Source organism: Mesoplodon mirus, assembly GCF_964341445.2.
Source record: "Mesoplodon mirus genome assembly, chromosome: 13".
Taxonomy (NCBI): domain Eukaryota; kingdom Metazoa; phylum Chordata; class Mammalia; order Artiodactyla; family Ziphiidae; genus Mesoplodon; species Mesoplodon mirus.
Genome location: NC_138989.1, coordinates 89,059,116 through 89,200,007, shown reverse-complemented (window position 1 = coordinate 89,200,007; position 140,892 = coordinate 89,059,116). Strand labels below are relative to the sequence as shown.

At 49.2% G+C, this 140,892-nt stretch overlaps 4 protein-coding genes and 1 pseudogene across 11 annotated transcripts; 2 read left to right on the top strand and 3 right to left on the bottom strand.

Annotated features, from left to right (window-relative positions):
• Window positions 1-21,372: 21,372 nt before the first annotated feature.
• RBFA (ribosome binding factor A) lies at window positions 21,373-35,327 on the bottom strand. Its single transcript, XM_082641747.1, has 7 exons — window positions 35,129-35,327; window positions 32,256-32,298; window positions 31,033-31,209; window positions 30,351-30,463; window positions 27,649-27,733; window positions 23,346-23,416; window positions 21,373-22,261 (listed from the first exon to the last, which is right to left on the bottom strand). Exons 1-7 carry the CDS (start codon window positions 35,254-35,256, stop codon window positions 21,883-21,885), a joined length of 996 nt encoding a protein of 331 aa, XP_082497873.1. The 5' UTR covers window positions 35,257-35,327; the 3' UTR covers window positions 21,373-21,882.
• Window positions 35,328-36,738: 1,411 nt separating this feature from the next.
• LOC309814632 (glyoxylate/hydroxypyruvate reductase B-like) lies at window positions 36,739-49,432 on the bottom strand (annotated as a pseudogene). Its single transcript, XR_014296204.1, has 6 exons — window positions 48,809-49,432; window positions 45,832-46,216; window positions 44,298-44,469; window positions 42,660-42,837; window positions 41,101-41,197; window positions 36,739-36,899 (listed from the first exon to the last, which is right to left on the bottom strand). The product of XR_014296204.1 is annotated as a glyoxylate/hydroxypyruvate reductase B-like (transcript).
• Window positions 49,433-59,167: 9,735 nt separating this feature from the next.
• On the top strand, window positions 59,168-71,565 carry TXNL4A (thioredoxin like 4A). Of its 5 annotated transcripts, XM_082640001.1 has the most exons (5): window positions 59,168-59,221; window positions 59,499-59,667; window positions 66,836-66,939; window positions 69,063-69,181; window positions 71,161-71,247. In XM_082640001.1, exons 2-4 carry the CDS (start codon window positions 59,515-59,517, stop codon window positions 69,148-69,150), a joined length of 345 nt encoding a protein of 114 aa, XP_082496127.1. In that variant the 5' UTR covers window positions 59,168-59,221; window positions 59,499-59,514; the 3' UTR covers window positions 69,151-69,181; window positions 71,161-71,247. The 5 variants fall into 5 exon arrangements, with proteins under 5 accessions (XP_082496127.1, XP_082496124.1, XP_082496126.1 ...); XM_082639998.1 differs by lacking the exon at window positions 69,063-69,181 and having other exon boundaries at window positions 71,161-71,565; XM_082639999.1 differs by lacking the exons at window positions 59,168-59,221; window positions 69,063-69,181 and adding an exon at window positions 59,289-59,402 and having other exon boundaries at window positions 71,161-71,565.
• Window positions 71,566-78,089: 6,524 nt separating this feature from the next.
• On the bottom strand, window positions 78,090-81,879 carry HSBP1L1 (heat shock factor binding protein 1 like 1). The gene is made up of 3 exons (XM_082641348.1): window positions 81,589-81,879; window positions 80,554-80,620; window positions 78,090-79,033 (listed from the first exon to the last, which is right to left on the bottom strand). The coding sequence occupies exons 1-3, from the start codon at window positions 81,637-81,639 to the stop codon at window positions 78,924-78,926; spliced, it is 228 nt and encodes a 75-aa protein (XP_082497474.1). The 5' UTR covers window positions 81,640-81,879; the 3' UTR covers window positions 78,090-78,923.
• A 9,556-nt stretch (window positions 81,880-91,435) lies between these two features.
• On the top strand, window positions 91,436-140,045 carry SLC66A2 (solute carrier family 66 member 2). 3 transcript variants are annotated; one of them, XM_082641744.1, is made up of 6 exons: window positions 91,436-91,508; window positions 91,807-92,144; window positions 97,229-97,362; window positions 104,928-104,978; window positions 126,916-127,132; window positions 138,308-140,045. In XM_082641744.1, the coding sequence occupies exons 2-6, from the start codon at window positions 91,942-91,944 to the stop codon at window positions 138,513-138,515; spliced, it is 813 nt and encodes a 270-aa protein (XP_082497870.1). In that variant the 5' UTR covers window positions 91,436-91,508; window positions 91,807-91,941; the 3' UTR covers window positions 138,516-140,045. The 3 variants fall into 3 exon arrangements, with proteins under 3 accessions (XP_082497870.1, XP_082497871.1, XP_082497872.1); XM_082641745.1 differs by lacking the exon at window positions 104,928-104,978; XM_082641746.1 differs by lacking the exons at window positions 104,928-104,978; window positions 126,916-127,132 and having other exon boundaries at window positions 138,308-138,504.
• Window positions 140,046-140,892: the final 847 nt, after the last annotated feature.

Below are 140,892 nucleotides of genomic sequence, written 5' to 3'. Positions count from 1 at the left end.
AACAACACATTAAAAGGGTCATACACCATGATCAAGTGGGATTCATCCCAGGGATGCAAGGATTCTTCAACATATGCAAATCAATCAATGTAATACACCACATTAACAAACTGAAGAATAAAAACCATATGGTCATCTCAATAAATGCAGAAAAGCTTTTGACAAAATTCAACACCCACTTATGATAAAAACTCTCCAGAAAGTGGGCATAGAAGGAACCTACCTCAAATAATAAAGACCATATACAACAAACCCTCAACTAACATTTACCTCAATGGTGAAAAACTGAAAGCATTTCCTCTAAAATCAGGAACAAGACAAGGATTCCACTCTCGCCACTCTTATTCAACATAGTTTTGGAAGTCCTAGCCATGGCAATCAGAGAAGAAAAACAAATAAAAGGAATGCAAAGTGGAAAAGGAGAAGTAAAACTGTCACTGTTTACAGATGACATGATACTATACATAGAAAGTTCTAAAGATGCTACCAGAAAACTACTAGAGCTCTTCAATGAACTTGGGAAAGTTGCAGTATACAAAATTAATACACAGAAATCTGTTGCGTTTCTATACACTAACAACAAAAGATCAGAAAGAGAAATTAAAGAAACAGTCCCATTTACCATTGCATCAAAAAGAATAAAATACCTAGGAATAAATCTACCTAAGGAGGCAAAAGACCTGTACTCAGAAAACGATAAGATGCTGATGAAAGAAATCAAAGAGGACACAAACAGATTCAGAGAGATATATCATGTTCTTGGATTGGAAGAATCAATATTGTCAAAATGACCATACTACCCAAAGCAATCTACAGATTCAATGCAATACCTATCAAATTACCAATGGCATTTTCACAGAATTAGAAAGAAACATGTTTACAATTTGTATGGAAACACAAAAGACCCCGAATAGCCAAAGCAATCTTGAGAAAGAAAAACGGAGCTGGAGGAATCAGGCTCCCTGACTTCAGACTATACCACAAAGCTACAGTAATCAAGACAGTATGGTACTGGCACAAAAACAGAAATATAGGTCAATGGAACAGGATAGAAAGTCCAGAGATAAATGCATGCACCTGTGGTCACCTAATCTATGACAAAGGAGGCAAGAATATACAATGGATAAAAGACAGTCTCTTCAATAAGTGGTGCTGGGAAAACTGGACAGCTACATGTAAAAGAATGAAATTAGAACACTCTCTAACACCATACACAAAAATAAACTCAAAATGGATTAAAGACCTAAATGTAAGGCCGTATACTATAAAACTCTTAGAGGAAAACATAGGCAGAACACTCTCTGACATAAATTGCAGCAATATCTTTTTTGATCCATCTCCTAGAGTAATGAAAATAAAAACAAAAATAAACAAATGGGACCTAATGAAACTTCAAAGCTTTTGCACAGCAAAGGAAACCATAAACAAGACCAAAAGACGACCCTCAGAATGGGAGAAAATATTTGCAAATGAAGCAACTGACAAAGGATTAATCTCCAAAATTTATAAGCAGCTCATGCAGCTCAATAGCAAAAAAAAAAAACAACCCAATCCAAAAATGGGCAGAAGACTTAAATAGGCATTTCTCCAAAGAAGATATACAGACTGCCAACAAACACATGAAAGAATGCTCAACATCATTAATCATTAGAGAAATGCAAATCAAAACTACAATGAGATATCATCTCACACCAGTCAGAATGGCCATCATCAAGAAATCCAGAAACAATAAATGCTGGAGAGGGTGTGGAGAAAAGGGAACACTCTTGCACTGCTGGTGGGAATGTGAATTGGTACAGCCACTATGGAGAACAGTATGGAGGTTCCTTAAAAAACTAAAAATAGAACTACCATACAACCCAGCAATCCCACTACTGGGCATATACCCTGAGAAAACCATAATTCAAAAAGAGTCATGTACCACAATGTTCATTGCAGCTCTATTCACAATAGCCCGGAAATGGAAACAACCTAAGTGTCCATCATCAGATGAATGGATAAAGAAGATGTGGCACATATATACAATGGAATATTACTCAGCCATAAAAAGAAACAAAACTGAGTTATTTGTAGTGAGGTGGATGGACCTAGAGTCTGTCATACAGAGTGAAGTCAGTCAGAAAGAGAAAGACAAATACCGTATGCTAACACATATATATGGAATTTAAGGAAAAAAAATGTCATGAAGAACCTAGGGGTAAAACAGGAATAAAGACACAGACCTACTTGAGAATGGACTTGAGGATATGGGAAGGGGGAAGGGTAAGCTATGACAAAGCGAAAGAGAGGCATGGACATATATACACTACCAAACGTAAGGTAGATAGCTAGTGGGAAGCAGCCGCATAGCACAGGGAGATCAGCTCGGTGCTTTGTGACCACCTGGAGGGGTGGGATGGGGAGGGTGGGAGGGAGGGAGATGCATGAGGGAAGGGATGTGGGAACAGATGTATATGTATGACTGATTCACTTTGTTATAAAGCAGAAACTAATAAAAAAAATAAATAAATCACAAAAAAACAAAAAAAAACCTGCTCTTAAAAAAAAAAAAAGGAAGCCATAAATAAAATGAAAAGACAACCCTCAGTATGGGAGAAAATATTTGCAAATGAAGTGACCAACAAGGGATTAATCTCCAAAGTACACACACAGCTCATGCAGCTCAATATCAAAAAACAAACAAACAAACAACCCAATTAACAAATGCATGGAAGATGTAAACAGACAAAAGGACATACAGGTGGCCAAAAAGCACGTGAAAAGGTGCTCAACATCACGAATCGTTAGAGAAACGCAAATCAAAACTACAATGAGGTATCACCTCACACCAGTCAGAATGGCCATCATCAAAAAAATCTACGAACAATAAATGCTGGTGAGGGTGTGGAGAAAAGGGAACCCTCCCACAATGTTTGTGGGAATGTAAACCATTATGGAGAACAGTATGGAGGTTCCTTAAAAAACTAAGTATATAACTACCATATGACCCAGCAATCCCAGTCCTGGGCATATATCTTGAGAAAACCATAATTTGAAAAGATACATGCACCCCAATTTACACTGCAGCATTATTTACAATAGCCAAGACATGGAAGCAACTTCAGAGTTCATCGACAGAGGAGTGGATAAAGAAGATTTGGTACACATATACAATGGAGTATTATTCAGCCATAAAAAAGAATGAAGTAATGCCATTTCCAGCAACATGGATGGACCTAGAGATTGTCATACTGAGTGAAGTAAGTCAGAGAAAGACAAATATCATTATGATATTGCTTCTATGTGGAATCTAAAAAAACTGTATCAATGAACTTATTTACAAAATAAATAGAGTCACAAAGGTAGAAAACAAACTTACGGTTACCAGGGGATAAGGTAGGGAGGATAAATTGGGAAATTGGGATTGACATATACACACTACTATGTATAAAATATATAGCTAGGACTTCTCTGGTGGTGCAGTGGCTGGGAATCCACCTGCCAATGCAGGGACATGGGTTCAAGCCCTGGTCCGGGACGATCCCACATGCTGTGGGGCAACTGGGCCCATGCGCCACAACTACTGAGCCTGCGCTCTAGAGCCCATGAGCCACAGCTGCTGCGCCCACATGCCACAACTACTGAAGCCCACGAGCCTGGAGCCCGTGCTCCGCAATGGTGGGGGGGCCACCATGGTGAGAAGCCCGCACACTGCGGCGAGGAGTTGCCCCTGCTCGCTGCAACTAGAGGAAGACCGTACACCGCCACGAAAACGCAACACAGCCAAAAATAAATAAATAAATAAATAAATAAATAAATAAATAAATAAATAAATGTGTTTGAAAAATAGATAATAAGGACCTACTGTAGAGCACAGTGAAATCTACTCAATGCTCTGTAATGGCCTATGTGGGAAAAGATTCTAAAAAACCAAAAAGTGGATGTATGTATAACTGATTCACTTTGCTGTACACCTGAAACTAACACAACATTGTAAATCAACTATATTCCAATTTAAAAAAAAATGAGGAAATACAGCATCATTCAGAGAAGCGGAGGAGGAGAAAGTTTCCAAAACTGTCTGGTGTTTCGGAAAACAGCAGTGACGGCTTAGATGGGAGAAGCTAAGTGGGGACCTTCACAGCACAGAGGTGTGGAGGCCGCAGCTCACACGTGCATCACAGACCAGAGCTGAAATACGCTGGAGGGTGTGGAGCGGAGGCCCCCGGAAGCCTCGGGCAGGCTCAAGGTCAAGAGAAGGAGCAAATGTAGAGAAGAACGCAGCCACTCTTGCTCCTTGAAGGCTTACTTTGTTGGGTTTATTCTGCTTACAAATAGAAAGTAAAGGGGAATTCCCTGACGGACCAGTGGTTAGGGCTCAGCGCTTTCACTGCCAGGGCCCAGGGTCAATCCCTGGTTGGGGAACTAAGATCCCACAAGCCACGTGACACGGCCAAAAAATAAAAAGAAAAACTTGCTGTTACTAAGGAGGCTTTTTACCAGTGAGGTATTAGGTGCGCATCCTTCCTGGGCCACCCAGCCAGCGTCTCGAGAGCGGCACCCTCTCTGGTTCCTCCCGGGAGCCTTGCAGCCATTGACTACAAGGCTGGCTTCTGAGTATCCGCCGCATGCTCTGGACACCCTGACTTAGCTGACGCGGCACAGGCCACACTCTGCCTTCCTGTTTCAGCTCACAGGTACACGTATTCTTTTGTGGTCCATTTAGTGACACTTATTTTTTTGCATTTTGGTGCCTTTTCTTTGTGTTTTCAGGATTCCTGAGCCCAGGAGGAGAAAACGCAGTGTTAGATGAGCTGCATTCAGGCCGAATCAGGCGCTGCTGGCCACGAGGTCAATGTTAATGCCTCAACAAAATGTGGCATCTTTAAACAAAAGCACACATAAAGCAAGGTTCTCTGGTCACAGAATGCTGTGACCAGAGGCCTGGGGGAAGCTGCCCGGGTAATTCCCGAGGAGCCAGGGTTCGGGGTTCACAGTGGCTTTTTGTGCGTAAGGACCTCAGATCATAAGAATCAACTGTATGTGCCCCTGTGGTGCCCTGCAGAGCACGACCCTCTGCCGCTTTGACGGAAGAGAACACAGCCAACAAGGTCCCAGCACAGAGCAGGCTGTTAACAGAGCACAGAGTGGCTGCATCCCGAGCCCCTCCTCGCTTCACCATTTCCTTTCGTGTTTCCAGTCTTTCCTCCAGTCATTTCCTTCTGCTTCTCAGGTTCCCCAGAATTAAGTCTCACAAGCTGTTTTAATCAGATTCATCCCACCATAATGGAGAAATAGCAAAACATTGGGAACTTCTGGCCTCCCAGTGGCATTTTAAAGCTTTTATTAGAAGAGGGATACAAGTGGGACTTCTCTGGTGGTCCAGTGGTTAAGAATCCGCCTTCCAGGGCTTCCCTGGTGGCGCAGTGGTTGAGAGTCCGCCTGCTGATGCAGGGGATGCTGGTTCGTGCCCCGGTCCGGGAAGATCCCACATGCCGCGGAGCGCCTGGGCCCGTGAGCCATGGCCGCTGAGCCTGCGCGTCCGGAGCCTGTGCTCCGCAACGGGAGAGGCCACAACAGTGAGAGGCCCGCGTACGGCAAAAAAAAAAAAGAAAAGAAATGCAAGTATTTTTAGGGGAAAAACGTCATCATTTAAAAATTGGTTTACACACACTTATTCCCAAAGTAAAAAACAAACACACAGTTATCATAAAAGGTAGCAAAGGGGAAGGAGAATTAATGCTTAATTCTCGAAAACCACAGAGATGTTATCATCTCATTTTACAGGTGAGGTAACTGCAACTCAGAGAGGCGAAGGAGGTGACTGAATGCACACCCCACTGCGTGCAGAGACAGGCCACCCAGCTGCACGCTCCTGGTCCTTCCCATTTTCCTGCACGACTGCCACAGGTATGATAATCACCTTCCGACACCGGAACAGAGCCCACGGCCGGCGGAGTGCAAACCCCCAATGAGGCGAGGGAGTTGAGTGGAGAACTACCCGAACACGGAGGTCTTCTAAACCTCATTTTTGGTCATCTTCTCCCTCCATATCTAATTTAGGTTCACTTTCTGGGTCTTGTTCAAGTTCAGAGCCACCACTTAATGACACTGGGACTGCGTCTGCCAAGTCATTCCTCCGCATTCTCCCCACTGTGATTGAAACAGCTTTTACTGCCGGACACACCTCTCCACTCCCGCCTTTGTCACTGCCTTTCTTTTCTTTCATAAAGTGTTGGTCCCAACCAGCTGGAAATGGAGATGATTCTTGTTCATTTACATACCAGGACACACTTTCTTTCAAAAAGCCATGGGAAAAGTGATTTCTGAATTGTTTAGAGGAAAAGTTTATGACTGCATTTTAAAATAAAATGTCAGTGAGGCTCACTTTGAGAACTCACTCGAACTCACTCTATACCTCAGCTAAGAGGATGGCTCTCCAGGTAACATACATACAGTCACACCTACTCTGCCGAGCACCCTGGCAGGTGCAGATGAAATGGAATGCAGTGAAGGAAGCTTTAAAAGTAGACATTTACAAAAATTCAAACTATATATTTTATATAGAAAACAAAACAGTACAATACCTAATTCAGAATTTCTCCTTTATCATAATTGTCATGTTCTAATAAATTTTACTCCTTTTCCTACAAAAGCAGGATGCTCACCATTCCTCAAAAAGGCACAAAGCCTGAAACTTAGGCTTTAAGATAAAAGCAATGTCCCCTGTCTCCAGCATTACGTGTCACACAGAAGCTTGTCTGCACAACGTAGTGTGATTTCTGTGTCGTCTATTCACTTCTTTTTTCTTCCTTAGTGATCTTTTCCTACCCTTCTCTTTTGGGTCTTACTGTCCTTTATCTAACTCCAAATTATAAAATTAGAAGTAAAATCTGTGTCTGGCCTTGCCCTGCTATACTGCTAATGCTCAAAGATCATAAACAGGAACCTACATCGTCTGCCCTGTAGACAGTCTGGGTTTGCACTAGCTCTTGGCCGTCCTGGGGAACAGCTGCGCCCCCAACAGCAGCTGCTGTGAGGGTGAGGGTGAGGACCAGCGGGCAGTGGAGTCCTGTTTTGATGTCCTACGATAGTGCCTGCTTCCAGCCTTTAGAGGGGCCTCCAGGGCCCCAGCCTCCCAAAGCCCCTCAGACTCAGAACAGGGAGGCACAGCCGCTGCCAACAGGAGTCCCTGGGCCTCCCGCGCCCCTTTCTAGTCCAAGACAGATGCTCACCAGGGCCCCTCCCTGATCTCCCCCCATCAAAACAACAAGCCACCCAATTAAAAAATGGGCAGAGGACCTGAATAGACATTTTTCCAAAGAAGACATACAGATAACCAAGAGACACATGAAAAGATGCTCAACATCTAATCACCAGGGGAATGCAACCTAAAACTACGAGAGGTCACCTCACACCTGTTAGAAGAATGGCTATTATCAAAAAGACAACAAATAACAAATGTTGGTGAGGGTGTGGAGAAAGGGGAACCCCCATGCACTGTTGGTGGGAATGTACATTGGTGCAGCCACTATGGAAGTTCTTTTAAAAGAACTACCGTAAGATCCAGCAATCCATTTCATGGGATTCACAAGGACAGCTGAGCAGAGGGCTCCTGGGTTTTGGCTCTCAGACCAAGAAAACGCAAATGGATGTTTTGCTTATAATCGTCAGTTCAGAAAAGACCACACTACCCCGTCCTTTGGCGCATTGCTTCCCAGGACGAATGATCCAGTCCCTTCAAAGTCGCTCAGGAATCTGGCGAGAGCACCAGAGACCGGGCTTCACACTTGAGGAGGTGGGCGGTACTTGCAACAGCTGGAGACCCGGGTCTCCGCCGGCACCCGCGCGGCCAGAGCACGTCGCCCTCGGAGTTGCCCGCCCGCGGTCAGGGGAGGGGACAGCATGGGGTCGCCGGCGCCACGTGTCCAGGGCATCGGGCGGGACCGGCAGCTGCTCCCGCTCGGCCGGGGGGAAGGCTGCGCCGGCCCGCAGCTCCCTGCCACTGCCACTGAGCCCCGCACGCGCCGTGTCCCGGACCCACCCTGTGCCGCACCTGCGCGAGCTCCCAGGTCCGCCTGCAGGTGAAAAGGGCCGGGACGAGGGGGCCGGAGCGAAGGTCGTCCACTTGGCTCGGCGGCTCGAGACGTTTCCTCCTCAGACCTCGGAGCAGGCGAGTCTTCAGGGTTCCTCCCGCCCTTCCTTCCACCGCTGCAGGCGACCCCGGCCCGGGGCGCGGGAGAGGTGGACGGCTGCCAGGCCGATGCAAGACCACCATCCTGAGAGCCGGGCGGAGCCGGAGCCGCGGGGCCGGGGCAGCCTGGCGGGCAGCCTCGGTGCGCAAGACCCACGCACGTGCATGGGCGGAGCCTGGGCGGGCGGGGCGGGGGCCTGCTCCCGGCGCAGGAGCCAAGGAGGGAAAGGTGCGGGAGGCGGCCGGGGGGGCCTCGGACTATAGGCAGGGGCTGGGCGGTAGGGAGGGGCCAGAGGGGCGGGGCGGCGGGAGGGAGCCGGGGATGAGGCCCAAAGATAACACACCTGTGCGCGCTCAGGGGGCCGTCCTGGGCCGGGGCTGCGGTTCAGGGCGGCGGGGACGCGGCGCCAACTCCTACCCGCTACCTCTGCCGGGCCGGTAGCGCTGGCCGGAGGCTGGGGGCCTTGTCCCCCGACCCAGACGAAAGACGGAGGTTCGCAAGGGGAAGAGGCTCGCCCAGGTCTCCAAGACCTGAGCCTGGGTCCGGACGCGGGTGTGTCTCGGTCACTGCGCGGCGGCCCGCGCCGACCGGGCGGCCCCGAGACGGCCAGTGTTGCCCATGAGAGCTTCGGTCCACGCGTGCAGCCGGTCCGCGCGCAGCCCCCGTGGTGCAGCGGGGAACGGCCGAGTGGTGCTGCCTGCTGGGAGAAGTTCTCCTGGAAATGCCTCAGTGGTTTGCAGAGTGTACTTCCTGGGCAGCATGCATATCTCCAGGGAGCTCGACAGAAGTGCAGGTGCTCGGGCCTCAGGGCTGCGAATCCGGAGGGCTAGGGTTGGCCTGCGTCGGATCTTACCAGCGCCCCGGGGGTGTACACTGAAGCTTAAGAACCGCTGACCTATCTAACAAAACAACAGGCGCTGATACAGTAGTTTCCTAGACTGAAACGCGTAGACTCGTTTCGCGTTTCAGCAGCCATTTTGCAGCAAGAGGTGTTTGCAGAGAATGGGTTCATGGATGTGCTCACAAGGCTGGTTTGAGGACTTCACTAGATCAGCACTTCCCAGCCTCTCGTGCTTACTGTGGACTGAGGTATCCGGGGGTCTTGGGAAAACCCCAGGGTGGACTGTCCCGCAGGACAGGGAGCGAGGTTCTGCATCTCTGAGTTCACTCTGCGAACAGCAAGATCTAGGACAGTATCTCGGAGACGTGCCCACTGCTGCCCTTTTGGAGACACGAAGCACGCGCTGGTAGGAGCCCGGCTCTGACCCAGACACTGGTCAGCTCCTCCAGCGCAGCATTTCACCTCTGCCTGGACCTGTTTCCCTGTTTGTAAGATGAGGACTGCGCTTGCAAGCCCACGCCTTTCTGCCCCGCTCTCCACACCGATCCCCCTTTGCCTTTTCCGGTCCCTGGATTTCTCCAGTGTGCCGGCCTCACTGCCCCGGGACACAACAGTCCTGTCACACGCTGGAAAGGACCCCAGAGACAAAACGAAGGCAACAATATCTTTGGTAGCAAGAAAATAGCCTGCCCATCTTAGATGTGTCCAAGGATGCACGTTTCCCCTACTAAAGGTGGCATCAGAGCGCCCTCTCCTCGCCCACAGATGATGGGGCGCAGCAGAGGTCCGGACGGCAGGCTGCCTCTGCCTCAGTGTCCTCATCTATAAAGTAAAGGCGGTAATGGAGTCTGCCTCCGAGGATGCCGAAAGCACTCTATTACTCTCCTCGGCACCATATGCTCCTGCTCGCAAACGTGATAGGTTTTGTCTGATGAACTCATTACTACTGAGGTGTTAATGGCCAGTAGTGAGTTAGCCTGTCCCCCTCCGTGCAGCATCTGGATTTCAGTTGGGGGATTCTCAGGGATTACATCTGTCAGGGTACGTCTGGACGCAACTGACAGGACAAAGTGAATGTGCTTTAACAGTACAGATACTCCTCATCTCACTAACAAGAGAAAAGGGCAGAGATGCCCAGGCCACGGTTCTTTGTGCTGCGTCACATCTGCCCAGCACACCTCAGCCACGGCGTCCAGAGGCAGAAAAAGGGGCGGTCTCCTCTGGCCCCCACTTCTCATCAGCCGAGTGTCCATTTCTAAACCCAGTGCTGGCACGAAGAGCAGGGAACACATGCTGCCCCAGGAGGATTTTGGTTAGCAAGGAAGAGGGGGGACCCCATGACCCCCACATGCTGTGATGCTTCGACCCCAAGAAGCCCACCAGGAACAGTGGGACTTCAGTCAAACTGGTGGACAGTCCAGACCTGCCAGTTACTGGCAGAGTTACTGCTACGAGTTACTGAAGCGCCCAGAGCTAAAGAGCTTCCTCTGTCATGTGGGGCTGCCAGCGCCTGCATCCTCGGGTTGTTGTTAAGGAACACCCGAGACCGCGCTCGGTCAGAGTGTGGCGAATGTTAGCTGCTACAACTATCATTACCTCCTTTCTCCCAAGGGCCGTCCTCTACTTAAACTACTTCGTGTGGATATTTAAATGCTTAACTGCCTAAAGATTAATGTTGTTGATACAGTGTGCTGCTTCAAACCTTAAGGATTTCAGATACGGGATCACAGGCCTACGGATATTTTTCAGAGGGGTTACTAGTATAAATAAGATAAAATTTTGTCTTTCTTGAATCTTTGTATCTCAGCTATTTGCACACATTTTTCCAACTTTCTATTGTGGTAAAATATGTGAAACAAAATATACCATCCTAACTATTTTTAAGTGTACAGTTCAGTGGTATTAAATACATTCATATTGTTGTGCAACCATCACCGTCATCCATCTCCGTAACTCTTTTCATCTTGTAAAACTGAAATTCTGTAAGAATTAAAAACTAACTGCCTATCCCCTCTCCCCTCAGCTCCTGGCAACCACTACTCTACTGACTGTCTCTATGATTTTTGAGGACACTAAGTACTACATATAAGTGGAATCATACAGTAATTTGTGTTTTTGTCACTGGCTTATTTCACTTAGCATAATGTCCTCAAGGTTCATCAATGTTGTAGCATATTGCAGTTTCCTTCCTTTTTGAGGCTGAATGATATTCCACTGTATGGACATACCACATTTGTTTATCCATTCATTCATTGATAAGACACTTGGGTTGCTTCCATATTTTAGCTATTGTGAATAATGCTACTATGATTTTGAGACCTTACTTTCAATTCTTTTGTGTGTATACCCAAGAGTGGAATTGCTGTATCATTTGGCAGTTCCATTTTTAATTTTTTGAGGAATAGCCATACTGTTTTCTACAATGGCTATACCATTTTACATTCCCACCAACAGTGCACAAGGGTTCAAATTTCTCCACATTCTTGAGAACACTTGTAATTTTGTTAGTTTTTAAAATAGTAGCCATCCTAATGGTTGTGAGTTGGTATCTTGTAATTTTGATTTGCATTTCCCTAATGATTAGTGATATTGAGCATCTTTTCATATGGTTTTTGGTCACTTGTATATCTTCTCTGGAGAGATTTCTATTCAAGTCCTTTGTTCTGAATTGTTTTGTTGTCCTTGTCATTGAGTTGTAGTCATTTTTAATATATTCTAGATATTAATTCCTTATCAGATATATGATTTGCAAATATTATCTCCCATTCTGTGGACTGCCTTTTTATTTTACTGATACTGGCTCTGCACAAAATTTTAAGATTTTCATGAAGTCCAATTTGTCTATTTTTTCTTTTACATTTTGGCCGCACCATGCAGCATGCAGGATCCTAGTTCCCCGACCGGGGATTGAACCCGCACCCCCTGCAGTGGAAGCACTGAGGTTTTTTTTTTAATCTATGAACCAATCAGGATTCATGAATTTCTTCTTATTATTTCTTGGCTGCGTTGGGTCTTCGTTGCTATGCACGGGTTTTCTCTAGTTGTGGCAAGCGGGGGCTACTCTTCATTGTGGTGCATGGGCTTCTCTTGTTGCAAAGCATGGGCTCTAGGCATGTGAGCTCAGTAGTTGTGGCTCGTGGGCTCAGTAGTTGTGGCGCACAGGCTTGGTTGCTCCGTGGCATGTGGGATCTTCTTGGACCAGAGCTCGAACCCGTGTTCCCTGCATTGGCAGGCAGATTCTTAACCACTGCGCCACCAGGGAAGCCTGGAAGCATGGAGTCTTAACCCCTGCCACTGGACCACCAGGGAAATTCCTATTTTTTCTTTTTTTGCCTGTGCATTTTGTGACATGTCCAAGAAATCATTGCCAAATTCAATGTTCTGAAGCTTTAGTCCTATGTTTTCTTTTAAGTGTTTTATAGTGGGTTTTGTTTGTTTGTTTTGCTGCATTGCATGGCTTCTGGGATCTTAGTTCCCCAACCAGGGGTCGAACCTATGCCCTCGGCAGTGAAAGCATGAAGTCCTAACCACTGGACCGCCTGGTTACTCCCTATACTGTTGTCTTACATTTAGGTCTTTGATACATTTTAAGTCAATTTTTGTATTGGGTGTTAGGTAAAGGCCCAACTTCATACTTTTGCATGTGGATACCTAGTTTTCCCAGCATCATTTACTGAGAAGATTCTCCTTTCCCCATTGAATGATCTTGGCACCTTTGTCAAAAATCATCTGGCCAGGGACTTCCCTGGTGGTCCAGTGGTTAAGAGTCTGCCTTCCAATTCATGGGACATGGTTTCAATCCCTGGTCAGGGAACTAAGATCCCACATGCCACAGGGCAACTAATCCAACTAAGATCCCACACGCCACAGGGCAACTAATCCTGTGCACCACAACTACTGAGCCCACGCACCACAACTAGAGAGAAGCCTGTGTGCCGCAACGAACATCCTGTGTGCTGTAACTAAGACTCAACGCAGCCATAAATAAATAAATATTAAAAAACAAAAACAAAAATCATCTGGCCATATACGTGAGGGTTCACTCTGGGCTCTCTATTCCATTGGTCTATATGTCTGTCTTTAAGCCAGTAGCACCCTGTTTCACTAGTTTGCAGTAAGTTTTGAAACTGGGAACTGAAAGTCATCCAGTTTTGTTCTTTTTCAGGATTGTGTTGACTATTCAGGATCCCTTGAGATTCCTTATGAAATTTAGTATGTTTTACAGTTTCTGAGAAAAAATCATCAGGATTTTGATAGGGATTGCACTGAACCTGCAGAACACTTTTGAGTAATATTGGTGTTTTAATAGTAAGTCTTCCAATTAGTGAACACAGGGGGTTTCCACTTATTTCTCTTCTTTAATCTCTTTCAGAATGTCTTGTAGTTTTCATTGTACAAGTCTTTCTCCTTCTTGGTTATTTCCTAAGTATTTTATTCTTTTTGGTGTTATTATAAATGTAATTATTATTGTAATATGGTGGGGTTTTTTTTGTTTTGTTTTTCTTGGCTGCACCACACAGCTTGTGGGATCTTTGTTCCCCAACCAGGGATTGAACCCAAGCCCTGGCAGTGAAAGTGCTGAGTCCTAACCACTAGACTACCAGGGAATTCTCTGTAATGTTTTCAGATCATTCATTCCTCATGTATAGAAATGCAACTGCTTTTTGTGTGTTGACTTCCAATCCTGCTACTTTGTAGAATTCATTTATTAGATCTAACAGCTTTTTGTGTGTATGTGGTATCTTTACGATATTCTACACATAAGACCATTCATCTGCAAACAGATCAGTTTACTTTTTCCTTTCTAATTTGAGGCCTTTTCTTTTTCTTACCTAATTGCTCTGGCTGGAACTTTCAGTACTATGTTGAATAGAAATGGTGAAAGCAGGCACATATCTTTGTCTTGTTCCTGACCTTAGAGGAAAAGCTTTCAGTCTTTCACCATTATTATGTTTGCTGTGGGTTTCTCATATACAGATTTTATTATAAATATTAAGGTCTCCTCCTATTCCTATTTTGTTCAGTGTTTTTTCATGAAAGGGTGTTGAATTTCGTCTCATTTTTTTCTGCATGATTTGAGATGATCATGTGGTTTTTCCTATCATTTTGTTGATGTGGCATGTAACACTGACTTTCCTGTGTTGAACTTTGCATTCCAGGAATATATCCCACTTGGTCATAGTGTATAATCTTTTTTTTTTAAAGGCTAGCTTTAAAAAATTTTTTTTAATTTACTTTTGGCTGCATTGGGTCTTCATTGCTGCATGTGGGCTTTCTCTAGTTGAGGCGAGCAGGGGCTACTCTTGGTTGCAGTGCACAGGCTTCTCATTGCAGTGTCTTCTCTTGTTGCAGAGCATGGGCTCTAGGCACACGGGCTCAGTAGTTGTGGACAGTGGGCTCTAGAATGCAGGCTCAGTAGTTGTGGCACACAGGCTTAGTTGCTCCGTGGCATGTGGTATCTTCCCGGACCACGGCTTGAACCCGTGTCCCCGGCATTGGCAGGCGGATTCTTAACCACTGCGGCACCAGGGAAGCCCTAATCCTTTCAACATGCTGCTGAAACCTGTTTGCTGGTATTTTGTTGAGGATTTTTTTTTTTTTTTTTTTTTTTTTTTTTTTGCTGTACGCGGGCCTCTCACTGCTGTGGCCTCTCCCGTTGCGGAGCACAGGCTCCGGACACACAGGCTCCGCGGCCATGGCTCGCGGGCCCAGCCGCTCCGCGGCATGTGGGATCTTCCGGGACCGGGGCACGAACCCGTGTCCCCTGCATCGGCAGGCGGACTCTCAACCACTGCGCCACCAGGGAAGCCCCTTGTTGAGGATTTTTACATCAATGTTCATAAAGGATATTGGTCTTTACTTTTCCTACTTCATAGTGTCTTTGTGTGGCTTTAGTATTGGGGTTATACTGGCCTTCTAGAATAAGGTGGAAAGCGTTCCTGCCTCTTCTTTTTTGGGGGGCAAAGTTAGGGTACAGTGCTCTGTTATATGTACTACACTGCCAGCCTCTAAAGAGTTACACAGATATAATTCAGGTAAGATTTTGCAATGAATCTTTTGTCATTTCTCAATGGTTCTTTCTCCGCTTTTCCTCTTCTGATCACTAAAATACACTCACACACAATCATTCTTGGCTTTGTGACCAAAATTAATATATCTCTGATGAAACCTGCTTTGAAGATCCAGTAGCTGAGCATGGGAGCCAGGTGGGGCTTCTTGATCCCAATAATGTGTGATGCAGCCATCCAGCCCAGAAGCCAAGTTGTAAGTTGTGGGCCTGAGCAGGGACTGACATCAGGAATTCCACTTATCCAGATGGAAGGACCAGCCTACGCAACACAAGATGCCACCATCATGCTGGTCACGGTATGAACACAGCTGGCTGCTCTTCTGACGCAGCTCAGCACCTGCCCACCAGCCCCCAGCCCCCACGAATGCCAGCTGCAGGGGCATCTCTCCCCATTGCATCTCACTAATTTTTGCAGAACCTGCATCAAACACTTCTCCAAAGCCAGTGCATGAGCCATCTGCATGCAGTGGAGGCACAGAGGGGAATTTTATGTTTGGGGCTGAGTGAAGAGGCTTTATTGGACATTTGAGAGTTCCTTCTATACACATTCTCCCAGAACAGCTTACTTTAAAAAGCTGTACCTAGTAATGTCATGCTCCATGTTGGGAGGTGCTATGCATAAGTGAATCTGAAAATATGTACAGAAAACTGTTGCAGGGACCTGCATTCTATAAAACTGGGAACCGTTATCCAGAGCTAAACAAAATATATTGTAGGCTACATTTTTTTCCTTCAGATACTGAAAACCTATTTTTAAAAAATAGATGTACATTAGATTGCTTCCACATTTACCAGGAGCACTTGGATTCTGACCTCAGCAGTAGCTGTACAGTGACTGCATGCCATCTTGGATTACGTGGCGCAATAAGACGTCCCATATCCGTCTTCCAGCAAAGATCCCTCAGAGCTGTAAAGGGAAGGGAGTTCTCTTAACGCTGGTCTGACTACCTGTGTGCACGTCACGGAGGGTAAACGGAGACGGTGAAAGGCTGAGTCAGAACTGCTTCCCACACAGCATATACAGCCAAGTGCCTGGTTAGACAGAGCTTAAGTTTTCTCAGGGAGAGAAGCTGCTGCTTGGATGTTTCTAGAGGTGAGTCCTTGGGCACCCGGAGCACCCATCCCCAGGGGAATGTGACAGTACCTCCCACCTACCCTCTGCACCTGGGGACAGAGAATCGCTCCTGACACCTTGCATGGCCGAAACCTGGAAGATGGGCCAATCTGCATAGTCCCTGTTCTAGAAGGGAAAGAAGCATGATTCCCTCCACCCTGCCTCCAACCCTCGTCACACCAAGATTCAGAGTTTCAGAAACCAAGGCCTGGTGGCAGGGAAGGCTACCAAGACTCTTGCACTAAGACACTGCACTGAGAGTGTGTGTGTTGGGGGGGGGGGATTAGGAAGGTGCCCCGAGATGTAGGAAAGCTGGAATTCTGCTGTCATCCTGCTAGATTTGGCCAGTTTGGTGCTGTTACCGCTGCAAAGCAGGAGTTCCTCCCAACGCAAGCAGTAGAAGACGTGTCATTTCTTCAACGAGAATGCTACTGCAGCGCCATGAATTTTCATGCAGAACTGAGACATCATCTCTTCAGCCTCTGAGGGCATGAGTGTGAGTTCTGGCCTCGGCCTGGCAAGACAGGAGCATCAGAAACGCTCAGGAGGCATCCAGAAAGACAAGGCAATGTATCCAAGCACGTGGGGCTTGAGGTCTGCAAACGAGCCAAGCTGGGGAGAGAGGCTTGGAAACGAAACAGAGAAGTCCTTAACGGGACCTGATGGGTCTTTGTTGACCACTGGCCTTGGACTGTGTGATGCCTTGTTGCATCTTTTCATCTCCTCCATACTGTCTATCCTGGATGTCTGAGTCCCATCTCCTCCGAGGGGGCTCCTGAGACCCCATGACCAGCTGAGGGCTTAACCAGGTGGACTTGTGCCCACAGCTTGGGAATCTCAACATAGGAGATTATAAGGAGTCCACACCTAAGAATCACACCAAGCTTCACTTTCCAGAATGAAAACAACTTGTCAACATTCAGCTTCCTGTTTGGGTTTTATTCAAGTCTAGTGCTGGACGGTATTCAAACTAATGCAGAAGAGCCACACAGGGGTACTCATGTTCCAAAGACAACACCTGAGAGAGAAGGCTGTTTGTGCTTCTGCTTTCCCAGCAGGATTTATTTTGGGGTTGCAGAGATGTTTGCATAAATAAGGCTCTTCAGGTGTATCAGGGTTCTGATCAACAAATTTCACTTCTAACAGGCACACTTTGATCTCCTCCTTTCATCTTCGTGTCCCAAGGACATGAAAACCTGGCCACGTGTACAATTCAGTCACGTCTGTGGGCCCACCCTGCAGAGGCCCAGCCAGCTCCAGCCAGGGGCACCTACGGTCCTGCTCTGCACGTCCTCACAAGGTAGATTGTGTGCATCTCCACCAAAGGACATGACGTAACCAACTGCCCCCCTCAATCCCTTTGTCACTGAAACCAAAGCCCTAGGAAGGCGGCATCAAGAACTGGGACTCGTGGAGCACGTACCATGTGCCAGGCTCTGCCAAGTGCTGCCACACGTGCCACCCAGACAGTCCTCCCCGTGACCTCTGAGGTGGATGCCACCAGTACCCTAACCACGGAGAAAACGGAGCAGAGGCCACTCAGCCACCAAGTGTCAGATCCAAGTACTGAACCCAGGGCGACAGGTCTAAGAGCCAAATGGCGGAAAAGCCCTTCTCCGCAGCACATTGCCACTTCCGCCTCAGTCGGACCTGGATGGCCCGGGGCCCCGTCCTCCTTGTATGCAGAGAATCTGTGTCTTGTCTTCTTTCTGCCTCTCCCACTCACCCTCAAACCCTGATTGTTTCCAGTGATCCAAATGACCAACGTCTGTCTGGTTTTTTGGCTCCGCATCTGTTTCTTCTCTGCTTTTCTCAGGCACAGGGTGAGAGCCTCAAAGCCACTCCTGCGTTTGCTGTTTGTCTTCTCCTTCCTCTGAGCAGCAAGAACGTCTGCCTTCAACCTTGGGGCAAACCTGAACAGCAGTCCACTGCTGGCAGATGGACACGTGCTTCAGTCTTGCCTAGCAGGTCTCGAGGACCGTGGCTCTCCCCGAGAGGCTGACGCTCACATTTCAGGGCCTCGGGGACTGGGTTATGGGCATGGGGGCTCTTCACCAGGAGAGGCGGGAGTAGCGGGACGAGCGTGAGCCCCGCTGCAGCCGCAGGAGCAAGCGCAGTGAGGCACCGGCAGGGGAGGCTGTGCGCAGGTGTGGACCCTGCCCACGGGGCTGTGGCCTGAGTGGCCTCTTGTGCTGAGGGGTCCTGCAGAGAAGCAAGCCTGCAGGCGGGTGACAAGTCGGGGGCTGGGGAAAAGAGGGATGAATGTAAGTCAAACACTTAGCAAGGAGCCTTTGCCTCTAACAGAGGTAACATCTCAAGGTAAAAATGCAGATTCAAAGCTGACCTGCAGGCACACCAGGCGGGGAGCTCAGGCCTCCTCCTCGGCAGCTCCTGCCGGTCTTGGCCTCAGCTCCCCTCTACCACGGAATAACCTTGCAGCTTCCCCTGCGTGTCTCACAACAGGCTTAGCCAACCCTTCCCAGGGCATCGTCCCCTACCATCGAAGTCCTGTTTAAATTCGGCTCCAGTGTCAGATGCCAGAGTGATGGCCACCCCCGGCCAAGCCGCAGCTTCCATCCACACCCTCAGCAGCGTGCCCGCCTCAGCTCAGCCAGAACTCACAGTGAGACCACCGGACCCTTTTCACCTAACCCACAATCCTGTAGTTTAATAAGTACATTTTAAATCTCAAACATAGGAGTTTATGTGTATTCCTGTCAAATTTCATCTGGTAGATTTTGGTTCTTCATCTCGAACTGTTTCTAAAAGGCAAATCTGAGCTCTATTTTGTCACATGATGCATTATTCTTCCCAGTGTTCCATTTTACATCGCTTTGATAACCTTCAATTAAGTGTTGAGCAAATTCTGGAATGCAACCTTCAGATACGGGTGTCCACACCTCTCAACAGGCTGGTGTTGAACCCACAGGCAGGTAAACGATGGGGCAGTTCACTTGCTTAGGCTTTCCCCATCTTTTACTCTAGAGCTGAGATACATCACAGTTTTGATGGTGATGACTTGACTATGCTTTTTAAAACATATGATGAAAACTACTTACTCTTTTTATTAAAAAAGAACAAAAAACAGAAAACTATACGCATCACAAACTCTTGAGCAGAAGATGCTGTAAGAAAATTTTAGGTATTCTGAACTTTACTGATAGGACTTGGAAGGCCAAGACATCAGAGGAAAACTCAAGGTAGTAAAACCCTTTTCAAGAACATGAAGTTTTTCAAGACTAAAAGTAACTGTCTTTCGTGGGCAGTGCTCCCCTGGAAGACTGTCAATTTTTCTTTCCTATTGGGTGTTTTTACATGTTTAATATTCGGTCATTTTCAGCTTTGTTCTTTGGCTGCTCTGACGGCCCTTTCTAAGATATCCAGTCAGTCCCTTTGTTCTGTCTTCAGTAAGTTTAAGTTGTAGGACATCTGGTTGCTAATGAGCTCCACCTGCAGGTCACTGGTTTACTATGAAAGGATGTAACCCGGGAACAGCCAGATGGAAGAGGTGCACAGGGCGAGGGACCGGGGAGGGCACGGAGCTTCCCCCCATGTCTGAGCGGCCACTCCCCAGCTCCACGTGTCCAGCTGCCTGGGAGCTCCTTCCATGTGCTCTGAGGAAGCAAAGTGCTACGCCCTCTGAATGAAACGAAAGGTGAGCTGGGTGCGTGCTGTATTCAGTTTTGTCTCTTCACATCAAATGTGCAGCGTGCCTGCAGCTATCAGACGGCATCTGCACTTGTGGAGGGGTGCCTGGGGCAGGAGCAGGGCTGTCAGGGATCAGCTGTCCCAGCACCGGCACTCCAGGGCCTGTGGAGGACATGCACGGCCGCGCTCCAGGCCCCTTCCTTTTACACCGTCCGACTCCTGGCCCCTCTTGTACCTTACAAACCACTGTAACCCCTTCCTGTAAGAGTGCGCAGCAAAACCAAAAATCCTGGTCTGAGCAAGACTCTTGCTCCTGCCATTTAACTTCAGCCTCTCCCATGGTCCCGGCTTCGTGCGCTCACAGGGCCGCTGCACTCATCGCCTTTTGCTGACTGGCGGCTGCCCCCACGCTTGCCCCTCGCAATTTGGGGTCTGGGCACTTTCTGCAGTGTAGACCCAGACGCAGTCAGGGGAGAAGACTGCTCAGTGCTGTCGGGTGTTAACCACGCTGTTTGTTTTCTGTAATGTTTTGACATCTTGGGGGCCTGTAGGCTGGGGAGAGACCCCTCCGCAAGCTGGCTAGCTCCCCGGGATGACAGGGGACACCTGTAAACACGCAACTCACACGCAAACCAGCCAAGCCAGAGCCCTCCCCAGCTCTTACCCTCCCAGGCCAGTGTCTCCTCTGCCCCAAGTCACCCCAGGGCCAGGGAGTGGACAAGTGGAAGCCACCCCTAGAGCCGAGCCTGCTGGAATGACTCCAGCTGCCCAACCCCAGGCCTGCGCAGACCTGCTCACCCTACCTCGCCCACTCCGTCTTCCAGGAGCCACCAGACGGGTTCGGCCACGCCTCCTCCTCGCCCTCAGCCTGCTCACAGACCCTGGTGCTTCTCGTGGGCCCCATGCAGCGTGGTGCACCCCTCCTCTCGGGAGCTGTGAGTCAAGAACTCTTCTTTCAAGGCAGCGGTTTCCAAGTCTGTCATCTTATCACACCTGATCAGGACACATCCCGTGTACATTCTAACACAGGTCAATCCTCCCTCTGGACATTTCTTCTCTGGTCATAAGGGGCTGTGTAAGCAACCCACACTCCTAATGGAAACAGCCCCCACACAGGCTATGTGCACCCTTCCGGGGCAGGATCCCACAAGCCCCACTCCAACAGCAACACGCCTGGAGCATCCACAGGGGCGTCCCAGGATGCTGTTCCTTCAGTGGGGGCACTGTCCCGGCAAAGACGGAGCTTCTTGGTGCCATATCCCTGCTGGGGCACCGCACCTGGTCCCAGATGCCGACAGGGAAAGTGGCATTTGGGGCTTGCCACTGTTGCAGAGGCAAGGCGATGCTTTCCTTCCTGAAACAGTTTACAAGAAGGGAAATTACTCTCCCTGAAAAGCCACATTACAGGTTTCCTTGCTTTACCTTAATAGTGTACCTTTCTCCAATCATCTGAACTTTTATCATTTTCAGTGTTTCAAGGTTGATGATAGTTGGGAAATGGAGATGCCCCAAGCCCAGGACAACGTTTCTGTGTCAGAATTAAATGATTTATTTCCTAACGAGGCTCATCTAACACGTGCTTTCTCTAGGAGACACATCACAGCCTCTTGCACTTAGGCACCGTGAGTGAAATCTCTGTCAGAAGGCACTAACCCGATCAGAGAGGGTGGCTGCTCACAGCCCGAGATGAACAAAGCAGACAGAGCAGTGCCTTGTGTGACCACAAGGTCACGTGTGCATCCCACTGGTCTGTGCGTGTCCGAGAACGACCATGAAAGTGCCACAAGTATGGATCTGGGGGCCGTGGACAAACTCTAGTGAGCAAGCAAACATGCAAGCCTGGAACCCCAAATATGGAGGGCAGACCGTATGCCATCGACCTAAGAGATTTCACATCCTCTCCACAGCCTCGCCCCATCTCTCACTGCAGCACAGCAGCAGGTCTGAAGGGCTCAGAGATGACACCCACACAGCTCAGCCTGCACCTGCACAAGGGAATCCCGGTGGGACACCAGCAGCGCGGGTCTCCGTGTGCTCACGGGAGCGGGTCAGGATCCGCGATCCTTTCTCTCTGCCTCTGGTTCCTGCTCTGCCCCTGGAGCCCCCATGCATACCCCGGGGTGTGCTCCTCGGGAAGGGCCCCGTCATCCAGGGGCTCGTCACTCCCCGTCTCCCACAGGCAGTCCTTGGGAGAGAGGTCATCGTCCATGCGGGGCTTGGCCTTCCTCTTCCTCATCAGCTCAGCCGTGTGCTCCAGCCACGCTGGGCCCACGCTTCCAAGCCCTTTCTCTCTCCTCCTCTTGTACTCCAGGATCTGCTTGTTGAGAGCCTCGTGGTCGATCCCATACAAACTCGAGGGTGCGGTAGGGCCCAGGGTATCACACGGCGATGTAGTGTCCAGGGCCTCGGGGGCGCTGCAGGGGAGAAGAAATTTACACCATGCACAATACTTCCTACAGCCATTTGCTTATACACTGTCCTAACACCTCTCTAAGGGGAACTGTGGAAACTGGACAGAAGTGGGGTTTGGTCTGGCGTTCTCCAGTCCAGAACCTCTCGGCCAGCACTCTTGGAGCCCGTGTGTCGCTCAGGCCAGCATACTTCTGGTGCAGCCATTGTGTACTGACATTAAATGCGTTTTCATTTTTTCCCCACTTAAACATGGCTAGTACACTAAGCTAGTTAAACAGAATTACTGGGGGGACGGGGGAACGGGGGAGGGTTCTTTAGATCTGTCACTCAGGTTACTTGATGAACCAAAAGAGAAGAGTCTATTCTGAGAGCAAAACCAGAGCAATCTTTTCAAAACCCAAATCTGGCCACATCATGCCTCTAACCCTAACTCTCTGATCTGGAAGGGCTCCCCACCTGCCTCTCCCCACGTCCACTCACTGCTGATCCGGAAGCCGGGGACTCACTGCCACCTGGGGCCTCTGCTCTAGCTCAGGGCTCTGAGTGCTGCAGCCCATCCCCTGGCAGGGTGGCTGGGGGTCCCCACCCCAAGGCCCTGACGGTACCCATATGATACCGACACAGTTGATCTATGGAACACAGGCCAGACACGTGGTGCAGCTGCTCCCTCACCTGGAATGGGGCTCCCCCCACCCCCGAATCCTCACGTCACCTTCTCAGAGGCCTATCCTGGCGTTTACTGTTCACAGATGTTCCCTAAGTGCGAGAACAGGGCCTGCCAGGCAGCAGTGTGACAAGGGAGTGGAGAGAATGAACCGCTACTGCCAGCACTCAGAGTCCAGGCCCCAGCACTTCTGTGTGGACCCCCAAGGCCCTCCTGACAGCCTCGCCCAGGTGCTGGGTAGTTCACCAGTTGCACGCCGACACCACGCTGGGCTCCAGGGCAAGACCCAAGGGCACAAAGCAGGGCCCGCTGCCCCTCGACACCTGGCTGGGGACAGGCAGGACCGTGCAGCTGCTGTGGAAACCAGCAAGTCCACACCTGGGTGTCTGCTCGAATCAAAAACATATGCCCACGCGTATCACCTGAAATCATTTTGCACAAAGTCTTTTTCATCCGGGGGTCCAAAATCGGCAATTGCCAGTAACCGATCAACCTGAAAAGGAACAGACAGAGGGTGATTCTCGAGCCACACCACTGCCTGTGTCGGAGCCGGGCGCCAGCTGAGTGCAAGCATCCGCTGCCCGGTGCCAGCTCAACCACAGGCCTCAAGCCCGCCTGACATCCTTCCTTCCGGTGACACTGCCCACACCCGCTACCTTAATCACACTTCCTCTGATAATGAATTGAAGCTTTTTAAAAACTACACTTAAAACTTGTAAATATTAGTCAAATTTACAAAGAAACCAGTTAAATATTAGCTGAATTACTAACGCTTACTGGTTTCTAACGAAGTTTCATAAAATGCTTCAATTTTGCCACAGAATTTGCGGGGAAACCCCCCCATGCGGTAACGTGAGCGTCCAAAGTCTAGCGTGTGGCTCCGGTCCTGCAGGGGCTGAGGGGCCGACGCTGGGGACAGACCCTGCCCCTCAGCAGGGCCCGTCGAGGGCCCCTCCACCTTCACGCGTCTGTTCTGACGGCCGCCAGGTCGTCCTACTGGGGCCGCGCACTGAGACCCGACCTCCTGCTTCAGTGCAAGTCCAGGCGAGCCTGGTCCACAACCAGGCCCCGTCATACGCAAGAACTAAAGCATCATCAGCAACTGGTGACACACCAATCAAACCACAAAGGTGAAAAGAAGCAGAACTGGAGACAAATCAGTCCACAGAAAATACCAGGAACAGGACTGACGATGCTACAAAACAAGGACAAAGTGGCCTCCTCCAAAGTTAAAAGTGGGAGAAAACATTCACAATGAAGATTTCTGCCAACTGACTTGTACCAGATATACAATGAACCTACACAACTCAATAATAAGCAAACCTTATTAAAAATGGGCAAGAGACTTTAACTGATCCACAAAAGGAGGAATGACCAGTAGGCACATGAAAAGATGCTCAATATAATTAGTCATCAAGAAAATGTAAGTTTAGGGGGCTTCCCTGGTGGCACAGTGGTTAAGAATCCGCATTCCAATGCAGGGGACACGGGTTCCATCCCTGGTCCGGGAACTAAGATCCCACATGCCACGGGGCAACTAAACCCACACGCTGCAACTAGAGAGAAGCCCGCAACGAAGAGCCGGCATGCTGCAACAGAGAACCAGCAGCAGCCAAAATTAAAAAAAAAAAAAAGAAAGAAAAAAGAAAATGCAAGCTTAAGCCACCAGGATGGCAACGCCAGGGGCTGGCGAGAACGTGGAGGATCAGGGACCCTGATGCTATGGTGGGGGTGCCGACAGCCCGGCCGTGGTTAAAGCAGCCTGGCAGCTTTCTGACAGTTAAACATATGCCTGCTGCTCCTAGGAACTGACCTAAATGAAACAAAACATACATCCACAAAATTCTGTACACAAATATTCACAGTACTTCACTCTTTATAGCCAAGGACTGGGAAAAAAGACAAATGTCTATCAAAAAGTGAATGGGTAAGTAAACTGCAGTACAGCTGTACGATGGATGCTGCTTACCAATAAAAAAGGAACTACGTACACATGAAACAACATGGATGAATCTCAAAAACACCGTGCTGAGCAAAGCCAGATGCAAAAGACAACATCCCGATTCTACTCATGTGAAATTGCAGAAATCTCACCAGGCAAAACTAACCTACAGTGACTGAAATCAGACGGGTGGTAGGGGAGAGCTGACCGGGGTGAGCAGGGGTGGCGATGACACAAAGGTATGCGTTTGTCAAAGGAGGCACATCTCAACATAAATTAAGCCTCGGTAAAGCTTGTTTTATTAACAAAGAACCAAATCCAAACACAACCTCGCATTCTAACACCGGGCTAACTTCTTGTGTGGAAGGGGAGCTCTGAGCTCAGCTGGTGGGGCCAGACCATGCGCAGTGGGGCAGTGGGTGCCCTTGCGCGGTGGGCACCGGCTGCCCGACACCTGCTCTCGGAAGCCTGACCGTCAGTGGGGAGACGAGTGTGCATGTACCAGAATACTGGTGTCAGAGTTTATGTGTTTCCCTTAGAAATTCAGATAAAAAAAGTTTTTTCCTCTATAGTTACAATAAAAATCAATATTTTAAAAACCTCTTGACTGAAGTGCAACATCTATGGGAAAGGTACGCAAATCATTAAGTGTAGCTCAGTGACATTCCACAAATTGAACACACCTGTGGACATCCCCGCGACACTTAGAAGATGAAGCCCAGAAGCTTCCTTCAGGCCCCTCCTGCTCACTCCCCTCCCCATGACAGCCATTACTTTTACTTCCAACACCAAAGACTAGCCAGGCTTTTCCTGAACGTTTTATGAACAGAAGCTCTCAGAGCGTGGCCTTTCCTTGGCTCCACGTCCGGTGGGAGGTGGGTCAGGTGACTGCTCCAGAGCACGTCCGTCCATTCTGCGAACTGCACTCGGGAGAGACCCTGTGCCAACATTCCCGGCCGTGCCCGTGGGTACTGCGGGCGAGGCCTCGAGAGTCACAGACTCAGCTTCCCTGGGGACGGCCAGTCTCCAACGGGGCGCTGTGAGCCGCCCTCCCGCCAGGCCCCACCCCTCGGCGCTCGCACCCTCACTCCTGTAAGGAAAGCCCTCACGGAGGGGTGTGCGCTGGAACCCGGTTTTTGTTCTTGCTCTCCTGATGAGCAACTCTGCGTGTGTTTACTGGCAGTACCATCAAGATTGCTGAATTACTCAGGGTTCAGTTTGGACAGAGCTTATTACTAGTCCTCTTTCAAATGTCCAGACCAGTGACCTGAAGATTATCCTGAGGATGCAAAGTAAGCTGCTGAAACTGGTAAATGTCAGCAGTTGCAACTACCTATGATTTTTGGTGCAACCAATATAAGACAGAAATAAACGGACTGATAGAAGACTCAAAGTTTCGTCCAGGACTCCCAATTTCAAATTTCTGTCTCTAGCCAAGTGCTTTATCAACGGCTGACTTTAAATCTATTAAAAACATACACAGTGTTTGAAAAACACTGCCCTGACTCACTCCAGGGGAAGCAATGACCATGCCCTCAAATGATCACCTACCCAAATCAGAAACCCCTCTGGTCCAGCCTTCACTTCTAACTACAGTGAGGTGCCAGCCGAGGCCTGACCGACCCTTGGCCCCCAGGTCAACAGCTGAGCTCTGGGCACGTGCAGGACCCACCATCACCGCGTGGCACGTGTCTGACCCTTGGCCACTTCCCCAGAGCACACGGGGCAGGACAGACGCTAGAGGTCTCCAATGCAAACACCCATCAGCACAGCCTCCAGAATAAGGCCCTCTCAGAAACGCTTAAGCGTGCATGCACCTCCCTCCCTCCAGTGACTTTTTCTGGAAAGGAACCCACACAGCCAGGTAGGACCTTGCAGCTCTGAATTCCTCCTCCACAGAGAGAGGGACAAGCCAGCTGAGGGCTCATCGTCTGAGACAGGTGGGTCCTCCCACCAGCCCCACCTGACGTGCCCGGGGATTCCTGCTGAGTATCTGCACAGCACACCCATGACCTAAACTCCACTTGAGCTGTAAGCGGTACAGCAACTTCACTCCTGTTCCCCTTTCTAGCTAGGAACTCACACATCTGTCAAAGTTATTATCCACATAACGTTTCCAGTATCGCTAGGATCATGAATAACAAAGACAACAATGTACAATCAGATCTTTTCCCCTCTGTGAATCTAACTACTACCTAGTCCTACAGGGAGTAACAGCCACCTAGTAATAACCCCGTAGATGCTACTGTTTTTTTCAGTAAACTTTTTAAAGGTATAACATACCTTAATAACCACGAAGTAACCACCACCCAGATTAAGGCATACGTATGTTTTAACAGGTTTTTAACCTTTATAATCAATCTATACCTAAAACAAGGAAAATAATTATGAAACAATTACAGTTACAGGACAGGATGTAAGTGTGTCAGCCTTAACAGTGTAAAGTAACCATAGACAGACTGAAATCTAGGGAAGTGAGAGAAGGAGGTAAGCACAGGAGGGCAGCTCTGACTGCTTCAAGTTTGTGAACTGAGAGAGAGAGGGGTCTGCTTTCCTAGTTAGGGCTGTACTGACAAGCATTAGAACATTAAAGCCATATGAAGTGGTCACCTCTGGGGAACAGGGCTGAGGACAAGGGCACAGGTGCCTTACTTTTCATCTGTACCCTTCTATTACCTTTTAAAAACTGTATATGTTATCTTTTGAATATTTAAAAATTAAATTTAAAATCTTACCCATATAAAAGTTTACATCCTAAAAAGGTAATTATGTAAAAGGCTTACCTCCACTAAAGCTGCATTTCTTTTGTCCTGAACAAACACTATTGGCGGCATGTTCCTCAGGGTCTGCTGGGACATCAAAAGGTGCCTGGAGAGAGAAAGAGATTTGTGCAGTCACAGGTGACACTTGGTGGAGGGTTGACAGTGCCAGAAACAGAAAATGTCATCTCACAAAGAGGTGAGGCATGATTTTTTAAAAATTAATTAATTCATTTATTTTATTTATTTGGCTGCGTTGGGTCTTTGTTGCTGCACGTGGGCTTTCTCTAGTTGCAGCGAGCTGGGGCTACTCTTCGTTGCGGTGCACAGGCTTCTCACTGCGGTGGCCTCTCTTGTTGCGGAGCACGGGCTCTAGGCGCGCGGGCTTCAGTAGTGTGGCACACAGACTCAATAGTTGTGGCTCGTGGGCTCTAGAGGGCAGGCTCAGTAGTTGTGGCGCACGGGCTTAATTGCTCTGCGGCATGTGGGATCTTTGGACCAGGGCTCGAACCCGTGTCCCATGCATTGGCAGGCGGATTCTCAACCAGTGGGCCACCAGGGAAGCCCCGAGGCATGAGTTTTGCTTATCACATTCTTCAAAGATGAAGTCTTCCTTAGCCAACTAACTGCCACATTTCAACAGGGATACAAAACGCACGATCACAATTGTTTTTAATTCTCTAAATGCAACTTTTGAGAGCCTTATAAATAGTCTGACGTGAACTTGGGACATTCCTGGGCATCACTGTGGCCTTGGGCTCTGTGGTTTGGGCACGAGCAACCTGCCAGTGCTTCGTCCCTCCATCCGACCGACACTCATCGGCAACAGCACCACAGAAGCGTGGCTGCCGGCCGTCAGACACAGAAACAATCTTCACATTACCCAGTCACGCAATACACGCGGATCCAGGGGCGACAAGTATCCAGTGAAAACACTGCTGTGACACACAGCACATGTGCTCAGTGACGCAGTTATGGGAAAACCTTTACACTAAACCTTGGTGATCAAAAGAGTTGGGAAAAGGGACATTCTGTTCAACTGAATTTTCTGTTACCTAAAAACCAACCAGAAAACAGCAGGAACTCCAGTCTCGAGGGCTGCTCTGCCAGGTCTCTGCATCTTTAAGACTGAGGAGAAAACCGAGTAGCTTCTTTACTCTCACCCAGCTCAGCGGTTCTCAAAATCCTTCGTCTCGGGACCCCCTTTATACTCTTAAAAATTATTGAGGACGCCAAAGACCTTTTGTTTATGTGGGTTACATCTACCAATATATACCAGACTAGCAATTAAAGCTGAAAAATATGTGTATTTATTAATTCATTTAAAGTAACTTTTTTTTTTTTTTCTTTTTTTTTTGCGGTGCGCGGACCTCTCACTGCTGTGGCCTCTTCCGTTGCGGAGCACAGGCTCCGGACGCGCAGGCTCAGCGGCCATGACTCATGGGACCAGCCGCTCCGCGGCATGTGGGATCTTCCCGGCCCGGGGCACGAACCCGTGTCCCCTGCATCGGCAGGCGGACTCTGAACCACTGCGCCACCAGGGAAGCCCACTACTATATTTTAAAAGAAATTAATGAGAAGAGTGGCATTGCTTATGTAGTTGCAAATTCCTTTAATACCTAGCATAATGGAACAGCTGGATTCTCATCTCTGTATCTGTATTCAGTCTGTTCTGTTATTTTGTTTAAAATAGAAGAAAATCTGGCCTCACACAGATCTGTAACTGAAAAGGAAAGAGTATATGAACAGCCTTTCAGAAAAGTGTAGATTTTCTTTGATGCTACACAAAAACTCAACAAACAGTAGTTTATTAAAGATTTCAATGTGGAATCTGAAACCAGATCAATGAACAGCATTCTCTGTACATTAAAATCCATTGGCCCTCCTGCCCTTTGAACTGATCTCTCCCCGTGTGTGATTTTGTAACCTCATGCCTTGGTCTTTTAGACAATACTGGTTCACCAAGTCACACAGATTTTCAGAGTGATGATGTATTTTACAATACATCACCTCCAATCTCATCAAAAGGGTCTTACATACCATGAGGCTGTAAAACTCAAAGTGGTGGATACAAGTTTCCTAAAATTCTGATTTTCACTGAAAGCTTCAATTTTACCTCTGGCAACAAATATGGTCAGTTGTGCCCCTGAAGTGACAGGTTCACTTTGCTCACTTTGGAGAAAATGTCTGTCCTATACCCACATCTGAATAACCACAGTTGGTTCACTTGTTCTTTCAAGTGAAGTGTCTATTTTGGGTCACAATCAGCAACTGCAGTGTTCCCAGACAACCACCAGAGCTTCCTGCACACTTCCCACCACAGATACTAAAAAGATGTGCCAAAGGGTCGAGATACGCGTCACGGATCTTCTTAAATAAAGCTGGCAGCGCACTACCGTGAGCATGTGCTGAAGCTACAATGACCACCAGGACATCTGGGCCAGCAGTTTTAGCCCCATGACTTCAGTACAAAATGTCAACACGGTGAGAACGGAACACCACACCTCATTGTGAGAAAGCTCTCACTTCATCAACCTCCCCCTACAAAGGAGCTCAGGGGTCCCTGGGGACCCGGGATCACACTTCAAGAACTGCTGACCTAGATTATGGCTTATATGAAGGCGTAAGTTCTGCTCTGAAATTCAAGAAAATGCTTCCCAAATTTTCCTTAAAGCAAAAATAGTGAACAAAACCAGCTGGAAGGCAGGGTCAAGGAGAGGCCTCACCTCATGTGCGCAGCGCTCCTCTGCAGGACGGCCTCCATGTTTGCATTCTGAGCCTCAGAGACAGTCGTCCTCCAGAACACGCGGCAGGCGGAGAAGTCTGAAGTCAGAGAGACCTGAGCCCAGCCCCAGTTACCCTCAGCTCACCTGGGCTCCCGGAGACAGAGTGCGTCGGGACAGGAGCACTAACTCACAGGCAGTCCTGGCTTCAGGCTCCCGCTGCCAGGGCCAGTGCCCCAAGCACAGCGCTGGCGAAGGGGGAAACGTCCCCTTCCCTGAGCGGAGCCCAGCCTCGGCCCCACGCACAGAAACGCCTCAGCTGCTGCTACTGCTCCTCCTCCTTTCCCTCTGGCTGCACGCACTCCGTGCGTGCCCTGGGGGCACAGACGGCAGAAGCCGCCTCCCGTGTCTTTACACCAAGATAAAGGCAGATCGTCCACCACTCACCTGACCCCCAGACCTTCAGACGCCCCACTTCATCACTTACTGGGCTCTGAGCGCCCTCGGTGCTGTCTGGCCACCCCCCCCCACCGTGCATAGCGAGACTCCTGCCTTTGCACCCCACAAGCACCTTCCTCTCCTTAATACCCAGATGGCCACACTGAGCAGCCCTCCTGCCTTTTCTAACTGTCAGGCGGCGACAGAGGGGCGAGGCCCGCAGCCCCTCCCTGGCCCCGAGGCCTACCTTGGAGAGCTCCACATTCAAGTCGCAGAGCTCCTGGCTCACTTCCGGGGTGCACAGCAACTCAGTCAGCGCTTTGTAGAGGAGGCCGTTCAGGGCCCTCAGGCGCACGTGGTCTTCCCTCCTGGCTCTCTTGGAGGTGCTCTTTGTCAGGGATGCCAGCTGAGACGGCTTGTGAGTCTCCGTTAAGAAGAAAGGCAGACACACAGGCAACATTACAACTGTACATAAACTTGTATAACTGACGATAAAGGTCATTCTCGGCCATCTTAGTTTTCATGAAGATAGTTTATTTTACAGACCAAGACCCTTCTAGATTTTACCTACCATCCTTTAAAGATCAAGAGTACTGCCAAGCATATATTATTTTCCCCCCCAAAATTTTATTGAAATATAATCCACATAGCATAAAATTCTCCCTCTTAAAAAGTACAATTCAGTGGTTTCTAGTATATACAGTGTATTTTTTTCTATCAAGAACCATTCATTACATAAACTCTCACAGTACAGGTATATTTCAGAGATACTGCAGGTTCATTCCAGACTGTCGCAATAAAGCAAATATCACAATAAAGTGAGTCACACGCATTTTTTGGTTTCTCAGTGCATATAAAAGTTATGTTTACACTATACTGTAGTCTATTAAAGTGTGCAACGGCAATATGTCTAAAAACAATATACATACCTTAATTAAAAATATTGCTAAAAAATGCTAACATCACCTGCTAATGCAGGGTTGCCATAAACCTATTTGTAAAAAACACGGTATCTGGGAAATGCAATAAAACAAGGTATGCAATAAAACAAGGTATGCCTGTGTATCTACACATATCTGTGTTACACATACACACACATACACACACACACAAACTGAATGGACATTACCATATTAGAATTTGATAACAGATACGACATCCCGTAAATTTTGTTTTCTTTTTTCTCCGGCCGCACTGTGCGGCATGTGGGATCTTAGTTCCCCAACCAGGGATCAAACCCACGCCCCCTGCAGCCGAAGTGCAGAGTCTTAACCACTGGATTGCCAGGAAGTCCCCTAGTGTAATTTTGTTTTAAAAGTAAAAATTCTGTGGTTCCAGTGTACCTAGTCCCTCCTCTACAGACCTTGTCCCCTCCAATATTGAAATGGAAGGGCCGGAGAGGTGCCGACTTCTGGAGCCTCACACCCACCGAGATTCTCAAGTGGCTCATCGCTACTGCTCTATACTTACCAAGTGAGAGCCCAAGGAAGGACCTTCATACCAAAACTTCTTCCTATGGGGAGAAAATAAGAACTATGCTGGATACTGATGGCAAATCAAATAAGAAACAGTTACAAAAGCTAATGTCATAACTGTTTCTAAGGGGCTAGCCCTGGACACAGAAATTAGGTTACTAGGGGCCTAAAAGATTTAGATACCCAGTGAACAGTAGCATGGGTTGTGGGGACAGACAACAGTTTCAGTTCAAGCTCGTAACTTTTACCTCAAGTCCACCTCTAGTCCAAAAGGTAGAGAACGAGGACCTTAAAAACACACCTACCAAACTGCACATGAGCACTGTCCTCTACTGAATAAAGCTGTTTCCCAGGGGAGGGTTAACGACTGATACCGCCACACAACAACGGGGGCTGAACAGCTAAGTAAACAGAAGGCAGATGGGGGATCCAGGCCCCTCGCTGTTGCAGACAAGCAAGGGAAGGAAGTGAGAATGATTCGTGTGCTGGTGGACTAGGGCTGGAGATCAGTACGAACTCAAGTGTCACTTGTTACAGCTACAGATGGTGACACGCAGAAACGTTCCTAGATAAGCACAGACACAGGGATTAACATAAACACTGTTTTTTTTTTTGCTCTGCCATCTGAAAGGGTCTAAAAGACAGACACCCCAGTAGCAATAAACATACTAAGCTCTCAGATCATGGTTTCTGACGCCTGTTTCCAATAAAGGAACCAGAGCTCCTTGGAGAAATGGCTGATTCTAGGGCTGAGGCATCCTGTGGTGCCAGAAAGTAAGGAGGTGCTAAAAAAAAAAAAGTTTTCTAATTTAAAAACTACTTCAAAACCCCGTAACAACGGGATGTGTCAAAGGGATATAGGAGCCACCTGGAAGAGCTCCCAGTGGTCAAAGCTGAAACAACTTGAGCAAAATTAAGTAGTACTGGATTATAACCCGTGAGACCATCCTGATGAGTTAATAAATGAAGAGACACATCTCCCCTGCAAAATTTCGAATAATTCATGAATTTCGAATAATTCCCCACTCCTTAGGTGTGAGCTGCATACGGTGACTTTCCCCCCAAAAAAGACAGTATGGAATTGGGGGGCTGGGCGGTAACTTTACAGTGGATAAACCTGACAGACACAGATGACCTCAGTCAGTCATCAAGACCAACATCAACAGTGATACACCATGTTGAGAGCATGTATGTGTTCACAGGATGTGATGAAAATGGCACTTTACATCTGTGGTCTTCCTCCCCAAAACCAAACCCCAGTATACACAAGAGAAGAACATCACGCCAATCCCAACAAAAGGGCATCCTACAAAATATCTAACCAGTACTCTTCAAGCTGTCGAGGTCATCAAAACAGGGACAGTTTGAGAAACTGCCAGTCAAGAGGAGCCTAAAAAGATGACGACTAGGGGCCTCCCTGGTGGCGCAGTGGTTGAGAGTCCGCCTGCCGATGCAGGGGACACGGGTTCGTGCCCCGGTCTGGGAGGATCCCATATGCCGCGGAGCGGCTGGGCCCGTGAGCCATGGCCGCTGGGCCTGCGCATCCGGAGCCTGTGCTCCGCAACGGGGGAGGCCACAACGGTGAGAGGCCCGCGTACCGCAAAAAAAAAAAAAAAAAAGATGACGACTAAATGTAATGCGGTCCCTGGATGGAATACTGGAACGGAAAAAAGACGTTAGGGAAAAACTAAGGAAACGTGAATAAGGCACGGCCTTTAGCTAATAATAATGTATCAATGCTGGTTCATCAATTGTAACAAATGTGCTGCACCAACATAAGAGGTTAATAGCAGGGAACCTGAGTGTGCTTACATGGGAACTCTACTCATCTTTCCCAGTTTTTCTGTAAAACTTAAAGTTTTAAAAAAGTGTATTAAAACAAAAACATACATATATCCATATCTACAACTGAATTAACAATATGAAATCAACATATTTTATTATACTTACCTCTCCTCATAAAAAAACTATCCCGACAAGCTTTCTTTGTTCCTCAAATTAACCCCACAGAGAACGCACTAATATGGAAAGGAAATTCTTCCTTCTCTCTTTATGTGATGCAACTACTCTCCCGAAAAACGCTTCTAGTAACAAGAATCACCATCCTTCAGTATCTGTGGCGAATTGGTTCCAAGACCCCAAAGATACCAAAATTGGAGGATGCTCAACGCGCTGTATTTGCATATAACCTCCGCACATCCTCCCGGATACATTAAATCATCTCTAGGTTACTTAATGCTACGTAAATAGTTGCCAGCAAGGCAAGTTCAGGTTTTGTGTTCTAGAACTTTCTGGAGTTTTTTCGGAACATTTTCAATTCAAGGTTGGTTGAATCCGAGGATTGGGAACCTCGGCCCCAGAGTGGACTGTAAATGTATACATCACTTTGCTTCATAAATTCATGAGGCACTCTTAGCTTTTAGGAGACTTAGAACTTTACCGTCACAGCTGTGTAAAAGAACAGAAAAAAGGCTGGGTGGGAAAAACGTTAACTGTCAGAGGTGGGCTTCCTGGTGAGCTTTCAACAGCCATTAACCTAACAGGCAGAAGCTGCGCTTACTGACGCGGCTGGGAGCTCGGGCGCCGGCCAATGCGCCGGCGGTGGACCCCCCTGCGGACCCCCCGCCCCGCCGAGCGCCCCGCCCACAGAGCCCCCCACCCGCGGACCCCCCCGCCCGCCGAACCTCCCGCTCCAGGGAGCCCCCCGCCCGCGGACGCCCCGTCCCACGGAGCCCCCCGCCCCGCCGAGCCCCCGCCCCGCCGAGCCTCCCGCCCGCGAACCCCCTGCCCCGCCAAGCCCCCCGCCCGCGGAGCCACCACGCTGGGCCACAGTCCCCGGCGCCCCCGCCCCCACGCGGGTAACAGTACTTGGTTTTCGAAGCAAATTTCTTGAGTAGGTTCTTGCCGCAGGAGACCGGCGAGCTGTGCAGGCCTCGAGCGCCGCCCAGAAGGAGCCCCACATGGAGACCCCCGGCCCCGGCGAGAGCCGCCCACATGTCCGCCGAGCGACGGCCGACCGGGTGACGCGAGGCGGTGAGACGTGGGGCGGGGAAACGCGGGGCGGGAAGACGTACAAACGGAACGACGTGAGGCGGCTCGGGGCGACGTGGGGCGAGGCGACGTGCGAAGTCGCCGGGAGACTGTGGGCGGGACGAGAGGACGAGGCGGCAGCTGGAGGACAGGTAGGCGGGACGTGAAGCGGCGGGGCGGAGCGACGTGCGGCTAGGGCCGGGGACAGGCGTGACGACGCGTGAGGGAGGGGTGGCTAGACACGGCGTGGGTGGGGTAGTAGGCGGGGCCGGGTGACGTGAAGGACGGGACGCCTGTGGGCGGGGCCAGAGACACGTGGTGGGGAGCGGAGCCTGATGACGTAACTGAGGAGCGGGGACGGGACGTTTGCGCGGGGGCAGGGCCAGCTGGCGCATGGGCGGGGCAACTGGGCCACACCCCCGCCGTTCTCCCACGGCGAGCTGGGTTCAGCCAGAGGCCGCCGAGTGCAGGGGAGGTTGGGACTCGATGGTGGGGAAGCGCACAAACCACCCCGATGCGGAGATTGCGGAGCGAGGAGTACACTTTACGGAAACGCCCGAAGCTAACAGAGAAGGGTGCATTTCAACTCCCTTGCCACAGAATATCAAATGAAGAGCAGGGAGGTAAGAGGTCTTAACTGGGTGGGCGTCCCGGAGCAGAGCCCCTTCTGCCTGCACCCCTAGGGAGGACTCGAGTTTCTTCCTCTTTACGCTGCCAGTTCGTTTGCTCACTTCCTGTAGTACCTCCTCACCAGTCTACGTGGAGAAAGACACAGCTTCCAAACGACTCCAGAAAGGAGGCATAGTCACCTCAGACCCCTCTTCATGGTCATCCCTGATAATTCCATACTGGGCACTCTTTCCCTCCTTGTCTCCCCCGCGCTCATCACTGGCTCCCAGCCCCACCGGCACTGCTTGGTCTTCTCCCCCGCTAGTAAGTACACCGCTTGACAGTGGGGACTTTTTTTCCTATAGCAGCCCCAGCACTTAGAACAGGACTTGGCACATAGAAGGTGCTCAGTAATCCTTTTTTTTTTTTTTTTTGAATGATTGAAACAAATGGATAGTGATTAGAGTATCAGGGTGACTATGTAATCCAATAAAGTATCAGAATTTATCAGGATCGAAAGCAACATAGCTCACTGGGAAATCCGTAGACCTAGTGCAGGCTTTTGGACTTCGGACAAGTAATTCTCTGTGCTCAGTTTCATTACGAATCATAACAACATAACTTCCCTCATACAGCTGCCTTGAGGATGAAGTGAGAGTGTAAGGAGAGCATTTAACAAACTCTCAACGGGTGGTAACTATTATTACTATTCCTTAAGTTTTTCATCTAAGTAGTATTAATTCAATCTATATAATGGGCTCTTAACATACAAAGTAAGTGTTTTTTTGCCCATTTAATCTGCCATGTTTTCATCCCATTGAAGTCTCAGCCCACATCAGTCATTTAAATAGCACTTCATTGTGAATAGGAGGGCCATTGAGAGAAGCCAGGATGCTTTCAACCGAATTTTCCATTGTCTGTCGTCTTGCTTGATGAGTTTGTTGCACGTCCAACGTGAGGCGTCAGAGTGATGTTCTTCAACTCCAACAACGGATGATCTCTGAAACAGATTAATTGAGGAAAACTATTCAGGGTCGTTTCATGTCTTTAATGTCATGTTATGGTTTCATATCCCCTACCCTGAGACGGGGAAGGCTGTGGGAGCCTTATGGCGTACTCTTAATGACACCTAGGTATGACCACTGCTCATCTAACCCCGGTTTGGGTGACCCAACATTTCTGGGTGTAAAATACGTATCCTAACTGCACCCAGGCCATTAGTTCACAATTGCACAACATGCATGATGGATTAAATGACACTGACCCACAAGACAAGAAAGGGCCTTGGGGAATTAGGTGTTGCTCTAGGCATCATGGGACAAGCTGAATGTGCCTTTAATGGGAATAGCATTCAGAGGGGAAAGATTTATTAACTAGAATTAGCAGATTAGAGGGAGCTCTCTTCCGGGAAGAAGGCAAAGGATGGGAGTTAGCCTGGAAAGATAATGAGGTTTTAGTGAAGTAGGTCAGGCAGACTCAAGCATAATGATGGATAATATTAGCACCCAGGGTTGGGAAAGTGCTGTGACCTGGCCCAACGGGCATCCTGACTCTTTTAATACAGAGGCCAAAGTAGGCATGTGGCAGTGGTCCCCCATCATAGATACTGAGGCTCAAGGGGCACACCCTTGAGAATCTTATGGACCCCCAAACCTATGGAAGTTCTCTGGGGGCACGTGTAATTTATATCAATGCTGTTTGACTGCCCTCACCTCCAGGAATGACTGAAGTAAGACATATCCTGTGGTACAGTTAGCAGTGGTAGAAACTATTCTGAAAAACACTCATCCTCCCCTTACGAAGGAGGTGGGCCATACTATATACCAGCACACACTGAAAAACAGTACAAGGGTGCGAACTGAGACAGGGTGACTGGCTTTGTCCCAACTGACTTGGAGCCCAGAAAGAACTGAATCACGGCCAACTGTACCAACACCTGCCCATAATAATATCTGGCGTATAGGCAAGAGACAATTTTGTTGAGAAGGCATAGCAAATACCTCTGCAATTGTTATCGATTTGTTATGTAATGAAACTGCATTGTGCCATGACAGTATTGCAATATGGTATAACACTGGCATTGTTGGTAAGATTTAAGTACCTCATATAAATAAGTCAGATGATAATACTGACATTGACGATCAATGGGAAATGACTGGCCTGAGGAAATACTAGATTTAGGTAAATATCAGCTAATTTATATACTAAATAGTGCTACACAAGTTCATCATAATGTACAAGTAGTGGTAGATCAAGGGGTTGGGGGTAACAAGTAATCAAATTAGTACAAAAATACAATGAGTTAGTTTCTTTAAATCTATCCCTGCCCCACACTGGCTCCTCCAAATGTTAGGCGAAGTCATACTGATACTATTGCTGTATCTGTCATATAAATACTGTAATAAATGCAGATAATCCAATAAATATCATTTTGCTCTGAGACAGCTAAGGCCAAGGGCCAGTGGCTGGCCTGTGTAGTAAAGAATTAACTCAGCAGGCAGGCTTGGGGTTCTTGAACCCTGCACATTCCAAAGATAGGACTGGCCTTTGACTGGCCTCTGGAGGATAATCTGTGAGCCCTTGAGATATACTGCCTGGTAAGAGTGTCTTATACTTGGGGCCTTGAGCAAAGCCAGATAGTTTATGCTAGTGATTTAATTTGTGGTGAATGCCTGTTTTTGTTCGCCTAGGGCTCTAGGCCCATCTGTATCAGTTTGACCTCTGCAGGGTCTGGAGACTAAGAAGCCAGTGTCAGACATGTGGGCACTCCACACCTACATGACTGACCCCCTGCTACCGACGCTGGGATGAGCTTCCCTGGTTGGAAATACTTAACGTGTGTTGTCACCCACCATTGCTGGAGGGGGTGCGCACTGTCCACACCACTCCATCGGGAGGACAACCGCAAGTGCAGGCCTGGTTCTCCTCGACTCCCCTATAAGTTTTCTCCCTTTGCCGATCTTAAACTGTATCATTTCACTGTAATAAACTGTAACTGTGAGTACAAAAGCTTTTCTGAGTTCTGCAAGTCTTGCTAGCAAATCATTAAGGCCCAAGGTGATCTTGGGGGCTCCTGGCGCTATTGGCAAATGAATTTTTTCTTTTTAAAATAATACACAGGGGGCTTTCCTGGTGGCGCAGTGGTTGAGAGTCCGCCTGCCAATGCAGAGGACACGGGTTCGTGCCCTGGTCCGGGAAGATCCCACATGCCGTGGAGCGGCTGGGCCCGTGAGCCACGGCCGCTGAGCCTGTGCGTCCGGAGCCTGTGCTCCGCAATGGGAGAGGCCACAACAGTGAGAGGCCCGCGTACTGCAACAAAATAAAAAATAAAAATAATAATACACAGTAAATCCTTTTTTCAAGCAAAGAATACTTATGTAGTATGACTAAATAACCACAGGTTTCCTACTTTTTAAATTACTTTTTTCACGGTAGGTGGCATCAAAATGTCTCCCTGAAAAACCAAGATGAAAACTCAGACCTATCTGATAAATATCCAGATTAGAAATTAACATGGGTATCTGAATATAAGTTATTCATAAAATAGTTGTTAAACCTCTTGGCCACAAAAATGATTTCACGTGGGACACTGGGAGTGCATCACCTATTAGAATAAACTAAGCTTTGGGATATAACCCTGGCATTTGCCTTGTGACTTGTGAGTAAAAGTTCATTTTAGCAGGCAACAGGGGTGATAACATGACTTCTCCATTTTTGAGTAAGTTGACAACTGTCTACAATGGTCATGCTTCTTTATTTATATTGAAATTATTTTTCGTTCTAGATGAGTGGCTCTCGTATTTGGTCTTTACACTCTTAAAACTTGAGAACCCCGAAGAACATGGGTTTATGAGGGTGATGCCTGTCAACATTTATTGTATTAGAAATTAAAACTGAAAAAAATTTAATACAGTCATACAGAAGCACACATTTCATTAGCTGTCAGAGTGATGATGTCATCACATGTCCTTAAGTCTCTGGAAGACTCCACTGTACACTTGTGTGAGAAAACATGAGTGGAAATAAAGAACATCTTACAGTATCATGAAAATAATTTTGACTTGGAAGTTCCTCTCTACTTGCTAGATAGGATGCTGCCTGATTCATGAATTATTAAATAAATCCAGTTAGACCTTTAAAAAGAAAAAGAAAATTAGTTTTGACTTCACAGACCCCCCCCTGAAAGGGTCTCCAGACCACATTTTGAGAAACTCTGTTCCGAATAAATTATTGTTTTTCTCAGAAATCTCTGTAAGTACTATGACCAATCTTGATAAACTTAGGTATTCAATTTGGTCATAATGTCAAACATTCATCCGACAGTCATTTGCTTACTGGATAGAACTCAAAGCTGGAGGACTCAGAGTTAGGAATAGCCGGGTTAATGAATGACAGCGTCAGGATTCAAACTACATGACAGAACCAAGACTCCAGTCCCAACAGGCTGGGTCACTGGGTCAACACACACAAGCAAATGAAATTAAATACAAATAAATGTAAACTTCCACACATAAACTTAAAAAAGCAATGGAGAGCATAACAATTTCAAGTTTCGCTGACTAAAAACAACGAGTTAAGGTGCAGTGAGGCTTCGAGGAAGGTGCTGCCAACACAACCTTTGTGTAATTTCTCTACAGTGGTCAGGCCACAACATGAATACCGCGTGCCATTCTCAGGAGCGCATTTTCAAAGGACTGTAAAATCTAAAGTGCTGGAAGGCAAGGTGTCTGGAAATGACATCATTTAGGCTGCAACTGAAGGATATGAAGATACTTAGCCTCAAAAAAAAAAAAAAAAAGGACTAAGATGAAATGTAGTGGTTGTCTTAAAATACGTGAAGGTTTGTAAAGAGGAGAATAATCAGAGTTCGCCTTTGATGCTCCAGAAGGCAAATCAGGGTCGGTGGGTAAAGGGAGGACTACTTGGCTTGATTTGAGAAAGACTGTTCTGTGCAGTCTCCATCCGCGGGGTCTGGGGCCTGAGGACTCCGAGCACCGTGTCCGCGGAGGTGTTGAAGCCTAGGCCTGACCCACTGCGGAACTAGACAGGTCACCAGGGGCCTGCTGAGGCCCCTCCAAGGCCAAGACCCTACACGATTACAACACGTGGCTCAACATGGTCGCAAAAGCCAAAAGCAACAGTTGTCTGAGGACTGCCCAACCTGGATCGAGAAAACTGTAGATCCTGTGTGGCTTCCTTACCTGGGCAGGGGTTCTGGGTTCGTCACATCCAGCGCTGCTGCTTTAATGACCCCAGTCTGAAGGGCTTCCACCGGGGCGTCTTGATCAACTAACAGACCTGGGTGGACGAGACCCCTCCTCGGTAGGTCCCACAGTTAGACAGTGCACTCTGGTCACATTCACTACTGTTCAAACACGTCTTGATCTTGTCACAGGTTTGACGGAGCATGTGAACTTCATTCTGCCACTTCGTTCTCAGACACTGAGGGCCTGCTACGTGCCAGGCAGTGCACTAAACCCTTCACAGATGCTGTCTGGCCACCTCCTCCACCTACCCAGCGAAAGTCAATACTCTTTTTACAGGTGAGGCTGGTAGGTGACATGCTCAGCCAAATTCACATGCTTCTAAAGCATCTACCCAGATCTGAGGCCACGTCTGTCTGACCCTGAGCCTGGGCCCTGCCACTTCACCACACCGCCTCCCAAAACCACTGCAGGGTTCCAGGAAACAGCCCCCAGGTAGTAGTTTTAGGCACACATTAAACCAAACAGCCACAAACATCACCCATAGCTGCACTTCAAATACAAGATAGCAGCAGCAGCTGAGAAGGAAACCCCCTCCTCCCAGCAGAGACCTTCAAGGAACCTCCTTCCCGCTGGCGGGCTGAGCCGCCCTACAGGTCAAGACACAGCACCCAGCCTGCCTGTGCTGCTGGTGGAGAAACCTAGTCCCAAGCTCTTTCCTGGGGTGTTTGTTTTTCCAGAATCTTTGTCACCGACCTCTGACATTACCAAAACCATATAATGCACTGGTCCTTCCTGCTCATCTACAGGGTCTGAATTTTCAGAAAACCTTCAAGCATACTAGCTTGGCCCTGTGGGGTTTCCTGGCAAGCCCTGTTTTCCTTGTTTTACGGATGAGAGACACAGGTGGTTGCTGGTGATGCCAGCTCTCACACGTCTTCTGGCCCCCGATCCCAAAGGCAAGCCGCCTGCACGTTTGAGGCCAGCACCGATCCTCACGTGTGCTGGCCCCCGCCGCGTCGCGCACTCCGACGCTTTCTTCTTCACAAATGCCACACCAACCCACCAGAAAATCTGGTTATCTCACGGGGCCTAAAGCCTCCTGTATGCAAACACACAAAGCTCTACGTAAATGTCAGAGAACCAACCAAACAAACCAACCCAAAGTTATTTTTTTAAACTGAGGCTCAGAAAATTCATCCCCATAAATTTTGCTTGATTATACGTGGAAGGTCAAACTGTGATTCCGCTACCCAAGGAGATGCCCATACTTGGATCTGAAAACCCCACAGTGTACGATTCTCTGAATACCCCACAGTGTACGATTCTCATTCATTTTGTTACTAATCTGAGGTTCAAAATGATGTGAAGACAAAAATCAGACGTATTTCTAAATATAAAGTAAAACCCCTTTAACTCACCACCCAGCAGCCTAAGTGGCTTTTTCAGACCATTCAGGGAAAAGGTTGGCTGGGAATGCTGAGAGGATGGCCAGGGCTGGGGGCGCGGCCCTCCTGCACAGCCCCCCAGCCTACACACAGCGGTGGAGCAGGCACCTCTGCCGATGTTGAGAGAATGGCGGTGGGCTCCATGCCACTCAGCTCGCGCCTCCCGATCAGGCCCCGGGCCTGGGGCGTCAGGCCCACAGCCAACATCACAAAGTCCGATCGCTGAAGCAGGTCATCCAGCCTCTCACAGTAAGTGGCCCCAATGTCTTCCTCCTCCTCCGATTTTCTATGAAGGGAACAAGGGAGAAAAACCACGTTCTCTAGTTAGCAATTCATCAACTCCGGGAAGGAGTTTCTGAGAGGAGCCATGGACTCGGTCTGTCCTCCCGTGGGCCAGACCCCCACCTGGGCCCAGAGGCGGCTGGACCCCGAGGCCAGGGCTCACCCATGGAAACGCCGTGGGCGTCTCTGGGTGCTCTGAGCCCCGTGTCTGTGGGGTGTCACACCAGACTGAGAGCCCCTTGAGGTCAGGAGCTTCCTCTCACTCAACTTGGAGCCCCCAGAGTCTGGTACAAGGCCGATGGTGTCAGACATGCTTTCAGTGACGTCTAGCATTGCTGCATATGGGCAAACATCAGAATTTCCAGAGAAAAACAACACAACAGGAGAGAGCCTGGGAGTGCCATCTGTTCAACAGAGAGCAAGGATCCAAGGGTCTGGTGCAGGCAGGACTGAATGCTCTGTTTTGGGTCCAATCCTAACTCCTGCTGTGGGCACCCCAGACAGCTGATTATTCAACAGAAATTCCAAGCTCCGGGAGGTCACAGCATCCCAGGTAGGCGCTACTGCCCTACAAATATGGAATACAAAAATACATGAATTCTTTCTACACATCTTGGCCAGCGGACCGCCTGAAGGAAAGAGGAATGGCCAGCACACGCTGCCACCGTGAACGCCCCGCCCACCTCACACGCCTTGTGCCGGCCTCTGCGGCGGCCCTCACCGCACTGGGAGCTGTGACAGCTACCGAAGCCTCGCCACTATCCACTGTGCAAACAGGGTGACTGAAAAGGGGGCAGTCCTGATGTGAAGTCTCCCAGCTCACCCTGCCTCTGGGAGTGGAAATCTATTCCGTGGCAACAGAAGCCACTGAAAGGCTGTGAACAGCGCCATCATCTGGCCGGTCTGCAGACGGGGCTGAAGTTCGAGAGCCGAGAGCAGCCCCTTAGAGGGCAGGTACGGCAGGTGAGAAAGCGGGGGCCTAGGCCGTTGGCAGGTGGCAGCGATGAAGTGAGAGTGAACAGGCAGGTCTGAGGGTTGTTTTGAGACAAAATTAACAGGACTGGGTGTTGGGCTGAATGCTGCCGGTGGAGTATGAGGAAGAGGGTTTCAGGCTGAATACTGTGGGGGGGAAGCATACACCCGTGTGTTATGTGTTCAAGTGTGGACAGCATCTCCCATGGTCAGAAAGAATCACTGTACAGACTGAAAGAGAGCACAGCTGTAGGTGAGCCAAAATCTCTTTTCTCTCTGGTGAAATTTTTTCAATGAAGAGAAGATTATCTGCTGCATTTCTGGGTGATCATAAAAAAACAGTCCCTTCCTTGATCATCAATCCTACTTTTTGGAGAAATAGAATAGGGGAATTGTATGAAAAGTGGAGGAATAATATATCTAAACTATATTTAAGGCAGTGATGGTGCAAGTTCTGCTCAGTTAATTTCAAGTCCATTTTCTGAATTTTACCTGTGTTTCCTGTTGTGGTAGAGAATCTCCATTTCACATGCTCTGGCCCTCTGAACGATCTTATAGCCAATGCTCCCCACGCCCATAATTCCCAGAATGGTCCCTGTCACTTCTTAACCCATCCAGTTTGTAGAAAAGTTCTCCGTATGTGGCGAAATAGCCAACTGATGACCTAAAATAAACACGATGCGGAGTGGGCAGTGGGGACAGCACCACACACAAAATCCCCACAACCCTCACTGGGCCGCCTGAAGGGGAGACGAGGTTACAGGAAGTCCAGGGCGGACCCTGGGCGCTCACTCATTCCTATCCGACAGCAAAATGTTTCTGCAAGGGAAGAATGACAGGAACAGGGCAGTTTCCTCATAACAAACCCCAGCCTCCTGGCAGAATGCTTTAAAAGAGCAACTTCTGGAACTTCCCTGGTGGTGCAGTGGTTAAGACTCCAGGCTCCCATTGCAGGGGGCCCGGGTTCGATCCCTTGTCAGGGAACTAGATCCCACATGCATGCCGCCACTAAGAGTTCATATGCCACAACTAAGGAGCCCATGTGCTGCAACTAAGGAGCAGGCGAGCCGCAACTAAGGAGCCTGCCTGCCGTAACTAAGACCCAGTGCAACCAAATAAATAAATAAATAAATATTAAAAAAAAAAAAAACCCCAGCAACTTCTTTCACATTAAGGGAGGATTTCTGGTTAAAATTTGTTGGTTTTGGTGTGTGCAAGTGTCTGTACATTTGTGACTACATGTATGTGTATGTGTGTGTGACTGTGCATATGTTTGTGTGTGCATGTGTGTGTGCATGTGTCTGTGAGTGTGCACATGTGAACCAGCAGTCAGAAAGAGAACCGGCTCGGACTTCCCTGGTGGCGCAGTGGTTAAGAATCCTCCTGCCAATGCAGGGGACAGGGGTTCAATCCCTGGTCCAGGAAGATCCCACATGCTGCGGAGCAACTAAGCCCATGTGCCATGACTACTGAGCCTGCGCTCTAGAGCCCGCGAGCCACAACTACTGAAGCCCATGCGCCTAGAGCCCGTGCTCCGCAACAAGAGAAGCCACCGCAGTGAGAAGCCCGTGCACCGCAGCAAGGAGTAGACTCCGCTCGCCGCAGCTAGAGAAAGCCCGCCGGCAGCAACAAAGACCCAATGCAGCCAGAAATTAAAAATTAATGTCCAGTGTGTGGGGAGCTAGGGTTCTGCCTGCTCACTTGTGGGCCTTCACCCCAGGGTAGCATGCTGACCGGCCAGTGAACTACCCCAAGGGCATTTCCACAGTGGTGCTGAAAGTACTTCACACGTTGCGTAGTGAGTGGAATTTGGTGGAGGAGAAAACAGTGTATCAGACAGATCACATGGACTGCACGTGCCTGGGTGCCGAGCTTGGCCCTAACTAGGCTGAAACAACCAAAAGTGGCTCTAAGTCCAGGGCAACAAAGTCCTGGACGTGGTGTGAAGAGATCAGGGCCTTATCAGGTGTGATATTAAGTATCTGTCATCTGACCTCTGGAAAACAAGCGTCTCCTGGCTGTTTACCTTCCACGACTCTCTGAGCTGTGGCCAGCAGCAAGGCCATCCCCAGGTCTGCTGTGGGGTTGGAAACGGCGTGTGGCGTGTTGGCCGCCTTCACATCAAAGCTGGCAACGAGTCCCGGGTGCAGGTGGTCCAGCCCCGCCCCTACGCCGGCAACGATCTTCAAGGAGGGCAGGCTGCGCAGCAGCTCCTGGCTAACGGCCGGCCTTCCGCCCCAGACGTACACGGCTTGGGTCTTTGGACCCAGCTGTGTTTTATTTTCTAAAAATTCTTGCATGGTAATGAGATTAAAGTGTTTCTGCAGATCTCCAGCATGATCTTCACATATACCATGTTGTCCTTCAAGTCCAGACACCAAAACTCCAGGTGGGTCCTGATCGCCCATGGCCTGCAGAAAGATAGGTGCAATTTCTGCTGTCAAAGAGAGTCTTCAAGAGAACAACCCATATGCTCTTCTACTGCTCTTCAGATTTTCTGAATTACAACAGGACTGGAATTCATTTTATTTCCTGGATAAATTCCTGTAAAACCTGTAACGCAGCAGAGCTGGACTCTGAAGGTGCCAATGCTCCCATCACTGCCACTTTCCTCCCCACCCGACGGGGGTCTTTACTTCTGCCCTTCGGCTGTGGTGGCAGCCTCCGCGCCCCCTCGGACGGCCACTCCTGGTGATCACCCTTCGTGAGACCCCCAGCCTGGAGTGCACTCCTCATGAAGAGAACGCAGCAGAAGCGAAGGGGGGGGTCCTGCTCTCCCCTGCTCCCCCCTCTCCCAGGGGGCCAGGGCCATGCTGGGAGGCAGCCCTGTGCCAAGGCCCAAGTGAGTGAGAGGCAGGACTCAAGAGGCTGGCCAACGGCCTGGGAGCCTGGGGATGACCGCAGCCCCGGCCAGCACCTTGACTAAAGTTTCCCGAGGGACCCTGAGCCAGAACCGCCCAGGTAAGCCACTCCTGGACTCTGACCTGAAGACACAGGGGGTAACAGAGGTTTGTGGTCTTCAGCCACTAAAATTTAGGGTGATTTTATGCAACAATAACTAACAAATAAAACTGACCATCTTTCACTGTGAAAGTAAATTAAATTAAATTAAATAATGTTTAAGTTCTTTGTTCCTAATTAAACAGAAGATATTTTTTTAACATTTTATAGCTTTCTTCCAGAAAGAAAAGCAGTTACTTTCAAGAGTTGAGGCTAGTGAATGCATTTTATCTTTGGGTCACAAACTTAGCTAAAAATGTTTACAATGTGTTCAAAGCTCAGAGCATAATGGGCTAAAAAACTTGTGTTTACTTTTTGGACTTTCAGTAAAAGATTAAAAGAGTTTCATTCAAGATAAGATTTTAGTTATTTTTATAGAAAGGAGTCTCAATTCCTGACTGCCTTAACGTTAGTTGTGGAGCAATGATACACATCCATCACACCATTATTGTCAGTGGTCGTACATGGAAAAGATCCAAGATCCTCCAAATGACTCGTGGCTGCTCCAAATGTGAAGAGGGAGAGAGTCCCAGTTGGGATAGATAGACACAGCAGGGATGGGAGCACCGGGCAGATTCAAGGGCTCGCTCCATCCTTGGGCTCTGTCTCTTGCTCTATAATTCTTTTCACAAGCACCAGCCTCTGACCATCTCCACTCACAGCCAGGAGTCCAGCAAAGGAGCATGAGATAGGAAGTGGGACCCACCATCCACAACCTCCTGAGAAAGGACCTGTGCTCAGAGGAGCGGGCAGGGCCGAAAGATGAGAACTTTGGCTCTGGCACAGCTCTGCGGCTGATCAAATGTCTCCCAGGCTTCCTGCGTTCTTGGTGAAACCGGAGTGATATCAACAGGTAGTGTTTTTTAGTTGCACCGTAAGATCACATTTCATTCTCCTCTCCTAATTTCTGCATAAAGAGAGCTAAGTGGACACGCCTCTGGCAGGTGTCCTTGGATGCACAGTACTGACATGATGGTTAGGTTGGGAGCATACTGACAACAGAGGAACTGACCACAAAGTAGGTGTATTTTTACACAACTGCATTTTGTCTAAGTCAAAAGATAAACCCATGTGTGACATTTGGAAAAGTCAAAAATTTTACAGCTTTGTTTTTGGTTAACCGAGTGATAGTTCAGACATGAAAATGTAGTTAGACTCCGTTTTCTAACTGCTATGTGCATTCTCCTTACACTGTTTAATTTGAACTGCAAGCACAGATTAAAAATTAGTTTTCTCCTTGCGAAATGATTGCTTAGTTAAAAAATAAAAGAATATGTATTAACTTTGTTGAAATTGCCTTCAACAGACTCAAGGCTCTAAATTCAGGATTTTCTTCTTTTAAAGTCCCTGTAAAATTGAGACCCAGAAAGAAAAATAAAGTAGAATGAACTTCCAACCTCTTCTTTCAAAGGAAAGTAAGACCGACGTTTGTATAGCACTCACGAGAGGGAAGTGTGGAGGGAGGCATGCAGACCCGTGACCAGTGACTGTGACTGCCCAGCTGGACTCTGGGCCCAGAGGAGGACAGGGCAGGAGGAGCTCTGGGGTAACACAAGTACAGAGAGAACAAATTCAAATCACAGAAGGGGCAAGGATGGGGGCAGGCAAGGGGCAAGGGAGTAAGGAAGGTATTTTTAACTTAAAAAGCAAAAATGAAAATAAAAACCAACTGCAACCAATAAAAATATGTTTTAGTTTTTGGGACAGAGAGAAAGAAACAAAGATGGGGTGAGGGCAGAAAGAGGACAAAGCAGGACCAAGTGCAAAGGAGGAGCTGGGCGTTGGGTTCAGGCTGCTCTGCCTGGCTGTGCTTCCCTCTGAAACTCGCTATCCTCCAACGTAAAGTGAGGGGAACAGACAGCCTGGCATGGTGGCCCTGACAGTGAAAGAGAACATTCAGAGCCTGGAGAACCTACTGCAAGCCTTCAATGAATGGGAGTTACTAATGTTTAAATCTGAACAACAAGTTAGATATTTACCCAAGTGTCTAGAAACAAACTTACACCAAAGAGGGAGACTGAATTCGAACAACACAGTAACATTTCTTAAAATCCTATTTCCTCGGGCTTCCCTGGTGGCGCAGTGGTTGAGAGTCCGCCTGCCGATGCAGGGGACACGGGTTCGTGCCCCGGTCCGGGAGGATCCCACATGCCGCGGAGCGGCTGGGCCCGCGAGCCATGGCCGCTGAGCCTGCGCGTCCGGAGCCTGTGCTCTGCAACGGGAGAGGCCACAACAGTGAGAGGCCCACGTACAGCAAAAAAAAAAAAAAAAAAAATCCTATTTCCTCATGAAGCTTCCTCTCTTAATATTTGAGAGGTGAGTCCAATACCACGGCCATCATCCTCACATACCCAACGTGCCAAGACTTGCTTCAAACTGGCGCCAACTGACTTTCATCTTCTCTCCCTGCCACTCCGTCCTCTTACCCTCCCTCCAATCCCTTTCAAAGTCTATCGTCATCTCACCCACCAGGCAGTTCCCAGCCCTGCCTATGGGATAAAATTAAAGTTGTTTGGTTTTTGTCCTCTACAGATCCCCGGCCCAGATTCTGCTCCAAAGAGGCTCAGAAAACAGCCTGGAAAAAAAAAAAAGAATTCTCCGTAATGAGGGGTAGGTGACGCCATGGTTAGCCCCTCTGCTTTTATAATCATCCTTAGCTTGATATTCTGGATTTGCTGGAGAAAAATCTGGTCACTCATGACTAGATAAGAGTACCTAAAAATTTAAGATATACCAAAGGGCATATCCTTGAGGGTGTGTTTGCTAGTTCTAGCTTAATGAGAACTGCACTGTTTACACCCTTTATGTGAGGTTTCTCCAGTCACCAGGTATCAACAAATCCAATGTAATTTAAAACCAATACTGTCACAATGTGTCTCAGCAAAAAGAGTTGCTTCCCTCCTAAGAAATGGTTTGTCAGGGCCTGCTAAACATTAAGGAAAAGAAAGACAAAATAAAAAAACTTAGGGACTTGCCTGGTGGCGCAGTGGTTAAGAATCCGCCTGCCAATGTAGGGGACAGGGGTTCGAGCCCAGGTCCGGGAAGATCCCACGTGCCACGGAGCAACTAAGCCCATGTACCACAACTACTGAGCCTGAGCTCTAGAGTCTGTGAGCCACAACTGAAGCCCGCGCGCCCAGAGCCCGTGTTCCACAAGAGAAACCACCGCAGTGAGAAGCCCGCGCACCGCAGTGAAGAGTGGCCCACGCTCGCCACAACTAGAGAAAGCCCAGGCAGCAATGAAGATCCAAAACAGCCAAAAATAAATATATTTAAAAAAACAATCAAACCTGGATTCATGCAGGGGAATAAACTATAAAATCTGATGGGGATACCTGAATCTATAGATTTAAAGCTTAATCTGACACTACCTGGAGCTTAGAAAAAAGTAAGTACCTGTCCAAAATGACCTTTAGATTCTGGCTATGTCTGAAGCCGCCTTAAGTCTTCTCTCGAACAAGGCAGGTATAAATAACAACAATGTATTTGCCTTATTAAATTCTTCAGGATCGTGCCCTGCGAGCCCAGAAGGGTCTTAGGATTCTAATGCTGCCCCAAGTAAAGTTCGAGGTCCGTCACACCACGCAGCAGAGCTCAGTCCAGTCTCCCGCCCACACCGCGACATCCGGGTCTTTTAAAAAGACCCCAGATTTAAGGGACGCTCCAGCAGGCCCAGTCTCCCAGGCAAGACCCGGACAGCAAAGGCGCGAGGTCAAAGAGCGTACTGCGCCCGCCCCAGCACTACGGCCAGCCACGCGGGAGCCAGGCCCCAAAGCCCGTCGACCGCACCTCCCAGCCACGCCCCCAAACCGCCGACCACACCTTCCAGCCACGCCCTAAGCCCGCCTGCCGTGCCCAAGGCCACGCCCCAAGCCCCACAGCTTGGTCCTCCTGTGCTAGCCCCGCCCAATCAACTAGGCCGCGCCCACATCTCCGGCGTTCGGTTTGCGGCCGAGAACTCTGGGCGTCAGGAGTGCGCATGCGAGAAGCCACCTGGAGGGCAGGTTGACGAGGCCCCGTGCCTGGCGGGCGGGCTTCGGATGGGCCTCCTTCAGGAGCGGAGTCTGGGTGTTCGAGTGTGGGGCCTGTGTGGCGGGGAAGGTTGCTGGCCTGCTTCAGCGTGGGGAGTGTGAAAATTAATACACAGAAACCTCATTTAAGATGCAGCCGGGAGTCCAGAACGGATAGCTCTGGCACCACTCCCCCTCGATTGGAGATACAGCAGGAAAAAGGGCACAACCTCGCTACAGGCGGGGAAGGAAGCCTTTCTCCGAGTCTGGAAACACCCCAGCCAATGGGAAGCTACTACACTTCCAACTCGGGGTTCCCTCCAATGGCCTCTTTGTTTTTAACAAGCAGCCACGCCCAACTTCCCCTCTCCTCTATAAAAGTTTCCCCTGCTTTGTTCTCTGGACTTGCCTGTGGTTTGCCATAGATTGAGCGTTTTAAATTGCAGTTTTTTGCTGTTCCTGAATAAACCCATTCTGCTAGTAAAGTAATCAGCTATTTATTGTTTTAGGTGGTCGGGTGGGGGGACCTTGCGGGGGCGCATTGTTGGGCAGGGTCTGCACGATGGCGCCTGGCTGGCTTCTGTGAAGAGCAATCTCACCCTGAGATCAGGACTGCCTTCTTCCCGGGAAAGTGGGCAGTGGATGACGCAGACCCTCCCTGCGGCAGGAGGCCTTCCCCTTTTTGACACTGCCTAGGCCCTGCTCTAAGTCACCCGCGAGGGTTTACTCCTGTGTCTCCACGGTTCTGGGTCAGTGTGTCACAAATTCAGTCATTTTTCATAGTCACACACCATCTGTGTTGCTATTTACTCATTTTCCCCCCTAAGTAAATTAAAAATCAACTCAAGTGTTTACTTAACTAGTCAAAAATAATACTAACTGGGGATATCTCTGGTATTTTTAAAATTAGACTAGATGGTACTACTGAGAACAGGTAATGGAACACTTACAGTCCTCTTTAGGAAACACTGATGAGTGTTTCATCCAGTGTCCTGGCTTCACTTGCTGCCTTCTACTCTGATGACTCTCAAATTTTTATCTCCAGCCCAGAACTCCTCTCTGGCAGCTTTCATTACCCTGATGCTAGTCTCCCTACTTCCCTCTCTTCAAGTACTCCCTTTGCAATCCTTTCTCCTGTACATGGCAACCTAGATGCCTGAAGGACATATCAATCTGACATGTTAATCCCCAGCTTAAAGCCCCTTGACAGGTCGCCTTGTTCATATGGTAAAGTACAAAATCCTAAGCACAGAGGTCCCATTATCTGGCCTGTCCACCCAGCAAACCACTAGTGTGCGCTGGTCATTTCAGCTGCACATTTACCCAAACTGCCATGCTCCTGGCACTGGACTTGTTCCCTGGCTGCCTGGACTGGACCCCAGCTCTTCCCCTAGTTCTCACTCATCTTGCAGGTCCCCATTTAAGCATAATATCCTTAAGGAAGCCTTTGCTGAACTCCTTAAACTAAGTGTGTTCCTGCTAAATGTTCTCTTAATACCCTAAACTCTTTACCTGTAGGACTTTGTTGTGAATCCAAATTCAGTGTACGATCTTCTGTGTAATGTCAGGCCTTCTGCTAGACTACACTCCATGAGGGCAGGGACTCAGTCTTGTTATTGTTCTATTTCTTGATAACAGCACCTGATATCCTGTCTGGCACATGTACATGCTCAATAAATATTTGTTCAAAAACTAAAGAATCAATAAAATACAAATAAGGGAGGAAAGCGTCTTAGAACTGTTTGGAAAATCTAGACTGAAAGAGGACATAGAGTTTTACTATTCTATCTCAAGATCTTAAAAATCTCTTGAGAATGCATCGCCTTGCAAAAGTGAATACTACCTGTCACAAAAGATTATTTGGAGTTTTATTACCAACCAGCTACCTAGACTGAGGGCCTCTATTGAATTTGGTCCAGCAAGAAGGATTCACAAATTGCCAGAACCCCTGCTGTGTTCAGTTGGAAGTAAATATAATGAAAAAAATTAGAATTTGATAAAACTGGCCTTAACTTTTAAATTAAATACACGTTATAAATACACAATGTTATAAAATATGCATGTTATGAAAACAGCAATAAAATGAGCCCCTGGTTATATACCACCAAACTTAAGAAATATACCATTACCGCTACTTTTGAATTTCCCTGTGCCACTCCCTGCTGCTCCAGATATAACTCCTATCTTGAATTTTATGATATAGATAGATAGATAGATAGATAGAAAATTTGCCTAAATAATATATTGTCTGGTTTGGCATATTTTTGCATTTTATGTTAATGGAATTATACCTTATGTAGTCTTTGGTAACCTTTTTTTCTAAGTTTGTCAGTATGTGAGATTCATCCCCGTTTATACATGGAGGTGTAGTCATTCATCTTTACAGCTATATAATATCAATAAGTACACCTCAGTTTATCTATTCTTCTGCAGTCGGATATTCGCATTGCTCTTAGGGTAAGTAAGGTTGAGCACTGGCCACTTTCAAAGAGAGCACACTGCATAAATTTGAGGGTTTCTCCCAAGAGTTCAACTCTGGTCCCTTTAGCAGGCCTGGATGTAGAAATTTCTTCAGCTAAGCATACAGTCCTGGGTGACAGGGTCTTTTGCCTCCTGACCATTTCCCACCCAAAGTGAGGGGATCTTTTAGAACTCCTTTGCTTGGCTTGAGGCAGGATGGAAGCATCCCTCTCTTTCCCAAAGAGAAGAGAACGAGAATGGGACTGTACATCACTCCACAACTTCCTCCAAAGAAACGATGTCACAATTTTTCCCTAACACCTTTTCTTACCTCCTCTTCCATATCCTCAAGAGTGATGGACAAAGAGTGTGTAAACTATTCTCTCCTCTGCAAAATCTGGAAAAAGCTGGTCTGCCTTCTTTATTTGGAATATGGCATTTAAAATCATTTAATCTTCAATTTGGGGCCTCTGCTGAAATTTGAGAGGAAAGTCTCACTGTAACATTGTCTTACATATGACTTAAAACATTTCTTCTTTTAAAAATGCAAATCCCTCTAGAAAAGTTATAAGCCTCTCCAGTGATTTTTTTATTAGTAACAATTAGTTCAGTCAAATTGCCTCCTTCTCAACTTAACTCAAGCCAGTTGCTCTGCAGGAATGGGCACTCTGTTTGGACATGTGTATCCTTTCCCAGTTAGGAGACACAGGGACATCTTCCACCAAACATCTGTCTTGCTCTTACTTGAGAATATGAGACTGCATTATTTAATGCTTATGTTTAGTCATTTTTTTAAATGAAGAATTCAATTTCTAAAGACAAAATGTAATTCAAGGAACTTCCCTGGTGGTCCAGCAGTAAAGAATCCGCCTTAAATGCAGGGAACATGGGTTCAATCCCTTGTCAGGGAACTAAGATCCCACATGCCCAGGGGCAACTAAGCCCGTGTCCCACAACTACTGAGCTCGCGCATGCCTCAACTAGAGCCCGCCTACCGCAAACTACAGAGCCCGCACTCTGGAACCCGCGCGCCACAACTACAGAGCTCATGCACCCTGGAGCCTGCGTGCCACAAGTAGAGAAGAGAAAACCCGTGCACCACAACCAAGAGCCTGCACACCTCAATGAAAGATTCCTCATGCCGCAAGGAAGATCCTGAGTGCCGCGACGAAGACCCGACGCAGCCAAAAATAAATAAATAAATAAATAAATAAATAATCTTTTTAAAAAATGTAATTCAAGAAGTTTGATTAACTCAGATGATTTAGCCTATTTATTCCCATTTTCTAAATGGTCAGATACTTTTGGAGGAAATGGAAGTAGAAATGCGGAGTCTTGGTCAAATAATCGATTTTTCTTGTCTGGGCTGGTGACTTTTCAGCTCATTCTTTGAGGCCACTATTATCAAAATCAGACAAAGATACCACAAGAAAACCACAGACCAAATATCCCTTGTGAGATACAGACACAAAATCTTCAATAAAATACTAGCAAACCAAATCCAGCGACATATTTTGAAAAGTTACTGTGACCAAATAGGATTTATCCTAGGAATGCAAGATTGGTTTAACATACAGAAATCAATGAGGTACACCATATTAAGAGAATAAAGGACAAAACTCACATGATCATCTCAATAGATGCATTAGAAAAAGCATCTGACAAAACCTAACAACCTTTCATGATTTAAAAAAAAACAAACAAAAACACTCAACAAAGTAGGAATAGAAGAGAATTTCCTTAACCTCATAAAGGGCATTTGTGAAAAGCCCACAGTAAATATCATACTTAATAGTGAAAGTCTGAATGCTTCCCCCCTAGGATCAGGAACAAGACAAAATGTCTACTCTTGCCACTTCTATTCAACATTGTACTGGATGTTTTAGGGCAGTTAGACAAGGAAAAAATAAAAAGCATCCAGATTGGAAGGGAAGAAGTAAACTGTCCCTATTTGCAGATGATATGATCTTATGTATAGAAAATCCCAAGGAATCCACTAAAAACTATTCAAAATAATAAATGATTCAGCAAGGTTGCAGCTACAAGATCACTATACAAAACTCAATTGTATTTTGTGATATACAGAAATATCAAATCACTATGTTGTGCACCAGGAATTAACATAGTGTTGTAGGTCAATTATACTTCAAAAAACAAACAAAAAATGCATGGAAAAACAGATAAGATTTGTGGTTACCAGTGGTGGGGGGCTGGGGGAGGGGGAATTGTAAGAAGGTGGTCGGAAGGTACAAACTTCCAGTTATAAGTACTGGAGATGTAATGTACAACATGATTCATATAATTAATACTGCTGTATATTATGTATGAAAGTTGTTAAGAGTATAAATCCTGAGTTCTCATCACAAGGAAAAAGTATTTTTTCTTTTTCTTTTCTTTTGCAGCTATATGAGATACTGGATGCTCACTAAACTTCTTGCGATAATCATTTCATGATGTACATAAGTCAAAGCATTATGCTGTACAACTTAAACTTATACAGTGCTATGTGTCAATTACATCTCAATAAAACTGGGAGAAAAAACAAAATAAATAGAAACAAATGAAAAAAATCGATTCTATTTTGCAGTCTCCATATTACTATGTTTATTCAGTGTGATAACATAGATTTGTAAAATCTACAAGCATGCAAACATCACTTTCCATATACATTCAAAGATCTTCAAATTGACCTCTACCTAATAGATTCTTAGGAGTAACTGCATTTCTTCATTCTCTTCACAAACCAAGCTGAATGCTCAAGTGGCTCCCTATACATCTGTGCATTTTTGCTGTCACCAGTTGAAGTATATGTGATCGAATTTAATCCCAAACCGGTTTATGCAAATTTTGTGGATTATTGAAGTTACATAATTTAAATGTCCCATAAAACTATGAAGTATGAGTGCAAAAGGCATAGAATGCTTATATCTATGACGACTAAGTTATTTGCTTTAGAAAGGCAATAAAGATGCATCACTAAAGATTTCCATTGAATTATGTGTGGTTGATACAACTGTAAAAGATTCAAAAAATAAAATAAAAATAAAAAATGATTCTTCCCTCCCCCCCAAAAAATCTATTCTATTTCTATACACTGATTATGAATAATCTGAAAATATTTAAAATAACAATTCCATTTAAATAGCATCAAATGGAATAAAATATTTAGGAATAAAATTAATAAAAAGGGCAAGACATGAATACTGGAAACTATAAAAGTCATAAAAATTAAAGAAGTCCTAAATAAATGGAAAGACATCCCATATCCATGGATTGGATGACTTAATAGTGTTAAGATGGCAATACTCCCTAAACTGGTGTACAGATTCAACACAATTCCTACCAAAATTCCAGATGCTTTTTTTTGGGGGCAGAAATTGACAAACAAATCCTAAAGATCATATGGAAATGCAAGGGACTCAGAATGGCCAAATCAATCTTGACAAGGAACAAAGTCGGAGGACTTACACTTCCTGATTTCAAAACTTATCACGAAGCTACACTAATCAAGCCAGTGTGGTACTGACATAAGGCTAGACATACAGATCAATGGAATTGAATCGAGACTACAGAAATAAATCCTTATATTTAAAGTCAGTTGATTTTCAACAAGGGAGCCAAGGCAATTTGATGGGGAAAGAAAACTCTTTCCAATAAATGGTGCTGGGGCACTTGGATATCCACATACAAAAGAATAGAGCTGTCAATCCCTGGTGGGGGAACTAAGATCCCACAAGCCGTGTGGCACCGCCAAAACAAAACAAAACAAAAAACCAAAAGAATAGAGTTGGACACCTACCTAACACCATACATAAAAATTTATTCACAATGGTCATAGACCTAAAAGTAAGAGTTAAAACTTTAAAAGTCTAAGAAGAAAAGAGGAATAAATATTCATGATCTTGAGTCAGGCAATGGTTTCTCAGACACGATACTAAAAGCACAAGCAACAAAGGGAAAAACAGATACCTTGGACTTGATCAAAATTTAAAAGTTTTATGCTGCAAATGATACCAATAAAAAGTGAAAAGTCGGGCTTCCCTGGTGGTGCAGTGCTTGAGAGTCCGCCTGCCGATGCAGGGGATGCGGGTTCGTGCCCCGGTCCGGGAAGATCCCACATGCCGTGGAGCGGCTGGGCCCGTGAGCCATGGCCGCTGAACCTGCGCGTCCGGAGCCTGTGCCCCGCAACGGGAGAGGCCACAACAGTGAGAGGCCCGCGTACCGCAAAAAAAAAAAAAAAAAAAAAAAAAAAAAAAAAAAAGTGAAAAGTCAATTCATAAAAAGGGAGGAAATGTTTTCTTATCATATATTTGATGAGGAACTTCTATCCAGAATATATAAAGAACTCTTCCAACTCAATAATAAAAAGACAACTAATCCATTTTTAAGTGGCCAAAGGAGATGAATAGACATTTCTCCAAATTGCCAATAAGTACATTAAAAGATGCTCTATATGTCTAGCCATTAGGGAAATCCAAGTCAAAACCATAATAAGACATCACTTCACAACTACCAGGGTATCATTGTAAAAAAACAAAAACAAAAACACACAAATAAGAGTAGACACAGATGTGGAGAAATCCAACCCCACCACACTGCTGTTGGAAATGTAAAATGGTATAGCCGCTTTTAAATACAGTTTGGCAATTTCTCAAAACAGTAAACATAATTATCACATGATTCAACCACGCCACCTGCATACCCAAGAGAAATGAAGACTTAAAATCCATACAAAAACTTGTACACAGATGTTCATAGCAGCATTTTTCATAATGGCCAAAGAGTGGAAACAACCCTGATGTCAATTAACTGATGGAGAGGTAAACTGCAATATATCCAAACAATAGATTAATCAGCAACAAAAAGGAACCAAGTACAGTTGACCCTTCAGCCAGGACCCTCTGTGAAGTCAGAAATCCACGCCTAATTTTCCAGTTGGCCCTTCATATCCGCGGTTCCCCATCTGCAGATTTAACCAATTGCAGATCATGTAGTGCACATAGTACATGTGTAAGTTCCAACCCCTGTTGCTCAAGCGTCAAGTGCGCTGATGCCTGCTACAGTGTGGGTGACCTTGAGAGTATTAGGCGAAGTGAACGAGGTCAGTCACAGAAGCCTACATACTTATGCTTCCATTTACGTGAAATGTCTAGGATAGATTAGTAGTTGACAAAAGCCAAAGGGATGGGAGGAGTATGGTACTGACTGCTAATGAGTACAGGATCTGGGGTGATGAAAAGTTTCCATAATCAGACTGCAGTGTTCCACAACTCTGGGAAAAACCATCTTATTTGAAATGGGGGAATCACTTTATGGTATGTGAATAATACCTCAACAAAGCTTTTTAACAGAAGAAGTATATGGAGTGGTGATGGCTGTACAAGGATGTCAACGATGCCACTGAACTATATGGCTAAAATGGTAAATTTTATATTATATATATTTTACCACAATAAAAATGTTTAGAAATACTAATTTAAATAAATTATTTGGGCGCGTGTGAGTCTTACCAGGACTCTTCTGTTAATTACGTGCTTTGACAAGTAAAGCAACTGTGTTTACGTCTGGAAAGCGTGACCGCCAAAATGATTAATTTGGGGGACTTCGTCTGGGAGTAAACGGGGACGAACCCTTCCTCAGCGATGCCATCCTCTCCGTCGAGCCCGGGGTCCCGGCGGGCCGGTCCGTCCACCCCGGGCCCCGGTGGCACCGTAGGAGCTCAGACTCCGATGGACTGACCGGAGAGACAGCGGGTCTGGACCAGCCCTACCCAGCCGAACCGCCTCCGAGCCACTCACTATAAGGACCTCCCAGCCACGCCCATCACTGCGGAGCCCAGTCGGCCCCCAGGCCCCGGCCCGGGGGCGCGCGCACGCACTCGCCGGCGCGCACGCACTGCGGGCGCGCGTTCACGCCCGGAAGGAACGCTGAGCCGCAGGGCCCAGTGTGCGTGCCGGGCCGGGGGCCGGAGCGGGTGGCGAGGGAGGCGTGGGTGTACGACCCCAAGGTTCCCTTCGCCCTGGGTTCTGGGCCGCGGGGCGGAGGCGATCCGTTGGTGGGGTCGGGGTCTGGGGACGAGGTGGACGCGGGCCTGGCCTTCCCGGCAGCGCACCGACTGCCCCGCGGGGTGAGGCCACGTGGGGTGGGGTCTCCGTGGGGCGGGGGCCCCGTGGGTGCGCCGCGCTGGAGCTGGGAGGAGCTGGCCGGTGGTTCCCTCCCGCAGACCCGTCGGCCCCAAGATGTCGTACATGCTCCCGCACCTACACAATGGCTGGCAGGTGGATCAGGCCATCCTCTCGGAAGAAGACCGCGTGGTCGTCATTCGGTTTGGACACGACTGGGACCCTACTTGTATGAAGATGGACGAGGTTCTGTACAGCATAGCTGAAAAGGTAACGCAGCCCCGCCTCACAACGCGCCCCGCCTTCCGTTTGGTCATTTCATCGTGTTGGATTGCTTTGCCGGTAAGATTTAAAAGTGCGGCACGTTCACCGGTGAAAGAGAAGCAGTAAGATTCACAAACGGACAGTCTTCCCTTGGGATGTGAGGATGGCCTCCCTGAAATTGGTCAGAATAGCTTATGTTCTTTTCTGGGAGAATTCTCCATAGATTTTCAAATTTTTAAGAAGTTCATGATCTCTCCCCCCTAAAGAAGTTCATAATTCCTATTAACGTACAGGGGTTTTAACTGAGAGGGTGTTTTCAAAAATTTACATCTGTAGTGCCCAGAGCAAAACACATTTGCAGGCTTTGGCAGGAGCGTAGGAGCTTACTTTGAATAGCTTAGTTTAAAAGAATTGTCCTTTTTTTTTTTGTATCATGTTTATTTGTTGCGTTTATAAAGCAGAACATTTATGTTGATAGCATAGTAAATCCCGTTCTTTTGCTTGGGGTCGGTTCTTTACCCCACCGGTGCTCTTTTAAGTGACTCGATTTATAGCTTAGAGTGACTCAAATGCAGGAAACATTGGGAGAAAGTAGAACTATACTTGTTAGAGCTAATTTTCTTAATTCTTAAAGTTAGTACACTGGATTGTCTGTGGCCTTTGTTTGCTGACAATAAAGTGCAATTGTAGGGCACTGTTGAATAACCAGGGCTTAATTCTTTTTCTATAATTGTCTCATAGGGATTCTAAGATAACTTTGATTTAGATTTTTGCAGGTGTAGCAATAGGGCAAAAGGCAAAAGGATGCTAATAAAATATTTAACTTATTAATATTCCATAATAATTTGAGAGGTTATTCATTTTAATGAAGAGTAAAAGTAAGAAACATTGAAGCCATCTTTTCTTTCACAGGAGTAGGATATGCTAATATGGGCTGGGTTAAAATAATGCCTTTGAGTAAAGAGTAATAGGTGTAAGGATATATTTTGTATTTAGGAAAGGAAAAATTATCTGACCTGCCATCGGTCATTTTCACTATCTCCTATTTGGTGAGACAGGCAGAGTTGGGGGAGGTGGCCTTGTGAACATCAGGAACCGTCCTTCTGTGTCTGTCAGCGTAAGTATCGCTTGGAATACCAAAGTGCATCTCAGAGATCCTGATTCTCCAGGTCTGGGGCGAGGTCCAGAAATGGCTTTTTAAAGAAGCTCCCCCAGGGAATTCTGACATGACTTTCAGAATCCCCTCAACGAGGTCAGGGTCAGAGTAGGAGTGCTGTGATTATAGCCTTTCCCCTCTTCTTTCTCTTGGGCGCCAAGACATTGAAGGAACTTGAGGAGGTGCCTGGGGAACTCAGGAGAGCGGGATTCTCCCCCAGGGGTCCTCCCAGTCCCGTCAGAGGTCAAGAGTGAGGTGGTGTCAGGGAGTCGTGTCTACATGGCTTAAGCTACAGTAGTCAAGGGCAGAGACTGCAGACTTCAGTGAAGATGGACAAGGACACTTCAATAAGCGAATCATTGCTGTGTTGACTCTGAAGTCACTTAGGTGTGTGTTCTGGATGCTGCCTTGCAGGTGGCGCATAAGCACCAGGGGATGTCCAGACCCGGTTGCCCCCAGCACGAGGCCAGGATGGCAGAGGCGTGAGGGTTGTTTGCTCTTCGTATCTGAGCAAAACTCAGCAAGATACTCTTAGCTAGGAGGCAGATTTTGCGTCAGTGTAGTTTTTAGGGACTTCTACCGGAATTGTTCTTTTCCAATTCCTATACATCAGTCAGAGACCAAATCGCTGTAGTATTAGCAGACGTGCTCTCGGTACAGTTTAACTGGGCTCACTTTGAGTGCTTTTCTTTGCTCTTTTAAGTTCCTCCATGTCTTTTGTCCAAAACTTGGATTTCTATTTTAATAAACTTTCAATACTATATTATAGTATAGTTATTCAGAATGCAAGCTTGAAATGCATTACAAGACTATTAATGTTTTATTTTCTACTTAGTATAAGGGCAGAATATGAGTTTATAATTCTGGAAGCCCTTTCTTGGGGAAGCACGATAGGAATTTTTGAAATTTAAGGTTTTAGTATAAAGAACAATTTAACTGTCTATCTCCCTCTGCAGAAACGGCAGATAATGGGGGATCTTCCTCGTCTTGTTGCGAGCCCTGTTTGGATACCCCAGCTGTGTTAAAGTGAGTAAGAGTCCCAGTGCTGAGGCTGGACTGGACTGCTCTGTCCCTGCTGGAACGGGACTCACCGACTCGCTGCTTGGTAGCTCCAGCCCCGCCGCATGCTGCGCTCGTTTTGAGCTGTACGGAAAACACAGAGATGTGTTTAAAAATTTGACAGATGCCTGGAGTTTGGTAGAGTGATAACCAAAATAAAGGTTCCTGTTTAGTGGGTGATTTTACGCACAGCTTCGAAGTGAGACTATTTTGTGGACTTCTGAGCTGCCGTTTTGTAGGAACGCACTTTGCCACAGCTCACTGTTTCTAAATCCCATTATATGTAAGAATAAGTGGGCTGTTTAATTTTGGTCTGTTTAAAAAGCTCATACAGATAGAGTTTAAAATATGCAGAACCTCAGTGGTACTATCTCATAGCCATACGTGCTAATTAGATTGTACATAAGGTAAATGTATTCATGGAACTACTTAGGAATGACTTCAGGGGGTCATTCTTAAGCATGAGATAAAGTAGGTTGAATCAGCAGAAATTTATGCTCAAATGAGGAATCTCATAGGAACCAACAGCCAATCAGGGCAAACAGTAATTTGAGAAAATAAAGTTATCATGAAGTTTTTTGATGGCTTTGAAGTGAACTATCTAAAAATGTAAAAATTGACACTTCAGAAATACATAGTGCCAATTGACAGTCAAGACCATTTTTTCCAGAATTTTAGGTGGGTTCTTAGCTAGTGGAGGAGGGTGGAGGGGTGGCTGGCAGCACCGACGGCCTTCAGCCTTGGTGATTTGCACGAGTTACATTAACCTGGAGGCACCTGGCAGCATGAAGGACCACGAACTGCGTAATCACTGACTTGCTGAAGAAGCAGCCTGCGTGTGAAATGTGTGGGTTGGAAAGGACAGTTACTAGTTTAGACAATCAAAAGAACATACACTAGAAAACAACTTGATAATAGAAGGGAAGTTTGTACATCTGGTTCTTGATTTAAAAAAAATACTATTCAACAGCTGCTTAACATTACTGCAAATATAGTGGGCAAAATATTATTGTAGATACCGTAGACTCCTGCAGGTCAGTTTAAAGTACCATTTAAAAAGGTAAGACCCCTGTGGATATATGGGCACAGAACTGGAAAAAAAGAGGAAATTCCAATAGTTAAATAAACTTCAAAGAAGCACACGTTAAAATAGTGTACTGTCATTTTTCAGGTGTATCAAAGGTCTAACTCTTAGGGCGTATGTTGAAAGCCAACCTAACACTCAGGCAGAAGTGGAGCCGGTACAGCCCCTGGGAAGCAGCTTGGCATTGGGTGAAGAGCCCTAAGGACAGCCATGCCTTAGGCTCCCTGAGACTGGTGCTGTGATTGATAGCAAAACTGGAAAGAACCGTGATGCCCAGTGAAGGGGGAACATGCTTATGACCGTAATCTCCAGTGTGTGGCGCGTAGGCCAGTCACGGTGATAGGTGGGAAATGGACTCCCGGCGTGGTCCTCACGGCAGGTCCCCGAGGCAGGTGCCACGAAGTAGTTTGTCCGGGCTCAGAAATGGGGCGTTAGGATTTAAAGTGGAGCATCTTCTCCCCTGGATGGGATATTATTTGACCATTAAAAATGATTTCCTAAGAGCTTTATTTAGTAACGTGGGGAAACATTGGTTAATGACATTAGCTGGAGAAAAGCAGAATGTATGCAGTTTTCTCACAAGAGAACGTGGGTCTGGGGAAAGGGAAACATTTACTTTTCATTTTAAAGCACTTATATACTATTGATTTTATTTGACTGTCACATACTTTTTTTTTTTTTTTTTTTTTTGGCCGGGCTGCGTGGCTGTGTGATGTTAGTTCCCCAACCAGGAATTGAACTCGGGCCCTGGCAGTGAAAGCGCCAAGTCCTAACCACTGGACCGCCAGGGAATTTCCTGATTGTCATGTACTTTTAAATTATATAACTTGTTTTTAAAATACTGGGCTGGAAACAAAGCAGTGATGTTTCCATTCCATTTCTATGTTTTCAAAATGGACATTTTTTAAATGGAGAAAAGATCATAGACACCTAGCTTATTTCAGTTTTATATAAAAAATACACAAGTGTTATAGTTAATTGCAGATTCATTAGTGGATGTGAAACATTCAGGAGAAATAGTTCAGCCCATGTAGGAAGCATCATGATAGAATCTGTGCAGCCCCCTTTAGGAGAAGCTCTTCCAGAGGAGAGAAGCTAGGAGGGTCACAGAATTAGAGAAAGGCCAGCTGGTGCTGTGGGCCTTCTCCTCCCAGAGCTGCAGGGGCTGGAGGACCCGTCAGGGCACCTCCTCTAAGGAAGAAGCGGGACCAGACCATCTCTTAATGCAGGTCTGTTTGAACTCAGGATTAGGTAATTAAGTCCATAATGACAATAATATATTTCCTGAATTTTGAAATGTAAGTTTATTTCTAAAGTTCATTCTTTCAATAAATATCTCAGGTGTGGTTCCCGACCTTGTGAGGCTTCACATTTACCATGATGTGGTTTATGTGGAGGGGAAGAGAAAATGAAATCCTGTAGTGTCAGTTGTTTTCTGCTTCTGAATGAGCTACGGTTTCCTTACTCATCACTGAAGGCAAAAGAAAATAAAGCCTTTTTAGAAAGTCTCACATAAAAACCAGCATTTACAGTGTGAAAATTATATGACATTGAGTTGGGATAGTTGAATGTCCTCATACATGAACTAGTTGAGATATATTCTAGTAACTTTTAAGAGATTGTGGTTTCTCCGGTCGATTTCTGCTTTAACTTGGAGATTTGGAGGTTCTTGGAACCAGAACCAATTGGCTTTCGTTGGATTGAAAGGTGTCTGGGACTCTTGTTGGATTGTCATTTTATGCTTTTGGAGGCAGATGTGTGTGTGTGTGTTTGTGTTTGGTTATACTGTGATGTTAGTATCTATCTTTTTAATTATATCTGTTTTATTATGTGGGAAGAAATAAAATATGTCTGCTTAGCGAAATTGGATGTGGGCCGAACCTTAAAAACCAGTGGGGTAACTTTTGCCAGGAAGCCGTTCCGCCAGCGCGTGGCTGTGCTTGCCCAGTCCTCCACCTCGGTGTCCGCTGTGGCCACGTGAACACGTGGTGCTCAGCTCACTGTCTCCACCTTCTGCAGGTGTGTTCTCTCCTTTCACCAGGAAAGGGGCATGTGGCTGGGAGAGACACCTGTTCTTCCCCCACCTCAGCACCGAGGTCTGTCCGCAAAAGAGCGCCCACTAAATGTAAACTTCCTTCCCTCCTTTTTCTGGGTGATGGTGGTTTAAATTTCCGTATTAAATACTTCTTCACATTCCCAAGTAAAGGGGAGAGAACAGTGAATTCGTCTGTACCTACTGAGATCACCAATATTTTGTCAGTCTTGGACCGTTTAACCCCTCAAACACTTTTCGTGCTGCCGTGTTGAAAGCACATCCCAAATAGCATATTATTTCATCTGTAAATTACAGTTAGGTTTTTAGAGTTAGTTTTATATGAAGAAACGTTGTGCATTTTCTGTGAATTTCCGGGGGCTGCTGTAGCAAAGCGCCACAAACCGGGCAGATTAAAACAACAGAAATTTATTATCTCACAGCCTGGAGGTCAGAAGTCCGAAATCAAGGTGTCAGCAGGGCCGTGCTCCCTCTGAAACCCTCAAGGGAGAATCCCCTCTTGTTTCTTCCAGCTCCTGGCGTCTTCCGCGATCTGTGGCACTCCTTGGCTTATAGGTGTGCATCACTCCAATCCTCCGTGTTCATGTGGCTTCTCCCTTGGTGTGTTTTCACATGGCCCTTTTCCTGTAGGAACACCAGTCAGATTGGATTAGGGGTCAGACTCCAGTGTGACCTCGTTTGACCTTCACTGATGAGCTCTGCAGGCACCCTTTTTCCAGATCAGGTCACATTCTGAGTACTGGGGGTCAGGACTTCAGTATATCTTCTTGTGGGGTGAAAGGACATAATTCAACCCATGATATAAATTGGTATAAGCTTTCTAAAAGGCATTGAGACAGTATTTACAAGGAGCCTTTAAAATGTCATGTCTTTTGTTCTAAAGATTCTATTTTAGGTGTTTATCCTTAGGAAATAATGAAGTATGTATATGAATTTAAGGGTAATAATGTTCACATGTGAATAATTGATATCAGTGAAAATCTGAATTATTTATATTGATGAAAAGTCAAAGAAAATAACAGAAGAATGGTAAAAATACTGGCATAGGCACTTGGTGAACTGTTATGTAGCCATAAAATTTTGTTTTTGTTTTTCTCTTATGTAAAGTATACGATTCATATAAGAGGATGCTCATAATTAAAGCAGGATGAAAAATCTTGTAGTGTGATCACTCTATGATCACATTTTGTTAAAAGAGTATAAACATATATACCAGAAAAAATGGGAAAGAATATAGTAAAAGTATATTCTCAGCAGTCAGCTCTGGGTGTTGGGGTTCAAGGTTGTTTTATTTATGGTTTTCTGGGTTTTCCAGATGTGCTCTGATGAGCTTGCAGCTACGGAAGAAATTAAAGAACCTTAGTTACCTGCAGTGTGATTTGGGGTGTTAGGCCATTAGTATGTTCAAGTGTCCAGACCTCAGTAAGAGGGGAGTGTGTGGCTGAATTCCAAAGGCATGTTTTAAAGCAGTTGTTTAATGCGTATAATTCAGTATTTGTGAAAGTACAAATTGGAAAAGTTCACATAGATTATTACTAGATCAGCGTGAATAATGTATCTGTGGACGTTATCGGCAGGATTCTCATAACTTGCTGTTCTGAAAAATATTAAATGAGATGTTAATGGACAGTTGCTCAGGACCCTGATCCTCTTGAAGTAATTTCCTACATGGCAGCTCTACTGGGAAAAAATGTTGCAGAGTCAGTTTGAAAATTGTCCTGTTATACACAAATTCTTCTGTTTTTGTTTTTGAATGTGCTTTTGCAGAAAAAAAGTTGATTTGTTATTTTAGTTTTTTTCCCCCAATCTCCTTTACTTTTAGGTTAAAAATTTCGCAGTTATTTATCTTGTGGATATTACAGAAGTACCTGACTTCAACAAAATGTATGAGTTATACGATCCGTGCACTGTCATGTTTTTCTTCAGGTATGTTCTCTTATCTTAAAGTTGTTGTTTAAATTGAATAGATGGTCTGGAAGTTTAATGAGATCAAGATATCTTTAGATTCTTTTATTTAGGAGGAAGTCAGTTATGCAGTCATATTATAATATAGTTTGTATCACCAGGCAATCAATCTTTTAAATAATTTTCAAAGTAACAATTCCAGTTTTAGCATTTACTCAGTAACAAATTACCCTTTTGAAATAACTATCCAGGGACCTAGGGGAAGTGTTATTAAATGGAAGACATTCTCACTGAAATTTAAGATACCTTTAAATTTAATCTGTTGATGAAAAATGTCTTTAAAATAACTCACTTTTTAAATGTATCAGTGACTCTATTTAGCAGCCTTTTGTGATATCCAACAGGAAAACCTGTGCTTAATTACTTTGCTTATAAATACAAAATCTTGTAAAAAATCTTTTATCAGCTGAGAAATTCTGTTGTGTACCCTAGTCAGTCAGTCATTGGCTCAAGGAATAGACTCTCCCTAATCACCTTAAATTAATTTGTACCCATGACTGACAGGCTTTGCATGAAAGGGAAACGTGGAGTGGCTACTGGTTAGGTACACAAGAGTCTGATGCAGACGCAAATACCTTTGATGGTATTTATATAATAAAGTTAAGTAACATCATGAGTGAAAAACAAATTCTGTTGTGGAGGTTTAATTTGGAAAGAAATCACCATTTGATACTGTTTTTACTTGTCAAAATTTCGTACTGTTTATTGTTACTACAAAAGTTAGTAAGTAGCGATGTAAACATTCGGCCATACTGCAGAAGCAGAGCTCCCTAATGGTCGAGGGAGGTCTGGGTGGAGCGTGCAGGGTGTGTATTCGGTTTCTATTTTCTGTAACAAACTTGGTGGCTGAAAACAACACCATTTATGAGCTCAAGGTCTGTAGGGCAGAGTCCAGGCAGGCTCAGTGGGTTCTGCCTCGGGGTCTCACAAGGCCGGAGTCACAGGCTGGGCTGTCATGTAGGCAGTTGGTCAGGGGAGAATCCACTTGGCTCACGGGAGCTGTGGGCTGGATCCATCTCCCGGTGACTGGGGGTCTGAGGTCTGTTTCTGCCGGGGCCCCTCTCTGCTCCTAGAGGCCCCTCTGTCTTCGAAGCCCTGAGCAGTGAGTTGAGTCCTTTTCGTACAGCTGCTCCAACTTCCTGTTCTGCTTTCAGAGGGCACTTGTGATTGGATTAGACTCACCCAACAATCGAGGAGAGTCTCTTTATTTTAAAATCAACTGATGGGGCTTCCCTGGTGGTGCAGTGGTTGAGAGTCCGCCTGCCGATGCAGGGGACACAGGTTTGTGCCCCGGTCCGGGAAGATCCCACATGCCGCAGAGCAGCTGGGCCCGTGAGCCATGGCCGCTAAGCCTGCGCTTCCGGAGCCTGTGCTCCGCAACGGGAGAGGCCACAGCAGTGAGAGGCCTGTGTACTGCAAAAAAAAAAAAAAAAAAAAAAAAAAAATCAACTGATGAGTAACCTTAGGGACATCTGCAGAATTCCCTTTGCCGTGGAGTGTAACTGATCAGAGGCGTGGTGTCTCATCACAGCACAGTCCCAGGGATTAGGGTGGGAAGTAGCAGGGGGTATTTTAGCATTTTTCCGACTGCAGCCTGCCCTCCGGCTCCAAAAGATTCACATCCCTCCCATGTGCAAAACTGGGTGTGGATGAGGCTTCTCAGGTGACCCATTAAGCACAGCTCCTGGATACAGCTCCTTATCTGTGGCCCCTTCTCCAGGATGCAGTGTGGGACTGGCATAGGAAGCAGTTTGTGTTCACCGGGGGGCGTCAGGTTTCAGAAGGGGGCTCTGATGCAGCGCTGGGATCATAGTCCTGGCCCGGTGCCTACCCCTGGGAGGGTCCTACCCAGGTGTTTCTGCCTTTTTTATGAAAGCCACTTGCAGCCAGTTCATTTTTCAACCTGCTTCCTGCCAGCAGCCTCTTGGGGTTGCGTCAGCCCCTCTCACTGCGCGCTCTGTCCCTTGCAGCCTGAGCCAGTCGGGTTTCTGTCCTGGGCACCAGGGCTGCCCTCTGCCCGATGGCTGCTTCCTGGGGGAAGATCCTGTCCTGTGACTGAATTCTGACTTTTAGGTCTTTTCTAGGTTTCAGCAGAAGGCGGTGTGGCCTCTGTGTCAGCAGTTCAGCAGCCATTTCTGGATTTCAGCATCTTTTGCTATCTGGAGAGACTGAGAAATCTTTTGGGTTAACGGATCTTACTCCGGTTTGTCTCCCTCCTTTTACTATAAGCAGCACGAACCCAGGCAGCGCCTTCAAGACTTTGCTTACGTGTCCTAGGCTGGTATCCATGCTCACCACTTTGGAGCGTCACAGACACTCTGCCGCTGTGCAGCAAGGATCCCTTTCCTCTGCTCCCCGAAATGCATCCCCACCTCCTTCCAAGCCCACGTTTCCACTAACAGGCTGTTTAAGGCAATCTCGGCCTTTTCTGCTGTGCTCCTCACGTTTTCCCAGAGCCCTCCAGGTGGGCCGTGGGCACCGCACTGTGCAGGGCCCACCTGGGCGGGGCTGCCCCGACGGGGACAGGAGGTTGCGGAAAGGAGTCGAGTGGCGCCGCGGCCACCGTGCGTTTCGATGGTTTAGGACGGACGCTGCACTTGGAAAAGGGGACAGAACCTTCTACTGTGTCTGCGACCCAGGATTCTAAGACAAGTAGTAACAGTATTTTAATTAATCTATTCACCAAGTATATATACGTAGAGAGTCCTGCTGGCTTTTATGTCTAGTGCTGGGACGTTAGCTCAGATAAGACAGGGTTCCTCCTATCACAGACCGTCATCTGGTGGCGACAGCACAGGGAACCAGCGAGATGCAAGGGGACAGGTGATAAAGGGGTTCCCAGGCCCAGTTGCAGCGTGTGCGCGTGTGCGCAGGCTCCCCTGTGCCAACAGGCGATTCTCGGACGCCCTGCTGGTGGGATCTAGAAGTCACCTTCATGAACAAACTCACTGTGACCGGAAGGGTGCTTATGCACCCGCTTCACCCTCATGGCCCTGACGTGTCCTCAGGAACGGAATACCCCATCACTCTTATTGCAGGGAATTCCGAAGGTTTTGGCAGCTGTGAGCCAGGATCTGTGGGCGAAGACCAAATACATATGAGAAATATATTCCTCTGAGTGACCAAGTATATATTTTTCCTATAAATCACAGTATTGCACCAGGTATCTACAGAGGCACAAACACTGAGTGCAACAGGGTGATGGGCCGCGCTCAAAGGCTGCTGGATAAGGTTGGCCTGAGCCACGTGCATCCCAACAGGGGCGAGCGCAGGCAGGGGCACGGGGCAGCGCAGGCCGCACGTTTGGGGACCTGCAAGGGTGAGGGAGGACGGACAGGTGAGGGCCGCAGGCAGGGGCACGGGGCAGCGCAGGCCGCACGTTTGGGGACCTGCAAGGGTGAGGGAGGACGGACAGGTGAGGGCCGGGGGGTGGCGGGCGCTGAGGGGAGAGCGCGGCGGGGCCCGGATGCCCGGTTTCCTGGGCCAGTGTGTGGACTTGGAAGCTTCCTGGAAGTGAGTGTTTGCAGCAAGAGAGAAGCATCAGGTCTGCCTTTTGGAAGCTCGCCCTGGCTGAAAGGAGGCCACGCTGTGACCTCAGGATGGATGGGGCACGCACCACGGAACAGCACCCGGGGGCCAGACGCACAACCTTGCAGAAACGGGAAGCTAAATTGATAAAAGTCAGTGCAGCTGGTACAACAGGCATTAATGTCTTTCTTTTATACAGTGCACATATAAATTCATTTCAGAAAGAAGCGTCTTGAAAAGTCAGTCTACGAAGAATTATAGAAATGCAAAGTATAATATTTATTTCACAATTAGTAGGGCTTTCAATAAAATTTACAAGCGCTCGCAAGAACACCATGACAAACGCATACATTGCCTTTTTCAGGTAAATTAGCGCAGCCCTCTGGAAAGCATTTTGTCTTTCCAGGTGACTGAAGCTGTGTCCTTCGGCCTGGATTGCCCTGTAGGTTATTTTTCTTAGGGAGCGCAGAGCAGGCGGAAGGCGCTGTGTGTTTCTTTAAGCAGCATTTAGGTGGTTTCCAGCCTGCTACACAGTGGCGGACCCCCTTGACTGTGTGTGTCCTTGTTCACAGTGGGAGATACAGGTATGTTTTTCATGGGATTCTGTTTCAGAAGGATTTCTATGAGCATTGACCCCCTTTTCCCAACCTACAGGAACAAGCACATCATGATCGACCTGGGCACTGGCAACAACAACAAGATCAACTGGGCCATGGAAGACAAGCAGGAGATGATCGACATCATCGAGACGGTGTACCGGGGGGCCCGGAAGGGCCGCGGCCTGGTCGTGTCCCCGAAGGACTACTCCACCAAGTACAGATACTGAGCCCTCGTCCGGTCCTGGTGCATACAGTGCCGTGGAGTTGTTCTCACGTGGAGATATTTTCAACTATTTAAAGCCTTTGAGGAAGCGTTTGGGAAAGTACACATAGCTCAAGGAGCTGGAGGGTTTTGCAGTGAGGGTGGCAGTGCCTCAACTTTCAGTCTGCCTGGTCCTGGTATTTTTGTATCAGCAAATACCTGTAAATATCTAGCTGAAATAAATAAAATACATGGTGATGGGGTCACAATCATTTATTTCTTATGAAAAGTAGTGTATAGATTAGCGATTTTGGTAGTCAAGAATTAACTCTTCACTGTTGAGTGAGGTTCAGGTGTGGGTCCCATGGGGCTGCTGTGATTTGCACACTTGTCAGTGAGAGTCTGAGTTTCCTGGGTCTCCTGTAATTAGGGACCTCAGACTGGTGACTTGATGCAGTTCTGGAGGCTGGGGTCAGATCCACGTGTTGGCAGGGCTGGTCCTCTGGGGCCCGACGGGGAGTCTGTTCCTACCCCCCTGCTGGCCCTGGTGGTTTCTGGCATCTCTGGCGTCCCTTGGCTGGTGATGCTTCACCCCAGTCCCAGCCTCTGTCTTCACGCAGTGTTCTCCCTGTGTGCGTGTCTGTGCGCAAGTGTCCCCACTGGGTGGGGGCCACCCTGCTCCAGCATGACCTTATCTCGACTAGTTACACCTGCAACAGCCCCGTCTCTAGAAAGGGCACATTCTGAGGTCCTGGGGTGAGGATTCCCAACATGCGAACTTTCAGGGGGCACAATTCGACCCACAGCAGAACCGAAGGTCTGAGTTCAGGAAAAGGGAAAAATCATCTTTTATTCTTCTGGTTATAAAAACAGTGCGATAATGATTTTTGGATTCCCTTTAAATATAAAAAGTAAGAGGTGTTTCTCATTCCTCCTAAGATTGTATCTAACATGCTTAAATGCATCGTGTTTTCCATAGCAACCATGACCCTTCAGTCCATGTAGCTAGTTTCCTTATCACAATCTCAAGTTTCACTCCTGCGTCTCTTATCCCAGCAGCATGCTGTTGGTTGGAATCTTCACGGGCTCATGTCAGGGCACACGGCCTCTGAGGTGAAGGAGGGGGCATGCGGCGTGGACGCAGCCCAGGGCCTGTGTGGGGCGCACCCTGGAGCCCCGACCTGGTTTCACAGCCAGGCTGTGTCGTTCCTGAGGACCTTGGGCGCGTGGACCCCAGAGCTCCGTTTCCTCCCGTGTGAAGGGGATGACGGTGTCTGCTGTCCGACCTGTGCTACACGCAGATCAATTAGAACAGTGCCTGGTGGGCCCTCCGTGGAGTGAAAACACCCACTGCCTCGTCAGATTGACTCATTGTTGAAACATGAGGAGTACATACCAAAGAATGAAATCAACAAATACAAAATAAGCTACACACTCACACGAAGGAGTGTTTTTTGTTTTTGTTTTTGTTTTTTGCGGTACGCAGCCCTCTCACTGCTGTGGCCTCTCCCGTTGCGGAGCACAGGCTCCGGACGCGCAGGCTCAGCGGCCATGGCCCACGGGCCCAGCCGCCCCGCAGCATGTGGGATCCTCCCGGACCGGGGCACGAACCCGTGTCCCCTGCATCGGCAGGCGGACTCTCAACCACTGCGCCACCAGGGAAGCCCAGGAGTGTACTTTTAAATGGATATAAAATTCAAATGTAAATCTGCAGTTTAATATCTCCAGCTTTAATTTTCCCATTTACAAAATAGTATAATACCATATCAAATGAGGTGCTAATGAAAAAAGTCAACATGACCCCAAGTACCTGGCATATAAGGGACATTCAATAATATATTTCTGGGACTGTATGCAAAATGCATAATGCAAAGTATTCTGAAACTCTCAAAATTCATTCATTAATTCAAAGAAAATGTCTGAGTAGCATCTGGGCACCTGGGGTGAACAAAATCAATCCAGTTGCTGCCTTGTGGAGAAGACAATCAAATGATCACATAAAAGTAAAATTACAACTGTGATAGTCAGCAAGCGATCCCATAAAATTACTTCAGACCCAGACAGGCGCTCAAGGAAAGAATCTCTGAGGAAATTATTTTCAAGCTGAAATCAGATATAAAAAGTGCTAACTAGGCGTGTGTGTGTGCGCGCGCGCGCGCCTGTAACTCCATTCCAGAGGGGACCTCAGGAGCCAAGCCCCGTGGTGGGAGGGAGCGGGGCTCGTCTTGCAGGGAGAGTGTAGTGGGATGCGGGGTGGCGGGGGGGGGGGGGGGGGGCGGGAAGGGGGATGCTGGCAGCTGCGGAGGCTTTGCTTGGGGAAGGAGGTGTAAGGTGACGGAATTTCAGTTCTGAAAAGATCTTTCTTGCCCAAGCTTGGAGCGGCTGAAGGGAGATTTGGGGGGAGTTAAAAATCTATGGTAATAGACTGGGCAATTGTAAACAAGGAAGTGAAATGTGAGAATTTAAAACTTCAGACAACTGCACCCAGAACTTCTGCCTTATAGATTCAACCCTTTATTATTAAGCTTTATGTTTTCATAAGTTTCATAACAGATACATGAATGCAGGATTTGATATTGAAGTAACTCCATTTTACTTAAGTATTCAATGAATACACTGCTTTCTACTAAAATCTTGTGTTAGTCCAGTTTAGATTAGAATAAGAGTATTTAAGTACATGTAAATCCATCTGTTACTTTCCCCTCTTTTCCTTATGAAAACATTCTCATTTCTTTTAAATATATGTAACAGGGTGCTGGAAAATAGCAATTCTTTATAAAAACATTAGGAAGGTATAGAAACAGGTATGATATTATAAAATGCCACATAATCTCTTTAAAGCTAGATGTCTGTGGTTTGAGTGAATAATTGAGATGTCAGTCAAATGAGCCAATAAAAGGGGATCAGCCTGGGACTTTCTTTAGAAAGAAGTTAGTATATATATATATATATATATATTTTTTTTTTTTTTTTTAATTTTTTTGCGGTATGCGGGCCTCTCACTGTTGTGGCCTCTCCCGTTGCGGAGCACAGGCTCCGGACGCGCAGGCTCAGCGGCCATGGCTCAGAGACCCAGCCGCTCCGCGGCATGTGGGATCTTCCCGGACCGGGGCACGAACCCGTGTCCCCTGCATCGGCAGGTGGACTCTCAACCACTGCGCCACCAGGGAAGTCCAAAGTTAGTATATTTTTGACAATATCAATGTTTTTATTTTAGTTAATAACTAATAGAAGCTTTCTTTTCTACTTATTTAATTTCTTAAAAATCCTGGACTTTAAATTGTGTTCTATATTATTGATGAAGACTCAAATCTGTTTAGTTTACTTTAATTCAAGTATTTGCCCCAGTTTCTGCTAAAATTATAATTATGGCTAAGATGCTTTGAGATTTTTCACATAATCAAATGGAAATATCGTGATTTTAAACCACCAAGAATATTGAATTTAAATGATGCTATTTTAAAACTTTGGGTTTAAACTTTGGGTTTGCATCACTGTCGGGGGTGTGACATGAACCTTCTTTCCTTTTCTTAGGTGCACTCTGCTCCATGTGCTTGGCCTGTGGTCATACTTCTGGCCCTAGTGAAATGTGCAGAGAATTCGTGGATAACAATGCTCATTAAAGCATTATTTATAATAACAAGGAAGTGAGAAATAACCTCAAAGTCCAAGGAATAGTTAAGGGGATGGTTAAATTATTTCAACCACATAATAGAGTATTAGTAACCATAAAAAGTGTGTGTGAAACTTTCACCTGGGGAAGAGTGTTTACGATATGAGAACAGGATATTAGATTATAAACAATATGATCAGCTATATAAAAGTGCCTGCATAGAAAAAAGTATTGACAGTGGTTAATTCTAAATTGTAGAATTATGAGTGATTTTGACTTTTGTATAAAGAGTATGATTTATTTTATATGCAGGAATATATATTTTACAATGAGAGCCTTTTTTAGGTGATCAGAGCTCTATGTGTACTTCGGCTCAGAGACAGGTGAATTGAACAATTGTTTGAAAGCATCTCTAACTGACAAAGTAAACTTAGGTGCAATCTTTGTGCATCTCCTTGGTAGCTACCTCTGTGGGGGCTGGAGTGGGTGAGGGTGTTCCAGGAAGCAATCATGGAGCTCCTGCATCACCTGTTTCTTTGGTTGTCCTTTGATTTGGTTTCCTTTGGTTTGGAGAACATACTGTTAGAATTTGCTTGGACTGGGCAGATTAAACCAAGTCTTCCCCAAAACTGTGTGACTGGAATTATTGAATTGGAATGCAGTTATTAAAAAAGCAACTTCTGGGCCTCCCTGGTGGCGCAGTGGTTGAGAGTCCGCCTGCTGATGCAGGGGATACGGGTTCGTGCCCCGGTCTGGGAGGATCCCATATGCCGCGGAGCGGCTGGGCCCGTGAGCCATGGCCGCTGGGCCTGCGCATCCGGAGCCTGTGCTCCACAACGGGAGAGGCCACAACAGTGAGAGGCCCGCATACCGCAAAAAGAAAAAAAAAAAAAAAAAAAAGCAACTTCTGGGATTTCCCTGGCAGTCCAGTGGTTAAGACTCTGCACTTCCAATACAGGGGGCGTGGGTTCGATCCCTGGTTGGGGAACTAAGATCCCACATGCTGCAGTGGCCAAAAAAAAAGCAACTTCTATCAGAAAACTGCTTGTGGTATTTTAAAGAAGGATCTATATAGAACTTAATTCTGGAAAAAAAATTGACCTAATATAACTCATGCTTTTCCTCCATGATTTACAAATATTAGGTATGCATTGAAAAGTGTTCTGCCATTTTACAACCATCTTTGTTAAGTGGTTAATCACCTTCTTAATTACATTCTTATTGCATTGCCTTTGTTCTTTTAATCTTTTATTTTACTAAAATGAATTATTAAATTAAATACTAAAAATAAGAACTCGTGTTATGTAGATTATTACTCAAAAAGTACAGTTTTCACTCTTTCACATTTTCAAATGACTGGTCTACTGTCTTCAAGTCTGTAAGAAAAAAGTTGAAAGAAGTAACGATTGATCTATATATCAATTAATGTACAGTTAAGTAAACTGGAATCCAAAGCTATCAATAAAATTAGCTTACTTTCCCATAATTACTAGAAGAGTTTTGTATAGGAAAAATTCGGAATATAGAAAAACCTAAACGTTAAATGATTTTCATTTTAGTCAGATGGAGTCTGTGGATTCACAACTTAAGGGGTGTGTTCTTCAAGTGACAAAACATTACTTTGCATCAACAGTGTGGAGAAGTTCTCCTCAGACAACAGCCTGCCTGCTTCCTCACAGCGGGAAAGGTGTTCAGATGTTGTACCAAGTCGGGGCAGCGGGCCAAATCCGCTGGAATACGGAACAGTAGCTCCTACCATCTGGGGGTCATGGACTCCCCTCCCCACAGCAGGAACACAGCAAGTTTAGGGGGTTTGCCGAATCCCCTGAAATCCGCAGCACTGTGTTAGGAATCCTTGACGAAGCAAAACCAACAAGCACAGATTTAGCCAAACAGATTTAGACTCACTCAGGTCCTTCTTTTAATTTAAAAGGCATTATCAGCTTTTAAACACACTTTTAGATATCTGACCTCTCATGCTGCTTTACATAATGGCTGTACGTGCATCAAAAAAGTGAAGTTTTGATACCCACTCATCCATTTAATTTGATGCCTAATATATGGTGGGTTTTGACCAAATTTAGAACAGCCAGCTGGAGTCTGGGTGATGACAGGAAGGAACAAAGTTACTGGCCGCCATCCCCTTCCTGGCAGCGTGCCCAGAGTTGGGCTTGGTGCCCTGCAAAACCTGGTCCTCGGCACCCAGAGGGTGGACAAGGCCCCAGGGCAGGTGGACCCGTCTGACGCAACCTCCCTGGGTAGAGCTAAGTATTCATCCTGCAGACAGAACTGGAGCACCCTCCCCGAGATCTGCAGCTCGTGTGTGCAGGACACAGATTCCAATTACCTTTTCTACCAGGACAGCAGATGTCGAAATTTATAAATAAGTCACTGACAAGTGAACTCACTCTGATTCAGCAGGGTAAGCACGGATGAGCTGCCAGCTGACCTGGGATAACAACTGACAGAGAAATGCGAAAGCAAGGAAAACAACGGCATCGAATTGTTCAACTAAAATTAGCATGTGCTCATAGAATCAGAATATTATGTCAGTGAAACATGCTTGAGTATCTTCATAAAAGACAAAAGGTTTGTGTCTCCAGGTACGTCACACAGATACATGTTCAGTCCAAGACCTGAAGCCAAGCATTTATCTGCATCTTCAAGGTGAAGTGCAGAAAAAAAACAAAAACACTAATTCGAAAAGATACACACGCACCCCAGTGTTCACTGCAGCACTATTTACAATTGCCAAGATACGGAAGCAACTCAAGTGTCCATCAGCAGATGACGGATGGAGAAGAGGTGGTGTGTACATACAATGGAATACTTCTCAGCCATAAAAAAAGAATAAAATTTGCCATTTGCAGCAACATGGATGGACTTGGAGGGCATCATGCTAAGTGAAATAAGTCAGACAGAGAAAGCCAAATACTGTATGATATCACTTATATGTGGGAAATCTAAAAAATATAACAAACTAGTGAATATAGCAAAAAAGAAGCAGACTCACAGATATAGAGAACAAATTAGTGGTTACCAGTGGGGAGAGGGAAGGGGGAGGGGCAACTAGGGGTGGGGATGGAGAGGTGCAGACGGTTATGTATAAACTAAGCTACAAGGGGCTTCCCTGGTGGCGCAGTGGTTGAGAGTTCACCTGCCGATGCAGGGGACACGGGTTCGTGCCCTGGTCTGGGAGGATCCCACGTGCCGCAGAGCGGCTGGGCCCGTGAGTCATGGCCGCTGAGCCTGCGTGTCCGGAGCCTGTGCTCCGCAACGGGAGAGGCCACAACAGTGAGAGGCCCACGTACCGCCAAAAAAAAAAAAAAAAAAAAAGCTACAAGGATACATTGTACAACATGGGTAATACAGCCAATATTTTCTAATAACTATAAATGGAGTATAACATTTAAAAATTGTGAATCACTACATTGTACACCTGTAACTTATATACTATTGTACGTCAACTACAATAAAAACTTCAATTAAAAAATAAAACTGAGACTAAAAATTAAAAATAAAATAGTAAAAAAAAAAAGATGAAATGCAAAATTCCACTGGAAAAGAAATATTTGCATTCTGGGGGGCGGGGTGGGATCCTCAGGAACCACTCATGAAATGGGGTGAGAAGGTAATGCACGTGTGTCTTCTTTAAATCCTGCCATGAATGTCTCAAACAGAAGCCACTAGTTGTCATCCCCAAGCACTTATTCATTGTGACTTGTGTTTTGATTGAAAACTAATTTGAGGGATGAGGGTGAAAAGTACTTTAACAAAATCCAATTTTTAAATAATAGTTTTCCTTTAAAATGCGCACTTTTTAAGGAACAATGACAAAGAGTGTTTCTGTTCTATTTAGAAAAGAGCATTTGCGACTTTTTTTTATTATTCCTGAAGGGTTTTCATGTAGTGCAGAAGCAGTAGCTCCCTTAGTGAACAAATATGGGCTTGAATGCTTCAAGACGAAAGCAGAAGATATGTAGACGGTGAACATCTTAGTGCCTTAATACGGCCTCGCCATTTGCTCTTGAGCAGAACTTTCAATCCCAGCTTGCACCATCAAGTCGTTCACATTCTTCTGCAAGTCTTCAATGCGACCTCCCATTTCTTCCAGTACAAGGTTAAGGAGAACAGCACATGGAATACGGGCACCTACCCAGGTCCCTCAAAGCCTCCACGTAAACTGCATCACCAGGGCTGATAAAAATGCCCCGTGGGGGCTTTCCTGGTGGCGCAGTGGTTGAGCGTCCGCCTGCCAATGCTGGACACACGGGTTCGAGCCCTGGTCTGGGAAGATCCCACATGCCATGGAGCAGCTGGCCCCGTGAGCCACAATTACTGAGCCTGCGCGTCTGGAGCCTGTGCTCCGCAACAAGAGAGGCCGCGACAGTGAGAGGCCCGCGCACTGCGATGAGGAGTGGCCCCCACTTGCCACAACTAGAGAAAGCCCTCGCACAGAAACGAAGACCCAACACAGCCATAAATTAAAAAAAAAAAAAAAAAATGCCCTGTGGTGCATCTAAAATGAGGGAATCAAAGGCAGCAGACGTGTACTAACACCTTAAGTTAGTGCACATGAATCACATCCCCAAGGGTTTGTACGTGCCTTTAATCTTTGCCCAGTTCTGAAACCTTGGCTCCCTTTCCGTGGACATGGATTCGGGCATATGAGGTTGTCTGGTATGTTTAACTATGTTTTAACCAAACTCTAATAAGTATGTAAATACAATGAAAATTAACTGTGTTTAAAATAAACTTTCCTACTGTTTAATTTTATCCTGTTTCAGAATCTCCTTTTCCCTGTGGGAGCCCATCTACAGGATCTCTCTGCAAACAATTTGCACACATTTTAAGGCAGGAGTTTAATTGTGTGAAGTGAGTTCACTTGGGCAAGTCTTAGGGCAAGTGTCCCCTTTTCTGGATTTTCTTAAACCGGAAACAAACATTCCACCTAACTCTGTTTGAATCCGTGGCTTACCAAACGGCAAGCTGCTGAAGTTACAAAACAAAACAAGGTCAGGAGAGCCAGATAGCGTACCCTACGTTGGAGACCTAACCAGTACATGTGCAGGGCTCTGACTGTTTGGGGGAGTATAAATGCTATTGAGCAGACTGACCAGATTTATTTAGAGCTTGCTGGAAAGCCCCACTGGGTCGTGTGTACTGTAGGCGTGTCCTTGTGTTTTTGGTTTTTTTTTTTTTTTTTCCGTACGCGGGCCTCTCACTGTTGTGGCCTCTCCCGTTGCGGAGCACAGGCTCCGGACGCGCAGGCTCAGCGGCCATGGCTCACGGGCCCAGCCGCTCCGCGGCATATGGGATCCTCCCAGACCGGGGCACGAACCCGTATCCCCTGCATCGGCAGGCGGACTCTCAACCACTGCGCCACCAGGGAGGCCCGTGTCCTTGTGTTTTATCCTTGCCTCATGAAGTGCCCTGTATTGCTGGTCAAGCCGGAAGTAATCACCTGTGAGCGGTAATTAATACATCAGGATGCCATGTAAAGGCACAGATACAAACACCAGGAAGTCTTAGGTCAACAATTATCCACTAAGAGCAGAAAACAACAAGATAGTCCATGACAGTTCAATAGTCCAAAAGCATTGCAGTATTTGTTATGAGATAGAAAAGGATATTTCTGAGGTTTAACGTTGCAGTCAGAGCTTGAAAGTGTTCTTGAAGTTCCCGAAATAGATTTTCTGCCTGAAAAATGAACCACAAGTGAATACATATTTACTTGTGATGCAGAGCATTCTAAGCACCATGGAAGAGAGCCATCTATATATACGATTAGTTGATTCCTGACAAGGTGTTAAGGCTTTCCCACTCAAAGGGTAAGGAAGATCTATTCAACCAACAGCGCTGGACCAGTGCTAGCCAAATGCATAACTCACTAAATAAGCAGGCCCGACCTTTACCTCACACCATTCACAAAAATTAACTCAAAATGATCATACACTTAAATATAAGCAGTAAACTATCAGACATCTAGAAGATAACGTAGGAGAAAATCTTATTAACCTTGGGCTCCTCAAAGACTTCTTAAGAAGGCCTGAGACAATCACCAGACACACCCACCGTGGGCCTCTTGGCTCGCCTACACTTGTGGGTATTTATTAGCTGGGGTTGCGGTTGCAGAAATTGTCTACCAGGCCATACGGATACGTCATCTGTGGTAACTGACAGCAGGCGGTACTGCAAGGCGCCTTACAGTTTACAGCTTTAAATCTCATACCATCTACGACACCGGTCACTCCTGGCACCCGTGTATTATCTCCCTTTTAGAGCCCAGGATGTGGAGGCGGATCTCCACCCGGAGCCTGCTTTTACGTATGAAGAAGGCCCTCTGTCAGGAGCTCTTCCCTTCAAACAGGCCAGGAAAACGTGGATTCGAGTGTGCACAGCTAACCAATTCTGTTTAACAAGGCAAACTGCTCAGTCCTGATCACTGGGTGTCTCCTCTCCGGCGCTGCGGCTCCTTCAGCGAACGGGAAGCAGGACCGCGGGCCTCCCGGCGCTGGGCGGGGTGGGAGGGGGGAGGGGGAGAAGGAAGGGGGGGAGGGGGAGAAGGAAGGGGAGGGGAGGGGGAGGGGAGGAGGAGGGGGAGGGGAAGGGGAGGGGAGGGTGTCCAGCCCGGGAGCGAAGCTTGGCGCGCGCGGGGTCCGACTCACCGCGTCCCGCAGCGCGCGCCCGCTGGGGGCTTCGGGGCCCCGCGCGGCCATGGGGGTGTCCCCCGGGTCCGGGGTGCGGGGTGTCCAGGTGGGTCGGCTGGTCCCGGGGCCGGTGGCCCTGTCGGCTCCGCTCCGCCGCCCGCGGCTCCCGCGGCGATGGCCGTGGATCCACCCGCGCGGCCCGGGCTGTGCGCCCGAACCGGGCCGAGCAGCCGGGCACGGAGGTGAGGCCGTAGCGGGGCTCAGGTGGCCGTCTGCGCGGGGCGGGACCTCGCTGGACCAGCCGATCCCAGCTACGCTGTTGGCTTTGTTTTCATTGCGTCAGAGCCCAGAGTGAGCACGACCTTTTCATTATCATTGTGGCAAAGAACACACAACCCACAAGTTGCCATTCTCGTTTCAGGGCGCAGTGCGGTGGCGTTAGGTACCTTCACACCGTTGTGCAAACCGCCCCCCCCCCCCCAACTTCCTAAGCTTCCCAGACCAAGTTCTGCACCCAGGAGACACCGGCTCCCCGGCCTTGCCAACCCCTAGCACTCGCCCTTCCCCTGTGTCCCGTCGTGCTTTTGCAAGGTTGTCACCTGTCTAATGGGGGATCCTGGAGGCAGGGGTGGGGATGGAATCTGGCTGCAGTCACCACACAGCCCAAGTTCGCACCGCGGTCCTGGGACCTGTCATCATCCAGGAGGCTCGGCCATCCCTCTGGATCCCTGCCATGTCTGCTGTCAACTTTAAGATTAAGAATATTCATGCTCTGGGACTCCCCTGACGGTCCAGTGGTTAGGACTCCAAGCTCTCCCTGCCAAAGGCCCAGGTTCAGTCCCCAGTTGGGAGAATTCAGATCCCACAAGCAGCACGCTGCATGGTTAAAAAAAAAAGAATAGTTATGTTCTGTGACCAACTCCAACAGGCTGACAGCACTCGCATCTCTGCTCTGGTTTTATCGAAGATCTGGAAGGAAGACCGCACTGTGACTTTCCCTCCCTCTGGTGCCCTTTAGGCCTGTCTGGATTGTGGCTCATGGGGCACTTTATGGGTGATGTCCCAGGACCCTGTTCTTAGCAAGTACCTGCTTTGTTTACATGTCTGTACCCCTCTGTGGGGCAGGGCTGTGTCTGTCTGGGTCCTGCCAACATCCCGGGAGCCCAGCCAAGTGACTACGTGGGGACACCTGGTTGTTGAATGTGTGTGAAACACAGCTTTGCATGCAGAGAAACCCAACATCCTTAGTCATCAGGAGAATGCAAATCAAAACCGTCACAAGATCCACTTCACACGCACTGTGATGGCTAAAATCAAAAGAGACAATAACAGGGCTTCCCTGGTGGTGCAGTGGTTGAGAGTCTGCCTGCCGATGCAGGGGACACGGGTTCGTGCCCCGGTCCGGGAAGATCCCACATGCCGCAGAGCGGCTGGGCCCGTGAGCCATGGCCGCTGAGCCTGCGCATCCGGAGCCTGTTCTCCACAACAGGAGAGGCCACAACAGTGAGAGGCCCACGTACCGCAAAAAAAAAAAAGAGACAATAACAAGTGTGGGCGAGGGTGTGGCAAAGTTGGAACGTCACACGCTGGTGGGAATGTAAAATCGTGCAGCTAGTCTGGCAGGTCCATAAAAACTTAAACGTGAAGTTACCATAGAATCTCAGTTCTACCTCTAGGTATGTACCCAAGGGAAATGACAGCATATGTCCACACAAAAGTCTATAGCAGCATTATTAACAATAGTCAAAAGGTAGAAACAACCCAAATGTCCATCAACAGATGAATGGATAAACAGAATGTGGTCCCTCCTCTCGATGGAATATAATTCAGGCATAAGAAGGAATGAAGCCCTGACACATGACACAACATGGATGAACCTTGGGAACGTGATGTTCAGTGAGAGAAGTCGATCACAAGAGGACACATGGTTGGATTCCACTCACGTGACGTGTCCAGATTGGCAAATCCATGGAGACAGGAAGTTGAGGGGGAAGGGGAGAGACTGTGCCATAGTTAAGGGGTTTCTTCTTGGGGGCAAAAATATTCTAAGATCAAATCATGGGGGGACTTCCTTGGTGGTCCAGTGGGTAAGACTCTGTGCTTCCACTGCAGGAGGCCCAGGTTCAATCCTTGGTTGGGGAACTAGATCCCGCATGCTGCAACTAAGAAGTCCGCAGGCCGCAACTAAAGATCCCGCGTGCCACAACTAAGACTTTGCTCAGCCAAAATAAATAAATAAATATTTAAGGTCAAATCGTGGCGACGGTTGCACAACCCTGTGAATATATTAAAAATCATTGAATTGTATACTTTAAATGGGTGGATTGTATCTCATATATATGTGAATTACATCTCAGTAGGGTTGTTAAAATTGTAACTTTCTTATTGAAGTATAGTTGAAGTATACAATATCGCGTTAGTTTTCAGGTGTACAGCAAAAGACTTCAGATATCTACCTCTATCTCTATCCTAGATCTAGATCTATATTCAGATTCTTTTTCATTATAGGTTATTCAAGATACTGAATACAGTTCCCTGTGTTATACAGTGAATCCTTGTTGCTTATCTATTTTATATATTGTGGTATCTGTTAAGCCCATACCCCTAATTTATCCCTCCTTCCCTTTCCCCTTTGGTAACCATACGTTTGTATTATATGTCTGTGAGTCTGTTTCTGTTTTGTATATACATTCATTTGTATTATTTTTTAGATTCCACATATAAGTGATGGCATATAATATTTGTCTTTCTCTGACTTACTTCACTCAGTAAAATAATCTCTAGTTCCATCCATGTTGCTGCAAATGGCAATATTTCATTCTTTTTATGGCTGAGTATCTATACCTCTGTATATCTATATCTCTCTATATAGATCTCACATTTTCTTAAACCAGTCATCTGTCGACGGACACTTAGGTTGTTTCCATGTCTTGGCTATTGTAAATAGTGCTGCTATGAACATGGGTGTGCCTGTATCTTCTCAAATTAGAGTTTTCATCTTTTCTGGATATATGCCCAGGAGTGGGATTGCTGGATCTATTCTCAGTTTTTTTTTTTTAAGGAACCTCCATACTGTTTATCATCGTGGCTGCACTCATTTACGTTCCCACCAACAGTGTAGGAGGGTTCCCTTTTCTCCACACCTTCTCCAGCATTTATTATTTGTAGACAGTGTGAGGTGATACCTCATTGTGGTTTTGACTTGCATTTCTCTAATAATTAACAATGTTGAGCATCTTTTCATGTGCCTGTTGGCCATCTGCATGTCTTCTTTGGAGAAATACAATAACTTTTAAACGCATGGCCGTCTTGCCACTGTTCTGTGGGGCAAGATGCTAAGAAGAGCCGTGAGTGCTGCCCCCTCCCTGGAGGGGCCTCTCTGTGTGGCCACCGCCTGGCCTGAGATTCTTTCACTTCAAGCTTCCAGAACAGCCTGACCAGGGCGACTAGCATCAGATGTGCACAGCGGGCCACCGGGGAGGTGGATTCTCCTGTGGAAACAAAGCCCCAGGCCCTCGCCCAGAGTGGGTAGGGGTAGGGGTGGATGACAGGGGTCTCCCCAGGTGGATCTGGTGGAGATGGCCCAGGTCCACCCTTGGGGAGGCACAGCCTCGGGAACACCTGAGGCTGAAGCCTGGCGGGCTCCCTAAGAGCGGGAATCAGGATGCTACAGCAATTCCTCAAGAAATCAAACATACAGTTACCATATGAATCAATTCCACTCCTGGGTATAAACCCCAAAGAAGTGAAAACAGGGACTTGAACAAAGAATTCCAGGAGCTAGGAAACCTGTGACTCTCTTTCCCTACCTCTTTGCGTTTTTTAGTATGTGTCTATCTTTCTCAACTGTAATCTCTGTGGTCCAGTGGAAACCTACTCAGACATTCTCTGATAACCCTGAGAACCCAATCTCTAAAGGAGAAACAGAATCTGTCATTCTACATCTAGCACCTGAATGGTTTTTCACCTATGCTGCCTAATTAGGGATCAAATTCTTAGTTCTGCATCCATGGGGGACAAAATCCCTAATATGGAAGCGAGAATCACTCAACAAAAATTCATTTTGTTAAGGATATTAAATTTCAGGAACTAGGTTCAGGGGAAGAATTCTCGAATGCAATTCATCTTGCAAATCTACAATAGGAGAGTATTCAAGTGTGCTGTGAAGCTGCAGAAATTAGATGATGTTTTTAATGGTGCAAAGATAGTTTGGGGAGGAAAATAGAGTTTAGGTAAGAAGAACATAATGGAATCAAAGACACAGACCACAAGAGCAGCAGCTAAATATGAAACAAAACTTTAAATTAGAAAAGTACAATTTTAACTTTGATAGATGAGATTAGAGGGTGACCAAACATAAGAGGAAGTTCTATCCCGTGAAGCGTGAATGCCAGTGGAAGTGCCCAGATGCCCCTTTGATTCCATGGGAATGGCTTCATTTCTAAGGCCTTAAATCTAAGATGCTGCTGATTTTAAGATGCACCATTATTGCCAAGAAAGGGAGGAATGCTGCTGATTAGACTGTGCTGTTTTTATTTTATATTCATTAAAAGAGCTGTTTTATAGTTATTGATGCTGGGTGATGGGTACATGGAATTCACCATGCTACGATCTCTACTTTTGTGTATGTTTGAAATTCTCACTTAAAAATTCTGCAAGAACCTGGTTCAATCCCGGGTTTTGGCACCAAAATAATAATAATAATAATAATTCTGTAAGAAAAGAAGGGTTCTTTCAGGGTACTGATTTGGATATAGATTTGAGCATAGAATTTTTTGCTTCCTTTTATTGGTTCTAAAATTGTTGCAGTGTTTTCATAATTTTAACTTTTATTTTTAATGCAACATAATTAACTATTTTTTAACGCACTAAGTATTTATTATGCAATTCTGGCCCCATTTACAGTAAGTGGCCTTTCCCAGAAGCAATTATCCTGAGTCATGAGGACTTCCTGTACTAGTTGTGAATTTTAAAACAGTGGCTCTCAGACCTGGCTGCACGATAGAGCCACGTAACATTTGTCAGCACTCTGGACGCCTTGGCATTTGTGGTTTTAAAGCCCTCCAGTGGTTTCAGTGTGTGAACAAGCGGTCAAAACTGCAGAATGAACAGATTGAGGAAAACAGAAAAGGAGGAACTGGCTTAAACCTCCCAAAAGGCAGAAAGGGTCTTCATTTTCTCAAATTTGGACATAGACCAATGTCTTACTGCAGCTGTTTAGAACTTGAAATAAGATAGATTTTCCAAAGATTCTTTCTCCTGCCTGCTCAAATCTGCCTTTGGTTTCTCTAGTGAATTTTTCATTGCAGCTATTGTACTTTTCAGCTCCAGAATTTCTTTTTGGTTTCTTTTAGGTTTTCTCCCTCATTACTGATAGTTCCACTTTGTTCATACATTGCTTTCTCAACGTTCTCTGTTCCTTTAGTTCTTTGAGCATCTTTAAGGCAGCTGTTTTAAAGTCTTCATCGAGTAGATCTGTCATCAGGTCTTCTTTAGGGCCAGTGTCTATTAATTAATTGTTCCCTTTGAACAGGTCATACTCTCCTGTTTCTTTGTATGCCTTGTGATTTTTATTCTGTTGCTGCTGAAAATTGGACATTTGAATCCAATAATGTGGTAACTCTGGAAATCAGATTCTCCCCCTTCCTCAAGGTCTGATGCTTTTTGTTATTGTTTTTGTTCTTTGCTTGTTGTAGGTTGTCTGAGCTGAGGCTCAGCCTGAGGTGGAAACTTAATGTCTGCTCAGGTCTTTCCTGAGCCTTTCCTTGGGCATGTGCACTCACTTTCTAATTTTCTCCTATATGCAATTGTTTTCCAATGCCCTAGTCTTTAATGTCTGGCTTGAAAAGGGGGAAGAGAGAAAAACAAAGGGGGATAAAGGGGGCACTCGCCCTTGAAATCCACTTGGTCAGGGAGGGGTTTGCAACAAGTGGGGAAGTGTGACAACAATGGCCATCTACCTCTTTGGCTGCATCTCTGCCATCAGAAGCAGCATCAGAGCACAGATTCCTGATATTGGAGGACAAGGTCCTTTTGGTCCACGCTGGTTTCTGCAAGCTGCTCCAGGAACACACGTATGGCCTCCTGCCATGTGGCTAAGGGTGGGACGGGTAGGTGCTGCATGCTAAGACCTGAAAGTCACCACAACTGACTGCAGTAACCATCCAGTGCTTCCCCTGGAACTTGCAAGCCTTCACCAGCTCCGGATTCCAAATTAGTTACATCAGACAGATTCTGTCCCTGCAGCTGTGGTCCAGGTTGGGGGCCATTCCCGGGGCTTCTTGCTCTGCCATCACCCCAGAATCCTCTCCAACCTATAAACTTCTTTAAAAGCTTTTTAATACTTACTTCCAAGGTTGCCCCAACTCTTGCTCTGACCAGCCCAGCATCTGGTTTTTATTCTGCATTGGTCAGTGCCAGTGCTGGTGTTCCCACCACGCCAGCAACTCCTCTCAAAGGCCACCCCAAGGAAAACACACAAGGAAGAAGTAGCTTTCTTTTTCGAGTAAAAATAAAATCAGCTCTGCTTTTTCCACTTAAGGAAAATCAGTGTCTTGCTGTCAGCCCCTCAGAGGTCGAAACTCTGGGGCTGAGGGCTGGCTCTTGGCACCCCCCGCCCCATGTTAGCATTCACAGGTACTTCTGATCCTCTCAGTGGGCACCTGTCCGTGGCCCACAGTTGCCTTGGGAAGAAAAGAAAATCCAAAGTCTGAGTTAAAAATGAAGTTGCTTCTTTTCCAGGTAAACAATTTTATCACGTCGCAATCTTCTGTTTATTTTCTGCCACACCACGTGGCTTGTGGGATCTTGTTCCCCGACCAGGGATCAAACCCAGGCACTCCCCGCCCTCCCCACCCCCCCCGTAGTGAAAGCGCTGAGTCCTAACCACTGGACTGCCAGGGAATTCCCTATCACATCACAGTCTCAATGAGGGACTTCAAGGAAACACTTGCATGAGCTTTAGAGAAAGTGTCCAGCTGGATGAAGTGTCCAGCTCTCTGGGGAGCCTGGGGTGCTTGTTCCAGCCACAGCGAGGGGTGAGGGACCAGGAAACTCTCAGGCAATGTGGGGGGAGGGAGGGATGGAAGGAGGGAGGGAGGAAACATTCAAGAAGCCTCTGGGTGATTGGTTGCAAATTAATGCACACTTTGTATTTAAAAATTCTGTTTAGTACAGTCTATTTTCCCTTTACTGTATGACTTTTCAAATAAAAAATTGTGCTTTTTGCTACTGGTCAGGTCACAGTCTTAAGAGGTAAGATACTTGAGGAAATGTGAATGACAGAAAACTTAAGTCGCCTGAAATGTTTCTGGAGCTCGAGCACGTTAATTATCATTTAAAAAGCAGGCCACCAGGCAGGTGAGCAGTAGGGAGGCTCAGGGGGCCCCTGGAGGGAATGAGCATCCTGCACCCCTGCTTCCTTGGTGTAAACATGATGCTGGTAGAAGCAGCAGACGCAAGGCCAGCATCCTGTGACTCCATTTTCTGAAATGTCCAGAACAGGCAAAGGCATAAAGACAGAGAGCAGACTGCTGGTTTCCAGGGCTGGAGGGGGCAGGGGCTGGGGAGAAACTGCCTAAGGGGCGTGAGGTTTTATTGGGGGATGAAAATGTTCCAGAACCAGATGGAAATGGTGTTCCCACCACATTGTGAAGGTAATATGCCACTGAGTTGTTCATTCAACAGAGCTCATTTTCTGTTACATGAATTTTGCCTCAATTAAAAACAAAGAACAGGGCTTCCCTGGTGGCGCAGTGGTTGGGAGTCTGCCTGCCGATGCAGGGGACACGGGTTCGTGCCCCGGTCCGGGAGGATCCCACATGCCGCGGAGCAGCTGGGCCCGTGAGCCATGGCCGCTGAGCCTGCGCGTCCGGAGCCTGTGCTCCGCAACGGGAGAGGCCACAACAGTGAGAGGCCCGTGTACCGCAAAAAATAAACAAATAAATAAAAGATACACGTGATGGCATTTAGGGCCCACCTGGATAATGCAGGATAATCTCTGCATCGCAAGATCCTTAACTAATCACATCTGCAATTTTTTTCTTTTCACATAAGGTAATGTTCGCCGGTTCCGGGAACTGGGATGTGCTCGTTCTGGGTATCATTTTTCAGACTGCACAGTTTGGTCGGCTTCTTTTGTTTGGGAACACAGGAAGCCAGCTAATGTGCAGCAGCCGAGATGAGCTCTCTCCTTCTGCCTGACCGATGGTTCTGGACCAGTGGGTGCCCCTCTATTCCAGACAGGTGGGGCTCAAAAGGATTACAGGCCCCTTCTGTGGGGCAAAATCTTGGATCAAGAATGCAAGATTGTATCCATTTAGCAGGACTCTGGAGGCGCTTGCTGCTGTCCATGCTCCACCTGGCACAGCTGATGGATCCAGAGCAGCAGCTGGCTACGGGCTGGCACCAATTTGCCCATGTACTCCAGGACAAACAGGGCCAGGTGCAGTGGCCTCAGATGCTCCAGTGAGTGGGGAGGGAAGACTATATCCCTACTCCAACCTCCACCATAAAGAGGACAGAACATTCTGGAGGCTCCAGAGCTCGGGGGAGGATCTGGCTAAGGAGGAACACCTGCTTTTCTTCTCCAGTCCCTCCAGGACTTCCTTCTCCGCCTGTGTCTCACTTCCTTGTACACTTCTGATGCTGTGTTCTCGGCCTTCTCTGGTGGATACTCAGCAGTACACTGGCCGCAGAGGCTGCAGAGGAGGAGAGCGGCCTGTGTTTCACGGAGAGCTCTCCTTAGCGCCAGGCTCGTCTGGGAGTTGCTCTAAGTGAGGTTGTACCTGTTCTTAGGATTTCCCACGAAGCATACCAGGTAGGAAGCTGGCTGGCCGGTTGTGTGCCCCTGGGGACCCCCCTCACTCACCCACCAGGCCTTCCCTTTTGGGGTGATTTGGGCTTGCTCTGGTGGAGGTGGGAGCCCTGGGGGAGCTCCTCTGTAGACAGAATCCTGGGGGCCTGCAGGTGGTTTTTTCTGCTCTGAGCCCGCCTGCACAGGGTCCTGGGCGGGCTGGCTGGCTTCTCACAGGGCCCTCCCTGACCGCCACCCCTCCCTCGCCCACCAGCATCTGGGTTCTGAGCACCTAGCTCCCGAGGGCTCACCTTGGTCAGGTGACACACTCAGGAATTCCTGTGTTCTCTATCTGTAAGTGCTAGAATCGTGCGGTTGAGATGAAGCACGAAACCCTTAGCAGATCCGAGCTCCACCGGCCAGCACTGTCTTTAGTGACAAGGTACCTAACGCACTTGTGGACGGCAGTCCTAGCTGCTGCCGCCCTGGGCCCCGAAGAGCCAGAGTGGACCTTCAGAGGCTTCAGGCTGCGGGGTGGGCTTTCGCTTCCCCGGAGGAGTCGCGCCCCCGGCCCCCCAGCCTGGCCGAAACTGCCCTGGCCCTCTGCAAACTTCCGAACGCCGCTCCTCAGGGACCCGCCCCGGCTCAGGATGGGGAGCCCTACAGACCCGGGCAGACCATGAACGGTGGAAGGACCCCTGAAATCACGGGGCGCTCAGACCCTGCCCGAGTCCCCACGAGGGGGGCGTCCCCAGGCCTCGCGCCGACCCTCGGGGCGGCGACAGGACCCGGTCCTCTGCTCCCGTTGGCGGCGCGCCGCGTCTACAAGGCCACTCGCCGCGGGACAGATGGAGCCGGGTCCACGTGGGCCCCTGGCCCAGAAGGAGCGGCCCCGCCAGGCAGCGATTTCCTAACCCGGGCCGGGTGGGCCCACGGAGCGCCCTGGCCACGACCCACGACACCCGGCTTCGCCCCGGGTCCCGCCCCCACCTCCCCGCCCACTGGCGCGCTCTAGGACCCAGCGGCGCCCGCCCCTCCGCCCGGCGTGGGCGGAGCCACGTATTGTGACGTCATGCCGAGGCGGGGCCCGGCGCTTGGACAGACAGAAGGACGGCGGACTGACCGGTGGGAGCCGCTAGCGCGGGTGAGCCCGGCGGGGTCAGCAGCGCGCGTAGACGCGAGCGCCGCGCTGGGCTGAGCGTCCACCCCGGGCCGGGCCCCCTGGGCAGTGTGTTCCCTCTTCCCCCCTCCTCCCACCCCTCTGACCCCCAGGCTGTGCGACCGCTTCCCCCGGAACCGAGCTCCCACCCCGAACTGAAAGTCCATCCCGGGCCGGCGCCCCGGAGGAGGGGGTCGTGCCCCAGCCACGAGCCCGGCGGTGCGCCCCCCATTGGGCGTGGAGGCCCGGCCCGAGCGCTTTACCGCTTTCCCTCTCTCGCCAGGCCCCGCGACGGAGGACGGCCCAGGGCAGCGGCGGCATGTGAGGGTGACAGCGCGCGCGCCAGTAGCCCGAGAGCGCGGAGCGCGCGTGGGCCAGGTGGACGTCAGCCTGCCGGCGGGGCCGCCGGGCGCTCGGGATGGACGCAGAAGGCTTGGGTTGGCTTTGGGTCCCGCTGCACCAGCTGGTTTCCTGGGGGGCAGCTGGGGCCATGGTCTTCGGAGGGGTGGTGCCGTACATCCCGCAGTACAGGGACATCCGGAGGACTCAGAACGCGGAGGGCTTCTCGACCTACGTGTGTCTCGTGCTCCTGCTGGCCAATATCTTACGGATCCTCTTCTGGTAGGTTGAGGGCTTTCTTACTGTAGTTGCTCCCAGGGAGATGGATGGCTTTCTCCTTTTCTGGGTGAGGCCGGGGGGGCGGAAGTGTCTGCACTTCCTGGGAAGGAGCTGGTGAAATGGATGAGACTTTTTCCCAGGGAAAATGGTGGGATTGAAGTGGAGAATCTCCCATAATCCCGGGTCTGCGTCTTCATTTTCAGTGGCTCGTACACGTACTGGACGCTTGCCCAGGGCCTTTTCTGTGGGGCTGCGTCCTAGGACTGGGTCCATGCCCTTAGGAATTTGGGTGAGGTTTTGGGGTAGTGGAGAGAAGACGAAGGGAATTAATGAATACCAGTAACAGAAGGTGGTCAGCATAGGAAGGGCAAACCACGGGCCAGTAAAGGCTCTCAGGGGGGAACCGGACAGGAAGGAGTGCTGGGGGGTGGTCTGCCTGGAAGGGTGGTCCCTTCCTGCCTTCCGCGTTGTGTGTGCGGGTTTGCTTTTGTTTGTTTTTTTTAACAGTAAGTCAACTTTCTGGATAATACTTAAGAGACTATTTTTTCTTGCCCCTCCCAGACCAACTTCCTCTTTTTATCATTTGCATTCTGGTCAGGAACTTGAAGTTAATTTTAACAGTTGTTGAAGCCAGACATAATTGGGAGGGTACACTTTCAGAGGAAGTGAAAAGAAGTCTCGCAGCCTCACTGTAAGGCCAAAAAAGCCTGGAACTTTCCTTCCCTCTAGACGGTCCCAGGCCCCTCTGTGAGCACAGACAGCACAGCCTGGGGCCGGGCAGCTGTGGCTCCTTTTGACTTTTTGGAGTAATCGTGCTTCCTTGCTAATTGAGTTTAAGTCAGCCTCACTGAGGCATGATTTACAGGGAAGAAAATCACCCGTTGCACGTGTGCAGTTTGATGAGTTTGGGCAGATGTCCCCTTGCGGTCATCAGAGTGTGAGTCCCCCGAGTCCAGAAGTTCTCTGCTCCTTCTCCTTCTGTCCACCTGGCCTGAGGCAGCCCTTGGTCACTCTCACCGTGTTTTTGCTCAGTCTGAGGTTTTAAAAGGCGAGCTGGCGAGTCGACCCCTTCTCCTGGAAGAATTTGTCACACCGTGAGCCCTGTCTCTGGGCCAGTCCGCTTCTGAAGGAGGGGTCAGAGGGCGCTTATCTTTTAACTTGTTTATCACAAGTTGAAAAACTGCATTTGAAGGCTCCTCCTTTCCCCGTGGCTGAGGGTGGCCCTCGCCCGCTGCAGCAAGACTCTCCCCTTCCCGCTCTCAGCTGCCCCTCACTGGGTCTAAGGTTGCACAGAAGCAGGTCCCAAACTGTAATCGTGTGTGACACTGCTGCCGACCCTGAGCACCCTGGGTGTGGCCCCCGGAGCTCCCAGCCCAGGCCCGGGCGTTAGGTCGGGAGCAGCATTTCCTTTAGGCAGTGGCAGGTTTTCTCGGAGGAGTGGAGGAGGATCGGCTGAGGCTGCGTTTCTTACAGGAAATAGTTCCTTTGAGAGGTCTTCCCCCAGCTATGCTTATCATTCAGAATTGCAGAAAGAAGATAGGATATCTAATCTACCTCTAACTATCTGTTTTGGAGAAATCAGAAATTGAACCAGTTTCTTGAATGCCATCTCGTCAGTGTTTCTGGGTTTAACAAGCAAGCATTTGATGCTTTGGGACTGTGAGTTCTCTCTCCATTGTAGGGCCTGAGCCTTTGAGAAAGAAAGAGTCTTTGGTGGAATTCTGAACTTTGTCCACTGGCACGTCTATTTCTGCACATCTGATTGCCCCTTTCCCACAGCATCAGCTGCCTGAGCTGTCCTGGGTCCCTCCATGAGTTCAGTGGCTGCCATGTGAACACACAGGGCTGCCTTCAGCCTGGATTCCAGAAGACTGGGGGACCCTATGGGAAGAAGGGAGGGCTGGCAGAGGTCTCTCCTCCAGGATCCCTCTGACCTGGGGTTGTGCTTTCCCTGTGTTTCACACCTGGCAGTACTTTGTAGTTCATGTGGGGAAGCCCAGCAGCCAGGCCGGGCTCCGTCTACGACTTGTAACAAATACACGCGTCTCTGCCCACGTGGTCCCAAGGCCCCACTGCTCTGAGGGTGATGCCTGTGCTCCCTTTCCTTCCTTTCTCTGGAGCCTCCAAAGCCCCTACTCCTGGGTCCCCTAGCAGCCCGTTTGATTTAATAGGTTTTTGAGGGCTTCCCATGAGCCAGACACTGGGCAGATGCTACAGGGTTAACGCTTCAGCAGAAGTGCTGTATGGAACGTGCCAGACACGTGTATATGGGTGATGGGTGGTGGGGAGGGAGAGAGCGCTGGCTGGGAGCTGTGGTAGGCTCCGGGTGGGACGAGAGCAGTGGTGGACTTAGAGGAAGTGAAGAGTACGTTTCCCAAAGCTGGCTGGGAATTCAGTCTTCGGAACTCCAGTCTGCCTGGGAAGCCGCCCAAGGAAGTGTGTGGTGTGAGGCATGTGAGCAGCTCTGCAGTCCTGGGGGTCGGGGGTGGGGTGGGGGAAGGCTGACCAAGCTATAGAAACCCGGCGTTTCTGTAATTCACGGAACTCAATGCCTTTATTTCTTGCGATTCTTCCCATCCTTTTGCAGAACCAGCATTGAGCAGATCATACAAAATGCTGACATGCAGGATTTGGCCTTTGTGGTGTCGGAAGCCAGGGGGTGGAGTGATTCTGTAAATGAGAAGAGGAGGGAGGGGGCCAGGGTGCAGGGCCGTCTGACCCAGGGCCTGAGGCATTCACAGAGCTAGTTCTCCAGCCCCATCCCTATCTGATCAGAGATATGGTGACACTGTACCGGAGACGGAGACATGGTGACATTGTATTGCAGGTGTAGTAAAGTTGTATCGGGAGATGTGGTGACACTGCACCAGAGGGCTAGTGACAGTCTGCTACTCGCGAAGCAGTCAGGGAAGTAGATACACAGCTTTTCTTCCAGTCGAGCTTTTCTCTGCTACTTTGAAGACGCGTAGAAGGTGCTCCTTGTGGGAGCTTTTGCCCAGGCTCGGTGAGGCAGTGCCCGCCCTGGGAGGGAGACGTGTGCGCTGCACGGGGGGCCGGCGCTTCCACTGGCTGCTCCGAGCAGCAGGCCACACGCTCGTCTGCTGGGCTGTCCTGTCCTCTGCAGCAGACCAGGCTTTGCCAACCGCATTCTCAGGGCAGGGGAGGAAGAGGTGCCCCGTGACACGTCTGCCAGCACAGACCATTAGCATTCAAGGCAGAAGGTTAACTAACGTGATGAGTGAAAAATAGTGTCTTTCTATTTTAATTGGCTTTTAAAAATTACAAGGGATGTTGAACTTTGTTTCGTATTTGTTTTGTCCCTTGTATATCTTCTGTGGAAAGTTGTGCTTTTTGAAATTTTCTGTCTTGTTTAGCCTGTCTTCACCCTAAAAGCAGTTTAATGTTCACTCTGACCCCCTTACTTCACTGTAAATGTCTCATTCCTTACTGTAAATACTGAATTTACCTGGATTCGATGTTTGGTGTGTGGTATAAGGGGAAGCACAAGCCTTCATTCCCCCCCCAATGTTTCTAGTCACTCATTGTTTCTGTTGAAAATAATGAAGTGGCGTTTATTACATAAAGGCCCAAATCGCACGTCTTCAGCCTTGTAACTAACTGGGAATGAGCTTGGTCCCTAGACTGACTGACTTTTTGTGATGCCCACCCGCTCCAGTCTCCCCAGCCTGGCGCAGAACCTTCTCTGTCTTCTCCTCTGGATTATCTGTTGATTGGTCAGACCCCGGGGTCAGTCAGGTAACCAGTGGGGACTAGTTCCTAGAACTGCTAGAAACATCTTCAAGCAGCTGTAGGGTTGTGTCCGCACTTTACAGAAGAGATGAAGCCCGGAGGTGGTGGGGCACAGCAAGAAGGCCGAGGGGCAGCGTGGTCCCCAGAGCCAGCCTGTGGCGGAGCACGTGTGTGGCCCCATCAGCCAGCTGTCAGTGACCCTCTCCTTGTAGGGGCGGGTGTGAGAGCGAGGCCAAGGGAGGTGGGCCGGGCCGTGTCTCCGTGTCTCCTGGTTTCCAGGAGAAGCTGGAGGTCCGACTGCCATCCAGCACCTCCCGACTGTGACCTGTCGGCCACTAACTCAGGTTTGGGAGGCCCCGTCAGGCCACGCTGCAGCTGGTACCAGCGGGATCTCTGCTCCAGAACAGCCAGGCTAGAATGGGGGCCTGGGCTTTGAAGGGTGCTGTGCCCAGGCCTCGCCTTAGAGGTGACAGTTCTGCAGGCTAGTCCTGTGATGCTGGTGGCCACGTTTGACACCCCAGCTGGTGGGGGGGGGGCAGTGCTGTGATCAGCCCCTGGGCTGGGGTCTTCTGATGGGCCCAGCGGGTGCCAGTCACTGGATTGTGGCTCTGGCCTCCAGGACATTTTGGCCGAGTTGCTGAAATGCTCAACACACTGGAAAAAAGTCAGCAGGAAGGCCTTGGGGCCTGTGGCTGGGAGGGCTGGGCGGGCTGGGGCTCGGAGAAGAGAGTGGACATGGAGGCCTCCGTGCGGGTCAGCCAGGCCTGGGTCGGCCATCAGGGCCTGAGGTTGGCAGTGGGGACCGTGCCCTGCCTGCCGTCTCCTCTTCTCTGGTGAGGGCTGGGTGGCCTGGCCCCCCACTGCTCTGCTCACACTGGGGGCCGTGCTGGCCTGCAGACCCCACTCCCCACGGCCAGGGTCAGGGCTGCCGTCGGTCTCCAGACTCTGGACCGAGCCCTGGGGAGGCAGGTGTTCCAGAACCTGGGCTTCTCGCCTGGCGGCGGCTGGGCCTCTGCAGGAGGGCAACGGCAGCTGGCCGGACTGGGGGTGAGGGGGCGGGCGCAGGAGACCCACTCCCACCGGCCCTCGGCCCTGGGAGGGTCTCAGCGGCTCCTGGCGGGGGGGTGCTGCAGCACGTGGAGCAGCCTGCCCAGGACTCGGCTCTGGGGGCTGGGGAGGCCCGGTCCGGCCGTCCAGGGGGGTGCCCGGCCCCTCCGTGCCCCGGCTCCGTCCCACCGTGGCGTCTGGAGGCCTGGGCGGCGGCACACGGGCCGCTCAGGCTGTGACCGCGGGCGCCCGGCCCGCTCTCCCCTGACGCCGCGGCCCTTCCCTCGCAGGTTCGGGAGGCGCTTTGAGGCGCCGCTGCTCTGGCAGAGCGTCGTCATGATCCTGGCCATGCTGCTGATGCTGAAGCTCTGCACCGAGGTCCGCGCCGCCAGCGAGCTGAACGTGAAACGCCGGGTCTTTGCAGGTTGGTGACCCGCAGCTTTGGGGATGAAGCCCCGTAACTCAATGGGCAAGACTCGGCTGGAGCTGTCGCGGTGGGGGGCCTCCACCCAGTGCCACCCCAGCGCCACCCCAGCAGCGCTGGCTTCGCCAGGTGGCACAGGTGTCTGTCCCGACACCGGTGTTCGCAGTCAGGTAGGTGACTGCGTCGACACCATGTCGTGTGAAACTGGACCTCGGGCGAGTTACAACCTGTTCTTACCGTGTCCCCCGCCCGTGGCCGTCGTCACGCGGGCCCCTCAGCTGGGGCAGGAGGGCGGCACTGCTGGTCTGGTTCTGGCTTGATCAGGCCGGAGACAGATGTTTCCTGCAGAGGCGGTTTTACCTCTGACCTTGTGTGTGGCTTGTGCACCAAACACAGCCTCTCTGTTTTTCCCGTTCCCTGTGGCTGAGTCAACCGGGATCTTTCTCACATACCTTGTTGAACATTCACCCGACGTCACGCTCTGTGGGCCTCGGGTGGGCACGCGGGGTCCACGAGCTCGGGCAGGCGAATCCCGTGCTCAGCCCCTACAGCTTTTTGGTGGCTCAGAAGATAGAAGATGCTGCCCCTGGTTTTGCCTTCTCCTTTGAAAATGTTTCTTTCGAGCTGATGTTCTGTGTTTGACCGCGTGGGCTGCTGGGCTTCTCTGTGCAGGAGGGTTGATGCCGTACTTCTGGTTTTTCTGATGACTAAGTCTAAGACCGCTCTCCCCTTTGATTTTGTCTGAGACTGTGGGTGTGTTCAATCTCAGCTACTGCTTAGAGGAGCGTTTTCTCTGGAGTTTGTTGGGTTCTGGGACTCCTGCAGACTTGAGGTCTTGCCCCGCTATTTTTTCCTTGGCGGTTATTTTCTCTCCCTTTGAGTGACCCCGCTCCTCTTGTGTAGCTTCTGTTTTTAGAGTGAGAGTGAGTGTGTGCTAACTTCAGTCTTTGTAGAAATGGGTCGGCCTCGGCTCCGATGAGTAGCCTGGATCAGTCAGGGTCACTGAGACGATAAAGAGGACCAGCTGCCACTGTCTGTTTCCGGTGTGTTTTTGCTTTTTCTCTCCCATCAACGCCGTCCTGCCAGCTGTGATTCAGGAAATCACACCAGAGGTGGTGCCAGCTATACTGCTGCTCTTGCCTAGAAAGCAGGGCTTCTGTATCCTTATGAGGCCCTTATGAGCCGAGGAGCCGCCTCTTAACCTTCTCTGAGTTGAGGGCTTGCTGCCCAGGCGGCCTCTGCCCCGGCCCTCTGTGGTCTGTGCCCTTTCGAGCCTCCCCTTTAATGGGTGCAGGATCTCACAGCCGAGTGCAGAGTGGGCCGTGTGGGGTGGTCAGCGGTGTGCGTCTTCACCCAGGGCGGGGGGAAGGCCTGGAGAGGACACCCGGTGCCCTGGTGGCTTAGTGGTCCTGTGCCTCAGGCTCTGCAGCGGGAGACCAGGCTTGTGACCTTGTTTGAAACTGCGTGGGTCGTGAAGGCGGAGGGTGCCAGATACAGCAGGTGTTGGGGCCTCTGGGTCACGCGGCAAACTTAGAGTTTAACGTTGGACATTTGATTGGCAGCTCATGGCGGTGGCCAGTCTGCTGGTGCACGCCGTCGGCTCTGGTGGAGGGAGGGCTGTGCCCCCTGACCTCTGGGCCCCTCCTGACCCCGGCCCTCCCACGCTGGGCCCCCTGCGGCCTCAGGGAGAGTCGTCTCCTAACCTCCGCCCACACCGGCTGAGAGTCTGAGCATTCAACACTTGAATTCAGATCGGATTTACATGTTTCCGTGTCTACTGTTTATGAGACACACAGGTCTCACCACCCCACTACGGGAAGCTTTTAATGAATGTGTGGGTTTATTTCCTCTCATTTGCCAGAAGTAGGCGGGTGGGGCTGTGAAAAAGCCAAGCGGTTCGGGCCTGGAAGCTCTGAGAGCCTGTGGGCCGCTGTGCCGCGGCTCCCGTCTCTCCCCCCACCCTCCGTGGCAGGTGGCCGGCCTCTGCTTCCCGACGTGTCAGCCGAGGCCTCGGGACACAGACTTCGTGGGGACTGACCATGCACATTACAGTAACTCCCCAGGAGAGTCTGGGGAGCTTTGTTTCACGGTTCTCATAGGATGGCCAGGCAGCCTAAAAAAAAGCTTAAATGTTTTCCAGCTATCTTTTATAGAGGTTTGCAGTTTTGAAGGTCACTAATTCAACTTGAAAGTTAAGGTTAAAGAAACATAGATGGCGGTGAGGAGAAACAGCCGGTTACTTAGAAAATTAAACATCTAATTTGTTATCTGAAGAGCAGCATGTGCTCATTGTAGACACTTTAGGGAAGACGGGGTATACAGTAAGAGTAAAAAGCCTTCCTTCCCACCACCCAGAGGTGACTACTTTGAACATTTTGGTACATTTTTCCAGTTGTTTCTTTTTTCTTTGTTAGTCAGTCTCCTATCACAAAATTGGGATCATTTTCAAAATTAGGATCAAACGTTTTAAAACCTCTCATTCTACTGGCAGCTTTTCCATGCCCTTGTGTGTAATGGGGGCAGGGCCAGGGGTGTGGGTCCCCCTCCTCGGGTTGTCCCAGGTGAAATGGCATCCACCGAGGCCACGTGCTTCAGGGAGAAATTAGCTGGAGACACTAATATGCGCCTGCTGTTTAACTGTGAACTAGGAGTGAAGTGTGGTGTCCTTCTCGAAGGTGCTGTTTTTTTCCTTTTTCACTTTTTATTGTGGAGAATTTCAAACACGTAGAAGTAGGGAGAGTAGCATAACGGAGCTCCATGTGGGACCATAACCACCTCCAGGCCCCGTTCACATCTTTTTCCTGCAGTTTCTGAAGCAAATCCCAGATGTAGCCTCTTTATAGATAGTCTGTAACGTATCTCTAAAGAAATCATCACCCATAAGAAATCAATGGTTCCTTATCATGAAACCACCATCTGCGTGTGAGTTTCCAGCTGTCTTGTCCGTTTCCTGACTTTTTGGCCAGTTTGTTTCCTTAAATCAGGATCCAGCGCACACTGTGATTGGCTGGTGTCTTTTTGTTGTGATTTGTCTTTTTCATCTATAGGTTCTCCCTAACTCCCCTTTCTCCTTGGAACCTACCCGTTGTTGAAACGGGGCGTTTGCTGTGAGCTGAGCGCTGCGCACCCAGCACAGGGTCAGCGGGCCAGCAGCAGTGTCCAGAGCGAGTCAGGCCCACAGGATCTGGACGGAATCAGGCTGCTGAGCCGGGTCTGTCTGGGACGCCCTGTAGAGAGCATTTTAAAAGACAATTGGACCCAGGTCTGGCCCTTTGTCTTTGCAGGACTGTGCATCCTTCCTCTAGGAGGTGTGGCTGTCAGCTGGCCCCTCTGGGTGGTGGCAGCCATAGGGGCCCAGGGCCCAGTCCTGACAGTCCTGGGCCGCCAGCCCCGAGGCTCTGCCATCTCAGGTTCTGTAGAGAAACTTCCCCACAAATGCTACCTGGTCTTCCGATGGTTTGACTTGTAAAGGAAGCCAGGTGAAGGCTTGCTTATATTCCTCTATATTTGCCACTTTTCAGAATTGGTTCCCAGCATCTTGCAGCAATGAGCACGTCTGTTTGTACGTTATCCTGTGTTTCATGTGGTGGAAGCCCCTTTACCCACCTCTGGCCAGTGGGAGCCTCTGCCGTTGGCTCTTGATCTTTGACCTTTGGTCCGGTGGACCCCGGACACTGGTGCAACAAGATGCTCTGAGCTCGCTGTCCAGTTTCCTGCCCCAGACCTGCAGTCAGCCAGGTGTCCGAGGAGCCTGGTCTGGAGGTTTCCCAGGAGACAGAGTGCCCCCTCCCAGGCTGGCCCTTCACGGGGCCCTGGTCGGCTCTGACGTTCCCGCTGCAGCTCAGGGACCCAAGAATAACAGAGCGTTGCGTCTGCACCAGGCGCCTCCCTCGTGGCTCCCGGCCAGGTCATGAGGCCGGCCAACAGCGAGGCTGCTGAGAAGTTGTTTCCTCGGCATCCTCAGGGCCACACGTTCCTCCCGCCAGATCCCCGTGTTGTACTGTCACTAAGAATAGTGCATCCCAATGGGTGTGTCACCAGCCGGCTGCGGGCATGAATTCACCTGAGGTTTGCCCCACATCTCAGCACTGGGGTGGCATTGGCTGGGGAGGTGGACGGGGAGGGGTGACTGCTGAAGGGGACAGGTTTCCTTGTGAGGTGATGCAAGTTCTAAAATACCGTAGCGGTGGTGGCTGCACTACACACCTGTACGTATCCTACACACCACGGGGAGAGTGACGTTTTTATGGTGTGTAGTTATAGCTCAGTAAAGCTGTAAAAGCACGTTGGGTGGGGAGGGTCAAGTACCATCCTGAGACTGAAAGCTGAGGACACCCCCTTCCCCAGGAAGATGTTTATCCACAGACCGTCCTGCATTTTCAGGGGCTCCGTGGTGTCCGCGGACATCAGGCTACGATCCTGCTTCAGTTCAGCCCGCTGCCCCGGGGCTGACACAGGGTCTCCTGTTCCCGTGTTTCCTGGACCACTGTGAAAATACTCCTCCCGGCCCCCCGGTCTCCCGGTCCCCTGGTCCCCCTGTAGCCGTCGTCCCCTCCACCACACGCAGGCACCGTTGCCCCCGCGTGTTCTCTCCAAGGTGCCCCCAGCAGTGAGTCTCAAAGTGTGACAGGACTAAAGCCCCTGGGGCAGTTGAGGGCTTGCCTCCTGTCCACCCCCCAGCCTCCTGCTGGCCACCAGAGGCTGACTCTCCCGTCTCAGCTCTGCTGGAACTTCTGCCTTGTCACCTCTGGTCCCTGTCTCTGGGGCTGCTCGACGAGTGACCCCAAAACTTGATGACGTGAAAGGATATTTTTGCTTCGGACTCCAGTTTGGCTGTTTGCTCGAGCTGCTTTCTCACTGTCTCATTCGCTCCCTCCCGTCCCCCCTTTCTCTCTCTCTCTCTCTCTGTCTCTCCCTCTCACTGTCTCTCCCCCTTACCCCCCCTTTCTCTCTCTCTCTGTCCTTGTCTCTCCCTCTCACTCTCTCTCCCCCTTAACCCCCCCTTTCTCTCTCTCTCTGTCCTTGTCTCTCCCTCTCACTCTCTCCCCCTTACCCCCTCTTTCTCTCTCTCTCTGTCCTTGTCTCTCCCTCTCACTGTCTCTCCCCCTTGTCCCCCTCCCCCCTCTGTCCCTGTCTCTCCCTCTCACTGTCTCTCCCCCTTACCCCCTCTTTCTCTCTCTCTCTGTCTCTCCCTCTCACTCTCCCCCTCTTTCCCCCCTTTCTCTCTCTCTCTGTCCCTGTCTCTCCCTCTCACTGTCTCTCCCCCTTACCCCCCCTTCTCTCTCTCTGTCCCTGTCTCTCCCTCCCACTGTCTCTCCCCCTTACCCCCTCTCTCTCTGTCTAGCTCTCTGTCTCTTGCCCTGTCTCTCCCTCTATCTCTGTCTCTCTTTGTGTCTCTCTCTCTCTCACTCCCCTCTCATGTGTCTGGGTTGGTGCTGGCCGTTGGCTGGACCTCAGCCGGGCCCTGCTGGAACATCCCTGCGTGCCTTCTCATGTGGCCTGGGCTTCCTCACAAAGTGGCGCTGGGTTTCAAGGGGAGAACCGGGTGGACGCTGTATCTTTTTGAAGATCTAGTCTTGGAACTCACACAGCATCACTTCTGAAGACCTGCAGTCTCAGGCCCACCCATATAGCCAAGGGGGCAAAGACCCACCTCCTGGTGGGGGAGGGGAGGTTCTGAGGACAGTGTGTTTTTTTAAAGATTCAGTTATTATTTATTTATTTTTGGCTGCGTCGGGTCTCAGTTGCGGCACACAGGATCTTCGTTGAGGCACGCGGGATCTTTCGTTGCAGTGTGCGGGCTTCTCTCTAGTTGTGGCGTGCGGGTTTTCTCTTCTCTAGTTGTGACGCACAGGCTCCAGGGCTTATGGGCTCTGTAGTTTGCATCACGCAGGCTCTCCAGTTGTGGCACGTGGGCTTAGTTGCCCTGTGGCATGTGGGATCTTAGTTCCCTGACCAGGGATTGAACCCGTGTCCCCTGCACTGTCAGGCGGATTCTTTACCACTGGACCCCCAGGGAGGTCCCAGTGCGGTTGTTTTGGAACCTTCGTGCCTGACCTGGAGCGTGTCCTCAGCACAGCCCTGTGGCAGCACGTGATGGTTGAAAACATTTCTAGCGTCTCTCAGCTTCAGAGCCCGCTTTCCTCCATCTGTCCTATGCAAAGGTGTCTTTTCTAAAACGTAGATCTGATCATGTTGCTTTCCAGCCAAGGAACCTCAGGTGGCTTGGCGCAGCACCCAGGGATGTGACCTTCCCCCCCAACTTACCCAGCCCTCTGCTTGCCGACCCCCAGCTCTGCACCAGCGCACTCCTGTGCGTCTCCCAGCCGTGCCCGGCGGTTCTGCATGTGCGAAGCTCTGCTTGTCAGCTCCGTGTGATCAAGCCTGGAGAGGAGAAGGGAAACCGTGTCTGAAGCGCACAAGGAGCTGAGCTGAGCGCTCTCTCCCGCAGCCTCCCTCCTCTCTCCTCCTTCCCTCTTTCGGGATTTTGATCTGTAGAGGAGCTGCCCGTGAATGGTGAAATTGGTCTGAATCAAAGAAATAGAAGCAAAAAGCTGAGAGAATCTGACCAACTCTGGGGAGTCAGAACCCAGAAGGTCCAGGAGCAGGGGGTGTTGGGGAGAGAGGTGGGGTGAGGAGAGGAGACCGCCGTTTGTGTTGATTTATAAACCACTCCCCCTGCCCCGACCCCCCAGCTCCTCCCGGGTCTAGGCAGCAAGTCTGGTATTTGCTTTTAGCTGATTACTTGCAAAATTTCCATTTTGGGGTAGAGTGTACATGGCCTGGGGCAGGTGACACACGACCTTTGATCCTGCCTCTGCTCTCTGACCTCAGTGACTCTCCTCTTTAACTACTGTCCATCCCAGACCCCACCTGCAGGTGGAACACAGCTGGAGGTGCCCTGTCTTCAGGGCCTCTGGTCGGTAGGTCAGTCAGTCATTGTCCTGGGGTGGCCCAGACTAGGGAGGTCTCAGGTGGGGTGGGGCGCTCGGGGGGGCAAGGTACCTGGCCATCGAATTGTCGCACACTGGGTCAGGTACTGCTTCCTGGGCCACAGCGGGACGGCTGCCAGACCTGCTCCCTGACTGGGTGTGATGTCCGAGGGAGGTCAAGTTCACGTGCTGAGCTAGCTCTCCGTGTACGGCGGGAGTCCTGCTGCGTGTCCTCTGAAAACAGCCCTATTGAGCAACCTTCCGGAGAGTTTGGACCCGGAGACAACTATCTTGCAACCAGGGCTTGTGTACAGATGAGTTCCCAGGGGACAGTAGAGGCAGGGTCCGCTGTATCTCTGTCGGCACCTCTGACCTTAGAAATTAAGTGAAAATGAGGTGGCTTTTCATTTTCTTCCCTCTGTCCCAAGCACTTATTTGGAGGAGGGTAGGTCTGGAGAAAAATGGTTCAGAAAGTGGATTTCCTAATGCACGAAACCAAAAGCTTGCTGTCTTCCTGTTCCATTGTTGTTGTTTTTTTTTAAAGAAATACAACAAGGACTTACCAGTGTTAAAACCAGTCTGTTTTTGTCTCCTCTTCCTTCCTGTTTTCTCTCTCTCTGTCTTTAAATGTAGCTGCAGATAATAAAGATGAAGCCAGAGCCCGCCCCAGGCGGTCATATCTGGGTAGGTACCACGCTGCATGAGCCCCCCCAGGCGGTCACATCTGGGAAGATACCACACTGCATGAGCTTCCTCCTCTGCAGCTCGGTCCCTCTCTGTCTCTGCTCGCATCTGTGCCACATCCTCACCTTGCATGCACATCATCCACCCAGTGTGGCCAAGGCTCCAGCCAGCTAACCAACCACACCTGCTGTTTTCAAGCATGAAGTAGCTCCTAGAAACCTGCCCATTTTCTGTGTGTGTCGGGGGGAGAGGGAGGGAGGGGCACGGAGAGGTAGAAAGAAAGAGAAATGATCAGAACACAAGTTTTGGAATTCTTTTGTTAAATTTATTCCAAAGTAGTTTATTCTTTTTGATTCTATGGTAAATGGAATTGTTTTCTTGATTTCACTTTGGTTTGCTCATTGTTACTTTGTAGAAATAAAATTGATTTTCACATATGGATCTTGTGTCCTGCAACTTTGCAGAACTCATTTATTCTAATAGTTTTTTAGTGGATATTTGAGGCTTTTCTATATGCAAGATGATGTCATCCGCAGATAGAGATAGTCTTACTCCTTCTTCTCCAATCTGGATGCTTTTCATTTCTCTTTCTTGCCTAATAACCCTGGCCAGAAGTGGGAGAGTACATGTGCTTGTCTTGTTCCCGATTGTAATGAGAGGGCATTTAGTCCTTGACCATTAGGCATGATGTTAGCTGTGGATTTTACAGAGATGCCCTTTGTTAGGTTAAGCAAGTGCCCTTCTATTCTGAGTTTGTTGAGTTTTTTCATCATGAAAGGATATTTAAGTTTGTCAAATGCTTTTTGTGTCCGTTGGGATGATCATGTGGTTTTGTCCTTTATTCTGCTATTACAGTGTATTACATGGATGGATTTTTGTATGCTGAACCAACCTTGCATTCTCGGGATAAATGTCATCTGATCATGATGTATAATCCTTTTTATAAGTTGCTAGATTCTGTTTGCTAGTATTAGGTTGAGGATTTTTGTGTCCATATTCATAAGAAGTATTGGTCTTTTTTTTTCTTCTTGTGATGACTGGTTTTAGTATCAGGATAGAACTGGCTTTATAAAGTAAGTTGGGAATGGGAAGTGTTCCTTCCTCTTCTATTTTTTTTAATTTTAAGACTTTGTGAAGGACTGCTATCAATTCCTTATTAATTAAAATGTTTTAATTGAAATATATTTGACATATAACATTATGTAAGTTAAATGTGTACATGTTAATTTGATACATTTATATACTGTGATATGATAGCCATGTAGTGATAATGAGCACCTCTATCATGTTACATAATTATCTTTTTTTTTAGTAGTTGGAATAATTACTTTTAGTCTCTTAGCAAGTTTGATGATTATAATACAATGTTGTTATCTATATTCACTATACTGTGCATTAGACCTATGGGGCTTGTTTACTGCTTGTTGCAAGTTCACCAATTCTTTTAAATGTTTGGTACAATTATCCAGTGAAACTCTCTGGGCCTGGGCGTTTTGTGGGAAGTTTTAAAAGTACTAATTCAGTCTTTTACTTGTTATAGATCTATTCTGATTTTCTATTTCTTCCTGAGTTAGTTTCAATAGAAATTCTTTCTTGGAATTTGTCCATTTAATTTGTTGGCATATAATTGTTCTTGGTATTCCCTTATAATCTTTTTGATTTCTGTAAAGTTGGTGGTAATGATCTTTCTTTAATTCTTGACTTTAGTAATTTGACTCTCCTCCCTTTCTCTCTCCTTCTTGTTTTGGTTCTTCCAGCTCAAGGTTTGTCCATTTAATTGGATTTTTTCCCCCAAAGAGCCAACTTTTGGTTTTGTTGATTTTTCTCTGTTGTTTTTCTAGTCCCTATTTATTTCCACTTTAGTATTTATTATTTCTTTCCTTCTGCTTATTTTGGGTTTAGTTTGCTTTCTGTTTTTTAAGTTTAAGATAGAATTAATTTACTGATTTGAGATATTTCTTCTTTTTTTAAATTGATCTTCTTTTTAAATATAGCATTTACAGCCAAAATTTTAATTATGCCATAATTACAGCCATATAGTATAGTTGATCTTCTTTTTAAATATAGCATTTACAGCCATAATTTCCTTGTAAGGAATGCATTAGCTGCATCCTATAAGTTTTGGTATGTTGTGTTTTTGTTTGCATTGGTCTTAAAATATTTTTAAATTTCCTTCAGGATTTCTTCTTTGACTCATTTGTTATTTTTGAGTTTGTTGTTTAATTTCCACATATTTGTGAATCCCCCAAATTTCCTTCTGTTATTGATTTTTAATTTAATTCCATTGTAGTTGGAGAACATATTTTGTATTATTCCAGTCATTTTATTTTATATTTTTAAAAAATTAATGTATTTATTTATTTATTTTTGGCCGCATTGGGTCTTCGTTGCTGCTTGCGGGCTTTCTCTAGTTGGGGCAAGCATGGGCTACTCTTTGTTGTGGCACATGGGCTTCTCATTGCAGTGGCTTCTCTTGTTGCGAGGCACAGGCTCTAGACACGTGGGCTTCAGTAGTTGTGGCACGTGGGCTCAGTAGTTGTGGCTTGCAGGCTCTAGAGCATGGGCTCAGTAGTTGTGGCGCATGGGCTTAGTTGCTCCGCAGCATGTGGGATCTTCCTGGACCAGGGATCGAACCTGTGTCCCCTGCATTGGCAGGTGGATACTTAACCACTGCACCACCAAGGAAGTCCCTATTCCAGTCATTTAAAATTGAGGCTTGTTTGATGGCCTGGCTGATGGTCTCTCTTAGAGAACGTTCCATGTGCACTTCAGGATGATGTATATTCTGCTGTTGTCAGGTGGCGGTGGAGGGGTGTCTGTTAGGTTTGTAGTGTGGTCAGGTCTCCTCTTCCCTTTTTCCTCTGTCTAGTTGTTATGTCCATTACTAAAAGTGTGTATTGAAATCTTCAACTACCTTTAGATTATTTGTTTCTCTTTGCACTTCTGTCAGTTTTTGCTTTTTATATTTTGGGGCACTGCTGTTAGGTGCATATGTTTATAGTTTTATCATACTGATAGATTGGCCCTTTTATCATTATAAAATTTTCCTTCATTTCTAGTAATTTTTGTTTTAAAGTCAATTTTTTTCTGATAGTAGTGTAGCTACTGAAGATCTCCTATGATTGCTTTTTGTATGGTATATCTTTTCCACTTTACTTTTGACTTCTTTGTATCTTTTAATCTAAAGTATGTCTCCTGTAGACAGCATATAGTGGATCGTTTAAAAAAAACTCATTCTGGCAATTCTGCCCTTTGATTGGATTGTTTAAGTCATTCACATTTAACGTTATTGTGATATGTTTGGATTCACACCTGCCATTTCAGTTTCTGTTTTCTATCCTCATGTCTACCCTAACCCCCAACTGTTCCTTCTTTACTGCTTTCTTTTGTATTAAGTGAACATTTTCTAGTGTAATATTTAAATTCCTTTAATGAGCCTTAAATATATATATAGACACACATATATATGTATGTGTGTGTGTGTGTGTATACTACATTATATCACATTATATTATATTATGTTATTTTCTTGGTGGTTGCTCTAAGGCTTATGATATGCATCTTACCAGAATCTACTTCAGACTTATACTAACTTAATTATTTAATCAGTTAAGAGAGGAAAGGAGAAGAACTACGCACGTATACTGTCTTTTATAATTACCTACATAATTACCTTTACCTATACTTTTTGTTTTTCTCAAGTGGATTATAATTATTGCCTGATGTCTCTTGCTTTCATCATGAAGAACTTATTTTTTGTACTCCCTGTAAGATGGGTCTGCTAACAAGAAATTCTCCCAGTTCTTTTTTATCTGGAAATGTCTCTATTTTGCCCTTGTTTTAAAAAAATTTTTTTTGCAGGAATTCCCTTGTGGTCCAGTGGTTAGGACTCCACGATCTTGTTGTTGAGGGCCCAGGGCCCAGGTTCAGTCCCTGGTTGGGGAACTAAGATCCCACAAGCTGTTCAGCCAGGATAAAAAAATAAAGTTTTGCTGGATGTAAGAATTTTGGTTGACAGTTTCTTTGCTGCATTTCGAATATGTTACTTATGATCTCTTGCTGATTTCTTTCTTTTTTTTTTAAAGTTAATTTATTTTTAAAATTTTTGGCTGCATTGGGTCTTCGTTGGTGTACACAGGCTATCTCTAGTTGCGGTGAGCAGGGGCTACTCTTAGTTGTGGTATGCGGGCTTCTCATTGTGGTGTCTTCTCTTGATGCAGAGCACGGGCTCTAGGCATGAGGGCTTCAGTAGTTGTGGCTCGAGGGTTCTAGAGCGCGGGCTCAGTAGTTGTGGTGCACAGGCTGAGTTGCTCTGCGGCATGCGGGACCTTCCCAGACCAGGGATCGAACCCTTGTCCCCTGCATTGGCAGGCGATGCTTAACCACTGCACCACCAGGGAAGTCCCTGATTTCTTTCTTCTTTTTTTAATTTTTTGGCTGTGCCACTCGGCTTGCGGGATCTTAGTTCCCTGGCCAGGGATTGAACCCAGGCCCTTGGCAGTGAAAGCATGGAATTCTACCCTCTGGACCGCCAGGGAATTCCCTCTCTTGCTGATTTCAAGAGTCTGTCTTTTTCTTTAGCATTCAGCATTTAGACTATGGTATTCAGTGAGGGTGTAGTTCTCTTTGTACTTATCCTTTCTGGAACTTGTTAAGCTTCTTGGGTATGTAGACTGATATTTTCATCAAATCTGGGAAGGTTTTGGTCATTATTTCTTAGGCTGTTTTCCTCTCCTTTCTCCTCTCTTCAGAGGAGACACACATGCTGGTGCACTGACTATTGTTCTGTGTGTCTCTGAGGCTCTGTTCAATTTTCTGAATTCTATTTTCTCATTGTTCTTCAGATGCATAATCTTTATTGATCTGTGTTCAAGTTTGCTGAATCTTCTGCCAGCTCAGTTCTGTTGTTGAGCCCCTATTGTGCATTTTTTTTTACCTCAGTTACTGGACTTTGCAACTCCAGAATTTTCATTTGGCTCTTTTTAATGATTTCTACCTCTTTATTGATATTCTCTGTTTGATGAGACATTGTCAGTATACTTCCTTTAATTCTTTTTTTTTTATTTTTTTGCAGTACGCGAGGGTCTCACTGTTGTGGCCTCTCCCGTTGCGGAGCACAGGCTCCGGACGCGCAGGCTCAGCGGCCATGGCTCACGGGCCCAGGCGCTCCGCGGCATGTGGGATCTTCCTGGACCGGGGCACGAACCCGTGTCGCCCGCATCGGCAGGCGGACTCCCAACCACTGCGCCCCCGGGGAAGCCCCGTTCCTTTAATGCTTTATGTTCTTTAGACATACTTGTAATGGCGGCTTTGAAGTCTTTTCTGCTAAGTCCAATAGTTCCGTCCCTTCAAAAGCAATGTTTCCTTCTTTTTCTTTTCTTTCTTCTTCTTCTGTGTGTGAGCAACTTTCCATACATAGTTTGTTGAAAACTGGCTATTTTAGGTAAAATATTGTAGCACCTCTGGATACTGACCCCACCCTGGTTGGGGGGCTTCTTTGCGTGTCTGTGTGTTTAGTGACCTGGCTTGATGGCTGCCCTCTTAGAATCTCTCTCCCCACTCCCCCGCCAGGCTGGCTGTGGACAAGCTGTCCTTGACTCTCCTTGGCCCCCCTGTTAAGCTTCTCTCGGGTCTGCCACCACTGATTAACAACTGGTTGCTCTGCTGGTTTTGATAAGGGCCTAGGCCATGCAGCGCTCTAAGGTCTGATCCAGTAAAGTCAGGCAGGGGTGGCCTGAGGCCAGCCTTTGACAGTTGCTGTGTCCAGGAGGGCCGCTCTTGCTGTCTCTCTCTGATAAACCGCCAGCTTCCCCTCAGTTGCCCCTCCAGCAGGTTACCTATTGTTTTTGTCTGTGCCTTAGGCTTGAACCTGTTCCAAGCAAGGTACCCCTCTGGGGGGAGCTGTGGAGCGCTCTGTTCTCACCCCTCCACTTCCAGGGCAGACCCTCTAAACCCTTGCTCTGCAGCTGGAGGCTGGGCAGCGGTGGCCCTTGGTGGGGTGACCGCAGTGTTCGAAGTGCAGGCACTGGGGGTTGTGGCCCGTGGTATTCCCGGCTTCCCCTCCAGTCGTGGGACCTCCGCCCCATGAGTGCACTGAGGCAGGAGGGGTGTTCTGTGCCTGCTGCTCCTGGGGGCTGCCGGGAGGGGCCCATCTGGGCTGCCCCCGCCTGGGGTCATGCTGTCATCACACTCGGGGTTGGGGCAGGCAGGAAGCAGGCCATGTCCAGGCTCTTTTCCCAAATAGACGCCTCTCCGTTCCAGAGACTCACACCACCCCTGTCCTGGACGTGCCCACCCCCTCGGCTGCTTTTCACCCCACTGAAGCCCTGCTGGCCGAATTACAGAGGATGTTTCAGGCCAGGAGGGCACTCACTAGCTTTTCTGTTTTCATTTACTTATGGGTGAACTCAGGGAACTTGAGCATTCTCTGGGGGTTTACTGTCAAGTGGGCGTTCTGGAAGGTTCACCTTACCGGAAGGCCATGTCCTCCCTTATGTTTTGAGAAGTAGCCTTAAAACTTCACTTTTAAAGTGAAGCTGCTATTTTGATTTGGGGAAAACGATTTATCCCAGGCTGCCTGGGTCAGGGCCTTTCTGGTGCTAGTTCAGCTGGGTACAGCCATGTGGGTGCTGTGGTTCAGCACAGAGCTGGTTTGGTCAGCCAGTGACCAGCTCGCTGGGCAGAGTGGCAGAGCAGGGAGCACAGGCCGTCAGCCTCTGGCCTCCCTCGTTGTCCGAGCAGAAGCTAGCAGTGGGGCCTGGAGGTGTGACGGGACACGACGAAAAGCCTCCTGCAGCCAGGAGCCAGGAAGGCCGACCAACCAGCTCCCACGGGGAGGCTCACCCTGCCCGGGGCCGCCTTGGGACGTGATGAGCTCACCTCCCAGGTAGCACTTTTGAATGAGGGGCGTGTCCCCTCTCAGTGGTCAGTCCTGCCCAGCTAGGGGGTCGGTGGGGCTTTCGGCTGGGTCTCTGAGTCTCTGGGCCATGGCCTGCCTGCTTTGGGCGAGGGTGGTGTTGGGGGCATACGGGATGAAAGGTGGGTTCGAAACGTGAACCAGGCTCTGTAGGCTGAGAGGACATTTATACTCGTGCACCAGATCGCTGGCTACCCTCGCTGAGTCCTGTGTCGTCCCTGGTCATTTGGATAAAGTGAAGCTGGGGGCCAGGAAGGGTCCGCACCTGGGTGCGCTTCCCTCCAGGTCAGCCCCTACCTGGAACCCAGCCGGACCGTGCCCTGGGCTTTCTCAGATGGCCCTGTGCTCCCATGGGGGCTGGCACACCCTCTTTCTTTGCTGGAGGGTGAGCCCTGGACGTGGGCTCGGAGGTCAGGGCTGTGTCCCAGGACCCAGCGGGCCCTTCAGAGTCATATAAGCAGGTGAATGAGCCCGCAGTGGGGTTAAGAGCCGCGTTTCAGTTTGAACCAGGGCTTTGAAGGGATGGAAAGTTGGCACGGGAGGGTCTTCTGAGAACGGGGCCGTCCCGAGGGTGGTCTTGCCCCCGGGAGTGGGGAGCGTGGGGAGCCCCCTTGGTGGTGTTCCCGCCCCGGGGCTCGCGCGCTCTCCCCATGGGGCGGGGGCTGGAGCGCACGGGGCCCTCCGGCGGTCACTCGTGTCTTCCCGGGAGCAGGTCGCACGGGGGCGCGCGCGGGCCGCCAGGCCAGGATTGAGCGTCAGTTGCTGCGGAGCCGTAACTGCCAGTGGTGAATAGGGTCTCGGCTTTAATGGGAGGGGCGGGCCCCGGGTTGTGGGCGGGACGGGTCCGGGCCCCCCTGGCGGCCCGGGAGGCGGTGGTGCCGGTTGTGCCGGTTTTCCGTGGCCTTGGACGGCGACGCGAGGAGCGGACCCGACGGCCGAGTCCGGTGGCAGCAAACCGGCCTCGGCATCGGCCCTGCTACCGGCCAGGCCCAGGCGTCCGGGGTCAGAGGGCAGTGCCCACAGCGTCCCCAGAAGCCTCCTTCCTCTTTGAAATGTGACCTCACGATTTGAGAGGACCAAGTTGTTGCATTGAGATAGGTGAGCGGTTTGTGTATTTTTAAAAATCAACTCCGTGGAGGTGCAGTTTACATACAGCGGAGCCCCACTTGGAGGGCGTGCGCTCTAGACAAGTCGCTGGGGGCGCAGGGGGCTCCTGGGCCGGCCGGCTGGTGCGTGTCCCTCGCAGGTACCCGGTGAGGACCCGCGATCCTGCCTGGGGAGGGGCCCGTGTGCCGGCCGGAGCGGAGGCCCAGGAAGGGCTGCCCGGACACGGCTGCAGGTTGCGTGCGGCGGTACCTGGGGTGTCTGAGCGCTGTTCCTGCTTTTCTCTCGCTAAGGAAAGCACCAGGCTGAGTGCGGCGGCCCAGGTCGGCTCCGTGGCGCAGCAGCTTTTGTGTCTGGAGCCGCATTCGGAAACCTCCCCTGGGTCTCTGCTCTTCTCACCGGTGGCCGGTGTACACCCTCTTAGGCCAGATGTCTTCCATATTCGTTTGGAGCATAAAAACGCAATCTGATAAGAAACCCAGTCTTTCTTGCCACTAGGACACAGTCTCCTGGTGCAGATTCTCCAAATGGTAAATCACGTCTTAACCCAGAAGCGATCGGACTGAACAAGGCAGGGATGGATTTGTGGATCCAGGGAAGCCTCAGACCTTCCGAGTAACGTTTCAGTCATTGGGAAGCTTCAGGGATGTGCTCGTCACCACCAGGTGTCTTTAGAGGCAGGTAGGGAACAGGTGAGCTGGAGGCATCTGAGGCGACACGCGGCTCGGCCCCCAGAGTCCGGGGCGCCTCCCTTCAGCTCTCAGTGCCTTGCTTTCAAGTCTTGCCTTTTTGTCTGGAAACCACATCCCGGGAGAAAGCATATCCTGCCTGAGTTTGGGGCTCGCTGCGGAAATGGCGACGGCGTGCAGTTTATGTTAACACCTCCGGTTCCTCGGGCATCCTCCTGGCGGTGTCCTGCCCGTGTTCCTGGGCTCTGAGCACCGTCTGCTCACGCCTGCACCTGCACTTGACAGACCCCGGCACAGCAGGGCCCGGGAGCCCCAGGGGAGGAAGGTGTGGCTCCTTTGGAGGAGTCGGGGTGCCCGCCCTCCCCTGTGCCTGGGCTAGCACCAGTTTTTCTGAAAGGAATCCAGACCTCTCTTCTTTCTTAGCTTATTTTTTTAATTATTAATGAGAAAATCTTCTGACACAGGAATCTCTAAAGAAGTAGAAAAAATGGTTGGTCACATCTGATTACAGATCAGGAATCTACTTTTTATTAAGCAGCTTCTGTGTTCCTCTAACTTTTTCTGACTAAACTCTGCAAATTTCATTTCATGCTTTCTATATCTACCCAGTGGTATCGTCAGCTGACATTTTTCCTTATATAATTCCTACTTTTTTCTCCCTACTGCTTGATTTAATTCACCGCAACACGTCAGTTACAGTTGATGGGTAGATGGGTCACTAAATGTATTTTAAGTTGTCCAGGATTCAGATGACGGCACCTAAAACTTGAAGTTTAAAAGAACTATTTTTAATTTCAGCATTAGAAAATATATTTACTAAAGTGGGTATTTACGTCTGTATCTCTCTATGAAAAGCAAATCATATATATGAAAAACTTTATTATACATTAAAATTTATTTTTAAGATATAGTTTACATACCATAAAACTTACCCTGAAAATTTTTAAAGTTGAGATAAAAGTTACACAAAGTAATCCATTTTAACCATTTGAAAGTATACAATTCAGTGTTTTTTAGTACATTCACAATGTTGTGCAATCATCACCACTGTCTAATTACAGAACATTTCTATCACCCCAGAAAGAGACCCCACACCTCCAATTTCCTCACGCCAAGCCCTGGCAACCACTAAACTGTTTTGCCCGTTTTGGACACTTCACATCAGGGAATAATACAATATGTGCCTTTGTGTCTGGATTCTTTCACTGAGCATAATGTTTTCAAGATTCATCCAGTTTGGAGCATGTGTCAGTACGTCATTCCCTTTTTTTTTTTTTTTTTTTTCTTTTGTGGTACGCGGGCCTCTCACTGTTGTGGCCTCTCCTGTTGCGGAGCACAGGCTCTGGACGCGCAGGCCCAGCGGTCATGGCTCACGGGCCCAGCTGCCCCGCGGCATGTGGGATCTTCCCGGCCCGGGGCACGAACCCGTGTCCCCTGCATCGGTAGGCGGACCCCCAACCACTGCGCCACCAGGGAAGCCCCATCATTCCCTTTTAAGGCTGAGTAACATTCCATTGCATGGCTGGACCACATTTTGTTCATCTGTTCGTCCACTGATGGACATTTGGGTTGTTTCTACCTTCTGGCTGTTGTGAATAGTCCTGCTGTGAATATTCCTTGGAAGTCTTCATGTAGACATATGTTTTCAGTTCTTTTGGGCATTTACGTAGGAGTGGAGTTGCTGGGTATGTGCTAACTCCATGTGGAATCATTTGAGGATCTGCCAGACTGCTTCTCAAAGTGGCTGCACCATTTTACATCCCCACCAGCTGTGTATGACGTTTCCACTTTCTCCACATTCTCACCAGAACTGTTTATTGTCTTGTTTATTTTCGCCGCCGTGGTACCCGTGGCCTGATGTCTCACTGTGGCTTTGCCGTGCGTCCCCCTCACCGTTAGTGATGTTGAGCATCTCCTCTTGTGCTTGTCGGCCTCTCCCGGGGGCTGTAAGTGATGCTTGTTTTGTAGATTTCTCTGATTTAGCGTCCCTCGGAGCTTTCCTTGGCCCCGCCGTCTCGGGAGGTGACCCGGGACGCGTGTGTCTTCCCTGCAGCAGCCCCCATGCTTCCTCTCCTGGCCCCTGCGTAACGGCCAGTGATTAGAAGAGTCAGGTCCTCAGGAGCCTTCTGGGCGCCGCCCTCTGGGGTTGCCTGGTCCTCGACCATCGCACTGAGGATGTGCCGAGAGCACATCCCCTGAGGGTTTCCTTAACTTCTTGCGAGTCCAGAAGGCAGAGGAGTGGACGGGCTCCAGCTGTTCTCTCGTGGCTGCGTGACCTGGACGAAGCCTGTGTGGGAAGTGGCCGAGGGCTGGGTTGTGGTGGGAGGAGCCCCTCAGAGGGTCGGTGAGGCCCTCTGCGCCGGGGCTGCAGCCCGCGTGGGGTCCGGACACTGGCAGTTCCCTCGTGTGAGGATGCGCGGACCCTTCCTCGCATCCGAGGGAGCACGAGTGACAGTGACGGTCGGTCCGGGACCTGGGAGGGGCCTCGGTCTTAACCTCTGAACTGGAAAGCAGACCCCCTCCCTCGTGCAAGCAGGACGGCAGGTGAAACCGCACCAGTTCTCATCGACCCCACGTGCAGCTCCGGACACTTAGCCGTGGGGGCGGGCTTCCCGGGACGGAGGGCCTGTCCCCCTGCCGCGTGGCTCGCTCCTTGGGCCCCTCTGAACTCCCGCCCCGTTTAAGCAGCTCCGTTTTCTTTTAGCAGCTTTACTGAGGTCTGATCAGCGCATGATGAGCGCACTTGGGGTGCAGTTTTGGTCAGGCTGGGCATTATACAGCCTTCACCCAAATTAGGACTGTGACCATGACCGTCAGCCCCCAAATTTTCCTCTTCACCCCCAGGCCCTAATCTGCTTTCTCTCACTAGACATTCGTTTGCGTTTACTAGAATTTGACAGAACTGGAACTATACAGTGTGTACTATTTTGTCTGGTTTCTTTCACTCAGCATAATTGTTTTAAACTTTGTCCAGGTTGTAGAGTATATCAATAGTTCATTCCTTCTCACTGTTGAGTTATATGGTTGCAGTACAATTTGTGTGTTTATTAACTGGTTGATGGAAATTTGGATCGTTTCCAGTTTTTGACTGTTACAAATAAAACTGCTGTGAATGAACCCTTGCCTACAGGTCTCTATATGAACATATGCTTTCTTTTCTCTCGGGTGTATACCTAGGAGTGGACTGGCTGGATCATATGGTAAGTGTATGTTTACTTTTTTAAGAAACCGTTGCACTGTCTTCCAAAGTTCTGTATCGTTTTGCATTCCCACCAGCAGTGTGTGAATTCCAGTTGCTTTGCATCCTCATCAATACTTTGTACGGACCTTTTAAAAAACATTTTTAGCCATTCAGATAGGTATGTGGTGGCATCTCATTGTTGTCTTAATTTGCTTTTCGCTAACGATGTTGAGCATCTTTTCATGTGCTTGTTTGTCATCCTTATATCTTCATTGGTGAAGTATCCAAATCTTCTGTCAATATAAAAATTGTTCTTATTGAATTTTGAGTTTTTAACGTTTTGGATGCAGGTCCTTTTACCAGATACATGGTTTGCAGTAGTTTCTCCCAGTCTGTGGTTTGTCTTTTCATTCTTTTCGTGCTTTCTTTTGACGAGCAGAAGTCTTAAATTTTTATGGAGCCCAGTTTATCAGTTTGTTCTTTTATCGGTTGTACTTTTAGTGTCAGGTTTAAGGCATCTTTGTCACACTCAAGGGCACAAAGGCTTCTCCCTATTGTTTTTCCTGCTGGTTTTACAGTTTTAGGTTTTACATTTAGATCTGTGATCTAATTATCTGTCAGTTAATTTTTGTTCACAATGTGAGGTATGGCTCCAACTTTATTGTTTTTGCATATGCATGTCCAAAGACCGTCTTTTTTCCCCACTAAATCACCTTTGCATCTTTGTCAGAAATCAGCTGTCTGTGTGTGTGGGGTTCATTTCTGGACTCTGCTCTGTCGCATATATTTATTTCTTGATTCCTGCGCCAGCACCACACTGTCCTAATTGCTGTAGCTTTTTGGTACTATGTCTTGGAATCAGGTAGTTTTAGTCCTCCAACTTTGTTCTCTGTTCTACATGCTTTGCATTTCTATATGAATTTTAGAATCAATTGTCATTTTCTACAAAAAGCATGGTAGGATTTTGATTGGGATTATCTTGAATCTATAGATTAATTTGGGGAGAATTGACATCTTTATGATTGTGTAGAAAGTGTTAACACAGCAGGCCTGGGACTGCTGTCCTTAGAAAAGCCTGCTTGCCAAGTTGGCCCCTGGCTGATGTCTGGGCACTTGGAGTTTGGCATACTTCCCATCATTCTTAGAACTGATGAGAGGGGCTTTCTATGCTTCAGCTGTCTGGACACCTGCTTTCCTTCTGGAAGTCTGGGATTTTGCTGTGTGCTAGGCAGAGGGTGTCTACGTGACCCGCCCCCAGTAAAAACTCTGGGCACCGAGCCCTTAATGAGCTTCCCTGGTCATCGTCTGATGCTGGAGGAATCCAGCTCATCCGAGGGACGGTCCTAGGAGAGGCTCCTGGGAGCTCACACCTGGAGTCCTCCAGACGCCGCCCCATCTGCCCTTCTCTTGGTGGATCTTGCTTTATATCTTGTGGTATAATAATCACGGCTGTGGCTCTGGAGGCACCTGGGTGAGTCCTCCTGAAAGATCATCGGACCTGGGGATGGTCTTGGAGACTCCCGACACAGCGGTGTTGAGACCGCCAGCGCAGAAACACCGTGTAGCTCTCCACTTAGGTCTGCTTTCATTTCCCTCAGCAACGTTTTGTAGTTTTCAGTGTGCCCATCATGCACATCGTCAGATTTATCCCTAAGTATTTCATATTTTTTTATTACCGTATCATGTATGGTATTGTTTATTAAATCTCAGTTTCTGATTGTTCATTGCTAGTATGTAGAAATGCAATTTACTTTTTTTTTTTTTTTGCGGTACGCGGGCCTCTCACTGTTGTGGCCTCTCCCGTTGCGGAGCACAGGCTCCGGACGCGCAGGCTCAGAGGCCATGGGTCACGGGCCCAGCCGCTCCGCGGCATGTGGGATCTTCCCGGACCGGGGCACGAACCTGTGTCCCCTGCACCGGCAGGCAGACTCTCAACCACTGTGCCACCAGGGAAGCCCGCAATTTACTTTTGTATATTGATCTGATAGCCTGCAACCTTGCTGAACTCATTTATTCATTCTAATGGATTTTTGTGGGTTCCTAGATACTTAATAGATAAGATCCTGTCATCTGCAAATAGGGATAGTTTTACTTCTTCCTTTCCCACCTGGATGCCTTTTATTTCTTTTTTCTTTTTCTTTTTTTTTTTGCCTTGTTGCTCTGGATAGAAACTCCAGCACAGTGTTGATTAGAAGTGGTAAGAGTGAGCATACTTGCTTTGTTCTTGATCTTAGGGAAAAGCATACTTTTGTTTATCCCCTGCCTACCTTAGTGTAACTGTCATACGGTTAACTTACATGTGCTAAAGCCCCATGCTACATTGTTCTTATTTTGTTTAAATAGTCACTTATCTATTAATAAGATTTAAATGATAAGAAAAAAATCATATATATCCACCCACTTATTTACCATTTCCAATGGTCATTTTTTAAAATTGATTTATTTAATTTATTTTATTTTTGGCTGCATTAGGTCTTCATTGCTGCACACGGGCTTTCTCTAGTTGCAGCAAGCGGGGGCTACTCTTCGTTGTGATGCACAGGCTTCTCATTGCGGTGGCTTCTCTTGTAGCAGAGCATGGGCTCTAAGTGCACGGGCTTCAGTAGTTGTGGCTCACAGGCTCTAGAGCACAGGCTTAGTAGTTGTGGTGCACGGGCTTAGTTGCTCCGCGGCATGTGGGATCTCCCCGGACCAGGGCTGGAACCCGTGTCCCCTGCATTGGCAGGTGGATTCTTAACCACTGCGCCACCAGGGAAGCCCCCAATGGTCATTTTTGATTGGATGTCAGACATTGTGACTTTTACTTTGCTGAGTGATGGATATTTTTGTGGGCCTATAAATTTTCTTGAGCTTTGTTCTAGGGTACAGTTAAGTAACTTGGAAACAGTTTGATCTTTTTATTTTTTTAAAAGATTTATTTATTTATTTATCTTGTTTATTTTTGGCTGCGTCAGGTCTTGGTTGCAGCACGCAGGATCTTCATTGAGGCAGGCGGGATCTTTCGTTGTGGTGCGTGGGCTTCTCTCTAGTTGTGGCGTGCAGGCTCCGGGGCCTGTGGGCTCTGTAGTTGTGGTGCACAGGTTCCAGAGTGCGTGGGCTCTGTAGTGCGTGCAGCCCATGGGCTCTAGTTGAGGCGGATGAGCTCAGTAGTTGTGGCATGCGGGCTTAGTTGCCCGCGGCATGTGGGATCTTAGTTCCCTGACCAGGGATCGAACGTGCGTCCCCTGCACTGTAAGGCAGGTTATTTACCCCTGGACCCCCAGGGACGTCCCAGTTTGATCTTCTTAGATTTTGCTTTTACGATTATTTCAGTGGAACCAAAGCAGTGCCCAGTCTGGGCTAACTGTTCCCTACTGCTGGGGCAGGTTGCCCCTGTGCTCTGCCTAACGCCTGTGCGTTTTGAGGTTTCCCAGGCTGGCTGGGGTGAGGGCTGCCAATGTGAACCCTCTTGGTTCCCTCGCTGGTGGGGGCCCCGCCGAGTCCTTGAGGGCCATTCTGCAGGTCCTCTGCCCCCATGCGGCCCTCCCTCCAGCGCCGAGACCTGCATACCCCACCTGCTCATTCCCAGACCAGCTCCTTCACTCAGGGTGTCTGCCGGCTCGGCTGTGAGGGTCCCACTTCCTGTCCCATGCCCTGGGGACTCTCAGGGTACAACCGGGACAGTTTGGGGCTTTACCACACCTGTTCCCCATCTCACAGATCGCTGTCCTTCACTGCCCAGTGTCCAGGGTCTTACAAGGATATATTTTGCCCATTTTTGGTCCAAAACTCCACATATTTTGACCGTGTTTTGGTTGTTTGGGAGAGTAAATGTGGCCCCTTTGCCCCATCTTGGCTGGAAAGAGAAGTGGCAGCTCAGTTTTCACTTTTCCGGCCTTTGTATTCTAAGCACCCCTAGCCGCTTAGGTGTAAATGCCCAGATAGTATGGGTTTTTGTTCCTGTCCTACAGCCTGGAATTTGCCAGAGTGGAAGGATGATTAACCTTTCTTCTCAGGGCGGTGGTGACTGGGATGGGCTGTTCCCTCCGCTCCTTTGCTCTGGTGCGAGCTGCCACTGTGGGTGTCCCAGGGAATCCCCATGCTGTCCCCCTGCTGCTCTGGGGGGCCCTCCTTAGATGGCTCCATTTGTGGTAAATGCATGAATTGAGGTGGCTTAGGGTGTGCTTGGCTTACCGGTGCCTATTTTTTAGGAAGGCCCTGTGCCTTGATTTTCAGTGAACATTGTAGGCTGAGTGAGTTGACAGGCTTGGATGGGGTTGGACGTTCCAGTTCAGTTGCTGGGCCACAGAGAGGGACAGTGACTGCATCTGAAGCCCACCGGCATCGAGTCACACTGTTGCCATGGAAACACAGCTGGTCATCTGTGGGGCTCTCGTCTTCTTTTTTTTTTAAATTAATTAATTTTATTTATTCTTGGCTGCATTGGGTCTTCGTTGCTGCGTGTGGGCTTTCTCTAGTTGCGGCGACGGGGGGGCTACTCTTCGTTGCAGTGCACAGGCTTCTCACTGCGGTGGCTTCTCTTTTGCAGAGCACGGGCTCTAGGCGCGCAGGCTTCAGTAGTTGTGGCACGTGGGCCCAGTAGTTGTGGCTTGCAGGCTCTAGAGCGCAGGCTCAGTAGCTGTGGTGCACGGGCTTAGTTGCTCCGCCGCATGTGGGATCTTCCTGGACCAGGGCTCGAACCCGTGTCCCCTGCATTGGCAGGCGGATTCTTAACCGCTGCAACACCAGGGAAGCCCCTCTCATCTTCTTGATCTCATCACACTTTGCCTTCCTCTTTCGTCTCAAATATGTGAGAAGTATTGTGAAAATGCATGTGAGGGTTCTTTTTCCTTCCTCTGGCATTCACTGCTGTATCATCTTATAAAGGGCCAGGTGCTCCCTGGTGCTGGTACTTTTTCCTGGAACTTCAGAAACAGTGGTCAACACAGCTCCTGGAAGAGACGATTCCCCTGCCTGTGATACAGGCAGAGACAGACTTCTGGGAAGTGGGCATCGATCATGACAGGTCCTCTCTCCCCGATGACTAGCTCCTATCCCACCTCCTCTGAGCCACACTTCCTCTTGCCCTTTCCCATTCTCAGGGAGCTTTGTCCTCACCCCCCGGAGGGCGTGCAGCGGTCACTGTGCGGCGGTCACTGTGCAGCAGTGGCCTTGGAGGCACTGACCTCTTGGATCTTGTTCTCTGAGGCGGCAAAGTGCTGTTTGCCACATGAGCACTGAGTCGGGCGGCTTTCCACCTCGTCCGGAATTCACGCTTACGGATGATGATGCCTGTTACAGTCATTTGGGCCTTTTGCAGAGACACCTTGAGTTACTTGTTCAGAACATGCTTACTTGGTCCCATCTCTTCCTGAGCATGGACCTGTGAGCAAGCTGCGTGACTTTTTGTTTCGAAGCCCCTCGCACTCAGATGCGGGGCCTGGTGGCACTGCTGGGCCACCCTCACGTCCCCCCCCCGCCCCCCGCACGCCTCTGCACTTGCCCGCTTCACTCACCCACTCGCCCGGCTGCCGGCTGGTTCCAAGTGTGGTCCTCGCGTGGGGACAGCACTTCGGCTGCAGAAGGCGGATGCTGGTCTCAGGTCGGGTTTACTGAAGGGGGGCATGTCCCAGCCACTGCGGTGGCTGTGGGGGGCAGCCCAGACCCTCGCCACCACCACAGCAGTGGATGCTCGGGTGAGGGGCTGTTGGATGAGAATTTGACAGCTGTGATGCCTGAGCGCTGCTGTCGGACTCTGACCCACGTGGTTGAAGCTTTATAAACCTGAACGGCAGGAATTACGCTCATTTCCACAGGTCATCACAGTGAGGTAGGGTGGAAAGGGCCGTGTCTCCTAGGTTCCCGAAGTGAATTGTTGGCACCTAATCCTTCGGAGGGGGCAGTTTCCTGAGCATCGAGTCCCGGGAGCTGGCGCGCGCTGTGTGTCCTGCCGGCCCGCGTCGCCCCCCAGCCTGGCCCGGCTCGCCCGCCCAGGGCCCCCTGGCTGGTGCCAGGCTGATGGCAGGAGGCCGATCTGTCCGTCACGCTGGGGGCGGAGAGCGGGCGGGCGCTCGTGTGCCTGTACGCAGTCCTTGCTTCCAAAAGGAATTCTTTAGAAATGTATCCAAGAGGCTGTGTTTTCTGCCGCAGATGAGCTTAATCACATAAAATGCAACTTTGTGTTTTCGAGTGTAAACGCAGATTGCGCGCCAGACTTAATACAGTCACGTGCTTTGGCAAATGGCAGCCAGATAACCGAGCTCTCTGGAGGTGGCAACTGGGCTCCCGGCCCCTCCGCGCTCCCACGGACGCCGTCCCCCCTCGTCTTGACCCCACTTTTGGTCCTCATGTCCCTCCTGTGAGTCCGTCATGGTGAATGCAGGGAGGGAGGGGTCCTGTCCTCAGCGTCAGCTGAGCAGAGGGCTTGACAGGATGCTGACTCCACCGAGCGCCTGTGGGGTAACCTCGACCTTCTCTGTACCCTGTTTCTGGCATTTGTGTGGATGATTTTTTGGCTACAACGGCTTTGCAGAACCTGCCTGTGACGCAGCAGGATGTGGACCAGCAGACCAGGGGCCCGGGATGGCCTGAAGAGAACTAGCGAGGAGTCGGAGGTGGCCACATGGGCCCCCTGCGGGCTCCCTGAAGCCAAGGTGAAGCCCCAGGCCTGACCCTCCCTGGGGGTGGGGGGCGGGCAGAGATGCCGTGACTCTGGCACGGCCCCTCTCTGGGCACCATTCTTCTGTCCAAGCTCGCGCTGACGTCCTGTAGCCTCAGGACTGGGTGTACAAATACCTGTTCGAGTACCCGTTTTCAGTTCTTTTGGGTGTGTGCCCGGAAGTGGAATTGCTGAATCAAATAGTAATTCTGTGTTTAATTTGTTGAGAAACTGCCGTCCTGTTTTCCGCAGCGGCTGCGCCAATTTACACCCCCCCCCAGCAGTGCACGGGCTCCCTCTTCCCACCTCCTCACCAACACTTGTCATTTCATGTCTTTTTGATGATGGCCATTCTGACAGGTGTGAGGTGACATCTCATTATGGTTTTGATTTGCATTTCCCTGATGATTAGTGGTGTTGAGCATCTTTTCATGTACCTGTCGGCCACTTGTATGTCTTCTCTGGAAAAACGTTTATTCAATTCCTCTGCCCACTTTCTTTTTAATTTTTTTATTTTTTAATAAATTTATTCATTCATTTATTTATTTTTAGCTGTGTTGGGTCTTCATTGCTGCACGGGCTTTCTCTAGTTGCGGCGAGTGGGGCTACTCTTTGTTGCGGTGCGTGGTCTTCTCATTGCGGCGGCTTCTCTTGTTGCGGAGCACGGGCTTTAGGCGCGCGGGCTCAGTAGTTGTGGCTCGCGGGCTCTAGAGCGCAGGCTCAGTAGTTGAGGCGCACGGGCTCAGTAGTTGTGGCTCGCGGGCTCTAGAGCGCAGGCTCGGTAGTTGTGGCTCACGGGCTTAGTTGCTCCGTGACATGTGGGATCTTCCCAGACCAGGGCTCGAACCCGTGTCCCCTGCAGTGGCAGGCGGATTCCCAACGACTGCACCACCAGGGAAGTCCCATTCTGCCCATTTTTAATTGGGTTGTTTGTTTTTTGATGTTGAGTGGTCTGGTTCTGTATTTGTTTTGGGTATTAACCCCTTATAAGATAGTAAATATCTCCTCCCATTCCATAGGTTGTCTTTTTATGTTGCCGATTGTTTCTTCTGCTCTGCAGAAGCTTTTTCTTTGTTTCTTTTTTCATTCAATTTTTAAAGGTTGCACTCCATTTACAAAGTATTGGCTATATTCCCTGTGTTGTACAGTACATCCCTGTAGCTGATCTTCCACCCAGTAGTTTGTACCTTGCACCCTCCCACCCCTGTATTGGACCCCCCCAAAAAAACTACTAGTTTGTTCTTTATATCTCTGAGTTGCAGAAGCTTTTTAGTTTGATGTAATTCCACTTGTTTATTTTTGCTTGTTGCTTGTGCTTTTGGAATCATATCCAAAAAATCGTTGCCAAGACCCATATCAAGGAGGTTTTTCCCTAGAAACACAGAAGTTAAAAATTTTTGATGTAGTCCAATTTATCTATTTTTTCATTTATTGCCTGTGCTTTTGGTATATCTAAGAAATCACTAACAAATTCAGTATCATGATGCCTTCTCCCTGTATTTTCTTCTAAGAGTTTTGTAGTTTTATCTAGTATGTTTAGTTTTTGGTCCATTTTGAGTTAATTTTTGCACATGAAGGTAGGGGCCCAACCTCAGTCTCTTCTCAGAAACTTTTATTATTTTTTTTGCGTTACGTGGGCCTCTCACTGTTGTGGCCTCTCCCGTTGCGGAGCACAGGCTCCGGACGCGCAGGCTCAGCGGCCATGGCTCACGGGCCCAGCCGCTCCGCGGCATGTGGGATCTTCTGAGATCGGGTCACGAACCCGTGTCCCCTGCATTGGCAGGCGGACTCTCAACCACTGCGCCACCAGGGAAGCCCTCAGAAACTTTTTGACAAGGGTTTTGTGGTAGCCATTTGCCAACTGACTTGCTCCCTGAGAACCTAAAATAGAAAGGCTTCCGATCGACTGACCACAGACCCAGCTTTCTTAAGTCCCTGCACACTCACCTGGTGTCCTCAGCCGTCCCTGTCCTGCCCGAGCTCTCAGCCCTGACCATGTTCTCCCCGCTCCTCGGGCACAAAGACAGGACCTAACTCGGCAGGCCTGCAAGTCCTCCCCTGCCACACCCTCTCGGGCCCTCTGTCTGGGACGTCTGTGCGTGGGCCCGCTGCTCCGTGTCCCGCCCCCCACACACGCAGGCCCACACACTGCAGCTGGGGCTTCTTCAGGGAGCAGCCAGGCTCAGGACCCTGAGGTCCTCGGGGAGGGGACCTCAGAGCCGCAGGCCGTGTCCATTCCGCCTCTGGCGCCCCTGCCTGCCCTCCCCCTTCCCAGCTCCGATGCCCAGTGTCCTCACATGGGGGACCTGGATGTGGGGGACAGGGCGTGTGGTGCAGCCTGGACCCTCCCCCATGGCACCTCCCGGCCCCCTGGACGGCCGACTCCTGGTGGCCTCGCCCATGCTGGCAGCCCTTGCTGGGCCTTTTCCCGAAGGGGTGCCAGGCTCTGGACCCTACCAGTCTAAGGACTGGGTCAGGCTCGGCACATCACGCCCTCCCCGACTCCCTCCGTGTTTATCCCCATTCCCTGACCTTCCCGGCCACCACATCTGTGCCCAGGACCCTCGCGTGTCTCTGCCAGAGCCCAGGAACCTCATGTGAACTGCTCATTTGTGTGAGTGCTTGTGAATTTGGTTTTGGCAGGACACGTCTGTGCAGCAAACAATAACATCATATCAGCTAAGTGTGTGGTGATATCGTACATTTTTGCTGGGCCCTTATTATGGGCTGGGTACTTTTGAGATTCATAAGATTAACTCATTTAACCAATAAAACAACCCTAGGAGGTAGGGACTATTGTTCCTCTATTACATCTGAGGAAATGGAGAAACAAAATTAATCCAAAGTTGTAGAGGGAAGGAACGGGGATTCTAACCAGGAGAAGAGGTTCCAGAGGCTCTGGACCAGCCCATGGTACACTACCAGAGTATTTTAGGAAGAATTTAAGGGTTTTAGTGTCTTTCATGTGGAGCTAAGATCTGTATCAAGGCTCTTTCAGAAATGCCGTAATGGAGGCAGATGGAGCCCACAGTTTACATCCTCCCCTCACTGGCCTCGGCTTCCCCACTCGGTCCTGTCCTCCCCACACTGACCTTGGCCTCCCCACTCGGTCCCGTCTTCCCCACACTGACCTTGACCTCCCCACTCGGTCCCGTCTTCCCCACACTGACCTTGACCTGCTCACTCGGTCCCGTCTTCCCCACACTGACCTTGACCTCCCCACTCGGTCCCGTCTTCCCCACACTGACCTTGACCTCCCCACTCGGTCCCGTCTTCCCCACACTGACCTTGACCTCCCCACTCGGTCCCGTCTTCCCCACACTGACCTTGGCCTGCTCACTCGGTCCCGTCTTCCCCACACTGACCTTGGCCTGCTCACCTAGTTCACATTTCTCTCCCTTTTGCCCTAGACTTCAACCCCCAGCACTTTTGGCACTGGAACAGCTTTGGGGACTACGTGCAGTGTGTCCTGGCCTTCACCGGTGTGGCGGGCTGTGTCACCTACCTGTCCATCGACTCGGCCCTTTTCGTGGAGAGCCTGGGCTTCCTGGCCGTGCTGACCGAGGCCATGCTGGGCATGCCGCAGCTCTGCCGCAACCACCGCCACCAGTCAACGGAGGGCATGAGGTAGGGGCGCGGCAGGGACCCGTGCGCAAATCTGCTGCTTCACTTTCAGTTCTGCTGGGAAGCTGCCAGTTCAAGAGCAGTTTCGGGTTAGGACGCTGGTCTTCTGACCTCTTGAGGTGCAAGCAGGTGTGTTCCTGTGCAACAGGTGAGGGGAAGCCGAGACCCTCCCGTGAAGCAGCTCACTGCGGGCCACGGATGGGAGGCGGGGTCCACAGATGTCTCCAGAAGGCAGAAGGTTCCAGTCCTTTAATGTAGGAAACGACGCGGCAGCTTCCTCCCCCTTAGCATCGCCAGTAGCAGGTCTCAGGCACTCCCTGCCGCCCTCAGGCACAGTTCCATTTATGAGGACATCAAACAGCAGAAAATGCTTAGGGATTCACTTAAGCAAGGAGGTGGAAGACCTGTACCATGAAGACTACGGTGAGACACCACCTCTCACCCGTGTGCATGGTGACTGTCAGAAGAACAGAACAGCAAGTGTTGGTAAGGATGTGCAAAAACTGGAATTCTTGTTTTCTGTTGGTGGGAATGCAAAACGGTACAGCTGCTGTGGAAAGCAATATGGCATTTCCTCAAAATATTAAAAATAGAATTACAATGTGACCCAGCAATTCTACTTCTGGGCATATAACCAAGAGAATGGAAAGCAGGGTCTTGAAGAGATATTGTACACCCATGTTCATAACATAACAGCATTATTCATAACAGATAAAACATGGAAGCAGCCCAAGTGTCCATCAGTGGATGAATAGATAAACAAAATGTGGTCTGTTCCTACAATGGAATATTATTCACTCTTAACAGGAAGGAAATGCTGACACAGGTTACTTCATGGAGTCTTGAGGACATGATGCTCAGTGAAATAAGCCAGTCACAAAAGGACAAATACTGTATGGTTCCACTTATATGAGGGACTTAGGGTCATCAGATTCACAGACAGAAAGTGGAACGGTGGTTGCCAGGGGCTGGGAAGAGGGCAGAGTGGGGAGTTGTTGTTTAGTGAGTATTTATCTGTAGTGTTTGTGAGTGGGTCTCTCTTGTGTAGATTTCTTTAGTGAAGTGTAGACACTCTGCCTCCCGTTGTGATATGTTTAATGTAGTATATTTTATATGTGTGATGTTTCCCTCCACTTGTAATTTTCTTAAATATCTCCTCTATTCATATTTAGAACCACATCAGATAATATTATAATTTTTGCTTCAGTCAACATAATGCACAAAACTGAAGAGGAATAGGAATGTCTACTGTGTTTACCCTTATTTTTGCTTATGATATTCTTTCTTCCTTCCTGCTATTCCAAGATACCTTCTTTTCTTGTTTTCGTTTTTTTTTTTTTCCTCTTTTGAGAAACTCCTGTAACTAGCCTTTAAGGGTATTTCAGGTGGTGACAGATTTTTTTACTTTTCCTTCACCTGAGAATGTCTTGATATCCCTTTCATCTCTGAAGGATATTTTTGCCAATATAGAATTCTAGGTTGATAGTTCATTTCTTTTAGCCCTTGAAAAATGTGCCACTTCCTTCTGGCCTCTGTGGCTTCTGATGAGAAACCCACTGTGATTTTTGTTTTCCCCTATAAGTAAGGTGTTACTTTGCTCTAGCTGCTTTTGAGATTTTTTTTTTTTTGTCTTTAGTTTTCAGAAGTTTGACTGTGATGTGTGTCTTGGTGTGGATCTGACCTGTTTGGGATTCACTCAGCTTCTTGAATCCCTAGGGTTATATTTCCTGCTAATTTGGGGAAGTTTTCAGCTGTTATGTCTTTGAGTCCTTTTTCAGTCCTGCCCTTTACCCCTCTTCTCTAGGACTCTGATGATGTGGAATGTTAGGTCATTTGCTATGATTCTTTTGTTAAGATCATTTCTTTTTTTGTTATGATTCACTGGTTCTTTCCAGTGTTCCAGCCACTGTGCTCTGAGAGCCCATTTACTGACTGTTTCCTTTTGGTTGTTGTATTTTTCAATACCGTAAAACTTACATTTGGTTCTTCTTTACATATTTGTTTCTTTTGTGAAGCTTTTTGTTTGTTTGCTGAGACTCTATTTTTTCATTTGTTTCAAGCATATTCATAATTGCGCATTGAAGCAGTTTTAAAGTGGCTGTTTGAAAATCTTTGCTTTTTCGCACAGTTTTGGCATCTAAACACTGTCTTTTTTTAATTCTGTTTGAGATCGTCCTGGTTCTTGATATGACAGATGATTTCCAGTTTAAACCTGGACATTTCCATGTTATTTATAAGACTCTGGGTCTTACTTAGACCTTTGGTTTTGCCTGGCTTTCTTGACACTACCCTGGCGGTAGGATTGGGACGCCTGGCAGGAGTAAAAGTCTAGGATTTCCACCCTCCTCTGCTATCACGGGTGGTGGCGGCGCTGCCTTTTTTTTCTGTTTTGTCTGGAGTAGGGCAGTTATTGGCTAAAAGTTGCCTGTTGTGCCAGGCTGCACCCTTCCTGGTCTTTTGCACAGAGAGCAGCCTGTTCTTGGGGCCTTCTGGCATTTCCTGCTTCTTCAGCTCCAAGTCTGGGATTCCTGTGGCCTTCTCCCCACCTTTGAGAGTCTTGTGTTTCTGTGTAATGACCAGGGTGTATAGGGGAGGAACAGGGAGACGATTCTGTCTTCCAAGAAGCTGAAGTTTGTGTCACACCTGATTTTAACTAACCCTTTTTGTGTGCGATACTCTTATCTTGGGTACGGGACACATGACTGCAGCTGTCTTTTAGGCTGACCTCCTAAACCCCCCTTTATTTGACCACTGTCTCCATGTTTCTCCAGAAACATCTTTGCCATCTGACAGGGATGCGCTGATGTTTTCATTGGCCCACAGCTCATCTCCTTGACTGACAGCCTTGAAGGCAAGGACTGTATCCCGTTTATTTCTTTCCCCAACATCTGACAACATGCTTGGAAAATTACAGCAGTTCAGTTCAGTAAATATTTATTGAATGAACTCATGAAGGACTAAAATAGGTGATTCTCTAAATCACTTTCGGGAAATAGGAGAACACTTGGGGAAGCAGGCATGAATGTGGAAGATTTACCAGTGTGGGTACCTAGCTGATCGGGCTAATTCTTGGAGAATTTGTGCACAACAGCAAAAGCTGCAGAAGGCCCCAGTGGGAATTGTGTCCCTGGTGGGGCTGCAGTGACTCATCCAGCAAAGGCAGTGTTGGAAAGACGCCAGGCCGGACCATGGAGGTCTGTGCTGCTCTGTAGAAGCGCAGCCATGGGCGTGGCCGTCCCACTTCCTGTCTCAGGGTGACCTCGGGAGTGACAGGATGCGCAGAAGGCCCTGGTACCTGGGGCGTTTGACCTGAAAAGAGGAAGCCCTGTGTGAGGGCCGGGTGGTGCACACGCTCCTGAGATTCTGACTTTAGGGCGTAAAGGATGTGTGTGGTCGTCAGCCTTCGGTGACCGCAGCCCCTCTCCCCCAGTGCCCCTCCCCCCCACAGCCCACCCGCCTGCCTGGCACTGGGTAAAGGAGACAGGAGGCAAAGGCGGAAGGGAAGGGAAGGGAAGGACCCTGCAGTCACTGCCGTGAGCAGGTCTGGCGAGAAGGCCCGGCCGCGCCGGGACGAAGACCTGCTCCATGCCAACCGGCAGGGCCCGAGCAGGGCCCGGAGCCGGCGGAGGGGGGCCAGTCTCTGTCACGGACACGCACACGGGCCGCTAATGCAATCAGCTTGGAGTGCAGGGTCCTCTCAAGAGCCACTCATCCTCGTTAAGAAGACTAACCTAATCGTGGCCCCTGCCGCCCAGAGGCGGGCTCTGGGTGGAGGTGTAATTAGGTTAGGGGCCTGTTCAGTGTTGCTGTCGTGTCCACTGAGCTGCAGGATGCCCTGGCAGGGCTCCGTGGGTGGGTCTGCAGGGCCAGGCCGCTGGGGGCCAGCTGGGCCCTGAGCCGAGGTCCTGCCCTCTGCACGTGGTGTGGGGTGGTGTGCCCTGCAGGTGACCGGAGGTGATGGGAGGGTCACAGGTTCTCTGCTCAGCTGGAGTTAACAGAGAGGTGACCTTGCTCTGTGTGTATTTAAAGGGCCAACACCCTTTTTCTTAGCGGTGAGCACAGACCAAGTGCTGGGAGAGAGAGTGAGTGCAGGGCTGGAGCCTGGTTACAGTTTTGTTTCGGTTCAGCCCAGGTTCAGACCAGAACTTGCCCTGACACGGGACACCCCGGCCGGCTGCGTGGTCAGCCCCCCTCGGCGTGGACACAGGAGCCTCCTGAGGTTGGCTGCTCCCGTCCCAAGCAGAGGACCAGAGGCCTTCCTCCCTCTCCTGCACCCAGGCCTGGACTCAGGACGTGGTCTCAGGGCTGCCTCTGCCCCTCGTCCCCACTTCCCAGCAGCCGCTCTGCGTGGCCTGACCCAGCATCCTCAGGCATCCATCCAGGGAGCCCGCCGGGAGGGCTGCTTCATCCCCTGACCTTCTCTATGATGGAGAAGCCCTGGACCCGCTGGGATTTGGGATTCTCAAAGCCCTGTGGTCAAGGCCACCACAGATCTGCTGCGGGACACTGAGCCTCAACTTGCTTCAGGCAGAAGACCGTCAGGAAGTGTAAGGAGGGAAGGGGCTGTGAGGTCCTATCTGAGGCCAACGTCGTCTCCTGCGGACCTGCTGGAAGGTCTACCCGTGGACGCGTTTATAGAGGGTGTGAGCCCACGCACACAGGTGTGTGCACACTCACGCAACTCACACACGCACACGTGTGCACACGCTCACATGCACACACTTGCACAAATGCAGATTCTCAAACATGCATACATGCACACACTCATTTTCACACACGTACATTTCTTGGAGGAAATGCAAGAGATACTTGATGATTTCCCTTTACAAAATGTTAAGTGACTGTTGCTTCTGAACCAGTAATAGAAAGTGATGCAGCTTTTGAAATCATGTTACTAATTAGTGCAGAAGTTCCCTCCTCCTTCCTCCGCGTTCTGCCGGATCGGAAGATGTTCCCCAACAAGTAATTACTGGAGAGCCTGGGGGCGGGTGGGACGGGAAGAGGAGGCCAGCTGTGGGGAAAACCAGCGGGGGAACGGTTACGATCGAGGACGGGGAGGGGCAGGCGGGAAGCCCAGGGACGAGCAGGGGTCGCGAGAGGAGGGCGCGTGCGCGTGCATGTGCGTGTGTGTGTGTGTGTGTCCCCCGCGGCCGCCGTGGTGTGGTGGGGATGCTGAGTTGCAGCAGCAGCTGGGGCCGCCCCAGCCCGCTGCCTCATCCCAGCGGGGACACTTCCTGCCTTGACAGGCAGCGTCCGGGAAGTGTCCACCTGCTCCGCCTCCAGCGTTGCCCTTGAACCTGGAGCGCGGCGCCTGGAGCCTTGGCTGCTCGGGTACCAGGGCGGCGTCTCCGCCGGGGGCCGCGCGTACGTCACTCCTCAGCCCCCCACGCATCTTCCTCTGTCGTCCTTGACACGTAACAAGCCCCCAATGCTGTGAGAGGAGAATGCCACGCACGACGCATGTGGTAACAGTGCACGTGTGGGCTCCCACACACGCTTCTCCGCCACAGTACACACGCGCACACGCCACACACCCCTGCACATGTGCGCACACGCCACACCCAGGGTCCAGTCGATGGACGAGGAGGGCTGGAATTAGAATTCAGCAAAAGCCCTGGAACTTTAAAAAAAAAATAACTTCATTGAGATTGTAACCTATCACACCATCGCCATTTAAAGTACGCAATTCAGTGGATTTTAGGACTTTCACAGAGCTGTGCAGCCATGACCACAATCTGATTTTAGGACATTTTCGTCCCCCAGAAAACAGTCTCATCCCCATTAGTGCTCCCCACGTCCCCCACCCTCGCTGCCAGGCCTGGGCAACCACTGGTCTGCTTTCTGCCTCTGCGGCTCTGTCTGCTCTGGGCACGTCACGTAAATGGAATCAGACGACACGAGGTCCTTCGCTGCTTTCGCTCTGCATAATGTTCCCAAGGTCCGTCCACGTACGATGTGTCAGTGTCCACCGTTTCTCAGGTTGAATAATATCTCAGCGTACGGACAGAGCAGGTTGTGCTTAGTTGTTCTTCAGCTGGTAGACGTTTGGGTTCGACATCTTTTTGGCTGTTGTGAACAGTGCTTCTGTGAACATTTGTGTACCAGTTTCTGTGTGGACATATGTTTTCCTTTGTCTTGGAATACACCTAGCAGTGGAATTGCTGAGTTGGTGGCTGCACCATTTTCCGTTCCCACCAGGGCTGTTCGGGGGTTCTGGCTTTTCCACACCCTCACCAACGCTTGTTACCTGACCTCTTGATTGTAGCCATCCTCGTGGGTGTGAATTGGGATCTCCTGGGGCTTTGATTTGCATTTCTCTGGTGACTAATGACACCAAACACCTTTTCCTGTGATTATTGGCCATTTGTGCGTCTTCTTTAGAGAAAGGTCTATCCAGATTCTTTGCCCATTTAAAAATTTGGTTATTTGTCTTTCATTATTGAGTTGTAGAGATCTTTAACTGTTCTTACCAGATATATCATTTGCAAATATCTTCTCCCATTGTATGCTGTCTTTTCACATTGCCGCACAAAAGATTTGACTTTGATGAAGCCCAGTGTATCTTTTTAAAAAATTGCTATGCTTTGGATGTCACACCCAAAAACCACTGTTTCTTGTGACCCACGGTCACAAAGACCTACTCCTGTGGGATGTGTTCTGGGTAGGGTTTGAATTTCGGGGAGCTTTGGATAGGCGGACAGGAGGGTAGGTGTGGCCTGGGCCGGGAGGTGGGACTGAGGCGCAGCCGGGGAGGTGTGTGGGCTGCTGGCGGGGCCGGGGTAGGTGCAGGGGTGAGGCTCTCACCTCGTGGGCACTGGCCAGGCGGAGGCTTTCTGGACAGCCGGATGGGGCAAGGATGAGGTGAGAGGTATTTTAGGAATAGTCATCTGCCTGCTCACTTTGGGAGGAAAAATGCTGGAGCCAAGAATGAGGTAACGGGGGCCCGGATTAAAATAGCAGGAGGGCGGGGAGGGCCAGGCACTTCAGGCAGCAGCTGGGGTGGGCATCAGTGTGAGGAGGGACCTAGAAAAAGGAACCCAGCTTCCAGGCGCCCCTGAGCTGGAGGAATGCAGCCTGGGGACAATCTCCCCTCCCACCCAGACGGGCTTCTGCAAGGTTCTGAGAGCCCTGCGCCCCCGGCATCATCGGAGCCCTGGGCCAGCTGAGCCCTCTGTCGAGGAGGGGTCTTCCTGGAGACCCAGCCGTGCGCAGCCGGCGAGTTCCGGACGTGGTGTCCACGAGGATGTCCCTGGCCTGCTGGCCGGTGGTAGCCAAGCCTCGGGGCTCGCCCCGCCCGATAGCTGTTGAGGGTAAAGGATGACCTAACACCCGTGTGGGGAGAATGGGCCTGGGCTCGGCACACGTCCACAGGGCACCGCAGGGTCTGGGGTGACCAGAGGGTGCGAGGCACGAACTTGTATGTCCAGAGCGCACTGCACGAGGCTCACATCGCTCAGGCTGGCACTGGTCTTCTGCTCAGACGGGCCGGGAGCAGCTTGATTAATATTTGCCCCGGGCCCTCGACACGTGGGGCTGGTGGTGGGGCCTGTCGGATTCCTGCCCCCGGGGCGAGAGCCGACTGGGGGCCAGGCCCGGGGAGGTGCCTAGGCAGCTAAAAATGTTGTGTGCGTCAGGCAGGGCCCAGCTCTCTGCAATGACCTCATGTCTCCACTTGCGGGGTGAAGGTGCACCTGTGCCTTCAGGGCCCAGAGGGACACCAGCCTCCGACAGGCTCCAGCTGTGCCTTCTGCCGTCCCCTCCGCAGCCCTTCCCACAGTGCGAGGCACTCGCTGTGTGCCCTTGGGCGAGCCACCCGACTTCTCTGTGCCTCAGCCTCTCCTCCATAAAAGGGGCCGCACAGGCCACTCCGTGTTGTTTGTTTTTGGAGGGAGGGTCGTTGGGTCTCCTATTAAGTTTGGGTATCTCTGGGGGAGACTGTGCCTCAGCTCTTAATTCTGTAAAATGGAACTAGACTCATGTATGACTCGTTGGTTCTCTTCCTGTCTTCATGGCCTTTTGCAGAAATAGCGGTTGCTTGTCAGAGCTTCTCCTTGAAATGCTTGCTCTGTGGGTGTGCGTTTTCCTTTGAAATGGAGGTGCTCCGAGCTGTGGAAAGCTGTGAGCAGCCTTGCTGGCAGGCCGGGCATCTCCGTAGCTCAGATGGGTGGACCTTGGCTCCGGTCTGCCCAGGTGCCCGCAGCCTCCTGGTGCCACCCAGCCACACTGCTGCCCAGTCCCCCGCCGCACACCACTCCCGCCACAGCTGTCACTCTGGTGCGTTTCTCCACCGCGTCATGTGCATCTCCCTCCCGCCCAGCCTCTGCAACCCCCCCGGGGTTCTACATGTGCAGGTTGACCCAAGCCGCTGCTGGGCAGCCCCTGTGCTCCCACCTGCTGCTCTTTCCAGATACCGCTGTGGGCGGCCCCTGTCCCATCCCCTGTGTCCCTGGGCCGTGATGCAGAGTCACCTATAGGCCATTTGTCACACCACTAATTCACTCTAAAATTCCGAGTTGGTGCACCAGAGCAGGACAGAATTCAGACGGAGAGAGAGGCACAACTTTGCGGCAACAGGTGCCACGTAGAAGAGACGACAGCAACGAGGCATTCTCCCTGCTGCTACTCAGCCAGTGTCCAGGGTCTACTAGGTCAGGTGTCCACAGGGACCAGTCAGCAAAGGCCAGCAAAACTCGGGACGGGGCACAGGGTGGCCAGTGACGGGATGCTACTAATCTCAGATCTTTTCCATGAAGGGCCCGTCTTTCCCCTTGGGTGCAGCTACAGATCTGGACAGGACGGATGGAGCAGCTCTGGGTGCTGGAGCAGACGGATTGCGGGAGGAAGTGTGAATGACATGAGACGTTTTGTTTTTTCACACCTGCCAGCCTGGACTCCAGCACAGCCCCAAGTCCAGAGCGGTGTGCTGGGTAGAAAGCTCCGAGAGAAGCCGCTCTGCCTGGTCTGAGGAGCAGGAAGGGCCCTCCTCCAGGACCCGCGGGGCAGACCACCACCCAAGTCCCAGCCTGGCCACCGAGGGCTGCCCACACGGTGCAGATACAAATAGCGCCGCAGTGGTTTTGAAAACTGAACTGAAATTGAGCCGTAGCCCCTGAAAACCAGCCAGAACTTGCAGCTTGAACTTAACCATGTCGGTTCCCTGGTAGAACATAAAAAACGACATTCTCCACAGGATTGAAGCAAGACAGAGTCTCCTTACGTAATGTTAAAAACGTCTAGGATATAAACCAAAATTACTCACCATGAAGAGTAGGAAAATCTCAGCAATTCTCAAAAGACAATCAACAGACAACAAAGAATCGAAAAGCAGTCAACTAAGGTGACACAGATACCGGAATTATCAGATTTTAAAGGTACTAGTATAACTATGCTCTAAAGAGCAACAGCAGACACTCTTTAAATCAGTGCAAAGATAGACCATCTCAGGAGAGAAATAAAGGCTATAAGAAAAGCCAACTCGAAATTTTTAAATTGAAAAATACAGTAGCTAAATAAAAACTACACTTCAGTAGTTCAGTAGTAGAACGGTGATGACAGAGGACGAAGTAATGAACTTGAAGATCAATAAAAGTCATCCATTCTGAACAGCAGAAAAAAAATCGGGGGAAAAAAAGAGAATAGACTCAGGGACAGCACCATGAAATCTAACATTCGTGTCACCTGAGACCACAGGAGAGGGGAAGAGTGGTGCAGAAAAGAATGCTGGAGAAATAATGGCTGAAGACTTCCCAAATTTGATGCAAGATCAACGTACAGATTTAAGATATTCAGCAAGTCCCAAACATGCATTACATCACAAACTGCTAAAAACCAAAGTCAAATAAATGTTGAAAGCCAGAGAAAAAGGACTGATGATATATAACAACCTGGGTTTTTAAATGCAGAGTTAGTTATCAGCTAATTAAAAACAAAAGTCTTTAAACGCCATGTGAGTCAACACAACAAGCCAAGTGAGACGCACTGGGCTGTTCAGACAGGTGGGCCGGCTGCAGGGTCGACGGGAACCAGCCTTCTGGGCCTCCCCGAGCCCTGAGTCATTCTCCTGATTAAGGATCATGGAAGCCTCCAGACGCTGTGGGTGCAGGTCAGGCGAGCTGTTCACTTCCTGTCCCGGTTCTGCACGGTCGGGCTGACACTCCGGTGGGCAGAGGAGGGGACATGGACATCCCTGCACTGGGCCATGGGCCCCTTGCCTGGTTTTACTGATAAGAGCTGACCTAGGGTCGGAGGCCTCCCAGCTCTGGGGTGAACTGGGGCCACCTCAGGGGCACAAAGTGCCCGTCCTGCCTGTGGCACAGATGGCTCCCAGCCTGCTGTCATCCTGTCCCTGAGGGTCCTCACCTCCTCCCCGTGACAGGCAGCCCCCCGCCTCAAACCGTGGTCTGGTTTAGTGAGCCATGTAGTGTGCGCCTGCTGTGGAAGTGGGTCTGATTTAAACACTTTATGCAGGAAAACATGATGGTGCTGATGCCCGTTACCTGGCAAGCCAGATGTTAGATGCTGTGTGTGGAGAGGTGTGTGCAGACCTGAGCGATAGATGACACGGGGCCACTCTGTGCCACACGGACCAATCTGAGACTTTGGGAGTGGCACCGATGACCAGGATTGGAATCGCCCTCAGGCTGTCTTTTGAGTGAGGGGCCTGGCCAGGGGGGGGTGGGCGGGATTCCTGGGAGAAGCCCGCATCACCCTGCTTCTCCCGGCAGCCTCTGGTTTCCTGCTCAGCACCCCTGGGTGCAGGTGTGTGAGGCAGAGGGCTGCCCCTCCCAGGCCAGTTCTCATGCTGCAGGGTCAGCCTGTGGAACGTGGTGTGAGGAGGTGGCGGTCTTCCCTCTCCCGTCCGAGGCCACAGCATGTCGCCCGAGGGACACACACCTGATGTGCCTGCAGCCAGGAAGGATGGGACGTTTGTGAGGCCGTGTGGGCTCGGCCCCTGTGCCGGCCCCTCCCCTGCTCTGGAGAGCTGAGGCTGCTCCTGCCGAAGGGCCTTCCTGTCTCTGCGGCCATGCACGCGGTGGCTTCATGGACAGGACAGGAGGGATGGGAGGGTGGGCCGAGGCCTGGCATGTCCCCCGGCCCCTGGATTATGACCCCTGCCCACTGGGTTATGTCCCCCGACCCCGGGGTCGTGACCCCTGACCACCGTTTATGTCTCCACAGCATCACGATGGTCCTCATGTGGACGAGTGGCGACACCTTCAAGACGGCCTACTTCCTGCTGAACGGCGCGCCCCTGCAGTTCTCAGTGTGCGGGCTGCTGCAGATGCTGGTGGACCTGGCCATCCTGGGGCAGGCCTATGTGTTCACCCGCCGCCCTCTGAAGCCGGCCCCCCACGCGGCGCACCCCGCCAGCGCCAAGGCCCTCTGAGGCAGCCGGGAGGAGGAGGATGCAGGACCACGGGCCGTGGGCTCCGGCCCGGCCACCTGTCCTCCCCGAGTGGGGCAGGTGGGTGCTGCGGCCCCAAGACAGGGTCCCACCCACTGGGATCTTGCTCAGCTTCTGTGGCTCTCGGGGGGTGATGGCAGCCTGGGTGCCGACACTGTGCTCTGTTATCTAGGACTTGTGTGAGCAGGTTTTCCCCCCAGGCTGGGCGCCTGCTGTTCTCAAGGTGACAGAAAAGCAGGTCTCTCCCACTTTGGCTCAAAATACTGCTGGCTGGAGCCTGGGTCATGTTCACATACCAGGAGGAGGCCACCCTGGGCCCTGCAGGACCGAGGACCTCAGGAAACCTCCACATCTCAGCCCCCGTGGCCTTGACATGGCTGATGGGGCTGAGGGGGCCTGCAGCTGGGCTGGGGAGCCCCAAGATGGGCGAGACAGGGGGCAGGAGTGACAAACGGCAGCAGGAGAGCCCAGGTCCCAGCCCACGGAGCCCGCAGCCTCAGACTGGCTGGGGGTGACTCACGGCAGGGTCGGGTCCGGGACACGGGGGGATGAGGTACCAAAGCATCACAGGGCTCTGGTTGTGAAACCCTAGGTGGGTACCTTTCCAGGGCCCCCAGTGGCCTTGCTGCTCTGCTGGTCCCTCCTGGGCAGGCTGCTGTGGACCCACCGTCTCCAGCCAGGCTCCGGCCAGTGTGAGTCCCGGGGTGTTAGGAGCGGGGCCTGGGTTCTCTGTGGGTGCTGGGGCATGGCAGGTGCAGCAGCCCCCGGGGCTGCCTGGGAAGGGCGAGGGCCCGGGCCTGGGGCCGGTCAGACCCACTGCCCATCCCCACAGAGGGCTACCGCACAGGCATCCCTTTCCTCTGGGAATCGTGTGCTTGCAGATACGGCCTTATGTGTCTGTCTTCCAGGCCTGGAGATGCCTGCGGGTCCGGGCAGGGGACAGCAAGGCAGGTGTCCCCCATGCTGTGCAGGGCATCCCTGCCGCCCGCCTCTTCCTGTGCAGCCCTCCGCATCCGCTGTGCCTGGTGGTGGTGGTGGGGCTGCTGGTCTGACATTGGTCCCCTTCGGTTTACACGAGCATCTCAGCCGTGCCCAGCGGCCCTGCTCCAACTCCGGGCCCTGCAGGCCAAGTGTTTAGATGCTTCCACACGGCTCCCGCAGGCGCTTTCCCTTCCCCCAGGCAGAGGGGTGGCTCTGTAATGTCCACGGTCCTGGGGCTGGTGCCAAAGCTGCAGCATCTGCCGTGGCCAGTGGAAGGTGTGCGGAGCCGTTTCCTCCTCCTCCTGAGTTTTCCTCAAAAACTCCTGAATGTTTGAGGATTCTGCTTAGTTCTCTGGCCTGCAAGATGCTTTGAAAACGTTTATTTTTTAAAAATGAAAGGAGATGTCTGTAGCAGTCATTGCCTCCAAATTAAAACATTACCAGTTGCAGGGGTGACCTACATGCCTTGTGTGGGAGCACTGGTGATTCTGTCAGGGTGGCTTTAATTCAATAAACTGCTCGCGGATCCAGTGTGGCCTTGTGAGTGGAGTCGGAGTGGGGGGTCCAGGGCAGAGTAAAGGACCGGTCTCATCCTCGTTCACCTCAGGGGACCCCAGGGAAAGGCTGGGCCAGCGTCTCCTCCTTGGGGGACAGTTCTGGCCCCTGTGAGACGGGGGCTGCTCCCTCAGGCCCCCGGGGACAGTGACCGCCCTGTGCCAGCAGGGCCAGGCAGGGGGAGGTGGTGGCGCCCTGGTCTCTGCCAGTTCACACAGTTCCCTTAACAACGGGATGCCTCAAAAGGTTGCGGAGTGTCTCCTTTAAAGGCCAAAAGAAGTGTTTCGAGGAAAACCGGTAATTCTGTATAGCAAGTAGGGTTGGATCCCTTTGTACCGAGCAGTTTTTTTTTTCACGGAGAGTATTTATGCTGAGAGCAAGACCAAAAAAATCAACAAAGGTCGAAATACAAGGAAGTGATATATTTTAAGTTTTTTCAGTGAGTCACCCCAGCCTGTAGCGCTGGCCTCGGAGAGTCTGAGTGAGCTGATCAAAGGTGGTGACATCCGGTGTGGCCGCCCCAGGCAGCAGGGAGCCTCGGTGTGGACCCTGGAGCCCATGTACTGAATCACACAGGACAGGGGTCCTGCTCTGGGGGTAGATTCTGTTTTCCTTCTGATAATGTGTGAATTGAAAATAACTTTTAATTAAAAAATTAATGCCGTAGAAGTTCAAATACTAAAAAAACAAAAACATACATGAAGGTGCCTTCTGGGGACTTCACTAACGAGCCAAGAAACGGCACTGAACAGCCTCCTGTGTCCTCTGAGGAGCGAGCCCTGGAGCCGCCCGGCAGACACAGCAGAGGGAGCCGCTTCACAGG

Bases quoted from the DNA above. Each gene is read 5' to 3' on its own strand.
- TXNL4A (XM_082639998.1), top strand. From the start codon at position 59,515: ATGTCGTACATGCTCCCGCACCTACACAATGGCTGGCAGGTGGATCAG. The intron at 59,668-66,835 runs GTAACGCAGCCC...CTTTACTTTTAG, and splicing joins TGTACAGCATAGCTGAAAAG to GTTAAAAATTTCGCAGTTAT. The intron at 66,940-71,160 runs GTATGTTCTCTT...CCCAACCTACAG, and splicing joins ACTGTCATGTTTTTCTTCAG to GAACAAGCACATCATGATCG.
- HSBP1L1 (XM_082641348.1), bottom strand. From the start codon at position 81,639: ATGGCCGCGCGGGGCCCCGAAGCCCCCAGCGGGCGCGCGCTGCGGGAC. The intron at 80,621-81,588 runs GTGAGTCGGACC...TTCATTTTTCAG, and splicing joins GGCGCGCGCTGCGGGACGCG to GCAGAAAATCTATTTCGGGA. The intron at 79,034-80,553 runs ATATCCTTTTCT...TTAACCTTGTAC, and splicing joins TGCAACGTTAAACCTCAGAA to TGGAAGAAATGGGAGGTCGC.
- RBFA (XM_082641747.1), bottom strand. From the start codon at position 35,256: ATGTGGGCGGCTCTCGCCGGGGCCGGGGGTCTCCATGTGGGGCTCCTT. The intron at 32,299-35,128 runs GTACTGTTACCC...TTCTCCCCATAG, and splicing joins AAATTTGCTTCGAAAACCAA to GAAGAAGTTTTGGTATGAAG. The intron at 23,417-27,648 runs GTAAGCCTTTTA...GTTCCTTTTCAG, and splicing joins GAAATGCAGCTTTAGTGGAG to GTTGATCGGTTACTGGCAAT.
- SLC66A2 (XM_082641744.1), top strand. From the start codon at position 91,942: ATGGACGCAGAAGGCTTGGGTTGGCTTTGGGTCCCGCTGCACCAGCTG. The intron at 104,979-126,915 runs GTAGGTACCACG...CTTTTGCCCTAG, and splicing joins CCCCAGGCGGTCATATCTGG to ACTTCAACCCCCAGCACTTT. The intron at 127,133-138,307 runs GTAGGGGCGCGG...ATGTCTCCACAG, and splicing joins CAGTCAACGGAGGGCATGAG to CATCACGATGGTCCTCATGT.